The sequence below is a fragment of the Glycine soja genome, chromosome 1 (genome assembly GCF_004193775.1).
Source record: "Glycine soja cultivar W05 chromosome 1, ASM419377v2, whole genome shotgun sequence".
NCBI lineage: Eukaryota > Viridiplantae > Streptophyta > Magnoliopsida > Fabales > Fabaceae > Glycine > Glycine soja.
The window spans coordinates 24,942,375-25,086,553 of record NC_041002.1 but is presented as its reverse complement, the minus strand read 5'-3'; the positions used below and the strand labels follow the sequence as shown (position 1 = coordinate 25,086,553).

General features: G+C 34.8%; 4 protein-coding genes and 2 long non-coding RNA genes across 25 annotated transcripts; 3 read left to right on the top strand and 3 right to left on the bottom strand.

Annotated features, from left to right (window-relative positions):
• Nucleotides 1-35,540: 35,540 nt before the first annotated feature.
• On the bottom strand, nucleotides 35,541-37,493 carry LOC114413762. The gene is made up of 2 exons (XR_003666985.1): nucleotides 35,824-37,493; nucleotides 35,541-35,746 (listed from the first exon to the last, which is right to left on the bottom strand). It is a non-coding gene; the product is annotated as an uncharacterized LOC114413762 (long non-coding RNA).
• A 3,150-nt stretch (nucleotides 37,494-40,643) lies between these two features.
• LOC114413731 lies at nucleotides 40,644-48,129 on the bottom strand. 12 transcript variants are annotated; one of them, XR_003666971.1, is made up of 14 exons: nucleotides 47,951-48,129; nucleotides 47,569-47,739; nucleotides 46,549-46,766; nucleotides 46,323-46,447; nucleotides 45,465-45,521; nucleotides 45,150-45,239; nucleotides 44,709-44,760; nucleotides 44,530-44,615; nucleotides 44,047-44,111; nucleotides 43,025-43,095; nucleotides 42,419-42,904; nucleotides 42,253-42,301; nucleotides 42,018-42,144; nucleotides 40,644-40,705 (listed from the first exon to the last, which is right to left on the bottom strand). It is a non-coding gene; the product is annotated as an uncharacterized LOC114413731 (long non-coding RNA). The 12 variants fall into 12 exon arrangements; XR_003666980.1 differs by having other exon boundaries at nucleotides 42,419-42,557; XR_003666969.1 differs by having other exon boundaries at nucleotides 42,419-43,095.
• A 14,616-nt stretch (nucleotides 48,130-62,745) lies between these two features.
• Nucleotides 62,746-98,063, top strand: LOC114413682 (mediator of RNA polymerase II transcription subunit 25-like). 9 transcript variants are annotated; one of them, XM_028378213.1, is made up of 14 exons: nucleotides 62,747-62,954; nucleotides 63,101-63,205; nucleotides 64,442-64,472; nucleotides 64,896-64,956; nucleotides 66,900-67,030; nucleotides 81,595-81,804; nucleotides 81,922-81,987; nucleotides 84,962-85,075; nucleotides 87,070-87,098; nucleotides 92,388-92,455; nucleotides 92,536-92,604; nucleotides 93,184-96,185; nucleotides 96,298-96,937; nucleotides 97,038-98,063. In XM_028378213.1, the coding sequence occupies exons 2-10, from the start codon at nucleotides 63,108-63,110 to the stop codon at nucleotides 92,446-92,448; spliced, it is 801 nt and encodes a 266-aa protein (XP_028234014.1). In that variant the 5' UTR covers nucleotides 62,747-62,954; nucleotides 63,101-63,107; the 3' UTR covers nucleotides 92,449-92,455; nucleotides 92,536-92,604; nucleotides 93,184-96,185; nucleotides 96,298-96,937; nucleotides 97,038-98,063. The 9 variants fall into 9 exon arrangements, with proteins under 9 accessions (XP_028234008.1, XP_028234014.1, XP_028234022.1 ...); XM_028378221.1 differs by having other exon boundaries at nucleotides 92,388-92,604; nucleotides 93,184-93,311; nucleotides 95,856-96,185; XM_028378236.1 differs by having other exon boundaries at nucleotides 92,388-92,604; nucleotides 97,038-97,595; nucleotides 97,704-98,063.
• On the top strand, nucleotides 96,024-97,862 carry LOC114417313. The gene is made up of 6 exons (XM_028382504.1): nucleotides 96,024-96,185; nucleotides 96,298-96,336; nucleotides 96,417-96,859; nucleotides 97,057-97,183; nucleotides 97,431-97,595; nucleotides 97,704-97,862. Exons 1-6 carry the CDS (start codon nucleotides 96,024-96,026, stop codon nucleotides 97,860-97,862), a joined length of 1,095 nt encoding a protein of 364 aa, XP_028238305.1.
• A 20,240-nt stretch (nucleotides 98,064-118,303) lies between the features above and the next one.
• On the bottom strand, nucleotides 118,304-121,286 carry LOC114404881 (NADP-dependent malic enzyme, chloroplastic-like). Its single transcript, XM_028367620.1, has 6 exons — nucleotides 121,224-121,286; nucleotides 121,108-121,139; nucleotides 120,155-120,298; nucleotides 119,977-120,075; nucleotides 118,661-118,762; nucleotides 118,304-118,477 (listed from the first exon to the last, which is right to left on the bottom strand). The coding sequence occupies exons 3-6, from the start codon at nucleotides 120,266-120,268 to the stop codon at nucleotides 118,397-118,399; spliced, it is 396 nt and encodes a 131-aa protein (XP_028223421.1). The 5' UTR covers nucleotides 120,269-120,298; nucleotides 121,108-121,139; nucleotides 121,224-121,286; the 3' UTR covers nucleotides 118,304-118,396.
• A 5,887-nt stretch (nucleotides 121,287-127,173) lies between these two features.
• Nucleotides 127,174-131,208, top strand: LOC114417219 (SH3 domain-containing protein 2-like). Its single transcript, XM_028382387.1, has 4 exons — nucleotides 127,174-127,233; nucleotides 130,358-130,558; nucleotides 130,672-130,734; nucleotides 131,116-131,208. Exons 1-4 carry the CDS (start codon nucleotides 127,174-127,176, stop codon nucleotides 131,206-131,208), a joined length of 417 nt encoding a protein of 138 aa, XP_028238188.1.
• Nucleotides 131,209-144,179: the final 12,971 nt, after the last annotated feature.

Genomic DNA, 144,179 nt, shown 5'->3' with positions numbered 1-144,179 from the left:
ACATTCTTAAATTTATTGTTGCTTCTTCTGCATTATGAGCCTATCTCATTTAGAAGGGAGTTAAAAGTTTGTTAGTGGGAAATTAATTCACCCCATCTTAAGTTATTGAGGCCACAAGGTCCAACATAGGGAACTCTAATTGTGAGGGTAGTTTCCTACTTCTACCTTCATCTGTGATGCAATCCTACCCCGCAAGGGCATTGGATAGAAGACTCCAAGTAGATTGGGCCAGAGATCCAAGGGAAGGCCCTAGGGTTCTCATAAGCCTTAGGGTAGATTTTGAGCCCATGGGATAAGTATGAGCCCGCTTATCTTTGTAAATATTAGAATCGGTTTATCCTTTGTTTGGGCCTTGTATTTTGGCCATTCTAGTAGTATAGGGTTTTAGCCTTGTATTTTGAGGCATTTTGAGTAGTCTTTGTAGTAGGGATTTTTTTTATTTTCATGTATTTTGTCTTGGGGGTGAGCTTAGCTATTATAGGGGGTGTGTAGCGAAGCTCTAGCTTCTCATTTCAAGGAGGTGAGCTTAGCTATTAGAGAGGTATGTGTCTCTAAGCTCTAGCTTCTTTAGGAATCTTCTTAAGAAAGCTTCTCAAGGAGGTAAGCTTAGTTATGAGAGGGGTGTGTGTAGCTAAGCTCTAGCTTCTCAAGGAAGTTTTCTCAAAGAAGCTTCTCAAGGAAGTTTTCTCAAGAAAGCTTCTCAAGGAAGCTACCTAGTCTATAAATAGAAGCATGTGTAACACTTGTTGTAACTTTGATGAATGAGAGTCTTGTGAGAGACAACTCAAAGTTCAACTTCTCTCCCTTTTTCTTCCTTCAATTTCGTGTTCCCCCCTCTCTCTTTCTCTCCCTCTTTCTTTTCCTCCATTGAAGCATGCTCTCCAAGCTTTTTATCCAAGGCTCATCTTGGTGGTGAAGCTCCTTCTTCCATGGCTTATTCCCTAGTGGATGACGCCTCCTCTCACCTCTTCTCCTTTGTCTTCTGCTACATCTTCATGGTGGAAAATCACCATTAAAGGACCTCATTGAAGTTCAAAGATTCAGCCTCCATAGAACCCCCACAAGCAAGCTTCCATCAAGTAAGCTTGCTTGTGAGGCTTCTATGGAGGCTGGATCTTTGAGCTTCAATGAGGTCCTTTAATGGTGATTTTCCACCATGAAGATGTAGCAGAAGACAAAGGAGAAGAGGTGAGAGGAGGCGTCATCCACTAGGGAATAAGCCATGGAAGAAGGAGCTTCACCACCAAGATGAGCCTTGGATAAGAAGCTTGGAAGGATGCTTCAATGGAGGAAAAGAAAGAGGGAGAGAAAGAGAGAGGGGTGAGCACGAAATTGAAGGAATAAAAGAGGGAGAGAAGTGGAACTTTGAAGTATGTCTCACAAGACTCTCATTCATCAAAGTTACAACAAGTGTTACACATGCTTCTATTTATAGACTAGGTAGCTTCCTTGAGAAGCTTTCTTAAGAAAACTTCCTTCAGAAGCTTCTTTGAGAAAACTTTCTTGAGAAGCTAGAGCTTAGCTACACACACCCATCTAAAAACTAAGCTCACCTCCTTGAGAAGCTTCCTTGAGAAGCTAGAGCTTAGCTACACACACCCATCTAAAAACTAGGCTCACTTGACAAAATACATGAAAATACAAAAAAAAAAGTCCCTACTACAAAGACTACCCAAAATGCCCTCAAATACAAGCCTAAAATCCTATGCTACAAGAATGGCCAAAATACAAGGCCCAAAAGAAGGAAAAGCCTATTCTAATATTTACATAGATAAGCGGGTTCATACTTAGCCCATGGGCCCGAAATTTACCCTAAGGCTCATGAGAACCCTAGGGCCTTCCCTTGGATCTCTAGCCCAATTTACTTGGAGTCTTCTATCAAATGCCTTTACGAGGTAGGATTGCATCATTCCCTCCACCTTGGAAAGGATTTGACCTCAAATCCCGAGGTTCTTCATACTCTGGGCTCCTTCCCTCGACACCTGTAAAAAAAACAAAAACATATGTATTAGTGGTGTTTGGTATGTTGAAGTAAGGTAAGGTCTGAAAACCTATTTCCTGGGCATCTTCCCATGAAGGAACATGGTTCCTCACCAAGTCAATGAGTGGTGCTACAAGTATAGAAAAATATGGGACAAATCTTTTGTAAAAGTTTGTTAAGTCATGGAAGCCCCAAATTTTTCTTATACTTGGTGGAGTGGGCCACTCAGGAATTACCTTTATTCTCTTAGGGTCCGTGGGAACCCCTTGATCACTATTTAAAAAAATAAGAAAAGTAATGCAAGAAAACGTACCTTTTTCTGTATTTTGGTGTTGATTATTCCTACAAAAAAGTACGACAAACCTAAGGTATCCCATATGAGCACCTAGGTTTGTATTAAAACCAAAAATAAGAACAAACCTACCGAATGAGTCCCTATGTACACGAATTATGACGATATTGGGTGCATGAGTGATTTTACAAAAGAGGGTTGCAACACTCAACACATTCATCATATCACTTATTTTAGGGATTTGGTGCCTAATAATACCCATTTTGGGCACCAACAAAGTACAAGGGTTTAAGCTCTTACGAACCAAACCCTCATCCAACAACTTCTTTACTTGAGGAATAACCTCAAGCCCAAGAGGTGTGGAAATGCTAGCAAGTGTCTTTTTACAAAAGAGAAAATGTGGAGGTTGTCTAAGAGGGAAAGTTTCTTTAGTGTTTGTCTTTATTGTAAAATGAGTTTCCTTCTTATCTAACCTCTTGGAGGAGACACTTACCTCCTTACACTTCTCTTTAACCACTAATGGTTGTCCTTCTTCTTGGGGGTAGATTTCTTCACTAGATTCTTCCCCTTTTGCCTCTTCACTTTCACTATAGGAAGGTGAAGTAGTAGCCTCATCTTGACTACTATAAATGTCTTGGCCCCTCATAATCATGGTTTTTGTGGTGGGGCATTGAGAAGTAATGTGTCCTCTTCCAAGACATTTAAAGCACTTTATAGAGCTAGGTTTCTCTTGCATACTAGCCTTAGGGGCTTGCTTTTCTATTTCCTTCCCCTTATCATCTTTGGGCTTAGAAGGTGTCACCCCTAAGATGCCTTGACCTTGGTCTTTCTTTGGATAAGAGTGAGAGCCATAAGATTTTGAAGTAGACTTCTTTTTAAGTTGTTGCTCTACCCTTATTTCCCAATCTAAGTTAGCCTCTACATTGTCCTTCCCATGGAAGTATGGGAGGTTAATGTTAGCCTCTTGAGGCTTTCTTTCCTTTTCCCTTCTATGGGAGTGAGGTCTAAGATGTGACCTATGCCTTCCTTCGTAATAGTCACGAAGTTCTTCACTTAGGCTCCTGCAAGAGTTATGACTACTATAGGACGCATGTTTTTCTCTTTTCATTTCTTTCATTATTTTCTTCTTTCTTCCTCTCTTATTTTCTTTCTTTCATCTTGACTTATTTCTTCCACTCTTTTTTTTCCTTTTTCTTTTCTCTCTTGTTTTTCTTTCCATAACTTGAGGGAACTCAACTCCTCTAAGATTCTAGATAAAGGGTCTATATGACTAGTACCCTCACCATTAACACTAGATGAATGATGACTCATATTGGTTCCTAAGTTGTGGTTCTTTCTTGTTGGAGGTTTGAAAACAAAAGGTAAAAGAAACTATGGTTGAAACTAGTCCAAAATAAACACTAAAAGAGGTGTGAAAGATAAGGTAAAAAACTAATTGGTAAAAGGAAAGCTATCTAGGCGGTTTGACAATGGAAGGTAAAGGAAATAAGTTATGAAAGTAAGCAAGAAATGTAAACTAGGCGAATCCTAAGAGTGTTTGGATGACCACATTCAAAGTTCCCATCAAAGCACTCACTATCCTAAGGAAAAATTGCCTAAAATTATTACACACAAATGGAAGTTTGGTAACCTATTGGAGGCTCCCAACACACTTCCAATGAAAGGCCTTTTTGTTACAAAACTTGAAAGCAATGAAGGTAAGTAAATTGCAAATTACAAAATTACAAAACGGTCTTCAATTTTGGTGGTTGTTCACTCTTTGGTGATTCACTCAATTTGGAGTGCTTCTTAGTCCAATAGCTCTTAAGGTGGTTGGCCTCTTTCTTCTTGACTCAAATTCTTCAAGGGATGGCACCAATCCTCCTTCCAATTCCCTATATGGCAACCCACAAACAAGGAAACAAAGAGACAAACAATAACCAAAGACCAAAAAATTTAAATGAAAGCTAAACCAATGGATTTTTAACAAGACAATTTTTCAAGGATTATTCAACAATTAAAGCAATGAAAAGGACATAGAAGCAAGCTAGGATTCAAAGAGAAACTTAGAATGGCTCTAGAGTAGAGTAGAGTAAAAAAAACTATAAAAAAGAGACTCAACAAACCTCTAGCTTTGGCACTTGTTTTCACAGTAATTTTAAATTGAAATTTAGGAACTAAAATTGGTATAAGATAGGAACCAATTACAGAATAAATTTTGAGCCAAAACAACAAGCACACTTCCCTGTCACTTTTTTTTTTCAGGATACAGATTTTTCTGCCAACTTGTGTGATTTTTCTTATTTTTTCCTTTTATCCAAACCACCGGGTTCTTTTTTATAACTTTTTTTCAGATGTCTAGAAAGTTTAGTAAATATTTCAGCTCAAAATTCAAAGTAACCAATTCTCAGTCATTTTTACAAGTTTGTATGTCCAAGCTGCCAGCACCGGCGATTATTTTTTTTGAAGCATGGTATATTGATTGCCTTGGGCTTACTTTCAACCTTCCTATGTATGTTGAACTCACTAGGATTGTTTACCACAGTTTTAGGAGTTCAATATTCACTTAGGATCAACATTTCAACCAGCAATTCAATCACCAAAACTCAAATTCACAATAGACACAATCAAAAGGAAACCTAAAAGTTCAAGAAAAGGTTCACAATCAAAGACTCTCTAAGAATTTTGCATGAACATGTTAAGCACTAAATAACATGAAAGATTTGACTCCAATCAAATAATAGGCTAAGAGAATTTCATACACTCATGAACAAATGAGTTAGACAAAGAAACAAGAAAAATAAAATTCAGCACAACATAAGAAATCTTATGTGACAAGTTTCATGACTAGACATGACTTCTATGACAAAACTACAATAGGTGAACAAGTCACTCTAGATTTTTGAGGTTTTCTTCTACTTTAATATTTTTGTAAGAATTTTATGGTTTAGGTTTCAGCCACAAAAAATAACAAGACAAAACTCAAAGGAACCTAAACTCAACACAATTCATGGTTCAAGAACAAGAACAAGAAATTTGAACCATAGAAAATCAAATCTAGCTTCTATAGCAAGTTTAATCGGTGGAAACTCTAAAGAATCATGTTAAAAACATTTATCACAAGACATGTGAGGAGATACATGGAGAAAAATTAAGAAACAACAATGGAAGAGAAGGTAAAGCAAAATATTAATGGAGGTTTAAGGAGCACCTACTTGAAGCTCTTGTGCTCTGATTACCACTTGATGGAACCTTGCTTGTGGGGCTTCTATGGAGGCTGGATCTTTGAGCTTCAATGGGGTCCTTTAATGGTGATTTTCCACCATGGAGATGCAGCGGAAGACAAAGGAAAAGAGGTGAGAGGTGGCGCCATCCATTAAGGAATAAGCCATGAAAGAAGGAGCTTCACCACCAAGATGAGCCTTGGATAAGAAGCTTGGAGATGATGCTTCAATGGAGGAAAAGAAAGAGAGAGGGGGGAGCACGAAATTGAAGGAATAAAAGAGGGAGAGAAGTGGAACTTTGAAGTATGTCTCATAAGACTTTCATTCATCAAAGTTGCCACAAGTGTTACACATGCTTCTATTTATAGACTAGGTAGCTTCCTTGAGAAGCTTTCTTGAGAAAACTTCCTTGAGAAGCTTCTTTGAGAAAACTTCCTTGAGAAGCTATAGCTTAGCTACACACACCCCTCTCATAACTAAGCTCACTTCCTTGAGAAGCTTCCTTAAGAAGATTCCTAAAGAAGTTAGAGCTTAGCTACACATACCTCTCTAATAGCTAAGCTCACCTCCATAAGATGAGAAGCTAGAGCTTAGCTACACACCCCCTATAATAACTAAGCTCACCCCTATGGCAAAATACATGAAAATACAAAAAAAAAATCCCTACTACAAAGACTACTCAAAATACCTCGAAATACAAGGCTAACACCCTATACTACTAGAATGGCCTAAATACAAGGCCCAAACGAAGGAAAAACCTATTCTAATATTTACAAAGATAAGCGGGCTCATACTTAGCCCATGGTCTCAAAATCTACCCTAAGGCTCATGAGAACCCTAGGGTCTTCCCTTGGATCTCTGGCCCAATCTACTTGGAGTCTTCTATTCAATGCCCTTGCGGGGTAGGATAGCATCATTAATGTTAGATTCTTGAGGCTTTCTTTCCTTTTCTCTTCTATGGGAGTGAGGTCTAAGATGTGACCTATGCATTCCTTCGTAATAGTCACGAAGTTCTTCACTTAGGCTCTTGCAAGAGTTATGACTACTATAAGAGGCATGTTTTTCTCTTTTCATTTCTTTCATTATTTTTCTTCTTTCTTCCTCTCTTATTTTCTTTCTTTCATCTTGAATTATTTCTTCCACTCTTTTTTTCATTTTTCTTTTCTCTCTTGTTTTTCTTTCCATAACTTGAGCGAACTCAACAGATCTAAGATTCTAGATAAAGGGTCTTTATGACTAGTACCCTCGCCATTAACACTAGATGAATGATGACTCATGTTGGTTCCTAAGTTGTGGTTCTTTCTTGTTGGTGGTTTGAAAACAAAAGGTAAAAGAAACTATGGTTGAAACTAGCCAAAAGAAACACTAAAAGAGGTGTGAAAGATAAGGTAAAAAACTAATTGGTAAAAGGAAAGTTATCTAGGCGGTTTGACAATGGAAGGTAAAGGAAATAAGCTATGAAAGTAAGCAAGAAATGTAAACTAAACGAATCCTAAGAGTGTTTGGATGACCACATTCAAGGTTCCCATCAAAGCACTCACTATCCTAAGGAAAAATTGCCTAAAATTATTACACACAAATGGAAGTTTGGTAACCTATTGGAGGCTCCCAACACACTTCCAGTGAAAGACCTTTTTGTTACAAAACTTGAAAGCAATGAAGGTAAGTAAATTGCAAATTACAAAATTACAAAATGGTCCTCAATTTTGGTGGTTGTTCTCTCTTTGGTGATTCACTCAATTTGGAGTGCTTCTTAGTCCAATAGCTCTTAAGGTGGTTGGCCCCTTTCTTCTTAACTCAAATTCTTCAAGGGATGGCACCAATCCTCCTTCCAATTCCCTATATGGCAACCCACAAACAAGGAAACAAAGAGACAAGCAATAACCAAAGACCAAAAAAAATGAAATGAAAGCTAAACCAATGGAGTTTTAACAAGACAATTTTTTTCAAGGATTACTCAACAATTAAAGCAATGAAAAGGACATACAAGCAAGCTAGGACTCAAAGAGAAATTTAGAATGGCTCTAGAGTAGAGTATAAAAAACTGGAAAAAAAAAAAGACTCAACAAACTTGTAGCTTTGGAACTTGTTTTCACACTAATTTTCAATTGAAATTTAGTAACTAAGATTGGCATAAAATAGGCACCAATTATAGAATAAATTTTGAGCCAAAACAACAAGCACACTTCCCTTTCACCTTTTTTTTTTGGATACTGTTTTTTTTTTCTGCCAACTTGTGTGATTTTTATTATTTTTTACCTTTACCCAAATCACTTGTTTCTTTTTGTATAACTTTTATCAAGATGTCTAGAAAATTCAGTAAAAATTTCAGCTCGAAATTCGAAGTAACCAATTCTCAGTAATTTTTACAAGTTTGTATGTCCAAGCTGCCAGCACCAGCGATTTTTTTTTTAAGCATGGTATATTGATTGCCTTGGGCTTACTTTCAACCTTCCTATGTATGTTGAACTCACTAGGATTGTTTACCACAGTTTTATGAGTTCAATATTCACTTAGGATCAACATTTCAACCAGCAATTCAATCACCAAAACTTAAATTCACAATAGACACAATCATAAGGAAACCTAAAAGTTCAAGAAAAGGTTCACAATCAAAGACTCTCTAAGAATTTTGCATGAACATGTTAAGGACTAATTAACATGAAAGATTTGACTCAAATCAAATAATAGGCTAAAATAATTTCATACACTCATGAACAAATGAGTTAGACAAAGAAACAAGAAAAATAAAATTCAGCACAACATAAGAAATCTTATGTGACAAGTTTCATGACTAGACATGACTTCTATGACAAAACTACAATAGGTGAACAAGTCACTCTAGATTTTTGAGTTTTTCTTCTACTTTAATATTTTTGTAAGAATTTTATGGTTTATATTTCAGCCACAAAAAATAACAAGACAAAACTCAAAGGAACCTAAACTCAACACAATTCATGGTTCAAGAACAAGAACAAGAAATTTGAACCATAGAAAATCAAATCTAGCTTCTATAGCAAGTTTAATCGGTGGAAACTCTAAAGAATCATGTTAACAACATTTATCACAAGACATGTGAGGAGATACATGGAGAAAAATGAAGAAACAACAATGGAAGAGAAGGTAAAGCAAAAAAATTAATGGAGGTTTAAGGAGCACCTACTTGAAGCTCTTGTGCTCTGATTACCACTTGATGGAAGCTTGCTTGTGGGGCTTCTATGGAGGCTGGATCTTTGAGCTTCAATGAGTTCCTTTAATGGTGATTTTCCACAATGGAGATGCAGCGGAAGACAAAGGAGAAGAGGTGAGAGGAGGCTCCATCCACTAGGGAATAAGCCATGGAAGAAAGAGCTTCACCACCAAGATGAGCCTTGGATAAGAAGCTAGGAAGAATACTTCAATGGAGGAAAAGAAAGAGGGAGAGAAAGAGAGAGGGGGGAGCACGAAATTGAAGGAATAAAAGAGGGAGAGAAGTGGAACTTTGAAGTATGTCTCACAAGACTCTCATTCATCAAAGTTACAACAAGTGTTACACATGCTTCTATTTATATACTAGGTAGCTTCCTTGAGAAGCTTTCTTAAGAAAACTTCCTTGAGAAGCTTCTTTGAGAAAACTTCCTTGAGAAGCTAGAGCTTAGCTACACACACCCATCTAAAAACTAAGCTCACTTCCTTGAGAAGCTTCCTTGAGAAGCTAGAGCTTAGCTACACACACCCATCTAAAAACTAAGCTCACCTCCTTGACAAAATACAAGAAAATACAAAAAAAATGTCCCTACTACAAAGACTACCCAAAATGCCCTCAAATACAAGGCTAAAACCCTATACTACAAGAATGGCCAAAATACAAGGCCCAAAAGAAGGAAAAACATATTCTGATATATAAGCGGGCTTATACTTAGCCCATGGGCCCGAAATCTACCCTAAGGCTCATGAGAACCCTAGGGCCTTCCCTTGGATCTCTAGCCCAATTTACTTGGAGTCTTCTATCCAATGCCCTTACGAGGTAGGATTGCATCAATCTGCCTTGAGATGTGCAGTCCAAAAGGGTAGGTAGTGACTTGATCTCTCTCATACATTTATGCATGGAGGTTGCCAAGAGAGGTTAGGTCTTTCTAAGATAGGTGAAGATCTACTGGATGCACTAGTAAAAGCTTTGTGAATGGCATCTAGAGATGCAGCTTCTTCTAAAATTTTCTCTTTAGAGGTTTCACTTATTGCGAAAGGTCTTTTTTATGCTTCTCAAATAGATTCTTGGGGATATTGTTTTGTGTGCTCTTCTTATCCTTTCACTTTTGAAGGTTTCTTCATGCTTCCATTGGTGTAACCTCCGTTGATGGATGAACTCGTTGTTAGGTGTCAAGTGTAAGCCAATGCAGTTTCATCTTGATAGCTTGTGGCTGCAATGGACATGTCCATTGTGGTAGTGGTACATGAACTATGGCATTTATTGAAAGAACCTTGAAGGCCTCAAATGGTGTGTGCTCATAGTCATACCTCATCCATGTTGGGCTTGGACAATGATGGTTTTCCTTTGAAGACATTCATTAGAGATGGATTCAGAGAAGGAATATTCAAATAGTGGATTTCCATTAATGAATGCTAGAGGAAACCTCTGAGCATTTGTCAAGGGTTCTTTTTGTTGAACTTCTCTTTTGAACTTCTCGAGATTGATAGGGGATGGAGGTGGACGCGATTGTGTTGAAGGAACTTAACGCTTGTTGAGAGGAGAGATAGGAGTTTCGTCAGTAGACTCACTATCCGAGGAGGATGAAGATGGATCCTCCTTATTCCTGGTGAAAGAGACTGTCCACTCATTACCAATCTTGGGATTGGCTTTAGTAGCCCTTGTTTTAATGTGTCTAGGTATAGTAGAAGGAATGACAGGTTCTCTATGTTTCAGAGCTGGTTGGATGGTCTTGGCTCCTTTTGGGGTAGGGGCAACCAGGGCGGCAACCTTTCTTTTTTGAAGAGCTATTTGTACTAACCCCTCATCCTCTTCATCAGCCTCACTCAAGTCTTTTATCCTTTATGGCACCGATGTTTTAGTTGTTGGTCGCATAGGAGTGGATTCATTAGACTGTTCATGTCTCTTCTTCGTCCGGTGCTCCCTTGCAAGTAACTTCTCCTCTTCTTCCTCTTTTTGTGACTGCTTCCTTGTCTTCTTTTTCTTTTGTTGCTTAGCCATAATCTTTTGTATCTTCTTGGTAATCCCAAAGCTATTTAGATCTCGATCTTCTTCAGTGATAGCTTTGGCGAGCCTTTTCTGCTTCCTTTTGTTATGGCATCCAGGTCCACCTGAGAAGCCTCCTTTAGACTCTATTCTAGAGTAAACTTCATAGCTTTTAAGTTAGTTTTGCTAGATTTTTGTTGTCTAGCAACAACTGAGCCCTTGACTAGTAGGTTGTGCTTAGAATCATTGTCCATTTTGTTGAAGACATGATACATGCCTTGATCCCAGAGCATCTTGTTGATGAGCGTAGCATAATAGATGTTGTCTAGACCACCTAAGCCCTTCAAGTTTCTCATAATGTTGATGTAAATTGTATGAGGCAAATCAAAAGGGCAAATTCTCCATTAAGTGAAAGAGTACAAACTTGTGGAGATTTGACATGCTATTTTGAGTTCTCACACATGAGGTTGTACACTATCATCTTCTAGTCTCCTACCTTCTCCGCATTCTCCTTGTATAGTGCCCTTGTAACATGAGAGTCATAGTTCTTCTCTCATCCTTCTTGATATGTGCTTCCTTCATGAAGGCGCCCGGTTGCCTTGGCAATTAAGTCATTGGACTGCACCACCTTGATTCCTAGAACCTTGGATACTATGACCTTCTTGTTGACAAACTTATCATTCCTCCAAAAGGTTATGATGAGTTTTGAGTATATAGTCTGAGACTCGTTAAAGAAATGCCTTGCCTAACAGAAAATGAGTGTTTTTTTTAGCTTAAGACCCACCTTTTTGAGTTCTTGTATGTCGAAAAAGTGTTCAACATGGATGGAAGGTTCATTTAAAGTGTGTATGGTGGTAATCTCTAGGGCTGGTATGATCTCGACAGAAGAGGAGTTAGAAGTGGCCATTGCAGAGAGTTTAAGAGTTAGGGTTTATATTTCAGAGAAGAAGATGAAAATTTTCAAAGTTGATAGTAATACCAAGAGTCTTTGAGGTTTTAAGGTTTTATTATGGGCTTTGAAAAGAAATAATTAAGCTTGCCACCCAAGAGCTAACTTAGCAAAAAGTGTTGCAACGTTCCTGTATAGAAACATTGTATTTTGCATAATAATACATGCATGATTAAGCATCCATATGTTGGTGAGTGTGTGCTAATACTCATTGAACGATAGGTCTTTTAATGCAACAATGGATGACTTATAGAAGTTAATTCATTCATTAACAAATATCATTCCAAGGTGATTTCTTAACAAAATCAACCTCTATTCAGTTAAAGGTTTTGTGGAAATGTTAGTGAGTTGTTCATCAGTGGGTACAAACTATAAATCCACTGTCCCATTCTAAACATGATCTTTTATGAAATGATGCTTAATTTCTATATGTTTAGCTCTAAATTCAATGTTGGATTTTTTAAAGACTAATACTAGTTTTATTATTACAATAGATGGGAATTTTACTCTCATAGATGTTATAATCTTCAAGTTGATTCTTTATCCATAGAAGTTGACCACAACACCTTGTTGCTAACATATATCCAACTTCAATAGTGGACAATGTTGTTGAGCCTTGTTTCTTGCATATCCACGTAACTAAGTTACCACCAATAAAGTGGCAACTTCCACTTATGCATTTCTTTTCAACTTTAGCACCAACATAGTTAACATCACAGAAGCTTATGAGTATAAAACTTTCTCTTCTTTTAAATAGAAGACCAAGATTAGAAGTTCCAGTAAGATATCTAAAGATGCGTTTAACTATAGTTAGATGAACTTCCCTTAGCTCTTTTTGAAATCTTGCACATAGACAAATATTGTACATAATATCAGGTCTAGACGTTGTGAGATAAAGCAGTGAGCCAATCATTGCTCTGTATTGAGTCCCATCCACCTTTGTTGATTCCTCGTCCAGTCCTAGGTATGTTGTAGAATGTATTGGAGTCTTCATTTTTTTGCATCGTTTATGTTGAATTTCTTCAACAATTCTTTCACATACTTAGTTTGATGAATATAGATACCTTTGGGTCTTTGCTTTATTTGTAGTCCAAGAAAGAATTTCAACTCTCTAATCATACTCATTTCAAACACTGTTTGCATTAGCTTAGAAAAATCTTCACAAAGCATTTCATTAGTAGCATAAAAAATGATGTTGTCCACATATACTTGTACTAATAAAAACTGAGATTCATAGTTTTTGCAAAAAAAGAGTCATGTCAACCTTTCCTCACTCAAAGCCATTTTTCAAGAGAAATGAACTTTGTTTTTCATAGCAAGCTCTACGAGCTTGCTTAAGTCCATATAAGGCTTTGTTGAGTTTTAAAACATATGGAGGAAATGTTTCACTTTTAAATCCAGGAAGTTTTTCAGCATAAACTTCCTCTTAGATTAAACCATTGAGGAATGCACTTTTTACATCCATTTGATATAGCTTTATATTGCTATGAGATGCAAATGAAAGTAAAATGCATATTGCCTCTAGATGAGATACAAGTGCATAAGTTTCTTTGTAATCAATATCTTCTTGTTGTGAGTATCCTTTAGCAACTAACCTTGCTTTGTTCCTTATAACCTTACCATTTTCATCCAATTTGTTGCGGAAGACCCATTTTGCTCTGACAACTCTTTTCTTTTGCCAATTCAACTAACTTCCAAACATCATTCTTTTGAAGCTGATCAAGTTCCTCTTGCACAAATTTAATCTAGCTATCATCTTGCATTGCATCATCAATGTGTTGGGTTCCATTTCAGAAATCAGTGTAGTGTGCCCTTGTGTTCTGAGTAATGATCTTCTTGTTGGATCAAGTGGCCTAAGAATAATTAAGATGGGGGGGGGGGGTTGAATTAATTATTAATGTGTCTTGACTAATTAAAAATTTATCATTCTTAATGTTACTAGATTCAACTAGGCTTTTACTACTAAGTTAAGAAAGTAAAGAACAGAAACAATAACTTAACCAAAAGTAAAAGCGGCAGTTAAAAGTACACAGTGGAAATTAAAGAGTGTAGGGAAGAAGAAGACAAACACAAGATTTATACTGGTTCGGCCATAACCCGTGCCTACATCGAGTCCCCAAGCAACCAACGGTTCTTGAGATTTCTTTCAACCTTGTAAAATCCTTTACAAGCCAAAGATCCACAAGGGATGTACCCTCCCTTGTTCTCTTTGAACAACCAAGTGGATGTACCCTCCACTTGAACTGATCCACAAGAGATGTACCCTCTCTTGTTCTCAGTATAACAACCCAAGTAGATGTACCCTCTACTTGTACCACAAAGGATGTACCCTCCAATGTGTTAGGACAAAGAATTCTTAGGCGGGATTAGTCCCTTGAATTCTTTGTGAAAGGGATACAAAAGATATCTTAGGGGGTTAGTCCTTTGAAATCTTTTGTATAAAGGGAAAGGGAAAAAGATATCTCAGGCGGTTAGTCCTTTGAAATCTTTTGTAAGAAATAGAAGATATCTCAGGCGGTTAGTCCTTTGAAATCTTTTGTCAAGAGGGAGAAGGGAAGAAACAAAAGAATTCTCAGGCGGTTAGTCCTTTGAATCTTTTGACAAGAGAAAGAAGTGAAGAAACAAAAGAATTCTCAGGCGGTTAGTCCTTTGAATCTTTTGACAAGTGAAAGAAGTGAATGAAGAAAAAGAATAGCATAAGTTTTTGGTCAATGAACTTTTCTTGAAAGAGAAATTATTGAACAAAAACTCTTAGAAAGATGAAGAGAAATGAATGAAAGAAATCAGTCTTTTTGAATGAAAGAAATCAATCTTAGTTGTATATAAAATTTGTGCCATGGTCACATATTTATAATCATTTGATGACTCAAGTTAAAGTTTGTGACTCTTGGCAATTTCTTTAAAACTAGTCACCTTTTAAAAATTGTGACTCTTTTGAAAACTAGTCATTTAAAAAGTTGTGACTTTTGAAAAAATCTTCAGAAACAAGTCACTTTAAGAATTGTGACTTTTGGAAATTTGTTTTTTGAAATCAGTCACTGGTAATCAATTACCATTATAGTGTAATCGATTACACATCAAAAGATGTGACTCTTCATGTTTAAATTTGAAAATCAAAATGTTTAGAAACACTGGTAATCGATTACAAGTATTATGTAATCAATTACACAAGTTTAAAATGATTTGAAAATGTTTTATCACTAGTTGTGACTCTTGAAATTTGAAATCTAACGTTTTAAATCATTGGTAATCTATCACATGATTATGGTAATCGATTACAGCTTTGTAAATCAGTTTTGAAAACAATGCTGGATATTGGTAATCGACTACTACCTTCTGGTAATCGATTACGAGAGAGTAAAACTCTTTGGTAAAAGATTTTGTGAAAAATTCTTGTGCAACTCAATGTTTTGAAAAACTTTTTTAGTACTTATCTTGATTGAGTCTTCTCTTGATTCTTGAATCTTGATCTTGATTATTCTTGAATCTTGATTCTTGAAACTTGATTATTCTTTAATCTTGATTCTTTGAAACTTGATTCTTGAAGCTTTTTGACTCCTGATTCTTTGGAATTTTCTTAACTCTTGATTCTTTGGCATCATCAAAATAATCTTGGAAGTCATTGCTTCTGCACTTGTTTGAATGCAATCTGTTGGATCTGCAATGATTTGACTTTTTGGATGATTTCTCCTCATGATGCGTCTTATGGATTTTCTTACTCTTCTTGAACTTCTTGTTGAGTGGACGCTTTTATCTCTGGATTTTGTCTGGATGAGATAGTTTTTATTGAGTCATCATCTAGGCTTAGATCTGCAAAAGACTCGTCTAGCTCTGATAAATCTTTATCAGGCTTGTTTTCGCCAAATCTCACATAAATAGCTTCTTCAACTACCAAGGTTCTTGAGTTGTAAAATCTAAATGCCTTAGAAGTTTCAGAGTATCCAAGAAATATTCCACTATCACTTCTCGAGTCAAACTTTCCAAAGTTATCCTTTGTGTTGAGAATGAAACATTTGCATCCAAATGGATGAAGATATGACATGTTGGGTTTTTGTCCCTTCCATAATTCATAAGGAGTCTTTTAAAGGATAGGTCTTATGTAAATTTTGTTTTGAAGATAACATGCAGTATTCACTGCTCCAGCCCAGAAGTGCTTAAGGGTTGAATTACAATTGAGCATGGTCCTAACCATCTCTTATAGAGATTTGTTCTTTATTTCAACTATCCCATTTTGTTGAGGTGTTATTGGTGTTGAAAAATTGTGAAGAATTCCATTTTCTTCACAGAACAATTGAAACTTTTTGTTTTTAAATTCTCCCTCATGATCACTTCTAGTTGAAGTAGTACATACTCATTTTTCATTTTGAACACATTTACATAATTTAAAGAAGATATCAAAAGACTCATCCTTGTGGTTTTGGAACATGCCCCATGTACATCTAGAGTAGTCGTCCAATATGACAAGTCCATACCTCTTTCCACTAGTGGATACAGTTCTGGTTGGACCAAATAGATTAAGATGTAGTAACTGCAAAGGTCTAGAGGTGGAAACAATGTTTTTACTAGAAAAAGAGTTTTTAATCTATTTCCCCTTTTGGCATACCTCACAAAGTAAATCATCCTTATATGACATACTAGGTATACCTCTTACAAGGTTGTTTTTCTGTAGTTTGGAGATTAACCTCCAACTTGCATGTCCAATTTTTTTATGCCATAGCCAATGATTTTCTTTAACAGACAATAAGCATGACACCTTTTGATCTAAGAGTTCTCACAGTCTGATCTTGTAGAGGTTGTCTTTTCTCTTGGCAAAGAATAGGAAGGAACCATCTTTACATATAACGACATACTCTGAAAAAGATGATCATACTCAACAGACCAAGATGGGGGGGGTGAATTGGTTTTCAAAACAAAACAAACTTTTAAACCCAGAGTTACAAAAACTTATTTTGTTCGGATTGTATCACAAAACTTTTCATAAATCAATCTCAATCAATACTTAATCAATCCACCCTTTGCACAAGATCCTTCATTAAAGTTCTTTCTTTCACAAAGATATATTCTTTAACCTTTTAGAAAACTGATTAATACTAGAATGAGAGATCAAGATCAAATTAAGAGAAGAAATACACAACCTTTTTATACTAGTTCACTCTCTATCACGTGATAGAGAAGCTAATCCAGTTATCTAATCCAAAATCAGAATTATATTTTCACTATGCATAAAGAATCCTTACAAGCAAACACAACCAATCTACAATTCCCACCCTGGAAAAAGAGACTTAGGCACCCAATACTAGGGTCCTTTGTGAATAAGGGTCTAAGAAAACCCTACACTTAGTCCAAACTAAAAACACCTATTCTAGCATGCCCTAAGCGATTCATGCACAAACAAAAAGATGTGTAAAGCCATACATGAAAACCAAGAGTAAAGATAGACACAACCTGATTAATCCTTTTCACAAAACCTTGCTTGACTGAAGAGGTGTTCTTCTTGAACTCAAGAAAGTGATACAACTCACTTATCACAAAAGATATCCACAATCAAAAGATTTGAAGGTATGAGTTACTTTTTCTAAGCACTTTTCTTCCCTTCTTTCTTTAACTAATAACAACACTTGATCTTAGCTCATTCAGAGGCTTATTTTGTTATTTTTTAGATTTTTTAGAAGAGAACATAATTTGGTTATTTATAGAGAAAACAATTATAACCATCTGTAATCAATTAAATCTACAATGTAATCGATTAATTCAATGAAGTAATCGATTAGATTATCTTTTTAATCAATTAAAGTGTTCTTCCAAACACCTGGAAACAACTCAAGAACAGTGTATTCGATTAGATACTCAAAGTAATAGATTAAAGTGTTCTTGTTCACTTCTGAAATACTTATAGAAAGATAAGTAATTGATTATATCACATGGTAATTGATTAAAACAGAGACTCCTGAATAAATCAGTCATTGTCTTAAAAAAAACCGTGTAATCGATTACGAGAAGGTTGTAATCGATTAAACTGATACGAGACATAACTCTGCAAGCTTCAGACAACTTTTGTAATCAATTATGATAAGAATGTAATGGACTAAAATAAAGAGTTTTGCCTTCTAAAGAAACTTTTCTAACACAGAAAATTTTCTTCTCACTTACTCATGATGATGCATGATGCACAAAAGATATGATATGGACTAAGATGCAACATTCAATATAACAACTAATACAAATGTCACTCAAGGGAGTTGGGCATGTAAAAGACAAAACATCTTCAAGCTTTTCTCCAAGCTTCAAGTTTTAGTCTTCATGTTGTTCATGTTGCTCCCCCTATCTCTAACACAATCATCTTTGTTGAAGGAGACACCATATGCACTGTCACATAATTAACTTATGCTCAGTAGATTATGCTTACGACCTTCAACAAATAAAACATTATCAAAAGAAGGGTAGGGTTGAACACATATCTTACCCACTCTGGTTATCCTTCCTTTTTTATTTCCTCTAAAAGTGATTGTTCCACCATGATAGAGAGCCAAGCATTGGAACGTATGTTGGATCAAGCCAAGAATCTAGAAAGGGGGTTGAATAGATTCTTTCAAAATCTTTACCAATTTATTCTTAACACCGATTAAAAACAACCATTTAAATCAATCAAAGTTTCTTCAAAAGATATTTAGAAAAACATAAACTTCAATGATTAAAAAATATGTAAAAGCATAATCTATTATGATGGCTCTTAAGATCAATTCCACTATCAAGATGATTATAAGACTTAGAGTTATTGAGAATAAGAGAAACACACAAGACTTTATAATGGTTCAGTCCAATCCAGACCTACATCTAGTTTATCTAAGTCCTCTTAGAACTTCCACTATATAGAGAACACAAGTACAAATACTATGCACACATAATTCTCTAATAGAAATAAATTCTTTCTCTTGAACCCTACTAGAAAAGATCCATAATTGAAACTTTATCGATTATCTTACATCCCTTGTAACCCTAACCAAGAACCACAATCTAATAGAATAAAAGATAAAGGATTGAATACACCTAAAATGTGTAGATCTTTAATCTTCAATATTTCTTCACAAGATGATCAATTCATTATGGTAAAAGAATGACTCTTTGATCAACTTCAATCTTCAAACTAATTGCAATGTTATTCTTTTAGAATACTCTCTTGAAATGTTTTTCTCAAAAATTGAACAAATTAAGAGTCTCTCAAAAAGAAAGCCCATAGGGTTATTTATAAAATTTTGACAAATAAAACAAATCTAATCAATTATAAAATCAAGTAATCGATTAATTCGTCAAAATCCCCTTTGTTTTGCATTTCCATAAATTGATTAATTGATTCTCAAAAAGGGTAGTTTATTAATTTGTTTAAGTCTGAGAATTTCTTTTCCTTCTGTGCTGACTGGATAATCAATTATCATGTGTGGTAATGAATTATAGAATCACACAAATAGCTTCTCTTTGTTTCCAGGACCTACGTAATCGATTATCAAATGGGGTAATCAATTATCCTAAGCTGAAGATCCTTCTTTCTTCTGAAATTGACTTAGGCATTCGATTACCAAAGGAGACAGTTGATTAATTCGATGTTGGTAGTCAAATTTCAAGTAGAAGTAAGTTCTTAAGAAACTTAGAGAACAAGAATACTCCAACCACTTCATATTTGATCGATCATTAAGCATGAAAAAGACTAAGACTATATCACACACATGCCTAGTCTAAAACATTCAATACAAATGCCTTATATATTATGCATGCTAGGCATTGAAAAATTATCAAACCAATGCTAAAAACTAAGGGCTTCAAGCTTTGATCTAACAACATACACTTTTCTTATGTCATGTGTCATGAGTAGCCACTGTCCAGGTACCATAATAGGTGTCTGCTTCTTGCTATCAAGGAAATTTGCTATAGGAATAATCTTTTTTCTTAGCTATCCAAATCTTTTTGGGTCCTTGTGTTAGCCATAAAGGTATCGGTAGTACCCTTCTTAGGTCGATCTCTACACCTGAATGTCATGTGTCCAATCATACCATAGAAATAACATATAATGGTGTCCTTATCATGAACATATACCTTCCCATCATATCCATTTTTAGATTTTTCTGAGGAACTTCTACAGTATCCTAACAGTTTGTTAAGATTATTTGTTCCATTGACAAATTTGGCTAAAGTAGTTTTTAAGGTTCTAATTAATTTCCTCATGAAGTTTGACAACATCTTGAGGTTGACCCTTAAATTCTTGATTCTTTATGCTTATCATTCAAGAATTTCACAAATCTTTTGTGTTCCTCACATTCCACCCAAAGATTATGCTTACTCATTTTGAGGTCTTCATAATCTTTGTGTGCTTGTGCACATTCTCTCCAAAGATCATTTCTTTCTTTGTTTAGATAATCACATAGTTCATTCAGATCCTTCAAATCTTTTTGAAGATCTTTTAGTTTTTTTTTCAACTCCTGAAGAGTAGCTTTCCCCCTGGCAGTTGTCTCAATCTCAAGACATAGCTTGGACTCTTTTTCTTTAAGAGTTATACAAGCTTCACATGTCTAATTGGACTCGTCCAGTGAAATATCTACTTGATCTTGAAGGATTTTCTCAAGTTTTAAATGATCTTTGGATAAATTTTAGAAATGTTTTTGCAAGTTTTTGTAAGCTTTTGAAAGAATAGATGAGTTATACAAAAATTCATGATAAGCTTTTCTAAAAGACTCAAGGTCATCGAAGTTTACCTCATCTTCTTAATTTGATTCAAATTCCTTAGAAGTTATATTTGTCATCAAGCATATATTGGCTTCTTCATCCTGTTCATTAGATGAAGTTTCATCCAGATATTCCAAGATACTTATAAGACCCTTCTTTTCTTTGGTCTTGTAGTGTTTCTTCTTGTCTTGGCCCTTCTCTAGTTCTAGGCACTCAGATTTGAAGTGTCCAAGATTTTTGCATTCGTAGCAAATTATGGAGCTTTTGTCTTTATCTTTCTTTTCTTTGGGAATTCTTCTTGAGGAATTTTTCCACTTGGGGACACCTTTGCTTCTCCATATTTTGCAAATCTTTCGTGAAATGAAGGCAAGCTCATATCCATCAAAGTCTTCCTCAGAATCATCATGAGATGAATCACCAACTTTAAGAACATTGGACAAACTTCTCGAGACTTGTTCACTAGATGATGATGCCTTCTTGTTCTTCTAACTGCTAAGAGCCAAAGACTTTTCTCCTTTGGGCCCTTCGTCCTGCTAAAGCTCTTGTTCATGAACCTTGAAGGTACCAACAAGTTCCTCAAGGGACATAGAATCAAGATCCTATGAGGCTCTTAGCGTTGTTATCTGTGGTCTCCACTTTTTAGACAGACTTCTCAAAAAAATTTCAATTTGAGCATAATTATCATAAGTTCTACCTGAAGATCTTAGTTTATTGAGAATGGTTTGAAAGTGTCCGAACATACTTTGTGTGTCTTCGCCTTCTTCCATAATGAAGAGTTCATACTTATGAGTGAAGAGAATGAGTTTGTTCCTCTCTACCTGTGATGTTCCATCGTATGTTACAGCTAAAGTGTCCCAAATTTGTTTGACACTTTTGAAGTTGTGTACCTTGGTGTACTCTTCTTCTGATGAAGCACACAACATCACATTCTGAGCCTTGGAGTTGAGTAGGAATCTAAGTTATTGCTCCTTCATCCATTGGCCTCTAGGAATTTCATTTAGTTGATCATCATATGGAATATAATGTCCATTTTCCACCATGTCCCATACATTTATATGAATCGATTCAAAGTGAGCTATCATTCGCTCCTTCAGTAATCGTATTTATGCCACTGAACAATGGTGGTTTTTTGGTGGAGAATTCTTCTTCCATATCTTTGATATTCTAGATTTTATCCTTAGTATTGTTAGATACTCAACCCATAAGGCCAAGCTCTGATACCAACTGAGATAACAACAATCACACTAGAAGAGGGGTTAAATAGTATGTATATCAAATATAATAACTTCTTTTAACTTTTAGAACAAATGTAGACAAAAATGTATATGTATGATAAGTCGTCCACTGAAGAGAAAACGGATTTTAATAAAGACAAGTTTAATCGTCTAGTGGCTTAATAAGGGAAAGTCTTTAAAATAGTTTTTCAAATAAATACTTGGTATTAAAGAAGCGACAGAGAGTGCTAATAGACCACTTAGTAAACCGTATTGTTTAACATTATGTCACTCCTAGATTTCACAAACAGTAATTTGTATGGATACAAGTATTCAATAACACTCAATGAGTGAGTAAACAATAAAGCTCAAATACAAGATAACTTTGCTTAGCAAAGGATAAATAAATGAAAGTTTTAAATCAGTCGTCCAATGATTTCAGCAAAGTTTTTCTTCAGATATATTCTCGTTTTCTCGTAATTATTTTTCATTCTCTCTTTTTGAGTAGAGGTTGCCTATTATAGACTTTAGTGAAAGATCCGTTACGGGATCAGTGTTGATTCCTTGAAAAGACCGTTGTCTCACACTAGGAGATAAGGCTAGGTGTCATGCTTTGATTTGCGAGGAAATGAATGATGGTACAAACAGGGTCATGTGCTCCTTGTCCTCGACAAAAGCAACCTCAAAGATTTTTTTTAATACCTTATATTCTCTTCTATTTTGTCATTTCCTTAAATCCAAATGTTAGCAGTTCAAAATAAAGAGAGACAAAATGAATTTGTATAAGATAGAACACATGTACTTCCCTTTTCTAGTTATCACAAACTTTTTGAACAATGTTGATCATTTCAAAAGAATGTCTTAGTCTCTTACTAGCTGGACGCGAGAGTTAACAAAATGCAATGTATAACACTGATTACCATTATCAGTGGACACTTTTTGGTTTTAGCATGTTGGACGCTAGTTAAATAATTAAGAGAACATTTTCTCTTGGAGTGAGGACGATACATGCATATTATAGTTAAATCCTTTAATATGTTTATCTTGTCTTCTTGTCAAAAAAGTCATTAGAACATCAATAATTTATACTTATTGTTATTCATCAAAATCTAAGATAAATGAAAAGACTGGTTGTCCAATCCTAACATTGTTCATTTCTTTTAATCAATATATTTGAAGGTACATAAAACTTGTACACCTTTATACAACTTAACAACTTGAGCACCCTAGAATTTATCATTTCTTTTATGTGCATTTCAAGTTTAACCAAAAGGGCATAGACTATGGTGGGTAAGTATGACTTTGTGTATGATGCACAATTTTTTTTAACACTTGATTAATCTTATTCATAAATCTCTATGGTACATTCCCTACACCATATACCTTCGCATCCCTATCTCATTCCCTAACTCTCTTCCATGGTCTCTTCTCTCCTTCCTTCTTGTCCCCCCTATGTCGTCCCCCTCACCCTCGTCCCTCTCCCCACACCACCATTTCAACAAATTAGATCTGGAGGGTCTCCGCATAAGGGGAAAGGCAGTAAACAAGAATGTGTTTGCGGTGGTTTGTGCGGAATCGATAGCGAGCCATACAGCGGGGACAACGCGTTCCGTTCTTGGAACCAAAAGTTCTCTGTGGAGTTGGGGCAGCACGCGAGGCACGTGACGATTGAGGTGAAGTAAATGACGGGAGCGGTGAAAGACATTGGCACGGCGAGAATTGCGGTTTCAAATTTTCTTGGAGGGTTGGTGCCTAATCCTTGCTTGCTGTTTTTGTGTTATAGGTTGAGGGATTGGGATAGTAGAGGAAATAAGATTGTGAATTTCACCATCAGAGTGGTGGGGTCATCGCCGATGCCGCCATAACTCGTCGAGGCCTTGCGGGTTTCGTCTGCGTGTTGAGAATGATTATTGTTCTTCGTTGTCTACTGGAGTTGTTACTAGAATTCCCATTTGTTGGAACAACAAGACAACTTGCGCGAACAATGTTTGATACATGATGTGCAGTTACCGATGAGGCTGGTTGTTGTAACTTACAAAAATATTATAAATTATTTTTTCTCCCAAAAAAAATTATTCTGGATCTGTTAGTGTGTATCACACACACTATGCAAGGAAGGATTGGGAAAAACATATAAGAAAAACAAAAGTAAACCTTTAAACCACCAAATAAGAGAAAAAAATAAATCAAAAGCAACCACCTTTGTTTTTCTCTTTTCAAAGTCATGTTAGCCTTTTATTCCCACCACATGTAATCAAAGACCAGAGGGAAAACATTAGGAGAAAAGCTAAAAAAGAGAAAGAGGATAAGAAAAATTCAGAAAGGGCAAAAAAATAAAAACATTAGACAAACAACAACGTTTTGTAACAGAATATGATTATGAAAAAAAAACATGAGACAAACAACAACGTTTTGTAACAGAATATGATTATGAAAAAAATTACTTAGGAATTTTTTTTTTAAGCAACCACCTTTTTTTCTCTTCTCAAAGCAATAATTCACCCTCTAATCTCACCACATGTAACCAAAGGCAATAGGTAAAACATTAAAAAAAATAAAGAACAACTCAAAAAATAAAGAAAAATAAGACCAAAGAGGAAAAATAAGTTTTCTTCTCGTTTGTGCAACTTTTGAAAATTATAGTTATCCAAAAGTTGTTAGATAAATATATTTGAAAATGATAAAAATTCACTAAATTGTAGGGAAAGAAGAAAATCCTAAAATTGTCCCAACTACACATTCCCTCTCCTATCTTTTCCCAAATTACATAAGTTTGTCAAAAAATTTATAATGTACACCACATTTCTATATTTACTACCTCGACTTCTCTATGTGTCTCCTTTTTTTTAAATTAATTTATATGTTTAAATTTTTATTTTAATTTAAATTATTAAAATAATACAAATTTTATATTATATAAATATATTTTTAATTGATTTAAAAAATATTTTTTTATTAAAATATTTTTTTAATAATAAAATAATATTATTAAATATAATTACTTAGCTTGTATTATTTAATTTATATAAGACATTTTGTAGATGGACATTTTTTTTAAATATAAATTTTGTCTAATAATATATTTGCTTTAGCAAAAAAATTAAAACTTTTAATATTATTATGTTACTAAATATTATTTGTTTATTTATGTCATTAGATTTTTTTAAAAATGATAATAATTTTTATTTAACAATTTATTTATAGAAGAACATTATACTACATTATAAATAAAGTATTTAAATGATTACATTTAGTTAAGGAAAAACCTAAGATAAAGGCATGTTGGGACAATTGTTTCTCTTATGGTCATGTTGTCGGCAAATATCACAATTTTTTTTCTACTTTCCCGTTCATTTTCATCTTCGTCCATCTGAGTAGAAATGAAAGTTGAAACCGGACGACCCTTTGCGGTCCTCTTTCTCCTTGGATCAGGACCTATCTCCTTCGTATTCTTGCTACATATTTGTGTGGCAGTAAACCAAAGGAGTTATCGTAGACGTGCAAAATGTATTGTAGACGTGCAAAATGTGTTATAAAGTGAATAGTGGTGGCACATGATTCATGGGATCAACATTTGATAGATTTACAGGCATCCATGACGTGAAAACACAGCAAGTGTTTAATCTGATATTCATCGCAATCACACTTTTGGGATTGTAACATTAACCTTTCTGTGAACATAAATTTAGCTAAAAATATATATATATACATGTAACTAAAATTATACTATAATTTTCTCAAATTTTTTTATTTTTCTTTATCTATATATATCTCTTAAAAAATTATAAAAAAATTACAAAAATTATTTTAATAAAAAATTGGAGAAAATAATTATTTTAAAAAAATTTAATTTTTTAATAAAGCAAATATATTATTAGACAATTTTAATAATTTTTATTATTAAAATTTTTAATTTTTATTTTTATTATTTTAATAATTAAAAAGGCAAATTTCCCAAACTATACATTCTCTCTCCTATCTTTTTTCAAATTATACAAGTTTGTAAAAGAAAAAAATCAATCTACACCACATTTCTATGTTCACTGGGAAGTCGGGTTTGACCACCCCGACTTTCGTACATGCCTCTTTTTTTTAATTTATATGTTTAATTTTATTTTTATACATTATAACAAATTAAAGTGAAAAAATACTATACAAGAGTAATGACACTTGTGTTTCTTCTATTTACTTTATTTATATTTAGGATACTAATAAAGGTTAACTATACTATCTTGTTGTAACATATTATTTGTCACACTACTTATATGAAGAGGCTATGTAGTGACTGTATAAAATAATCTCACAATGTCACTCAATCACAAATCACTCATATAACCCGTTTCTTGACTTTTATAATAGTTATCTTAAAAAGTTAAAAGTCATACCACCACTAATAAGATAAAAATTGAAATATATTTATTTCAAAAATCAAATATACTCTTAGTATTGATATATTCTATTATAAATGTAACTTCTTATCTTTTTCAATATTTTTAGTTCTAACTTGAATTTTAACATTTTTTGAAAAGGAATTATCAATAATTAAAAAAAATAATATCACAATATAAATTATTTATCATGATCCTAAAATATAATCTATGAGTTCAAAATATTTATTTATTAAAAATTTAATTATTATATAATTTATATATTTAAAATATTTATTTATTATAAATATTATTGTGTAAAATAAAAATTTATTATGTACAATTAACAGACTAAATAATAATTATGATAAATTATATATAACAAAATATAATTATATTATAATATTCAGTATACTACATAAACTATGTATGATATATATATGTATATATAAGAGATCAAATTATATCGATGTAACTTTGACAATTATTACATCATTTTTACAACTCGATATAGAATGTGATTCCTATTGATCCAATCGTTGAATTATACATATTACCAAGATCATTTATGTCAAATTTTGTCAAAATTAAACAACTATAAGAAGGTAATCAAATTATTCGTATTTTAGTATATTTCGAAATGTTTATATTACGTCAATTTTAATCTATATAAACGAGGTAACAAATGATTTTGGATTAATATGAAAATTTGCATATGTAATCTATGTGAAAATAAATTTCAATCCAAATGTGAGTTTTAAGAAAACATTATATATAGCATGTGTGTGGGTGACATAGAAACACTTGGTTTATACTAGTTCACTCAAATAGAATTACATTCAGTTCTCCTTTATACAAGAATAAAGGGTTCCATTAATCATAAACTTTGATTACAAAATAAGTATTTTGTCTTGCCACTCTTGGTTATACAAGTATTCTTCTAGCCACTTCTTGCACTATCCTAGGCTTTCCTTGAATCTAAAAAAACCCAAGTATTTTTAGCACTAATTCACTTCTGGCTTTCACAAACAATAGTTTGAATGAATTCAAAGATTCAATAACGTTCAACGAGTGGATAAACAATAAAGCTCAGGCACAAATTAACTTATGAATATTTTGTCTTTATCTTTTTCTTCTTCTATTTTTCATTCATGATCTTTTGAATCTTCTTAGCAATGCCAAAACTGTTAAGACCTCTATCTTCATCAGTGATGGCCTTGGCTAGCCTTTTTTGCTTCCTCTTGTTGATTGCGTCAAAGTCCACCTGAGGAGCTTCCTTCAAGTTTTGTTCTATAGCAACCTTCATAGCTTTAAGGTTAGTTTTGCTGAATTGTTGTTTAGCAACAACAAAACCTTTGACTATGATGGTGTGCTTGGAGTCGTCGTCCATCCCTTCAAAAACATGATAGACTTCTTGATCCCAAAGCACTTTTTTTATTAGGGCAACATAGTAGATGTTGTCCAGACCACCTAAGCCCTTCATATTCCTGAGATTGTTGATGTAGATTGTGTGTGGCAAGTCAAATGGAAGATTCTCCATCAAGTGGAAGAGCACAAACTTGTGGATCTGATATAGATGTCCTTGATCTTGCTTTGTGGAGAACACTCTTGGTAAGAATGTTAGTCCAAATCTTGGCCCTCTTACACATTAAATTGTAGACAATAGTCTTCTAGTCATTGGTTTTATCAACATTCTCTTTGTATAGAGCCCTTGCCACATGAGAGTCATAGTTCTTCTCCCACCCTTCTTGATAAGTGTTTCCCTCATGAAAGCACCTTGTGGCCTTGGCAATAAAGTCACTAGAAAGCATCACCTTGATTCCCAAAACAAGGTTCTTGGAGTCCAAGTAACCTTGTCCAACGACTTTGTTGCTAAGGTCATTGGATGCCTTTGTGATGGCAATAGTTATCATGAAGGATGGGAGAAGGCCTATGACTCTCATGTAACTAGGGCTCTGTACAATGAGAATGTAGATAAGGTTGGTGAATAGAAGACCATAGTCTACGACCTGATGTGTGAAAGGGTCAAGATTTGGGCCAACATCCTTAACAAAAGCGTCATTCCCAAGGTTGGGTCAAAGACAACTCTCTCTGACCTACATAAGTTTGTCTTCTTCCATTTAATGGAAAGTCTTCATTTTGATTTGCCACACATTGTTTATACTAACATCCTCCACAATTTGAGGGTCTTGGGAGGACTAGACAACATATATTATGTTGCCCTAATGAACAACATTCTTTGGGATCAAGGAGTTTATCACGTATTTGATAAGACAAGATGCTTTATAAAAGACGTTTCTTGTTCAAGAAATAAAAAAATGAAAAAATAATCAAGTGAAAAGCGAGCACAAGTTCTCTGAAGCAAAACTCAACTAAATTAACGAACCACATACTCAACACTTTATCTTTTTCATCCTTTGCTAAGCAAAGTTATTTGTATATGAGCGTAACTATCTATCCACTTTTTGAGTGTTTTTCAAATCATTCTATTCATTCAAACGTTTTCTTATGAAAGTCAGGAGTGACTTAGTGTTAAATAATACTTAGGTGTTCTTAGATTCAAGGGGAGAGTTGCATAGAAAATACTTGTATAGCCAGGAGTGACAAAATAGAATACATGTTTACAATCAATGTTTTGATTAGTGGTATCCTTTACAATTGTGTAAAGGAGAACTTGATGTAACTCTATTTAAGTGATAAATCATGTTTTTACTTCTCTCTTAAACTGTTTAACTGAGTATTCTTTTAAGCTTATCTTGACACATTTGCTAATTGAGGGTTTGCCGGAAAAATCTTTGTGAAAATCTTGTTTTATTATTACTAGACAATCCAACTTTGTTTCTAATCAAAAACAATTTTCAACTCAATGGATGATATTGTTGTATCTATCTCTTTAAATTGATGATAAAAGTTATTATCTTTTATTAACATACTATTCAATCTTCTTCTAGTGTAATTGTTGATATTTCATATTTATATATTAAATGGTACATTTAAATATAATCATTACAAAAATTTTATTGTTTGTTAAACTAATATTTAATTTTAATTTTAAATTTAAATGTTTATTATATATAACTTTAATTTGGAGAATAACTTTTTAAAAGAAAAAGATAAGCCCTAAAATTAATCTATTCGGCCATAGTTTGTGATGCACTAGTTAATAGGTAGAGGCAAAAATGTTAACCAGCCACTAAATTTAGAATCCCCACAACAGAGTGAGTTAGCACAAATCGATATATTTAGACTTAACTTTGACTCAAATGGTACAATTTAAAAAAATGAAAAATGAGTTTAACTTTATGTATTTACTTAAAAAAAATCCGCTGAGCTAATTAAAAATTATGGTAGGCATATCTTTCAAGGTAATTATTTTCCACTTTAAAGTGATACAATAATATAATTAATATTAAGTATAATTTTATGAAAATATTTAAATATAAATTAAATGAAAATATTTTCTTGAATATTATTTAATTATATTGTAAAAGGTATATTAAATTTTTATTGATAATACTTTTTTGGTTATAATTTTAATGTTTGGTTTTTAATTTTATGGTTATATATAAAAGATAGATTTAATTAATAGCATTAATTAGTTAAAGATAATTTGTAAATAAAATTTTAATTGAATGGCATTCTGAATAATCAATTTTGAATTAAATAAATAATTTAATAGTTATGAAAATATGGTTAATATGAATTAAATGATTAAATTTCCTTAATTATTATTTAATCATGCATACGTTAGTTTAAAATTTATGTTTTTTTATCAGTTACATTAGATAACATTTAGTATTGTTTAAATGCAATCATTTGAAATTTTAACATATTATTATTATTATTAAATTAATTTAATTATTATAGCATATAACGTTAGATAATGTTAAATTTATAATGCAATATTTACTTACTTACTAATTAATATTTAATAATTAATTACATGATTAAAAAAATAAAAAATAAAAATCTTGAACATACGTATCCATTCAACATCTATTTCTTTCTCCTGTCTACCATACATTTCAGTCAAGTTTTGAGGATAAAAATTCCAGATAACTAGCGTAGACAATTATATTATGAACACATTCAGTTATGAAAATCATATTACTTTTGAAATTTTGATAATATTTCATTTTATGCGAGGAGACTTTGGCACAAAGTTTACTATAAATCCTGATGTTAGAAAAATTGTCGGGTGCAAAAAAAAAAGTATATAAATATGATCAGTTTTTACTTAATATTATATTAAATTAAAAAGGTTTTGTTCACATGTAATTTATGTTATTATAGGCTAAAAAATAGAAATACCTCTACATCTTAAGTGATTACTCAAATATCTCTAATGCCTTTAAATGTTAGTTATTGGGTAAATAGTCATTTTGGTCCCTGAAAGTGTAACTTGCTGTCAATTTGGTCCCTAAATCGAGATAAATTGCAAAATAGTCCTTGAAAGTGCAATCTATTAGTCACTTTAGTCCCTGCCGTGAATGGAGTAGTTAACGCCGTTAGTTATCGCTGATGTGGCTCGTTAAGTGCCACACATACATGATTATGTGGATTTTTTATTTCTAATTTCGTTTATTTTAATGAAATGAGGGACCAAAACGAAAGTAAACAACTCTCATATATCATCCTCCTCTTCTTCTTCTTTAACATAACCCTTAAACAGAACCTATGCCCTCTTCTCCTCCTCCTCCTGAAAAATCGCACCATTTCGTTCTCTCTTACTATCAACAATGTCGCAGAGGAGCAATGCATCATCATCTCGAACAAGAGTTTCATCACAAGTTGTTCTTTTTTGTGGTTGTGATAGAAGGGTTGTTAGGCGTGTTGCTGGAACAAATATTAATAGAGGAAGGGCGTTTTTCACTTGTTCAATTAATAAGGTATGTCTATTTCACATTTATTGATTTAGGGTTTTGATTTCACATTGGGGGTTTTGATTTAGGGTTTCTATTTGGGGCTTTTCAGGATGAAGTTGGATATTGTGGGTACTTTATTTGGGTTGATCAATTGATTGAAACACTTGGAGTTGATGATTCACTTGGGACATTTTCCATGGAACAAAGAAGACAATTTGGAAGAGAGGAAGATAAGACAATGTGGAAGGCTCAAGTTAACTCAAAGCTTGATTGTATGGGGATTGAAATGAAGATGTTTAGAACAATTGTCTATGGAATGTTCTTAATCCAATTGTTGTCAATGGTGGTGTTTGTATGTATTCACAAGTACTAGGAATATATATATTAAGTGTAATGATGTAATTTGAGTCTTAGTGTGTTCATGTTGTTATCTACTTGAATGCTTTTAATCAATTTGATGTAATGCTAATCTAAGGAATGTTATTTTGTTGTCTTAGTATGTTCATTTTGTTGCAAAATTGCATAAGATTCAGTTCTGCATAAGGGCATAATCTGTCAAAAAACAATGCTGCATAACTGTATAATTTGTTGGGTAAATAATCATTTTGGTCCCTCAAAGTGTAACTCGTTGTCAATTTGGTCCCTGAATCGAGATAAATTACAAAATAGTCCCGAAAGTGCAAAATGAGAAGAATTATATTAATGCATTAAAGAATTATATGTTGCTGAATTTTCTTTTATATAACATGCACATATCTATATGTAAATAATTATATTTTTCCTTTTAGTTTGTTTCTTCCATTTTTATATTTCTAATTATATAAATTAAATAAAATAAAATAATTTGACAAAAGTATCTCAGTTTTTGGAAGGGTGCTGACTACTGCTCTCTCTCTTTAAAAAAAAGTTAATTATCGCTCTTAGAAAGTCGACACCAAAGACAAAGGATTTTTTTTCTTAATTTGAAAATTTGAATTTTTGGAATAAATTTTAGTACTAAAAAAAGATAAAGGAAAAAAGGGGCATAAATTATTAATATAACTGAACGGAAAAAATAATATCATCAAATGCTATAAAAATATTTTTTAATAATTAAATTCATTTTGTATTTGATTTCACATTTTTGTATAATTTATTTATTTATTTTTTACATGTCAATTTTTATTTCCTTTAAAATTTTGTATATAAATTTTATAGAAGTCATATTTTTCGTAATCAATAAGTTTTCAAAAACTAACATTTTGCATTAAAAAATGAAAAAAAAATGCTATAGGTTAATGATGTTGTGAAATTATAAATGATTTTTTTTATAATAAGTCAAATTCTAAAGTTACCAGTCCAAAAAATTAACATGGAACTTAAATATGGAACTTCGACGCAAATCTATAAAACTAAAAAATGTAGCATTTATATCTAATTTAAAGATAGAAATTTCATTGCTATATTTATTTTCTTAAGCAATAAAGGTATTTTACAAGATAAAATCTAACATCAAAATGACAAATTTAAAATTTATAAAACCATTTTATAATATTATAATTGATAATGTATTATTTACATTTATTTATTTATAAGTATTTTTTCACATAGAAAATACGACAAAAATATATCCATTAAAATCCTCGTCTAAGGAAAAAAAAAACATCACCAAATTACTGAAATCATTAATATGTTTATCGCCATACATTTAAGCTTAATAAAATTTGAAACTTTAATTGTATTTTATGTATCGCACGGGTCAAAGATCAATAAAGGTAAAATAATATAAAAGTCAATTAAATATTTAATGTTAAATTGATATGCACATACTCATATTTTTACCAAATTTTCAATTAGGTTTTTGAACTTTTTTTAATTGAGTCTTCGAACCTTTTTTTAAAAAAACTTTAGAAGAATCAGTCTGCCGCCCTATACTTTTAATTAGGTGTTTGTGGTTAATTTTTTTCTTATAACCTAGGACCCAATTTAAAAAAAATTCAGAAACTCAATTATATATTTTTTTTTCAGAAAAAAAAATTAAAACTAATTTAGGAATTAGTTCCCAAGAATCGATTTCTAAATCCTGTTATATATATATATATATATATATATATAAAACTTGGTACCAATTTAATAACTATTTTTTAATTTATTTATATTTTTTTTTAATATGTTTTTCAATTTTTCATTACACTTTTTCTTTTAAATTTAACTGTGTTTTTGCTTTAATTTTTTATTTTACTAATTTATATATATCGATTTATAGAAAAAAAATATAATTTATCTAGAATAGTATTAAAAAAATAATTAATTCTTAAACAAAACTCAACGTAGCTAAAAAAATATTGTATGAACTATATATGATTTATATTGTATTTAAATTTAGTTAAATATTTTTCTTGTTATGATTTATAATTATCATATGAAAAAATATTGTTGTTTAACTAATGTTTAAGAAAAAAATTCATAATAAATATCTAAATACTCATAAAATACGAAAATTTATATTAAAATTATTACTTGTATGGAATGTATTTTTAGGAAAAATACAACATTAAAAAATATAGTATAATATCTTACTTATTAAATAACATCCTTATAAAGAAATAAACACGGTCAATGAAATAAAAAAGAACCATTTTAAATTTTCCCACATCATATTTTTATTAATTTTCTTATTTATTAAATATTTTTTTTTAAGAAAAATGCATATATTTTTAAGTGATCTAATTCTTTTTTATAAAAGAATAAGAGAATACTACTATTAGATTACCAAATACAAAATACGATTAGAATAATGTAGGTCCTTATAATTCATACTTGACTTCCAGTACACCTAACTTTATTGGATCTTAGGAATTTTTGTGTAAAGTCATCAAATCTAGAAATTGACAAATAAGGACAATGAGACATAAGTGAATTAAATAAATTAAATAAATAAAATATGTTCAATTTTAATAGTATGCATTGATGATTGATGTAAAACTATGAGTACTTAAATATAATAAAGCTTATGTAAACATCATAATCCTTTGGGACTAACACGATTAAAGTAGATAATTGTTTTTTAAAAAAAGTAACAACAAAATTCCACTAATGAATTGTAAGTTTATTCTAAAAAGTGACAACAAGTAGTTTGCGCCATAACTACACAGATTTATCACGCATCAAGCGTTCTTGGTTTCCTTGGGTTGTGCAACAGGACAAAGATTTCATTTAAAGAATATCCAAAAGTTGCATTCAACTCAACCAGACCTTTGGTACTAAATTTTGAATAGATGAAAAATATTTGTTTCCACATCATCGTCATGTTTGAGCTTCATACAGTCGTATTCAACACAACCATCACATGTGTAGATTGGTTGACGGTAAAAAAGATTTATTAAAATTCGGCAACCTCCGTTGGCGCCAAAAATTGTTTTCCTTAAGATAGCAAGTGACATGTCCTCACTTATTGTGATGACTTTTGGATCAGTAGAGCATTCAAACATTATCCATTCATATGATGGAATCATACCCCTATCACAACACACAAGAGTGGATATACTCTCCATGTTTTAAGCAATATGGTGAATATCAGACAAAAGTGTTGAGTTGCATCTAACCCCTACTACTATATATATTAGGTGATCAAGTGTTCTCCCATGACTCATACCAATGGCTAAGATCACACCGACAATATAAATGGTTTAGATTAAGTTTGAATCTTAATTAATTACATTTGGCTTGCGCAATTTGAAAAAAATTGTTCGGTCAAATCTCTCTTGGAAAGTATTATTCAGTCACATTGTCTCGAAACAAGCAATATGAGGTCAAATCATATGGGAAAAAGCAACGTTAGGTCAAATCATCTCAAAAAAATCAATGTTTAGTTAATGCGTATAAGAAAAATGTAGTGTTGATTGTTTTAAATGCATTGTTCAGTGTTCATTCAATTAATAAGGACAAATTGGCAATCATGATAATAGGACATAATTAACAAGGGCAATTAATATCGTTTGTGTTCACCAGTTCCACATCTGGGAGGTTGCATGCTTCTTATCGACTATCGACGTACTTGTCCATGCTCTTATGGTTGAAGTTGTTCATCAGGAACAATAGTTACTCTTCCTAGACAAAGTCATTATGGAAGAACTACCGACAATACTTTGGTTCAAAGAAGCAAACAAGGGTATTGCATACTTTTCATGTACGTATAAGAAAACTCCAGTGTTTGAAGATCTATACCTATGAGGTTGCTCATAAAGTCTTCTTTCTAGCACTGAAGAACTGCGGATTGTACCCATAATTTTCTTGATGATGATGAGGTTGTAGCGTGAATTCATATGATTAAGCATATGGTTGTAGTCCTTCATCATGCATACTGGCAACAGCTGGTGGGCTTTGTTATGGAGAATGTTGTTTAGTTTCCATGTCTGGAGCTGAGCGAGATGTGGGGGCAATGTTTGATGAGTTGCAAATTGTGTTAGGAAAATTTTTGAATTTGCTTGGTACCAATTTATGTAGTGACTCATATGTTCAATATTTCCTAGAATTGGTTGGCCGATTAACACATATTTGCATCTTTCCTTCCAAATTACAATCCACTGTTGATGTTCCTCTGCCCAGTTTGTGTCAATATGTCCTCTCATGTCAGTATGATGGATTTTGTCAAGATTATGTGGTGGATTTGGTATGTCTTGACAAAGTCCGAATTGGAGCATGACCCTGTTAGTTTGTTGTCATACTATCACAGGGAAACAGATTAAAGCGACACAAGCAATTCATATTTTGGAATCCTTGTATGCATGTTCTGGCAGAAATGACTGATACCTTTTATAAGGCATCCAATGGAATTGAAAAAATAACTTGCGTTAGTAATGTTAAAAACAATGTAATTGACGTTTGAATAAATAAAACAAAAATTAAATGGTTAACCTCCTCATTATGCATGTTGTCGAATCTTGACCTATAGCCTGTAACATTACTGTGTGAGATTCTAGAAAATCGTAGCCCTCTGCCACTCCATCTAGTGAAATGCAATATGTTAGTGTCAAATACATTACCAAAAAGTTGACTTTATTTTAGTGAGAAATTTTTGTTTACCTTGTTGCAAGTGGATATGACGTTTGGTTCTTGACCCTTGGTTGAGTGAATGACATGCGATACCGTGCCCAAGACTGCAACAACACTATATATCCTCCCATATTTTTGGATGTGGGATAAATTGCTCTACATATTTCTCTATACAAATGTGCTAAACACGTCGAACCCCAATTGTACCGGTCATCTCGATCAAGATTAGCTAACAAAGGTAGATACATGATGTGAACTTTGTTTCTTGACTTGTCTGGCATCAACACCCCACAAATCAACCCTAAAATGTTTGCTCTACAATGAGCTACTAATTGTTATGGTGCAAGTTTTGCTACGAGAGTCAACATGTTTTCTTTTAACCATTTTAGTTTAAGTGTTGATCCCACTAGTGCATTCTTTGGGGGAACAACATCTATATATTTTGTGCACATTTGTTCCCAATTATAATTTTTTGGTATAATAACTAGTTATCCATCAACGCATAAACCTAGTTGAAGATCAACATCTTCCAAGGTGATTGTGCATTCACCAACATGAAGATGAAAAGTGTGATTCAAGTCTCCACCTTTCAACCAAAGCAGTCACTAAAGTGTCATCGATTTTAATTTGTTTGGGCTTTGCAACATATGAAAATCCAGCTTGAACCAATAAAGATTTAATTATGGGATCTAGAGAACGCATAGCTTGAGCATTTGATTGGATTACATCGTTTGTTCCCTATAGAAATCAAAATAATAACAACATCAATATTTGTAAATCATAAAACATAATTAACATTCAATTAAACAGAATGTATTACATACTTCTCCACATCTATGAAGGTGTTGTTTCCAAAGAAGAAGAATGTATTACATACTTCTCCACATTCAATTAAAAAGGGATATATAAGAATTATAGAAAGTGAGTCTAAGTTAGTGTATATGATGACAATACATGCATTGAATTTATAGAAAAAAATCTAACATAACTCAATTCATTCGATGGGATCTTGGTCGCTCAACGTGCGTTGCTCCAATTGGTGATATATAGGTCATTGATTTTGTCAAGGGGTCTTGGTTTTTCAATGTGCATTGCTCCAATAGGTGATATCTAGGCCATTAATTTTGTCGGTGAGATCTTGACTGTTCTTTTTTAAGTGTATGTGACAAGCCATTAAGAATTATAAATATAGTTTGCACTGAGACAATCTGATCCATCATCTCAATCAAAAACGTTACTACTACCCTAAACCCTAAACCATGACTTCATCATCAGTCAATACGATTGCGTATTACAATGACCCCATCACAACAACTAAACATGGTTCATCGTTTGTAAGCGATTCACCAAATATTGTTCAACTTGACAACAAAATGTCACTTGATGCCTGAAACAAGCTATTGGAAACAAGATTAGTCTACCAAATGGTCAAAGATATATATTTTCTATTACCTATATCATTTGTTGGTGATTATGTCTAGTACAGGGCATGCATACTGCACGATGATGATGATGTAATGACTATGTTTTCTATGTTCAGGCAACTCTCCAACCTTACATGCCTTAAGTTATATATGACCACTACAGACACACCCACTGATGAAATCCTACCTCCAAGGGTATTGGATAGAAGACTCCAAGAAGATTGGACTAGAGATGCAAGAGAAAGTCCTAGGGTTCTCATGAGCCTTAGGGTAGATTTTGGGCCCATAGGCTAAGTATGAGCTCACTTATCTTTGTACATATTAGATTAGGGTTTTATTATATTTGGGCCTTGTATTTAGGGCTCGATAGTGTAGGGAGGGTACCCTAGTAATGTAGGATTTTTCAGCCCTTGTATTTTAGGGCACTTAGACTAGTTTTTGTATTAGGGGTAGTTTTGTAATTTCACATGCATTAAGTGCACTTTTTGATGTGTGTGTTGGGAGAAAAATTTAATTGAATTGGGAGAAGCCCAATCCAATTAAATTTTGGACCAGCCTAAGGGGGAGGTGAGCATTTGCTTGCTACACCCCATTGTAACATCATATAGTCAAACTTTGTGCATGTCCTTCATGCTTTACATACCTCACGACACCTAAGCATACTTAGTGGAGAATCTTGGACTTGATCTTGGATTAGTGGGCTGAACCATAGCTGAAATTCACTAATTATAATTAGTGAAGTTTTGGCTCCACAAATTCAAATTCAAATTCAAGTGAAATTTGAATAGAAATTCAAATTTTCCTCCAATTTTGTGTGACACTTAGGCTATAAATGGAGGCCTTGTGTATGCATTTTTTGAACTTTTATCATTTGAGAAATTAGACTTCAAAGTTCAGACCTTATTTGAGGCATAAATTTCGTGCCCCCCTCTCTCCCTCTCCTTCCACTCATCTTCTCCTACCTTCAAGCTCTTGTCTATTGCTTTCTATGGTGGTGAGCTTGTTCTTGACTCATCTTCTCCTTGAAGTGGCATCTCCAATCATCTTTCCTCCTTCTCCATTCCGCTGTCATTGATCTTCAAGAAGCAAATGACTCCATTGATGAAGAAAATCCAAGGCCTACAAGCTCTACATGGAGCTACATCACCCACCTAAACATGTGCACATCCACCACCAATTTTTGCCAGCTCTTTGAATTTGGAGGATTTGGATGAATACCTTGATGAAGCAATGAACCTTGAATCGAGTTTTTAAGAACCCACCCCCACCCGCAATTTATTTTATTTCTATTTTATTATTTAATGATTTGTAGTCGTCATGTGTGCTTTTTAATGCCAAAAGTTTGAAGTACAAATTGTTTATTTTAAGTTTTAGTAATTTTTTCTTCTTTTTGGCCACTTTGTTAATGCATTTGAGAGTCGAATTGAGATACAAAAGTTGTCTTAATGGATTCATTGACACAAAACTATGTGAATGAAACATATTTTAACCAAAATAGGTAATACAAATAACAATCTAAGTACCAAAAGATGCTTTCATGGATTGAAATCTTGAACTTTTAGTAATTTTTCCTTATTTTTGGCCACTTCATTAATGCGTTTAAGGGCCAAATCAAGACCCGAAAGTTGTCTTAATGATTTCATTGACATGAAAACTACATGAATGAAACCTTATTTTAACAAAAATAGCTTATACACATAACAGTCTAAGCTCCAAAAGTTACTCCCATGGATTAAAATCTTGAAGTTTTTGTAATTTTTCCTTGTTTTTGCCCTCATTCTCGACCTCGGTCCATATGTTTGTTGGAGACACTTTTGCTTTAGCCTAGTGCATTAGAGATACTTTTGTTTTACGCTAGGGAATCCAATGCTTCAAACCCTAACCCAGGACCCTATACCTGCACCGAAAAACCTAACCCTAATAATAACTAAACCATATTATTAAGAGGAGAAAGAACTTCTTTTCCATGATCTTTCTTCCTTGAAATTATTTTTAATAAAAAAAAGTTGTTATATGAATAAACTATTCAATATTCACACAACAGTTAGCAGTTAGCTAGCATTCACAACTTCATTTCTTCTTTTTTCCCTCACTCACGGGTTCATAACTTCATCCTTATCAAATCAAGTCAGGGAATCCAATGCTTCAAACCCTAACCCTAGGTCGTAAACCCTTAACCCTAACCATGAACTATATACCTACATAGAAAAACCTAACCCTAATATAATAACTAAACCCTAAACCTTAACCCTAAACTTAGGTCAAGGAATCCAATGCTTTTTGCTAGACACTTTTTCTTTTTGTCTGTGCATTAGAGACACTTTAGCTTTACGCAAGGAGATCCAAATGATTCCAACCCTAACCCTAGGTCATAAACCCTTAACCCTGACCCCTATATATAGAAGTCATATTCACCTTCATTTAATACATCCGCACAACATTTTCTTTCTCTATTACTTTCTTCCAACTTTGCAAACACAAGCACTTTGTCCTATTTCTTTTTCTATTACACAACATGATGGAAGCTTGCTTGTGAAGCTTCTATGAAGGCTGGATCTTTGATTTTTAATGAGGTCTTTCAATGGTGATTTTCCACCATGGAGATGCAGCACAAGATAAAGGAGAAGAGGTGAGAGGAGGCACCATCCACTAGGGAATAAACCATGGAAGAAGGAGCTTCACCACCAAGAGAGTGCCTTGGATAAGAAGCTTAGATAGGAAGCTTCAATGGAGGAAAAGAAAGAGAGAGAGAGAGGGAGGAGTGAGCATGAAATTGAAAGAGGAAAAGAGGGAGAGAAGTTGAACTTTGAAGTGTGTCTCACAAGACTCTCATTCGTCAAAGTTACAACAAGTGTTACACATGCTTCTATTTATAGCCTAGGTAGCTTCCTTGAGAAACTTCCTTGAGAAGCTTTCTTGAGAAACTTCCTTGAGAAGCTTTCTTGAGAAACTTCCTTGAGAAACTTCCTTGAGAAATCTCTTTGAGAAGCTTCCTTGAGAAGCTAGAGCTTAGCGACACACACCCCTCTAATAACTAAGCTCACCTCCTTGAGAAGCTTCCTTGAGAAACTTCCTTGAGAAGCTAGAGCTTAGCGACACACACCCCTCTAATATCTAAGCTCATCTCCTTGAGATGAGAAGCTAGAGCTTAGCTACACCCCCCTATAATAGCTAAGCTCATCCCCATGCCAAAATACATGAAAATACAAAAAAGTCCCTACTACAAAGACTACTTAAAATGCCCTGAAATACAATACTAAAACCCTATATTACTAGAGTGGCCAAAATACAAGGCCCAAAAGAAGGAAAAACTTATTCTAACATTTAAAAAGAAGAGTGGACCCAACCTTGGCTCATGGGCTCTGAAATCTACCCTGAGGTTCATGAGAACCCTAGGGCCTTCTTTAGCAGCTCTAGCTCAATGCTCTTGGAGTCTTCTATCCAATACCCTTGGGGATAGGATTGCATCATCCCCTCCCCCTTGACACCTGTAAAAAGAATAGAAACAAATATATTAGTGGTGTTGGATATGTTAGAGTAGGGTATGGTCTGAAAACCCCATTCCTGGGCATCTTCCCATGAGGGAACAAGCACTACAAAAAAATGACTTTTACCTACAGTCAAAATCTATCACTAGAAGTCCAAAATCCGTAGGTAGATGTATAAAGGACTTTGTCCTACAGACATTTTTTGAGTCAACTTTGAGGGGGTATACAGTGACAACTAATAGTCTGTCACTATAGGCTTTACCTACGGATATATTTTTACCTACAGCCAAATTTAACTATCACTATAGGTAACACCTACTATTTCAAATGTGTAGGTAAAGGATATTAATTTATACCTATAATCTCTAACTGTAGGTAAAAGTCAATTTACTTGTACCTACGGTCTTCTGTAGGTAAATGTCATATAATTTTTAAAAGCTCTCCTGTTTCAGTATTAACCCCGTATGCTACCCCATTATGTCCAACAATGTGAAGAAGATGTCCCTTGTTTGCGAATGAGAGCCCACAAATCCCCTTGTATGATGACCAGAACAATGTATTACAGACTGGCATTAATTATCATTTCAATCTCATACGAAAGCATAAAAATCAATATATGGATGTCCACATGCAATAATATTAAGGAAATTAATCGCTTTTCAATTTGAGATAGAAGTACATAATATGCGTATTAAATGTAGATTCATATACACCATAGACCAAAATAAACAAACAAATGTTTATTTTATCCATACCCCAATGAACAACAACAATCTTAACGCAAATCAACCTACTTCTGTAAAATCTCCAATTTCCTCTGCCGAATTTTCTCCAAGATCGAAGAAATTGGCTTCTGAACCAGAGGAGCGGGTTTAAAAGCTGCATCTCTAGTTTCTTTTCAAAGAATGGTGAACTATTAGGGTTAGTAAAAACTCAAGAGAAAAAATGACGTAGCCACAGCTCCAGAGAACAAAATAGGAGACTATAAACCAAGGAAATGGCTACCAATGAATGCACCAATATCACAACCGTGAGCTGGTTAAGTGCCTAATGCTTACAAGTTTAATTATTAATTGCTAAAATTTGCAACTCAATTCACTTGGAGAAATAATGAAAGGATATCATTAACAACGACAAAGCCATTCATTCTAGACTTCTAGTCTTAAAAGTAATGTCACTAATATGAAAGTATTTTTCAATTTTGCACCAAAAAACAATAGGAATCAGGCAGGAATTAGCTTTACTATTTCTTCATACATATCCAGAAACAGAGAGGAGAGTGTGAAAATTCAAACTTGAGAAAAATATGTACCTTCTTCTGCTTTCCAGTGACTTTTATCCTACTGCGATCAGACTTTCCAACATTGAAATCAACGGCTGTGATTCCACCTTCATTCTTGAAAGCAATGTGGGAAGGAGCCAACCCAATCACACTCAAGCTTTAAGGTAACAACAACAATTATAGAGAATTAAAAAAAGAAGAAAAAAAATATCAACACAATTCAATTCCAAGTAGAATCTCAAAAGAATGAATGAATAGTATATACCCATTGGCGTGGCGGTAAACGTACTGATTGTGAGCTGGCTTCATGAAATCTGCAATTCAAATTAATTAATTAATTAATTATTCTCATCAGAATTAAGTGTTAACCGAACTAGAATCTGCAATTCAAAATATAATAATAATAATAATAATATTTACATTGTATTTACCTGGCATAAGAGTTTGGTTAGTTGACTCAGCATTAGCTTGTTCTTCAGCATTCTCATTTTGATCAATTTGGTTAGTTGACTTCTGGATCATGCCAGCCTCCTCATCCAAATCAAGGAGATCCAAGAAAAAATAAGAAAGCTGCAAAACATCCCAGTGGAAGCAAATAGCCATATAAGTATATAGAAGGAAAATATATGTATTACTTTGAATGTTTCAATTCACTGAGACATAACCAATTACTTTAGGCACATGCACGTGAAAGTTATTCCACAATACAAAGAAATACAAATATGATAGAAGGTACACTACTGTGTCTAGCATCTAACATTTAGTTATTCATTTATTTAAGGTAACAAAATAAGGATTGAAGAGTGCCATTTATGATTCCCTCCATCCTTATTATAAAAGAAAGATTTGATAGCAGATACAAAGGTTGGTTGTTCAAGATAGACTTTCCAGTCCATGCATCACTGAACCATCTTTCTCTGTAAAGAAAAACAACAACAACAACAACAACAACAACTGAATGATGATACCCATTGATGTTAAAATTCAAATCATAGCATCTTTGCAGGGACGGGGACTTGCAGAATTGAAGAGCACACCTGGGAATGTGACAACAAGTTTTCCTCATTAGGAACAAACATGAATGAGTCTTGACCAAGGCTTTTGGATCCTAATTTACACCAATTACTAGCGAAAGTTAGAAATGTCCACAAAAGCTTTATGGAAGTATAAATTAAAGACAACAACAAAAGAACCAAAAGAAAATAACAAAAGGAAACAATGTAGAGATCTACATGACCTGAACCTATTGTTAAGAATTAATTTGATTTTGAACTTTCAAAATATGCTAAGACATCATTAAAGAAACTCTAAAGATAGTAAGACATTGAATATGCTTAAGTAATTACTCATTAGAACTTAACTCATTTGATTGGTATATATATCGTATATATTGTGAGAATTTTTATAGGTATTCATTGAATATGGTTCTAAATTGTCATTCCTACGTTTTTTCTATCAGCAAATAAATAAATATTTCTAAAAATGGGGTACACGGGTACTCTAACTTAGGTACAAAAAAGTTTTGGAGTAAACCAACTGAAATGGGCTCTATGACAAAAAAGTTTTGTCATCCTACTTTAGTCCTCTAATTTTTTTCTATTTTTTATTTTTTCTTTTTTAATTTTTGTTCCAATATTTTTCTCATTGACACTTCCAACTAAACAGAGTTGTCCTACATAACATTCTTTTTCTATTTTTCTTTTACCACACCCACTAAACAGACTTGTGTTTCATTGATATATTTACTGTATATTGAAATTTAATCAATTAAAAATAAAAAATATAAGTTATAAAATTTTCAAATTTTTAGTTCACTTATTATTAGTTTTTACATTTCATTGTTTATTCTTGGTCCACAGGCTAGCCTATAAAATCGTGGACTAAATAAGGCAGGTAGGCACAAAAGAAAATGAAACCCATTTATGTCACAAACAACTTTTTACAACAATAATCTGAGTACCCTTTAGATGGTACAAGTGGAATCTCAGTACCCCATTAATCAGAATCCTTCATGTATTAAGCTCAAGAGCTTGCTGTAAAATATTTTAAAAAAAACTACCTGTAGACAAAGGTTAAATGTGTCTGTATGCCTTCAGATTCCAGCTACCTTGCAGCCTCTATTCCCTAAATAAAATGCAAGCAGCCCATCAGTACATAAAGTAAATAATCACTCATCAATATTTCTGAATTCAGTTGGCACTACAATAAGTAGACAAATGCAAAGTACATGACACAATTGAAAAAGTAAAGAAAAAGTGAACATTTATTATTTCACAAGCCTCAAGTGTTGGAAAAGAACAGAATGCATAACCTATCCTTAGATCCCTTAGATCCAATAAACTTTATGAACCATTATTAGAGTGCCAAATTTGGTTCACATTTTGATTTATTAGTTAGATATGGACACCTTTGCATGCATGAACCTAATAATACATTAAGTAGTTGAGGTACCATGAATATGTGTCTTGAACCTTGATTATTGACATTATATTTGGTACTTACAGACTGTTTAACATGGAAAATAAATGACAGGATATACAACCTTACTCGCCCAAGGCGCCGTGCCAGCTCTTCCGCTAAAGCTTGACCTAGTGGATCATTATTAGTTGTCAGGATAATGTGAACTGCCTAAAAAAACAAAGAGAGGAAACCAAACTACTAAGCAGTTCACTTCTGTGTTAGAAAGATCCAATTGAATGGGAAGAAACCAAATGTGTGTACCTTATCCAAGTACTCTTTGCAGTTCCACAGGTATCAAAATGCAGTGTCCTGACTTCATAGAGACAAGCACACACAAATTAACATATTATAAAAGCTAGAGTAACATAAACAGAATTTATACATAATGGCAATATAACACATTTTCAAAGAATAAGCAAGCTATATTTGGACAATTTTGCTATAAAGGAAATTTGCTATGATTAGTAGGTAAAAGGAAAAAACAGAAATCCGTTTAGATAGATTCTTCTTTTCAAAATTAAGAATTATAACTTATAATGCTTCTTAGAATGAAAGTGGTTCCAAAACACAAAAGATCTCTCTTGAAACAATTAGTATCTATGTCAAAAAGATTTGTACTTTGACTCTTAGTTATTACATTTTCAACTACCCCAGACTCAGTAGAATAAAAATGAAAAATTAGAAGAGCAAATTAGTTATTACCGTGGATACACGCTTCTTTTGGCCACCAGATACACCTCTCTGCATTTCATCACCCACAATGGTATCTTTGCAAATATCAAGCCTCAATATCTATTCATATAGCAAACAGTGAATATGTGATTTTTTATAACAAAATCAAAGTCGTTAGTCCAGAAATTAGAAATAATTATTTTTGTCTATCACGCCAATTTAATTTAATATATTAAAATTATTTACAATAAAAAAATTATTAATTTTTTGAAAAATATCTAAGAACAAGAGGTCCTATTCTCTCCCTAACCTTAAACATAATGTTGAGTATGAAAAGTCACTTACTTTGAGTGTATAGTCAGTAATGAGACTCTGTTTTTTGTTCCTTCCGTTGCAATAGCCCTAAAATCCAATCAAAACACAGAAATTAAATCAAACGACGTCATTTAGAGTTGCACTGCGCTCAAAACTCACTGTCTTTCCTTCACATATCATACACTCTATCAACACTTGTAATTTCCCTTAATCTCTCCCTATCGCATCATATCTATAGTTTCTCTCTTCTTTCCCTTTATCTTTCTAAGTATTAATTGGGGTAGTGGCATCCATTGATAATTTTCCTTTTCAAAAACATTGATAACAATTCTGATTGATTAATTAAATACAATAATCACCAATCCATAATCAACCATCATTCCTCTTTGCTCACTTCAAACCTAAACCAATCCACTGGCCCAGTCACAGACATTAATTACACGCCCCCAAAACAAGTTAAGCAATATTGAATTGTCACAGTTAACAACTTCCACGTTTCTAAAGCCAAATTGACACTTTTTTCCCTTTATAACTAGCTTCCAAGCATGCACTACATACAATCACTAGTCCATACCTACCGACCATCCATCATTCCCCTTTCTCTCTCGCACACCTCAAACCTAAATCTATCAGCTTTACAAATCTTATCACAAACATTACACACAGGAATCAAAAACAAGTTGAGCAAGACTTGAGAGCATGTTTGGATGTCCGTTCAAAAAGCGGTGCATGAATTCCAAGGTAAATCTAATGATTCACAAACTCCGTTTTGGAAAAGGAAGGAATCTGGATGCTTTAGCAAAACCTCATTTTGTCCCCAAAAGTCCGTTTGCAACAATAAAACAAACATGCACTACACTGAATTGTTAGTTGTCACGGTATTCTTACTTCAACATCTGTGCAAAGCTCATGGCCTCATCAATCACGGGAATCGCGCCGGCGAGCTCGGAGAACAAGGAGTCCATCCCATCAGCGCCACCCATGTCCTCATGCTCAATAATAGGATCCACCTCCTACAATAAGACATCACAATATACAATAACAACAAGACAAAACAATTGAATGAGAAAATAAAAGCAAAGCAATCCCTAAAAGTGAAAGTGAAGAGTACTACCATGGCGTAGAGGTTGGAAAAGCCATTGACGAGAGTGGGGGTTTTGGTGAAACGCTGCTAGAAGACATCATTTAGAGTTGCATTACGCTCAAAACTCACTGTCTTTTTTTTCAATCTCGCATAACAGTGAATGATTGAGAGAGAGAGAAAAAAAAGCGTCGAGCGTTGAGCCTGGTGAAGTTTCGAAATGGAATTTGGAGTGTGAACTTGCTTACCTACTGCGAGAAAGAAGAACACGGAGTGAGAGAGAAAAGAAAGAAGATTGAGAGGAAAATAAGAAGAAGCAAGGGTTCTAAGTTTTGAAAGTGGGCAGCAATTTTGAATGAAATAAAGAGAAGGTGAACAAAAGTTCTTATAAGTTTAAAATTTGGTCACATTTTATAGGGGTAATTATTTTGTGAAAATATTTAATACTATTGAACAATTTCTGGATGTTTCAATTTCAGGGACTCTGGGGAGTGAAATTTGGAAAAGAGTTTGGGTGTAGGGAACATAAATTGGTGTAGAATGGAACCAGAGGTTTCATAAATCATCTTAACTTTCTTAAATTCTAAAAACTAACGGATGATTAAATAGAACTGTCATAACTTCATCATCTATTACCTAACTAATAGGTGCCTCCACTAATCTATATAAGAATGTTTGTTCATTTTGCAATTTGGATGGCAATTCATATGAATTTTGTAGCTATAATAAACATAATCAAATTTCATGTAATTTATAACTAACAATGATGACCACTCAAATCCAAAGTTAAAGTCAGAAAACAAGCATAAGCATACACTGATGTCAATAAAGAAAACTGTGTTATTTACTGAAATCAGTAAAGAAATACACGTTTTCATAGAAATATAAAGCGTAAAACACAATACACTAACAAGAGGTTCGAAGATGTGTAAAATGGAACCAAAACAGAGATTTTGGAATTTGGAAATTCATATAAAGATAGGCTACACCGAAACGAATCAACCACCACTATTTTTTATTAACAAAAGTCAGAAGAGAAGAAATTAAACTTACAGAGTAGAACTTCAGCATTTCAGCGGAATTAAGGTCAAAAAGATCCATGGAGACAGAAAGTCTTCAACCAAACGTCACAAAAACCCTAATGCCACAAGTGAAAAGAACTGGCGCTATAAAAACCTAAAACCTCTATGCTTTGGTCTGAAACCTTTTCTAGAACCTTAAACACTGCCGAAATGGCAGAAAAAAGAAACCAATCAAGAAGGGCACATTACGCTGCGTCATAATTTTCAAGGCAGATTCATAAATCATCACAATATTCCAAAAAATTGAGAGGAAAAAAAAAAGAACTAACAAATGAGCGCACAATCGAGGAATCAATCCGGCAAATGAAAATGAAAAGCAAATTGCGAGATCAAGTAAGGGAATACGAAAAAACCTGTTGCGAGATCGGTCGAATCTGCAAAATTGGGACCGGAAAGAGCTTAAATCGGAGAAGGGGGGTTTTAGAGAGTGGTTAAATGGTGCGTGAAAAATAGCTTATTATATCAGATCACTCTGCCTATTTGTTTCTTCGGTCATGTGTGACCGTTTGGTTCGGGTTATTTCCAATTACCAAACCTGCGCAATGTTTTTATCGCCTTGTGGTCCAGATAGTGTATTATGAGTTTTTACAAGGGGCGCTTGTTTTGGTTCATAGTCAAAGGGGCGCTTGTAGGTAGTAATTCTTTTGAGTTTTACCTACACTAATCAACTATAGGCACAAGTTTTTTGGAGTTTTACCTACACAACATAGTTGTAGGTAGAAGTATTTTTTTAGTTTTAATGAATTTGCCTACACCAAATAATGGTTAGTACAAGTGGTTGAGTTTTACCTACATTAGTCAGTTGTAGGTAAAAATATTTTTGAGATTTACCTACACTAATTTATGTTTGTAGCAAAAAAGCATCCGTAGGCATAGGTTATTTTTCTTGTAGTGAAGGTTCCTCACCAACTCAATGAGTGGTGCTACATGTATAGAAAAATATGGGACAAACCTTTTATAAAAGTTTGTTAAGTCATGGAAGCCCCACATTTCCCTTATACTTGGTGGAGTGGGCCAATCAGGAATGACCTTTATTCTCTTAGGGTTCGTGGGAACCCCTTGAATACTATTTAAAAAATTAAGGAAAGTAATGCAATAAAACATATCTTTTTCTGTATTTTCATGTTGATTATTCCTACAAAAAAGTACGACAAACCTAAGGTGTCCCATATGAGCACCTAGGTTTGTATTAAAACCAAAAATAAGAACAAACCTACCTAATGAGTCCCTATGTACACGAATCATGAAGATGTTGGGTGCATGAGTGATTTTACAAAAGAGGGTTACAACACTCAACACATTCATCATATCACTTATTTTAGGGATTTGTTGCATAATAATACCTATTTTGGGCACCAACAAAGCACAAGGATTTAAGCTCTTGCGAACCAAACCCTCATCCAACAACTTCTTTACTTGAGGAACAAACTCAAGCCCAAGAGGTGTGTCAATGCTAGCAAGTGTCTTTTTACAAAAAAGAAAATGTGGAGGTTGTCTAAGAGGGAAAGTTTCTTTAATGTTTGTCTTTATTGTAAAATGAGTTTCCTTCTTAGCTAATCTCTTGGAGGAGACACTTACCTCCTAACACTTCTCTTTAACCACTAATGGTTGTCCTTCTTCTTGGGGGTAGATTTCTTCACTAGATTCTTCCCCTTTTGCTTCTTCACTTTCACTAGAGGAAGGTGAGGTAGTAGCCTCATCTTGGCTACTATAAATGTCTTGGCCCCTCATAATCATGGTTTTCTTTGTGGGGCATTGAGAAGTAATGTGTCTTCTTCCAAGACATTTAAAGCACTTTATACAGCTAGTCTTCTCTTGCATATTAGCCTTAGGGGGTTGCTTTTCTATTGTCTTTCCCTTATCATCTTTGGGCTTAGAAGGTGCCGCCCCTAAGATGCCTTGACCTTGGTCTTTCTTTGGATATGAGTGAGAGCGATAAGATTTTGAAGTAGACTTCCTTCTAAGTTGTTGCTTTACCCTTATTTCCCAATCTAAGTAAGCCTCTACATTGTCCTTCCCATGGAAGTATGAGAGGTTAATGTTAGCCTCTTGAGGATTTCTTTCCTTTTCTCTCCTATTGGAGTGAGGTCTAAGATGTGACCTATGCCTTCCTTCATAATAGTCACAAAGTTCTTCACTTAGGCTTTTGCAAGAGTCATGATTACTATAGGAGGCATATTTTTCTTTTCTTAACTCTTTTAGTATTTTCCTTCTTTCTTCTTTCCTTATTTGTTCCCTCTCATCTTGATTTATTTCTACCCTCTCTTTTCCTTTTTCTTTTCTTTCTAGTTTTTCTTTCCATAACTTGAGGGAACTCAACTCATGTAAGATTCTAGATAGAGGGTCCTTATGACTAGTACCCTCACTATTAACACTAGATGAATGATAACTCATATTGGTTCCTAAGTTGTGGGCCTTTCTTGTTGGGGGTTTGAAAAAGGTAAAAGCTAGGGTTTAAAAGAAATCAAGATAAGCGTGATAAGCAAGAAAAAAGTATTATGCAATAACAAGATAAACTACATGAAACTAGTAAAGAAAATAAGCTATGTAAATAAGCAAGAAATTAAGTGCAAGAGATGTAAACTAGGCGGATCCTAAAAGTGTTTGGGTGACCTCATTTAAGGTTCCCAATAAAGCACTCACTATCCAAAGGGAAATTTGCCTAAAATTATTACACACAAATGGAAGTAGGGTGACCTATTGGAGGTTGCCAACTTACTTCCGATGAAAGGCCTTTTTGTTACAAAATTTGAAAGTAATGAAGGTAAACATACAAGTGTCCAATTACAAATAAATTGCTAATTACAAAAAGGTCCTCAATTTTAGTGGCTATTCTCTCTTTGGTGTTTCACTCAATTTGGAGTGCTTCTTTGTCCAATAACTCTTAACGTGGTTGGCCCCTTGCTTCTTGACTGAAATTCTTCAATGGATGGCACCAATCCTCCTTTCCAATTCCCTATATGGCAACTCACAAACAAGGAAACAAAGAGACAAGCAATAACCAAAGACCAAAAAAATGAAATGAAAGCTAAACCAATAGAGTTTTAACAAGACAAATTTTCAAGGATTATTCAACAATTAAAGTAATGAAAAGGACATAGAAGCAAGCTAGGACTCAAAGAGAAACTTAGAATGACCTAAAGTAGAGTAAAAAAACTATAAAAAAAAAACTCAAGAAACCTCTAGTTTTGGCAATTGTTTTCACACTAATTTTCAATTGAAATTTCAGAACTGAGATTGGTATAAAATAGGCACCAATTACAGAACAAATTTTGAGCCAATACAACAAGCACACTTCCCTTTCACTTTTTTTTTCTTGGATACTGATTTTTCTGCTAACTTGTGTGATTTTTCGTATTTTTTCCTTTTATCCAAATCACTTGGTTCTTTTTTTATAGTTTTTTACCATATGTCTAGAAAATTCAGTAAAACATTCAGCTCCAAATTCGCCGTGACCAATTCTTAGTATTTTTTACAAGTTTGTATGTTCAAGCTGCCAACACCAACAATTTTAGACTTCGAAGTTTTTAAGCATGGTATATTGATTGCCTTGGGCTTACTTTCAACCTTCCTATGTATGTTGAACTCACTAGGCTTGTTTACCACAGTTTTAAGAGTTCAATATTCACTTCGGATCAAAATTTCAGCCAGCAATTCAATCATCAAAACTCAAATTCACAATAGACACAATCATAAGGAATCCTAAAAGTTCAAGAAAAGGTTCACAACCAAAGACTCTCTAAGAATTTTGCATGAACATGTTAAGGACTAATTAACATGCAAGATTTGACTCAAATAAACTAAAAGGCTAAAATAATTTCATACACTCATGAACAAATGAGTTAGACAAAGAAACAAGAAAAATAAAATTCAGCACAACATAAGTACTTTTGTGACAAAATGTTAGTCAAATAATATGACTAACTTTTGTGAAAGAAACTTGTGTAAATTGTATATAACTCCTCCCATTTATGGTCATTTTGTAGTGTTGTAATTACTTTTTGTTAAATATAGGTAATAAGTACTAAGTATCCCCATTTTGTGTATTTAATGATCATTTCTTTTCAATTTCAGGCTAATTAGGCAAGTTTGGTGGAAGTGCTAATTTTGAGCCGCTCGCTAAGCCAATTCTCTGGCTTAGCGAGCCATCCGCTAAGCGCAGCAGTTCATGGCTAAGCGGCAGAAGATCCTAGAAGTAGATGAGTTGTCATGATGCGCTCAGCGAGAATCAATTAGCTAAGCGCACTGCTTGAACTTCCAGGTTGAGCGAGCATGACTAGCATTAAGCCAGAAGTTACTTACACGTGCTAAGTGAGGCTATCTACCGCTAAGCGTGCGCCTCCCAACAGAATTGCCTATTTAAAGCTGAATCTCAAAATTGAAAGGGTTGTTGAGTTTTTTATGGAGTTTTTGGCTGTGGAGAGACTGGAGAGAACTGAGCTTGAAAAGGAAGCTATCTTGCGAAACATTGGAGGAGATTTTGAGTGATTGTGAGGTTTCTAGAGGTGGAGGAGAGATCCCCACTACTTTTAATTCTTCAATCTTTCACTTTCTCTTCTCTTGGTTGTAAAAGAAGCCTCCCTGCTATGGAGAGCTAAATCCTCAGTTGGTTCTTCCTATGGGGTATTTGATGTAAATACTTTTATATCTATCTGATGATGTTTTATGTGTTCTTTGTACTATTAGTATTTCATGTTAGTATGCTTTTGCCTTGATCACGTAAATGCATGCTCAGTTAGGGTCACTCAACATTGGGAAATGGTTTGATCCTTAGAACTTGATAGGACGGAGCTAGTTTATCGTATTGTCACGAGGGATCGGGGTACAGTAACCTAGTTGTTGGTATGTATGTCTTAATGCGATTCTGGTCAGGTTTAGTCCAAAAAGTGGGATCTGAGGATGATGCTTGACTAGGATTAGGCTAAACATGCATGAGACATCGGGGTTTAGCAGTCCAGGAGACATCATAGACCACAGAAACATTGTTAGGTAGAGACCATCTTTAATAACATCAGTCATCCAGTAGGAAGACCAACACGTTCTTTATCTGTCTTCACACACCACTACTCACATGATTTACTGTTGAATAGTTTAGTTGCATACTTGTCCATACCACGCACCAAACTTTCATCCAAAGGCACTTATTTATTGAACCACAACTTTACCAAGTAAAACAAGTTCCCCGAGAGTTTGATACCCGGTATTCATCTACTTACGCGATCCGGTGCACTTGCCGACCGTCGAACAAGTTTTTGGCGCCCTTGCCGGGGACCTTCTTTCTATTTGGAAAGTTTAGTTCAGTTCTTTAAGTGTCTATCTGTTATTCTTTGATTATTTGTGAATACTTGTGTTGTCTATATTTGTTTTCTTCTTGAATTGGATAACCGATGTTCCTGTCAGTATTTTGTATGCATAGATCTCCTACAAGTAATTTAGTTCCTCTGGACTTGGAATTTGAAGCTACTTTAAGAAGGAACAGTGCCGATAGGAGAAGGAAATCGTTGCAAGATAGGACAGTAACTTCCATTCTAGAAGAAGAAGCTCAATCTTCTGACTCTACATCATCTGATTCACCATCATCAAAGGAGTCCGCTACAGATCTACCGGAAGCCTTTGTCATGGTTGACAAAAATCAACACAAGGTTACTTGATGGAAGCTTGCTTGTGGGGCTTCTATGGAGGTTGGATCTTTGAGCTTCAATGAGGTCCTTTAATGGTGATTTTCCACCATGGAGATGTAGCGGAAGACAAAGGAGAAGAGGTGAGAGGAGGCGCCATCCACTAGGGAATAAGCCATAGAAGAAGGAGCTTCACCACCAAGATGAGCCTTTGAGAGGATGCTTTAATGGAGGAAAAGAAAGAGAGAAGGGGGAGCACGAAATTGAAGGAATAAAAGAGGGAGAGAAGTGGAACTTTGAAGTGTGTCTCATAGGACTTTCATTCATCAAAGTTACAACAAGTGTCACACATGCTTCTATTTATAGACTAGGTAGCTTCCTTGAGAAGCTTTCTTGAGAAAACTTCCTTGAGAAGCTTCTTTGAGAAAACTTCCTTGAGAAGCTAGAGCTTAGCTACACACACCCCTCTAATAACTAAGTTCACCTTCTTGAGAAGCTTCCTTGAGAAGATTCCTAAAGAAGCTACGGCTTAGCTACACACACCCTCTATAATAGCTAAGTTCACCTCATGCCAAAATACATGAAAATATAAAAAAAAAGTCCCTACTACAAAGACTACTCAAAATGCCTTGAAATACAAGGCTAAAACCCTATACTACTAGAATGGCCAAAATACATGGCCCAAAAGAAGGAAAAACCTATTCTAATATTTACAAAGAAGATAGGACCCAACCTTGGTCCATGGGCTCAGAAATCTATCCTGGGGTTCATGAGAACCCCAAGGCCTTCTTTAGCAGCTCTAGCCCAATCCTCTTGGAGTCTTCTATCCAATACCTTTGGGGGGTAGGATTGCATCATCCCCTCCACCTTGGAAAGGATTTGACCTCAAATCCCGAGGTTCTTCATATTTTGGGCCCCTTCCCTCGACACCTGTAAAAAGAATAAAAATATATGTATTAGTGGTGTTGTGTATGTTAGAGTAGGGTAAGGTTTGAAAACCCCTTTCATGGACATCTTCCTATGAGTGAACATTGTTCCTCACCAACTCAATGAGTGGAGCTACAAGTATATAAAAATATGGGACAAACCTTTTGTAAAAGTTTGTTAAGTCATGGCAGCCCCACATTTCCCTTATACTTGGTGGAGTGGGCCAATCAGGAATGACCTTTATTCTCTTAGGGTTCATGGGAACCCCTTGAATACTATTTAAAAAATTAAGGAAAGTAATGCAATAAAGCGTACCTTTTTCTGTATTTTCATGTTGATTATTCCTACAAAAAAATACGACAAACTTAAGGTGTCCCATATGAGCACCTAAGTTTGTATTAAAACCAAAAATAAGAACAAACCTACCTAACGGGTCCCTATGTACACACACCATGAAGATGTTAGGTGCACGAGTGATTTTACGAAAAAGGGTTGCACCACTCAAAACATTCATCATACCACCTATTTTAGGGACTTGGTGCCTAATAATACCTATTTTGGGCACCAACAAAGCACAAGGATTTAAGCTCTTGCGAACCAAACCCTCATCCAACAACTTCTTTACTTGAGGAACAAACTCAAGCCCAAGAGGTGTGTCAATGCTAGCAAGTGTCTTTTTACAAAAAAGAAAATGTGGAGGTTGTCTAAGAGGGAAAGTTTCTTTAATGTTTGTCTTTATTGTAAAATGAGTTTCCTTCTTAGCTAATCTATTGGAGGAGACACTTACCTCCTAACACTTCTCTTTAACCACTAATGGTTGTCCTTCTTCTTGGGGGTAGATTTCTTCACTAGATTCTTCCCCTTTTGCTTCTTCACTTTCATTAGAGGAAGGTGAAGTAGTAGCCTTATCTTGGCTACTATAAATGTCTTGGCCCCTCATAATCATGGTTTTTGTGGTGGGGCATTGAGAAGTAATGTGTCATCTTCCAAGACATTTAAAGCACTTTATAGAGCTAGTTTTCTCTTGCATACTAGCCTTAGGGGCTTGCTTTTCTATTGACTTCCCCTTATCATCTTTGGGCTTAGAAGGTGTCACCCCTAAGATGCCTTGACCTTGGTCTTTCTTTGGATAAGAGTGAGGGCCATAAGATTTTGACGTAGACTTCTTTTTAAGTTGTTGCTCTACCCTTATTTCCCAAACTAAGTTAGCCTTTACATTGTCCTTCCCATGGAAGTATGGGAGGTTAATGTTAGCCTCTTGAGGCTTTCTTTCCTTTTCTCTTCTATGGTAGTGAGGTCTAAGATGTGACCTATGCCTTCCTTCGTAATAATCACAAAGTTTTTCACTTAGGCCCTTGCAAGAGTTATGACTACTATAGGAGACATGTTTTTCTCTTTTCATTTCTTTCATTATTTTTCTTCTTTCTTCCTCTCTTATTTTCTCTCTTTCATCTTGACTTATTTCTTCCACCCTTTTTTTACCTTTTTCTTTTCTCTCTTGTTTTTCTTTCCATAACTTAAGGGAACTCAACTCATCTAAGATTCTAGATAGAGGGTCCTTATGACTAGTACCCTCACCATTAACACTAATTGAATGATGACTCATGTTGGTTCCTAAGTTGTGGTTCTTTATTGTTGGGGGTTTGAAAACAAAAGGTAAAAGAAACTATGGTTGAAACTAGCCAAAATAAACACTTAAAGAGGTGTGAAAGATAAGGTAAAAACTAATTGGTAAAAGGTAAACTATCTAGGTGGTTAGACAATGGAAGGTAAAGGAAATAAGCTATGAAAGTAAGCAAGAAATGTAAACTAGGCGAATCCTAAGAGTGTTTGGATGACCACATTTAAGGTTCCCAATAAAACATTCACAATTCTAAGGGAAAAATTGCCTAAAATTATTACTCACAAAGGGAAGTAGGGTGACATTGGAGGCTCCCAACTTACTTCCAATGAAAAGCCTTTTTGTTACAAAATTTGAAAGCAATGAAAGTAAGTAAATTGCAAATTAAAAAATTACAAAATGTCCTCAATTTTGGTGGTTGTTCTCTCTTTGGTGATTCACTCAATTTGGAATGCTTCTTAGTCCAATAGCTCTTAAGGTGGTTAGCCCCTTGCTTCTTGACTCAAATTCTTCAAGGGATGACACCAATCCTCCTTTCCAATTCCCTATATGGTAACTCACAAACAAGGAAATAAAGAGACAAGCAATAACCAAAGACAAAAAAAATGAAATGAAAGCTAAACCAATGGAGTTTTAACAAGACAAATTTTCAAGGATTATTCAACAATTAAATCAATGAAAAGGACATAGAAGCAAGCTTGGACTCAATGAGAAACTTAGAATGGCTCTAGAGTATAGTAAAAAAAACTATAAAAAAAAGACTCAAAAAACCTCTAGCTTTGGCCCATGTTTTTCACACTAATTTTCAATTTAAATTTAGGAACTAAGATTGGTATAAAATACGAACCAATTATAAAATAAATTTTGAGCCAAAACAACAAGCACACTTCCCTTTCACTGTTTTTTTCCTGGATACTGATTTTTCTGCCAAATTGTGTGATTTTTAGTATTTTTTCTTTTATCCAAATCACTTGGTTCTTTTTGTATAAATTTTTTCCAGATGTCTAGAAAATTCAGTAAAAATTTCAGGTCAAAATTCGAACTAACCAATTCTCAGTAATTTTTACAAGTTTGTATGTTCAAGCTGCCAGCACCAGCGATTTTCTTTTAAGCATGGTATATTGATTGCCTTGGGCTTACTTTCAACCTTCCTATGTATGTTGAACTCACTAGGATTTTTTACCACAGTTTTAGGAGTTCAATATTCACTTAGGATCAACATTTCAGCCAGCAATTCAATCACCAAAACTCAAATTCACAATAGACACAATCATAAGAAAACCTAAAAGTTCAAGAAAAGGTTCACAATCAAAGACTCTCTAAGAATTTTGCATGAACATGTTAAGGACTAATTAACATGAAAGATTTGACTCAAAACAAATAATAGGCTAAAAGAATTTCATACACTCTTGAACAAATGAGTTAGACAAAGAAACAAGAAAAATAAAATTCAGCACAACATAAGAAATCTTATGTGACAAGTGTCATGACTAGACATGACTTCTATGACAAAACTACAATAGGTGAACAAGTCACTCTAGATTTTTGAGGTTTTCTTCTACTTTAATGTTTTTGTAAGAATTTTATGGTTTAGGTTTCAGCCACAAAAAATAGCAAGACAAAACTCAAAGGAACCTAAACTCAACTTAATTCATGGTTCAAGAACAAGAACAAGAAATTTGAACCATAGAAAATCAAATTTAGCTATAGCAAGTTTAATCGGTGGAAATTCTAGAGAATCATGTTAACAAAATTTAGCACAAGAAATGTGAGGAGATACATAGAGAAAAATGAAGAAACAACAATAGAGGAGAAGGTAAAGCTGAAAATTAATGGAGGTTGAAGGAGCACCTACTTGAAGCTCTTGTGCTCTGATACCACTTGATGGAAGCTTGCTTGTGAAGCTTCTATGGAGGCTGAATCTTTGAGCTTCAATGAGATTCTTCAATGGTGATTTTCCACCATGGAGATGCAGCACAAGATAAAGGAGAAGAGGTGAGAGGAGGCACCATCCACTAGGGAATAAGCTATGGAAGAAGAAGTTTCACCACCAAGAGAGTGCCTTGGATAAGAAGCTTAGAGAGGAAGCTTCAATGGAGGAAAAGAAAGAGAGAGAGAGAGAGGGAGGGAGGGGGGGAGCACAAAATTGAAGGATGCAAAGAGGGAGAGAAGTTGAACTTTGAAGTGTGTCTCACAAGACTCTTATTCATCAAAGTTACAACAAGTGTTACACATGTTTCTATTTATAGCCTAGGTAGCTTCCTTGAGAAGCTTCTTTGAAAAGCTTCCTTGAGAAGCTAGAGATTAGCTACACACACCCTTCTAATAACTATGCTCACCTCCTTGAGAAGCTTCCTAGAGAAGCTAGAGCTTAGCTATACACACTCCTCTAATAGATAAGCTTACCTCCTTGAGATGAGAAGCTAGAGCTTAGCTACACACCCCCTTATAATAGCTAAGCTCACCCCCATGCCAAAATACATGAAAATACAAAAAAGTCCCAACTACAAAGGCTACTCAAAATGCCCACAAATACAAAGCTAAAACTCTATACTACTAGAATGGCCAAAATACAAGGCTCAAAAGAAGGAAAAACCTATTCTAATATTTACAAAGAAGAGTGGACCCAACCTTGGCCCATGGGCTCAGAAATCTACCTTGAGGTTCATGAGAATCCTAGGGCCTTCTTTAGCAGCTCTAGCTCAATCCTCTTGGAGTCTTCTATCCAATACCCTTGGGGGTAGGATTGCATCACAACATGTCTTCCTCATTTGTCAATTGGATAGTGCACTACAATGGTCAAATAACTAAAACAGATGAAGGGGATACATTTCAATACCCTCACTCGATGTTATTTCAAACAAAGTGAGGCCTCACACTTGAATCCTTGGAAAGAAAAATCCACCAAAGGCTCAGACTTTAACCATTAGACATGTATGCGATATTTCATTCCAATACCCACATGTAGTGGGGCGGGAAATGCTTAAGTTTACAATAGTGCAACTTTTTGATGACGAAGACGTCAAATGTATGATTTTTGTTGTTCTCCAACGTGATATTCTTTCATGCATTGAATTGTATGCAAACATCTAGCTACATACACTTCCTACCCTAACCACAACAAAATTTATTTGAACCAAACACATCTTCTTTTACTCAACTTCTTTACGCACCATTTTCCTCCAATTTGTTAGACTCACAAACATTTGATGTTACTAAGGATCAACCTCATCCATATTTGAGTACCCCTATAGTAGAGTCTACCTCATAAATCCAACCAAATGAGCCTAAGTTTACAACAGAGCCTGGCTTACTTAACGAAGAATTTGGTCCCATTTGTGAGGATGAAGATGAAGTTCTTTACAATCAACCCTAGGAGATGATGTGGAAGAAGTTGAGCCTATTTCACCAATAAGAACTGTACCACCATACTACATACCACCACACATGCATAATTTTGAAGAATCTAAATTTGAAGATTCTGAATATAACAATAGCTTGGATCGTGAAGAAGTCTAACATTCGATGGAGACTCCTTTTTGAAGGGATGCATTTTCTAACAAAACAAGAAGTACAACATGCTTTGCAGCAATATCATGTGAGTAAAGGAGCTAACTATAAGACACAACTATCAAACTCAATAAAGTTAATTGTCATTTGTGATGATGATAGTGTTGCCTGGGGGTGTAGGGCATCATACATCCTTGCAAGTAAGTAGTGGGAAATAAGAAAGTTTCATGAATCCCATACATGTTCAAATCCATCAATCTCACAAGATCATACAAAGTTATCGTATATGCTCATCAATAAAAGCATCCACGCATTGATTGAAAACGATCCATCAACTTCAGTGTCAGTCTTGATATCACACATCAAAAGCACTGAAGGATACACTACCACGTACCGAAAAACATGGTTGACAAAGAAAAAGGCCATTGAAAACATCTACAACAACTGGGAAAGATCGTTCCATGATTTATCGAGATTTGTTGCAAGTTATGCAACAATTTTTCCTGGTATGGTTGTGGAGAAGGAAATACTGCCAATGCCACCACAAGGAGGTCAAACAGTAGAGGGTTTCGTGAAATTCCATAGTCTTTTTTGGAGTTTTGGATCGTGTATCGATGGGTTTCAATATTGCAAGCCTATGGTTCAAGTCGATGAAACATGGTTGTACAGAAGTACAAGGAGATCCTCCTTGTGACAGTCGCACAAGATGACGACAATAAAATCCTTCCAATAGCCTTTTCTATTGTCGAGAATGAAACAATGGAAGCATGGCTCTTCTTCCTCCAAAATTTAAGAAGGCATGTCACTCCACAACATGGTCTATGTTTGATTTTAGATAGACATGAGTTAATAAAAAGTACCTACTCAAGACATGATAGTGGGTGGATGACACATAATTTTGTGCACGTGTTCTGCATTTGACACATTGCACAAAATTACATGAGGAGGTTCAAGTACAATAACATAAAAAAACTAACTATTAATATGGGTGAGGGCTAAACTTCTTTTTCTTCATATTAAATATCGCTTCATTTTGTATTATTCACAATATTGAAACTGTACGTTTATAACTACTCAACATATGCAAGGATAAAGCCTACATTCAATTGCTACTATGACATTATGAGGGAGGAAACAAATGGTCATCAAGCAATTAATTGGCTTAGTGAGATTTTGCAAGAAAAATGGACTCTCGCATGGGATGATGACCGATAATGGGGACACATGACCACTAATTTTGCTGTGTCGATTAATTCAGTACTCAAGAAATCAAGAAATTTGCTAATAAGTGCGCCAGTAAAATCAACATAACTAAGGTGTAATGCATTGTTCAATAAAAAAGGGAGAGAAGTCACAACAATTTTTACATCTGGTCAAATTTATATGCAAGTACTAAACAAGACCATTGAAGATGCACAGAGAAAGACAAATAATCACATTATTCTTGAGTTCGATCGATGCGACACACGATTCTTGGTCCAGGAGACAATAAACCCGAGAGAGGTTCGACCCGCTGGAAATTTCATGGTTAGACTGGATGAAAGGTGGTGTGACTTCCAAAAATTGCACATGCCTTGTTCTCATGTTGTTCCTTGTTGTAAGCATGCTCACCATGAGTACAGGAACTACATACATCCTGTGTATACAGTGGAAAGTGTCTCCAATGTACACAAAGGATTGTTTGGAGAATTGTGCAACGAAGCGTATTGGCCACCATTTCACGAGCCAATAATCTACCTCGACCCAAACAAGAAAAGAAATTCTAAGGGTCGTCCTGTCTCCTCTCATATCCACGTCGAAATGGATATTTGAGAATCAGATCAACCAAAGCGATGTTCCATGTGTCGCATCTCAGACCATTCAAAGAAAAATTGCTTCCACCGTATAGACTCAAGCCAACAACGTTAAGTTTATGTCATATTCTTTGTATTTTTTAAATTTTGTTCTATTGTTTCAAATTTAAATATTTTGTTCTATTATTGGTAATTTTATATATATTTTGCAATTTAAATATTTTAGTTCAATTCAACTTGTTGGTTACATATGTTTTTTTTAGTTTCAAATATATATTTTAATAACCAAATAAAATGAAAATATAAAGGTCTCTCTCTCTCTCTATATATATATATATATTTTTTGGTAGTCATGGTCAATCAATCAATTATTGCATCAAAAGAACTTTTAAACTAAGAAATAAAAATAAACAATATAAATTAGAAATAAATATTTTTATCAAGAAATAAATTTAAGCAAACACCTCCCTTATCTACTCATTAAAAAATATTTTTTTAAATTTTTTTTTAAGTTTAAACAAACTCATTTATATTTTAAAAACTTAATCAAATAAATCAATCATCGTAAATAAAATATACCCACGTTAAACTATTAAATTTCGAAAGTTTATAAAACTATTAAATTACCTTAGGCGTTAAACTATAATTTTACTTTTTCAAAACTATCAAATTAAAAAAAAAATCTTCTATAGTCTATAATTTTAAGTTTTCAAATAAATATGCTAAAATATAAATGTTTTTGAAATTGAACTTACTAGTTCAAAAACCATCTCATATTAATTAAAATTCCAAACCCTTGTGAAAAATAACAAATAAGTTATAAGTTATAGTAACAAGTAACAACACATCTTCATAGTAGTTAGTAGTAGTATCATTTTAAAATTGCTTTTTAATTAAACAATTTTTAAATAAATCTTATTTCATTTTAGTAAAATATTTTAAAATAAATCTATTTAATAATTATAATATGAATTAGAAAGTAAAATATACGAAGGAATACGTTCGACAGAATATGTGTAAGTATTCTTAATATTTATAAAATAAATTATTATAGTTTATCGTCTTGTTAGGTTAAATATTTTATTTTATTCATGTTTTTCTTTTAAAAAAACAGGTCTCAAACTACAACGTGTTCTCATTTTTTTTTTAAAATTCAATAATACAAAAATAAAATTAAAATAAATAAAAAATACAAAGTGTTCTCAAAATAAAATTATTTTCAGTTTAAACAATTTAAACATAAATATAGATAATTAAAAAGGAAAAATGAAAACAATTTTAAAAAACAAAAAAAATAAAAGAAATAAAAAACAAAATAAAAAATTAATAAATGATTTCTAAATTGAGTTAAAAAAAGTCTAACTTAGAAGTTGATTACTTAGGAATTGATTTGTAAACTAGGTAAAAAAAACATATTTTAGAAATCAATTTTTTAGAAACAGATTTCTAAAGTCCGTTTTTTTTTATAAATAAAACTGTCATCTTGCATAATGATTTATATTATTTGTGTAAATAAAAATTAAGTTATATTATTTAGATAAATATTTATTTATATTATTTGGGTAAAAAAGTCATGGATGCCAGCAGAATAATTAAACTAATATTTAATGCATGAGTGAAAAACTTTTAATAACATTGTGTCATTTACCAAATTCTCCCTTGTAGGCACAACTGGCACTACAGAAGTCAACACAAACGTCTTTCTGAGTTCCGAGTTCTGAGTTCAGAGTTCAGACACATTTAAATCAAAATGCTCGCGGGAGTGGCACTGAACACAGCACTGCCCAGTGGCCACCCGCCACTGCATTCATCCCACGCCCAAAAATTAATTCGAAAAAAACAAAACAGTGTGCGCTTCTTTCTTAATTCATTTCATTTTGCAGTTATGGTAATCCCTTGAATGCACCCTACGACTTTCCATCTCTGCAATATACTACGATTCTTTCAATTAATTCAATTTCTCGTATAAATTGAAACCTTTACTGTTCAGAAGTTGATGAAAACCTAACATTTTTTGCTTTTTCTGAGAATCAGCGGCGTGATGGCGGCAAAACGGCTTATCGTCGTTGTGGAAAGCACCGCCGCCATGGGACCCTATTGGGAGACCATTCTGAGGGATTATCTCGACAAGATTATCAGGTTCTTTTCTCTTCTCTTCCACTTTTTTTCTATCAATTTTAATACTAGTTTCAATTTTTCCTTTCAATTTTTTTTTATTGACAAATATTAGTTTTGTTAGTAGAGGGATCGAACCCGCAACCTTCCTCTTCTTCCATTCTCCCTTAACCATCCAATCCACCTTATATCTCCATTTTTCCTTTCAAATTAGGGGTTTTCTTTTCCTTTCTTTTTTCTTGTTGGTGTGTTAGGTTCTGATTTTGATTTTGGTGCTTTGCTCAAAGTGTGGTTCGTTTTGGTTGCTTGATTGTTATTGATTCAGAAAAGAAAGATAAAAGAAAAAAAAAGAAATTGGGAATTTTCTTTTGTTTTTGATATTAGTTAAGAAACTTTGATTTTGGTGCTGTGCGCAAACTGGTTCGTTTGGGTTGATTGTTATTGATTTCGAAAAAGAAAAAGAGAAACACAGGTGTTGAAAGGTACATGCCTGTTAATATTTTTTTTAAATAATACAAATAAAGAATATAAAATGTTTATTGATGTGGAAACATTTATAATAAAAAATTAACAAATCCTAATAAATAACACATGTCACAAGCAAGGATGAATGAGTTTGATTAAATAGAAAGATGAACATAGGAAAATTGAAAAGAAAGATGAAAGATCTCTAAATTTACCTGAAAAGTTGTCATTTTTTTGGGAAAAACTGATTTAGCTAATACCTAAGGGATAACTAGTTATACCCCCAAGCCACATTTAATCATCTTAGAGTCATTCTCAAGCTGCTTACATTTAAAAAAAAATAAAAATTGTTGAGTAGCCAGGTGTTGAGAAACTGCTCTAACTCAGATTACACTGAATTCACCAAAAATTCCAAAATCCAAATGATCTTTTTCTGAATGATAGTGCCTGCTCTGCTATGTTAAATAGGTAACAGTGTCTGATCCAGTACAAAAGGGCAGGACGATATATTTATTAGTTCTGTACTTGTAAACATAGTATTTTGAGATTTGGAATTCAGCAGAAGTCTTAGCTTGACAAGCTAGTCTAGTTCCTCATCTGCCTAGGACTTTGATATTCAATAAAAACCATGCATTGGCTATCATGCCTAAAGGTTCCATACTTCCACTTCCATTTTTGTTTATATGCAAATTTCAGTTTTCTCCTGTTGTCGTACTGCTCAAGTTATTTTCGAGGTTACACATTGTCATAGAGGATGCAAAGCACCTGTTTTAACCTACTTTGGTATTTGTACAGGTGTTTTGGTGAAAATGTCTCAACTGTGCAGGTAATATGCATTTTGCTTTGATGAAAATTTCACAATCTTCAGTAAAAATGAGAAAATTATAGTATCTAATGTGTCACTGCACACTTCTGATTTATTAGGTTTATATCTTATTAGGTTAATGTCTTAGTAATTTTGATGGACTTCGGAAAGAAGTATTCTTTCCTGATGGCCTGCCAACAGAAGTAGCTAAGCTTTAAGCCTAAAGTTTCTCTTGATGTGGCAAAATACTATTATATATATTAATATTATTAGTTACTACTTTACTAACTGAAAAAAGGTTTTGCTAGCCCATTGATTGTTTAGAGAGGTCAAAAGTGAATTTGTTGAAATCATACTAGTATGTGTGATATTCTTTCTGTCTTGCTGAATAATATGATTGCATGGTTCATCTATTAAATTTATATTTTCCCCTTTCTTTTGCAGAACTCTTCTTCTAGTGTGGAGTTTGCTTTAGTCTCCTATAATACTCATGGATGTTATTCTGGTATAGTTTTGCTAATTTTCTTTTTTCATGTTACAAGAATCATGGCTGTTTAAAAACTGTTGATTCAGAGTTTTTTTTCTTTCAAAACTTATAGAACTAATGTTGCAGCAATACTCTGCCAGTTCATTTTCCTTTTTATTTACAGCTGGCTTGCATTTCTAATAATTTCATACCTTATGTATTACAAAAAGGAAAAAGGAACAAAGAAAAATCATTTCTAAAAATAAAATTTCAGCAACTCACGGGTGTGAAAAATAAAACAAATAGTTTATATTTATAAAATTTGTGCAATGTGTTTTTTTTTCTTAATTGAAAGTTAAACTAGAAACTTGACGAAGGTTATTACAAGAATGATGTACTGTAAGTTGTGTGTCAATGTAGATCACACCTCATGCTATTTATAATATGGAAAAAGGAATCGATATTGGTTAGAAGATTAATCAATCTCAGATTAACGGTAAATAGAATAATCTAATAATAAATATAATATCAGGAATAATATCAAAGCATAATCTCACACTCCCCCTCAAGTTGGACCAGATGTGTGATATGAACCAAGCTTGTTACAAATGTGGTAAACCTTATAGAAACTAAAGGCGGTTCGAGTCGTGTGGTTGTGCCGGATAAACATGGCTTTGCAGCAGCCAACAAAGGCTCGCAATGACGATGGAGACCAGTGTGATGCTCGTTGGAGATGCGTCACGCGATGTGTGCGTGAACCTCACACGCCAAGGCCCTGCATGGGGTTGCGTGCGGCGGTGTTTTGAGTTGGCTGCGCACATGGAGTCGTGGACGATGTGGTGGCCTTTGGCGATGATGATGGGCATTGTTCACCTGTGAAAAAAAAAAGCGGAAAGGTCCACCAGGGACGCCTTGAGGTAGAGGGAGAGAAGACCAATGTGACGTTGGCCAGAGATGCGTCATGAGTCGTGTGTGTGAACTTCATGCACTAGGGCCTTGCACGGGGTCGCGTACGACAATGTTTTGAGTTGGCTACGCATGTGGACAGCGTGGTGGGTCTTCAGCGATGGATGATAGTGGTCGAAGGTGAGGTTTGACGAAAAGGCATCGGGATGTTTGTCTCACAAGGGCAAAGCAGTCGTGCAGTACTATTCACTGTGAATAGGGACTGCGTGAAAAAGGTAAATAGAGGGAAACCTTAAGGAAAAGAGCTCCATTTGACACAAAACTTCTTAGTTAGGGTCGTTTAGGGTGGGTGACCTCATCATTGGACATGCCGTCATAGTGGAGTGTGGAAGTGTTGTTTGGCACATGAGATGTTGGATGCCAATGCCGTAACCACCGTTTTGTAGATCTGTGGAAGGCAAGTTAGATGATGTGGCCATTGGTTGGAAAGATCATTGGAAAAGGTGAAAATACCACATGAAAGCGGAAACAGATGAAAGAGGGTCATTAGAAGAAGGATAGCGAGCAGGAAGGTCCACTAGGACAGTGGGTCGCTGGATAAGTGACGGCGGCTGGTGGTGGCTGGAAAAGGAGAAAGGGTTGTTGGAATAAGTGTAACGGCTAGAAAGGTCCACTAGGGACAATAGGTCTATTGTCCTTGGCGGGGGATAGTTTTCGATATTCCTCTGTCAAGAATAACCTGTGCTTTGATACCATATATGAAGTATTTGCTGTAAGTTGTGTGTCAATGTAGACCACACCTCATGCTATTCATAATATGGAAAAGGGAATCAGTATTGATTACAAGATCAATTATTGATTAATAGGAAATAGAATATTCTACTAATAAATATAATATCAAGAATCATATCAAAACATAATCTCACAGTTATCTATGCCCCATTTATTGAGAATATAATCTCTTGGATTATGGTGCTTGAATTCTGCCTGGCTTTACACTGACAAAATTATATGCAATATAATCTCTTGGTTAGTCTACTGAATATGTTTACTTAGTTCATCATCATTGGATGCAGATTGTCTTGTGCAACGGACTGGCTGGACTAGAGACCCAGATGTTTTCTTCCTGTGGCTATCATCTATACCCTTTAGCGGTGGCGGTTTTAATGATGCAGTGATTGCTGAAGGGCTTGCTGAAGCTCTGATGGTATGCATACTGTCTACATTTAGTTTCCTGTTTGCTTGTATTCTTTCAATGTTCATTTCATATTTATATCCAATCATGATCATTTCTTTATGTTGTTTCCTTTTACTTCTTTACTCTCTCTCACTACACAAATTCACATGTGTATGAGTGTTTTGCTTTCTTATTCTGATTATTGGATTTATTTATTTTGATCAAAATATTCTTATGTAATAGATTGAATAGTGCGGGCTAACATTTGGGGGATATAGGACAAGGTCTGGTTCACAGTGAGAGTTATGGTACTTAGAAAATTTCCCATGTTTAACTATTGGAACTTTGATGTGCATACACATCTCTGATGGAGCACTGAATGTTGAGAGTGAGACTGAGCAAGGCATGGATCACTTATTGGGCTCCAAACAGGACAAGCCCAAGATTTGGAAGGTGTATACCTGTAGGAAAGCGAAGGGGGTAGAGAGTGAGTTAGTTAGAAGCTAACCTGGCAGGTTGTTGTGCCACGCAGCGTGCTATAGGGTGTGTGAAAGAATAGCGGAAGGCAGTTAGTCAATTTCTGGGTAATTTTGGACAGAGAATTTGTTCTGAGGAGCTCGGCTCTGGTGTTTTCCCTCTTGAATGAGCTCAGGCTCTCTTTTAATTTCCATAAATAATACATTCTGTTTTCTGAGGTTTCATTAATTATTAGAAGTGCATATATATCTCAATAGTAATAGTTTAGTGCATGAAAAAACTCTAGGAAACGGGAGAGAATGAGAGCGAAAGAGAGAGAGCGATACACCGGTGAGACAAACGATGGGTGGGTGAGAGTGAGAACCAGAAAGGAGAGGAATGAGAGTGTGAGAGTGAGAGAGAAGGGGGACCCAGGTCTGAATATCATCGAAAATGGGAAAGGGAGGCCGACAGAGCTATGTGGGGGTCAACTGGAGGGACCATCACAATATTTCTTCGTTCTATTTCACTCATTTCCCCGAAGACGCAACGGAGGGCGACCTGTGGCAGCACTTAAAAAAGGTGGGAGATGTAAGAGAGATTTTCATATCCAAGAAGAGAAATAGAAATGGCAGGAGATATGGCTTCGCGAGATTTAAGGGAGTGGATGATGTGAATCAGCTGGAGAGGCGTCTGGACAATATTGTGTTGGGAGGATTAAAACTATATGTTAACATTCCAAAATACGACAGAGCTGCACATGGATGGAGACAACCAGAGAATAGAGTCCCACCACTCACTAGACAACAGACTCAGGAAAGGAGAGGAGGATACTAGACAAAGAAATACCAAGAGGTTCCGGACCTTAAGCGTGAAACATTTGCGGACGTTGTTGCGAGGAGAAATCCAAGAATGGCCCAGCAGATTCCACCAACAGGTGCGAAATATGTAAACCATAGTTCCAGTTCGGAAGTGCACCTTGACATACCGCTATCAGGGAGAAAATGGCTGCAGGACGCATGGGTGGGGAGACTAAAAAATCTCACCATGTTTGATAGACTTGAGGAAGACATGCTATGGGATTTTGGACTGAACACAATGCCGAAATATATTGGGGACGACATGGTTATGATCCTTGGACTTACAGAAGAAAAGGCCAGACAAATGATGGAGAGGGAGGAAGAGGGGAGGGATGTCCTGTTTTGTTCGCTAGAAAGATGGAACCCGATAGTGAGAGCAGGTTATAGACTCACATGGGTGCAGGTGTGGGGAATACCTCTAATGGCTTTGGACTCGCAACAGATGACGAAGATAGTGGCGGGAATTGGAAAAGCGGTGGATGTCGACGATGATGTTGAGGAATTGAGGAAAATGGATAGGGCTAGGATCCTGGTAAAGACACCATGGCCGGCGTTGATTCAACACACAGTAAAAGTTCATATCCAAGGGGAAGTTTTCACGGTAAGAGTAATAGAAGAAAACGGGGCATACTCCACTACTTGTCGATGTCGGGGGGGGGGGGGGGGCGGAGTACAGCTCATCGGAGGATATCTTGTTGGAGGAAAGCGAAATGGTTGCGCCGTGGGTGACGGGGGAGACAGAGGAGATGGCGATTTGGGAAGAGATGATGGAGAAGACGATGGGGCGAAGAATGCCGCCGGAACTGACGACGGCGTTGGAGAAGGAGCATTATTACAGTGCATCGGAACCGGTGTCGGTAAGATCATTATCCATTGGGTGCAACCAAATCCATGACCCAGTGGATAAGATTGTGGACCAAGGGCTCAAGATGCACGACCAGACCCAGGATAACAGAGAAGGTGACGGAGCAGCCAAACACCAAATCGTGGAGCTAGTGGCGGTCAGCGAAGGCGGAGAAAAACTAGGTGTGCTTGCTACGGCGGAGACGCTGATGGAGGAGGCTATCCACGGCACGGCAGAAGTGGAACCTGTCCCGCTTTTACCCGCTGGTCGAGATTCGGGAAACGAACCAGAGGATAATTGCATGGATCGTAATGATCGTGCTAAGGACCGCTACAAGGTCAGCGCTGACAGGGATGGCGCAACCAAACCCCAAAACGCAACCTACGAAGGGGACAGCATAGGAGTGGAGGAGCCAGAGTTGGGCGATTTAGGGAAAGAAAGCCCTTACGGGATTTGAACCCCTGCAAGGAAGTGAGAGAAGAAGCATGAAGAAGGAAAGGTGGGTACAGAGGAGACCGTTGAAGCTTTTGAAAAAGGTGAGCCTCAAATAAAAGGGGCAGTGGCACGTGACATGGAGGTGGGAGAAATAAGTGGGCTGGGTTTTACTACCTACACCCCCAACACATTAGTAACCCAGCAGGAGATTATTAATTCAACAGCCCAAGGAAACAAGACAAATTCCTTCAGTGTGTATTTGTGAAAAAGAAGCTGCAAAAAGAAAATATACAATATTTGCTCACAGAACCATACGGAGGTAAATGAGGAAGAGCAAATAGCTACAACTCGACAGGATAGAAAAATAGATACGCACATGCAGATAAGTGACCAAGAGCAAGAAGGCCAGCACTTTTAAGGTGAAAAATCATCACAACAGGGAGCAGACCAGGACATAAATTATATTCAGGAGGCCGGAAAACTATGGGAGATGACAAAAGAGTTAGGAGTGTCATATCAGAATGGGCAGGAGAACCACATGCAGCAATTAGTATACATGAAAGAAAGGGACATGACAGAGCCACAAAGATTGGGAGGAAGGAAACTTTGTCAATGAATATCATCACATACAATGTAAGAGATTTAGGGAGGGGGGTAAAGTGGCCGGCAATTAGAAGGATGATCATCAAGCAAAAGATAGATATGTTGTGCCTTCAGGAAACCAAAAAGGAGGTGGTTGAGAGATCTATGTGTCAATCTTTATGGGGGGAATCTGAGGTTAGGTGGGGTGACCAGCCTGCAGTTAACACGGCTAGTGGTATTTTGTGCCTATGGAGCGACAAGACTTTCAAACTTGAGAGGAAGATAATTGGGACTGGTTTTCGTATTCTTGGTTGGGAAGTGGATTCAAGAGGCTCAAACAGTGAATATTATAAGCATCTACTCACCATGTGACATTCAAAGTAAGCGAGTATTATGGGAGTCTATCAAACAACTGAAATCTCAGAGCCCAGGTGGATTATGGTGCATTTTGGGAGATTTCAACAGTATTAGAAATTCTTTAGAGAGATTTGGTGCGTGCCTCAGGAGCTTGTAGGATTGTGGGTCTAGAGAATTCAACGCATGGATTGAAGATCTGGAGGTTGAGGAAGCGCCATGGGTGGACAGCAAGTATACATGGGTAAAACCTAATGGATCAGCAAGGAGCAAGTTGGATAGATTCTTCATATCTCCATAATGGCTTTCCAGATGGCCTGGATCAACTCTACACAATGGAGAGGAATTTCTCTGACCATTGTCCGGTACTACTTCGATCTAAAAGTATTGATTGGGGCCCTAAGCCTTTCAGAATCATGGATTGCTGGTTAAATGACACCTCGTTCAAGAAAGCTGTTGAGGAGAGCTGGACATCCAACCAGCAGAGTGGGTGGGGAGGTTATGTTCTAAAAGAAAAAATAAAAGCCCTCAAGAACAGACTTAAGGTGTGGAATAGAGAACAATTTGGGGATACTTTTAACAAATACATGAAGATTCAAGAAGATTTGAATAAGATGGAAGAGGTTACAGTTGACAGACAGTTATCTTATCTGGAGGTGATGACCAGGAAGCAGCTTCAGGAGGATTTATGGGTGGCGGCTCGATCACATGAGTCGTTACTAAGACAGAAGGCAAGATCTAGATGGATCAAAGAAGTCGACTGCAATTCTAGATACTTCCATCTCATGATCAATGCTAGTAGAAGAAATAATTGCCTGAAAGGGTTGTTGATTGATGGGACATGGTCGGAGGAGCCGGCAACAGTCAAAGAGGCAGTGAAGGTGTTCTTTGAGCAACGGTTTCAAGAGAATGTGATTGACAGACCTACTTTGGATGGATTATGTTTCCAGACCATAGATAATCACCAAAATGAGACGTTGGTGCAGCATTTTCAGGAGGAGGAGGTAAAAAGGGCTGTATGGGAATGTGGGAGTGATAAGAGTCCGGGACCAGATGGATTAACCTTCAAATTCATCAAACAATTCTGGCATATCATCAAGCCCGATGTCCTGCGCTTCTTGAATGAATTCTATGTCAATGAAATTTTTTCAAAGGGCTTGAATGCATCTTTCATAGCCTTGATACCCAAGGTACCGGATCCCCAAATACTGAGCGACTACCGACTTATCTCATTGATAGGATGCACATATAAGATAGTTGCGAAGATACTGGCTAATAGATTGAAGAATGTTATGCCTTTTATTATACATGAAAGGCAATCAACATTTTTAGAAGGAAGACACATGTTACATAGCGTATTGATTGCAAACGAGGTCGTTGATGAGGCCAAAAGGTACCAAAAACCGTGCTTGGTATTCAAAGTGGATTATGAGAAGGCGTATGATTCTGTGTCTTGGGGATTTCTAATTTATATGTTGAAAAGAATGGGTTTCTGCTCCTAATGGATTCAGTGGGTGGAGGGGTGTCTAAAATCAGCATCTGTTTCAGTCCTCGTGAATGGTAGCCCTTCAGCACAATTCAAGCCTCAGAGAGGGCTCAGACAAGGAGACCCATTATCACCTTTCCTCTTTAATATAGTGGCAGAGGCACTCTATGGCATTATGTCACAAGCGCTCCAGAAGGGTTTGTTCAGGGGCTTCTTAGTTGGTAAAAACAAGGTGGAGGTTAGTCTGCTCCAGTATGCGGATGACACAATCTTCTTTGGGGAGGCATCAATGGAGAATGTGAGAGCAATTAAAGCAATATTGAGGGCTTTCGAGTTAGTGTCGGACCTCAAAATTAACTTTGCTAAGAGTGGCTTTGGTGCTTTTGGGGTGTCGGATTCATGGAAAAATGAGGCAGCTGATTACCTCAATTGTAGCATGTTGACATTCCCTTTCACATACCTTGGTGTTCCTATTGGAGCAAATCCGAGATCATATCAGACATGGGTCCTTATCATATCTAAGTGTGAGAGAAAGTTAGCGAAATGGAAGCAAAGACACTTGTCTTTTGGGGGGAGAGTGACTCTTATAAAGTCAGTGCTAACGTCCATTCCTATTTACTTTTTCTCTTTTTTCAGGGTACTCGATAAGGTCGTGGATAAGTTAGTCAGAATTCAAAGAAGGTTTCTATGGGGAGGGGATCAGGAGCAACACAAAATAGCTTGGGTCAAATGGGAAACTGTATGCTTGCAAAAGGAAGATGGGGGACTGGGAGTCAAAGATATTAACTTATTCAATTCATCACTGCTGGGCAAGTGGAAGTGGAACTTGTTTCATAGTCAAGGGGAGTTGTGGGCTAGGGTATTAGAATCGAAGTATGTTGGATGGAGGGGTTTAAGCGAAATAACTAGAGGGAAGGGCGAATCGGTATGGTGGAGGGATCTAAAGCTAGTGCTTAATCAATCGCATCATGGAGCGATAATGAAGAATAAAACAGCATGGAGGGTTGGTTGTGGGGATAAGTTCAAATTTTGGGAGGATGCATGGATGGGGGGAGAGGAGCCATTACTTGCAAGATTCCCTAGGTTGTATAGCATTTCTACTCAGCAACACCAAAGTATACAGCATATGGGGGCCATCAAAGATGCAGGTTGGGAATGGGACTTTAGGTGGAGAAGACCACTGTTTGATAGCGAAGTAGATTTGGCGGTGTCATTCTTATCAGATGTTACAAGCCACCCAATTCAGCCACACAAAACTGATCAATGGGTGTGAAAGGCAGACCCGGGTGGGCAGTACACGGCTAAATCAGCCTACTATGTGTTTCGGGGGGAAATAGTTGAACAGCAACAAGATGGAGCGTTTGAGGAGCTGTGAAAGATCAAGCTTCCGTCGAAAATTGTTATATTTGCATGGAGACTAATAAGAGATAGACTACCAACTAGAGTAAACTTGCGGAGGCGACAGATTCAGCTTGGAGATTCACGATGTCCATTCTGCGGAGTTGAGGAGGAGAGTGCAGGTCACCTATTCTTCTTGTGCAGAAAGATCATTCCAATATGGTGGGAATCTTTATCTTGGGTGAACTTGTCGGGTGCTTTCCTAAACCATCCAAGGCACCACTTTCTTCAACATATTTATGGAGTGACAGAGGGAATGAGGTCTAATAGATGGAAATGGTGGTGGATGACACTGACATGGACCATTTGGAAGCACAGGAATACTATTATCTTCTCAAATGGCTCATTCAATGCCAACGGAATCCTAGATGATGCAATTTTCTTACTATGGACGTGGCTCACAAATTTGGAGAAGGATTTTAATACACACTATAATTACTGGTCTTCCAACATCAGAGCAGGGTTCCTAAATAGAATAGGATAGAATATTAGTGCAGATTTCTGTATAACCTATATGTTCTTTCAGATTGGTTCAAACTGTGTTGGGGCCAAATCTGGACTGCTACTTGTATTGTCGGTACCTCTGGTACTCAATTAATATATAATATTATGTTTGCTGATAAAAAAAAATAGTTTAGTGCATGAAAAAAGAATTTAACTACAAAATAATTCAAGTGTTTGAGCTAAATAATGGTGGATCACTGTGGTAGTTATACTGCTGTGCAGTTTTAGTGGCAGATGTATGTTTGAACTGAATTTAAGTTAACGAAAATGATCTTATAAAGCAAGTTCAGGAGCTGAGTTGGAATGCTCACAATTTTCATTATAGTTGAACCACAGTTATTAGTAGTGCACTTTCACAGTGATATCACAGTGTAGTGGCTGTCAGCCCCTACAAAAATTGATTCGTGCTGCATTTTCCCTTCGCTTTCACCATTGTATCCCCGAAATCTTGGTGCTATAAAGCTTCTATATTGAGGGGTTTAAACCTTTTTTGGCCCTTGAAACCATGCCATTTTGGCAGTTTCTTAAAGGCAATCTTGACATTTTCCATTCCTTTATCAGAACATAACCCTAACCCAATTGTTCTTCCACACTTCTCATCTTTTCTATTTGAGAATCGAGACCCACTTTGTGACTAACACCTTTGTTGAAAGTGTGTGTAGTTTGGTGTATAGTAGCTATCATAGTTCAGCTTTAATCAGAGGACAGCTGTGTGTGTCATTGTGAACAGCTGTCCCTCTCTCTCTCTTTGTACTCTATATACATGTGTCTATTTGAAAAGCAATAGATGAGATGAGTGTGTGAGATTTTTCACACAAAATTCAAATTTCAACTTGGCATCAGAGCGGGTTCTCCGGCCACTGTTCGTCGCCGCTGTCTAATTTTCCGGCGAAACCAGGGTTGGGTGCACCTTGAGGAGCGCGACCCAACCCTGCAAGTCGCGTGGCCAGAAGGTCATCCACGCGCCACCACAATCGCGCATCATTTCCGGCGCGTGAAGGCCACGCACCGCCTTCCTACTGTCGGAATCTCGCCAGACCAACTCCAGTAGCTTCATCGGCCAGTCTTGAGTATGGTTCAACCCTTGGTTTTCGGTTTTGACCACTTGGAACGTGTCAGCCTCGCGTTTCCTCTTTTTTCTCTATTAGTGTTTCGTCTTTTTGACCAGAAATGGCTGCTTCCGGCCCTGTGGAACCTCCACTATCACTAATGCAAAACTCAACTGGAAAAACTACCTATCTTGGTCAGCTTCAGTGGAGTTGTGATTTCTTGGCCAAGGACATCATGACCACTTGGAAAAGGGAGTTAGTGCTGTCCCAAACGACAAGAAAGCTGAGTGGGAAAAACTTGATTTTCAATTGTGTGCTGTGTTATGAGAATCTGTGGAGCCGAATGTTTTGGAAATCCTTAGATCATTCAAAACATGTTGCTCCTGTTGGAAGAAGGCCCAAGAGATATTTGCAAACGACATTCAAAGCCTCTTTGATGCAACCCAGAAAGTTGCTGCTCTCAAACAAACCAACCATGATATGATTGCACACGTAGGTAAAGCTCGAGCGGCAGTGGAAGAGCTGAAGAGGTTTCTTGTGGTTGATTCGTTGGAGGAAGTAAATAGGAAACTGAACAAGTTTTATATGGTTCTGATTTTGAGAAGTCTACATTCAGATTTTGATCATGTGTGTGATCAAGTTCTTGCTGGTGATCAAGTTCCGTCAATGGACTTCTTCATTACTAGACTTCTTCGTGTGCCCCAGGTGTTGAAAGATGAAAACTTAGCTGAAGTCGTGGAAACATCAGCCATGGATGCACCTCGTGGAAGAAAAGGAGGTCGCAACAATAGAGGAGGCCGTAGTGGAAGGAGTGGACATCCTTAATGCACCTATTGCAAGGGGATGGATCACACATAAGAAAATTGTTACTCCTTACATGACTTTCCTGATAAAGTAGCCCATGTCTCTAAAGCTGAAAAATCAGAGTCTAAGTTCTCTGATGAGGAGTACCAAGAATATTTGCGGCTCAAATCTGAAAATTCCAGCAACCAAGCACAATCTTTCTCTGTACCATGTATCTCAACAGCATGTATTTCTCAATCTATGGAAGGTCCTAGTCCTTGGATACTTGATCCAGGTGCCTTTGATCATATCTCTGGTAACAAATCATCCTTTTCATCCATGTCTTTTCCAAAAACTCCTCACTTTGTTACTGTAGCTAATGGGTTCAAAGTTGCATATCAAGGAATTGGTCAAGTTTCTTTGTCTTCTTCATTAAAGTTGAACTCTGTGTTATTTATTCCTCATTCTCCCTATAACCTAATTTCTTTAAGTCAGTTGACTCGTTCGTTTAATTGTTCAGTAACCTTTAATGCTAATTCTTTTGTTATTCAGGAACATGGTATGGGTCGTCTGATTGGAGAAGGACGTGAATCACGAGGACTTTATTACTTAGAATCCAACTTTCCTGTGTCCTGTTTTGCAACTTCAGAACTCAAGCTTTTGCATCGTCTGGGTCATCCAAGTCTACCCAAGTTGAAAATGATGGTTCCTAGTCTTAAGAATCTTCAAGTCTTAGAATGTGAGTCTTGTCAACTAGAAAAACATGTTAGATCATCATTTCCCAAAACTACACAAAGATGTAACTCGACTTTCTCTATCATTCATTCTGATATTTGGGGACCAAGTCGTGTTACATCTTTTGATTTTTGACATTTTGTAACATTTATTGATGAATTCTCCAAATGTACTTGGGTTTATCTAATGAAGGACAAATATGAACTTTTGCCTATATTCATGTCTTTCTTTAATGAAATTAAGAACCAATTTGGAAAAATCATTAAAATTTTCAGAAGTGATAATGCTAAAGAATATTTTTCTCATGATTTATCCTCATTTTTATCCTCAAAAGGTATTTTACATTAGTCCACATGTCCTCATAGATCACAACAAAATGACATAGCAGAGAGAAAGAATCGTCATCTCCTTGAAACTGCATATTCCCTGATGTTCCTACACACCATTGAGGAGATGGAGTTCTTACTGCCTGTTTCCTAATAAACAAAATGCCTTCTTCTCTTGAAAACCAAATCCCTCACTCCATTATTTTTCCTCATGATCCATTATATCATGTTTCTCCTAGAGTATTTGGTTGTACTTGTTTTGTTCATGATCTCTCTCCTGGTTTAGACAAACTCTCTGCTAAGGCCATCAAATGTGTTTTTTTGGGTTATTCTCGTCTTCAAAAGGGTTACAAATGTTATTCTCCAACCACAATACGATACTATATGTCTGCTGATGTAACTTTTTTTGAGGACAAACCCTTCTTCTCACCCTCCTTGGACTATCCTTCTTCTCTCCAGCAAGTCCTCCCAGTTCCATATCCTTGTCCACTAGGTAATTCCAGTCAAAATGTTAGTGGAATCCCATCTCCTCCACCAAGTTCAGCTGAAGTTGCTCCTCCACCTCTTATTACATATCAACGTAGGACATGGCAAGTTGGTTCTACAGTGCCTGAGTCTTCTCTTCGTGATTCTCATCCTCCTCCAACAGATCCTCAAACCATGAATCCTTCTTCCTCTACTTCTTCTCATCACTCTGATTTAGATTGACCTATTGCCATCAGGAAAGGTACTCGATCTACTCGTAATCCTCATCCTATTTATAATTTCTTGAGTTATCATCGGTTATCTCCTTCATATTTTTCTTTTGTTTTCTCGTTGTCTTCTCTTACTGTTCCTACCAATATTCATGAGGCACTTGATCATTCTGGATGACAACAGACCATGATTGATGAAATGCAGACTCTTGAACAAAATGGTACTTGGGAACTTGTTCCTCTTCCTCTTGACAAGAAAACTGTTGGCTGCAGGTGGGTCTATACTATTAAGATTGGGCCTAATGGTGAGGCTGATCGGCTTAAGGCTCGGTTAGTAGCTAAAGGATGCACTCAAATTTATGGCCTTGATTATTGTGATACTTTTTCTCATGTAGCTAAAATCACTACTGTTCGTTTGTTTCTTGCTATGGTTGCCATGCGTCGCTGGCCCCTCCATCAACTTGACATTAAAAATGTCTTCCTTCATGGTGATCTTGAGGAGGAAATTTATATGGAGCAACCCCCTGGATTTGTTGTTCAGGGGAAGTATGGTCTTGTGTGCAAGCTACACCGGTCTCTCTATGGGTTGAAGCAATCTCCTTGAGCTTGGTTTGATAAATTTAGTCATATTGTCCAACTTTTTGGGCTGAAACGAAGTGAAGTAGATCATTTTGTTTTTTATTGTCATACATCTCCTGGAAAGTGTGTTTATCTAATGGTCTATGTTGATGATATAGTGATTCCAGGAAATGATGCTACTAAGATTGTCCAGCTAAAAGAGCACTTGTTCGGTCATTTCCAGACCAAAGACCTGGGATATTTGAAGTACTTCCTTGGTATTGAGGAGGCTGAATCAGAAGATGGTGTTGTAATCTTACTGAGGAAGTATGCTTTTGATATTCTGGAGGAAACAGGCATGCAAAATTGTAGACCTGTTGATAGTCCTATGGATCCTAATCTGAAGCTCATGGCAGATCAAAGTGAAATCTACCCTGATCCTGAGATATAGGAGACTTGTGGAAAAACTCATCTATCTCACCATTACAAGACCGGATATTTCCTTTGTTGTTGGGGTGGTTAGCCAATTTATGCAAAATCCTCATGTTGATCATTGGAATGCCGTTATGCGTATTCTCAGATATGTAAAGAGAGCTCCAGAACAAGGATTGTTGTATGAAGACAAGGGTAACACTCAAGTCTCTGCGTATTGTGATGTGGATTGGGCTGGTTGTCCTATGGATAGGAGATTTACCTCAGGATATTGTGTTTTCATTGGGGGAAATATTATCTCTTGGAAAAGCAAGAAGCAAACTGTTGTTGCTCGATCCAATGCAGAGGCTGAATATCGATCTATGGCTATGGTTACATGTGAACTTTTTTTTTTTTAGAAGGCATAAAATATATAATATTATTAATAAGAACATTAGTGATTTCGAACTTAATGATTTGGATAGAAGTATGGTACTTGATAGAACATTATGGCGGAAGTTGATTCATGTAGCCGACCCCACCTAGTGGGATAAGGCGTTGTTGTTGTTGTTGTATTAATAAGAACATTAGTACCAGAAGTACTAAAGTGAAATTTACAACAGCAGCTATGCTGCCAGCCTCCCAAAAAACAAAATAAACCCATCACAAGTCCCCACCAACATCAAAGCACCCATGTTAACCAAAGGCCTCCATAAGGTTGGAAGACCAATGGTTAAAAGGAATATTAAAATCTTTATCCCTAGCTTTGTACCAGGACCAAGCTAAGAATAAGGCATCATCCATCACTTTGGAAGATACAAAAGGAATACCCTGAAAAATCAGTAAGTTCCTATGCTTCCAAATAGCAAAAGTTAAGGCAATCCACCACCCACACCATCTAGAGTGGTTTCTCCCTACAACAAAGCCTTCACAAAATAAACTGAAATGACTTGCTGGAGAAGTAGGGAATGCTCCAATAGCCTGAATCCATCTCAAGGTTTCCCACCACAGGCCAATAGTTTGAGTGCAATGAAAGAAAAGATGACCTGCCTCCTCCTGCTCCTCATGGCAAAGAGGGCAAATAGATTCCTGCAGACCCACGTTTCTTCTTTGAAGATTAGCTCTAGTAGGGAGCCTATCCTTGATAAGCCTCCAAGTGAAAATGGCAGCCTTTGGGGGAATTTTTAATTTCCAAATAAGCTGAAAGTTCCTCCCATCTGAGGCAGATGTATTTTGATTTGATAGGAGTCTATAAGCTGACCTAGTAGAGTATATCCCAGTAGGATCAGCTTTCCACAGTAAGGTATCTTTCAAGTGACACTAGATAGGATAAGCACTAATCTCTTCCATGAAAGCCACAGCTACTCCCTCCTCATGTTCGAATAAGTGTCTCCTCCATTTCAAATCCCATCTCCAAATGTTCTGGTAGAAGCTACCCATGGTTGAAATAAGATCATTTTGCTGCTTACTAATGGTGAAGAGCTGAGAGTATTTATGTTCCAAGCTGCAGCCTTCTCCCAGCCAATTGTCTTTCCAAAATCGAATTTTATCCCCACAACCTGCCTTCCAAGCCAGATTTTGATGAATAATCTTGAAGTTATTGTGCTGATATAGCTTCCTGAGGTCCCTCCACCAATGAGAATCCCAACAATGGACTCTGCCATTCTGCAAGACTGGCCATCCCCCATACTTGGAATTTATAACCCTGACCTAGAACTGGTTCTGCTTAGAATGTAAATCCCAAATCCATCTTCCCATGAGAGCAGCATTAAATTTGGGCAGATTTTTGATTCCCAAATGAACTTATGTGGATTAAGCAATTCCTCCAGGAGTTGAGATTCTGTGAAGTGGTGCAAATGAAGTTATATTATGATAAACAGGCAGCTCTTCACATTGCCTCAAATCCAGTCTTTCATGAGCGGATTAAGCACATAGAGATTGATTGTCATTTCATTAGAGAGAAATTATTGTCCAAGGAGATTACCACTGAGTTTATTAATTCTAATGATCAGCCAGCAAATATTTTGACTAAGTCCTTAAGGGGAACTAGGATTCAATCTATATGTTCCAAGCTTGGTGCATATGATTTGTATACTCCGGCTTGAGGGGTAGTGTTGAAAGTGTGTGTAGTTTGGTGTATAGTAGCTATCATAGTTCCGCTTTAATCAGCGGACAGCTGTGTGTGTCATTGTGAACAGCTGTCCCTCTCTCTCTCTTTGTACTCTATATATATGTGTCTATTTGAAAAGCAATAGATGAGATGAGTGTGTGAGATTTTTCGCACAAAATTCAAATTTCAACTACCTTCTACTATGTGCAGCCAGAGTCACCCATTCTGTTATGTGCATAGAGTAGTACATACAGAGTTTTCTGTTTTGTGTGAAAAACAGAGCAACGTGCACTCTATTTTAAGTTATGATATTCAGAATCTTATCATTTTGTTATTACTTTTCTTTGGGTTAGGTGCATTCTATTTGGCCCCTCACCTCAAAGCATTCGAACTTAGAAGCCCCTACTCCGACACTTTTTTACCCCCCTCCTCTTGTTTTTGTCGTTATTGAGGATTTTCATATCATCTAATCTAACCCTTTGTGCTTCTATCTCTTTCTTTCTCTTAAAATTCTTTTTGATCCAGAAACACTGCAGCAAAGCCATTCAATGTCTTTTTCTGTTAGAGAAGAAAAATTCCTTATGAACTATAATAAATGTAAAACGTTTAACATTCTTAATTGGTATTTCCATTTGGACTGAATCTTTGTTCTTTGAGGCTACATTTTTCCTGAATCTGTGCTTTTCTTTTCCATTTCTGGATAGTCTAGTCTATTCGGTGGATGTATTCATTTCTTTTAATGCCTTTCTGTTGCTAATCATAATTAGTGTACTAATAACTGGATCTCCATACACTTATTTTGGATATTTTTTGATAGCTTCAATGCATTTTTGTGAGTGTAAAGTCTTTAGCAATTTCAGTGTGATAAGTCCTTCATAGTTCATATTCTATAATAGATTTTTCTAAATTGAAGTACATAATTTAAAACTTTTATTTAGAAAATTTATGGGCATCTCTTTGCCCTCAAAGATAGTTTTTGATCCTCACACTCAATGTTGGAATGCTTAGATGTTCCCAAATTCTCAAAGTGGAGACCCTAATCAGCAGAATGTGGAAATCCATCAGCATTGTATCCTTGTTGCAGCAAGTAATCCTTATCCGTTGCGGACACCAATTTGTGTTCCACAACTGCAGAACCTAGAGCAGAGTGAAACCATTGAATCATTCCCAGGGAACTGTTTGTATGATGCTGAAGCTGTAGCTAAAGCATTTCCTCAGGTATTTTGTTTTATCTATCTATATTTATTTATTTTTAATGGAACTCTGTTTTCGTTTGCTGTCAACTTAGTCTATGCATGTTCACTTTGATTTATGTATGTGATCTTCTGCTTGCAGTTTTCTATTTCTCTGTCAGTCATATGCCCGAAACAACTGCCCAAAATTAAAGCCATCTACAATGCAGTAAGGATGGCTTATCACTCTTCTACTAAAATTTTAACGTCTTTATATGTTTACTTCTAATATGATGGCAAACAAAATGTGTTATGTACCTGCTGTCTAAAATTAAGTAATGGTGCGTTTGATTCAACATTAAAAGGATTGAGAGAGGAAAAGAGAGAGAGAGGTTTGAGATTGAGAAACTGATATTTTCAACCCAAGTCACAACTGATTACTGTTACAGATTATATAGATGATCTGACAACTAACAACCTAACTGTCAACTAACCTAAGTTAGTTGACAGATGTTACAAAGCAATTAGACACTAACTAACTAGACTCTCAACAGATAACAGTCTAACTACTAACTGCAGTGGTTAGAATATCAGTTAACTAACAGAAAGCAAAAAAGAAAGCACTGCGAGTAATGAATACTCCCCCGCAAGCACATGAGGGGTAGGAAGAATGTCTTACAACCACTCTGATCTTGGTCCTGAATGAAAGAAAAGAAGAGGGAGGGAGAGCCTTGGTGAGAATATCAGCCAGTTGATCCATGGCAGGTACATGAACCACATTTAGTTGTTTAGTGAGGACTTTCTCTCTGACAAAAAACAGATCCAGCTCCATATGATTGGTTCTTGAGTGAAGAACATGATTATGAGCTAATGAAACAGTGCTGGTGTGGTCACAGAATAATAGGTGTAGTGTGAGCTACTTGGAGTTCAGAAAGAAGAGACTGAATCCAAGTAACCTCTGCTGCAATAAGGGCCATGCTTCTATACTCTGCCTCAGTACTAGATCTTGCAACAACTAATAGCTTCTTAGACCACCAAGAGATGAGATTAGGTCCAAGAAAAATGGCAGCTCCAGAAGAAAAGCTCCTATCATCTGGATCAGAGGCCCAATCCACATCATAATAGGCATGAAGGGAAAAGGGATGCCTAAGAGAAATAGACTGAAAATGAAGACCCCAAGAAACTGTACCCTTAAGATACCTTAGAGTCCTTTTTACAGCCAACCAGTGTTGCTCAGAGGGTTTAGACATGAACTGACAAACCTTGTTGACAGAGAAACTGATCTCTGGTCTTGTAATAGTAGCATACTGTAAAGCATCAACAATGGACCTATACAAGGTAGGATCAAGTCTTCAAAGCCAAATTTGGTCAATTTACAGCCCCCAACCATAGGAGAAGAGATAGGATTTGATTCATCCATTTTAGTTTTTGCCAGGAGATCTCTGATGTATTTTGATTGCGGTGGGGAGGAAGGAGGAGAAACAGAAGGTGAAATCGATGTGGAAGCCATGAGCAGCAAAAAAGAATCAACCTAAGCTCTGATACCATAAAAGGATAGAGAGAATTTGAGAGAGGAAAAGAGAAAGAGAGACAGAGTTTTGAGATTGAGAAACTGATATTATTCAACCCAAGTCACAATTGATTACTGTTACGGATTATATAGATGATCTGACAACTAACAACCTAACTGTCAACTAACCTGACAGCTGTTACAAAGCAGTTAGACACTTACTAACTAGACTCTAAACTGATAACAGTCTAACTACTAACTAAAGTGGTTAGAATATCAGTTAACTAACAGAAAGCAAAAAAGAAAGCACTGCGAGTAATGAATACTCCCTTATAAACATTGAAAATTTGAGAATTGAATTTTGAGTTACAAAATCTTATGCTGTGAGTGAAGTTGTAACGTTCAAAATCATTTTTATTTCAAGTTCTGGATTTGTATTAAATGAATAAAACAATAAATTAATCTATACTGAAAGAAACCATTGTCTTTTAATAATTTTCACAAGGATAAGGTTTACATGTTTACATGCTGGATGTTTTCAGCACCTTGTTACTGAAATTCCATCTTTGTTTGTTCCAAAGAAGCATGGTATTGACGCAGACACTGGATGTGGCATTAACATTAATACCAATATAATGACCCAGTTAGCATTTTAAAGTATTCTGTGGTGTCTAACATGAAGTATTGAAAATCCAATGTATGTCTAAAACACAAGCATTTCATTCATTCAACTATTCTTCAAGTGTCTGTTTGACTGTCTTAAATTTTGAGCACTAAATTGATTTTTATTATATAGCCCCTAAAGCCATATTAATTCTATGATTTTTTTTCATAGAAAAAATTAACATGTTGCACATATTGGTGGAAAGTTGAAGTAGTAGATTTAATACAGTCTGCTGATTGCTAGAGTTTTGAATTAATGTATTTGTTTTTTGGCTTAAATATGTTTTTGATCCCTAATAAATATCCAAATTTTTCATTTGCTCCCTAATAAATTTTTGTTTTGCGTTGAGTTTCTAATAAACACTTTTTTTAGTCCCTAATAGATTAATGAATTTTGTGTTTGTTCCTTGATAAACTTTTTTCATTTGTTATTAGTCGGGACTAAAACAAAATTCGCTAATTTGCAGGTAGCAAACACAAAATTCACTAATTTATGAGGGACTAAAACAAAATGTTAAGAACCAAAAATAAAATTGTTGTTTTATTAGGGACTCAATGCAGAACAAAAATTTATTAAGGAACAAATGCAAAAATTGAATATTTATTAGGGATCAAAAACATACTTAATCCTTGTTTTTTCCCCTTGCTTTTCTAATTGAGCAAGCATAATGAAACTGTTGAAATTATAGGGTTTCGCCAGAGAAAGGAGGAGAAAGAAATGGAATGAACAACATAAGATTATAATGATATGGTTTGTAATAATTTCATACAAAATATTGACTAAATGGTTAAGCCTAAGCCCTCAAATACAATTAGACTACTAATTGTAATTAAAGTATGAATATCAAATAAATCAGGAAACACAGTAGGAAATAATTCCAGATTGCTCCCTTCATTGGATGGTAATTTGATTGCACAATTTATTCTGAAGATTGCACAGGTTATTTTGAAGATATTCTAATAGAGACTATTTTTTTTTCTGCTATTCAATTTATTTCATAATATCGATCATATTCTTTTGGCATTGTAGGGAAAACGGAATAGTAAAGCAGCTGATCCACCAGTTTTGGCTAAAACCCCTCATTTTCTTATTTTAATATCAGAAGGTTTCAGGGAAGCGCAGGGTGTGTTGAAGGTCGGTGAGGTATGTTGTTTTCCTCCTTTTAACTTCATAGAATTTCACTCCTCAAACTTCAGTTTTACAGCATTAAGCATTGTCTTTTTCTTTTGTCTTGGAAAATTTCAGTCCATTTATTACAAATTTCACTTAATATGAAAAAGGTAATTTCAACATTTTCTATTATTAATTCATTTTGTTTGGCACCAATAGGGTATCTAGTAGCTTTATCATCATTTTCATTGCATGTCTTGAGAATAATCAAGTGCAATTTCTCTTTTAAAGTTTGTATTTGATGCTAGTGTAATGAAGTGGACAAAGTGTCACTGGTACTAACTGTTTCATCGACTATAACCTTCATTTGATGGGCATTCAATTTGGAAGAAGTTGGGCTTATTTCCAGATTTCGATTACTATTTTTCAGTTTCCAGTGCATGGCTCTTTCTATTATGGTTTCCCTACAGCAACATTTTGGCATCTTATATCTTGTTTGAATCTTGCCTTGATACATCGTTGTCTTTGAATACATTGGATGTTGGGAACTTTATATGTCATTAATATGTACTGTATCTAGTTCCTTGTTTTTTCATTTTCTCCAAATTTTTTCTTAGTGCTACTTTCATTATACAGTGCCAGAGTTGTTTTTACTGTTAAAATGAAACATTTTCATTTGTATTTATCATAATTACATTAAATTCTTTTCTTTCCTTTATCTTTTGGTATTATTTATTTGATTTAACTGTCTTTGTCCAAAATTCCTATTGTGATATACAATTATGCCTCACATATGGAGAAATATAAAGGTGTTTCTATGAATGCAGATTGTTGGAATATATGTAAATATATTAGTCAATGCTGTAAATATGGTAATTAACAATTAAGATATTAAGGATCCTTGTAATTATTGTATGAGATAATATAGTAAATATATTATCAACGGATTTTTCATTTATCAGATTTTTCTCCTCTCTCTCATTTCAACATGGTATCTTGAACCTGATGAGAGGCAACCCTAATCTGTGTTTGCCTGCTGGACCCACTGATGATTTTTTTTCCAGTAACCATGTTTCTACTCCAGTGCAGATATTATCAACGGGAACTTTTTCTTAAAAATTTTCCAATGAGTAACAAAATTTATTCAAAAACCACTAAGGGACCTATAAGAAATTTACATTTGCAGCACAAGGAGAGAATAAAAAAATTGTAAGCAAACTGAGGGAATATAGTGCATACTAATTAAGTAAGCTTAAGCTATTGGTTTCATATCTAATAAGTACTTTTAAAAACATGTTTTACTATTTTTGACATTATTGCTATTCAACTGCATGCTTAAATAAGGCTTGCACTACAATTAATAATCTTTTAATTTAAAATGGTATCTAAGCTTGAGAATACATAATGTTATGGTCGAAACGAGCAAGAGCAACATTGAAAGTTTATCTGCTAGTGCTAGATAATTACCTGACTTACATGAGTGATTCTAAATCTAATCATTATATGTAGTAACTGGTTTAGATGCAATACCATGATGTGAGTGGCCAAGGACAGATAATTACTGAGGTTTGCTTGTAATGTGCCTTACCATGATGTATTTATGTTATTATTGCATATACACCACTACACCCAATCTAATTCACCCTTAGCTTAGGGTGCACTAAAAGTGATTCCTAGTTTCTTAGTTCTTTGAAAATATCTTAAATTAGCACTAGGAAAATTTCTCATATCTTATTGAAGTTATCTTTTCAGGTCATAAAATACAGTATGGAGATCTTCATATTTATGTTGTATGTTGGTTGTAATTATATCTTTATGATTCTAAACTGAAGGATAATTGGGAGTTGTTAAAGTGGTGGAAATATTTTGGATTTTTCTATTTTGTTGTATTTCTGTTTTTGATTTGGACAGTTTATCTTCTCACTGGAAGACCTTGTCAGTCTCATTCTTAACAATGGCACTTGATGTAATTTTGTAGCAACTATTTAGTTCTTTGGTGATCCTGAAACATAATTTCTTTGTGGCAGGGCAATTCTTCTGTCTCTGAGTCTGAGAAGTAAGTTCAAGAAGTTGTATTATCTTTTCCCCGAAGAAGTGTAGAACATGTGGTTGAAGTTTATAACAATATTGTCCCAAAATTATTACTGTTGTTATTTTCTGTTGAGTTGATTTTGGTCTTTGAACTTGAGTTTCAAAGTTACAAACTTGACCTGCACTAATATGTTACCTCAAAAAGGTTTGATTTCTTTGGTGATGATTTATGGAAGACAATTTTCTTTTCACTTGTTTCTATTTTATAAAACTATCAGACTTAGATCCTATCTATACTTGTAGACAAAAAAAAAAGGTATTTGCTTACCCTGGGATATCTTTTATTGTTAATATATTTTTATGTGAATTGTAATGTTCTTTTTGAGAGGGTCAGTAAGCTTGTTTGGCAAACATGTCCATCAGACTGATCATAGCATCACAATTTTTAAGTAAAGTCTAGAATGTTTTATTTAGAAAGTCATTTTTACTACTAGAGATTTGTAGAAAATATTGAGAATTGGTAATCTCTCTTGTAGTTGGAGATCTTGAATATTTTTTTAGGTTCTCCAAATATTTCATCTCTTCACGGGGACAAAGTACGTTAGTGTTTTATGTTTTAAGAGAAGTCAGAAAAGAATTATTCCATATTTTGTTAATCAACCGGTAAGATGAGTATTTTCTCCATTCCTTGGTCTTTTGGACCAGAGTGTGAGGCTTATATATGGGTGTATTCCCCCTCCTGTCCTGTCCCGAGAGTTTCACAAACTGAGTCTAGTGCTTAGTATAGAAAGTTGATATACTGCATCAGCTTGGTATCAGAATAGAAATTTATCTATTTTCAAGTTATGCTTGGGTGCAATAGTACCATCATTTATGCACTGAATGCCTTGAATCTGATTTTCTTCCAAGCACCACCAGCAGACCCAACCCTGGATGAAAGACGGGGTTTTTGTTTGGTAGTTGGCCAATGTCAAACTTTGTTGAATCCTTTATGACCTGGATCAACAATACGTGTAACTAATGTTCTGTATTTGTATGGCTAAAGTACAGTGTTAAATGAACCAGGGCTTCTACTTCAGCTCTTAAGATATGGGCAGACACATTTGTCCCTGGGAGTAGGATTCAAATTGTTAAAGTTTAAACCACAGAGGGATCAAGATCTTGATCCTCACTATGAAACTGTAGAAAGAGTAATGCTAGGAAGACAAAGAGAGGCTACAGTGAGAAAAGTCAAATTACATGGAGATATTTAAAAGGGTTAGACAAAGACCTAAAAAAGATTTGGGAGAAATCATTTAAAAAATACCCTTGTTCTAAATGGTTTTTTTTACTGAAACAATGGAATGGAATTTGCTAGTCTACTTCCTTTCACCTTGAGCTAAATCATTTTCCCTTGTGCCTAGGTTAAAGGAAGTAGACTACCCAGTATGGTAAGACTTGGTTGTTGTGTTCAATTATAATAGTACACAATGGAGAATTTTTAGGTTTACACAAGCTAAAGAGAGATCAGCAATATGAAGGATTCGGAGCTATTTACATGACAAGTGCATCAAGCAGCAAGCAACAAGCAACACCCTTGTAAACCGGTGTGAAGGGTTTCAGTCTTAAAAGCGTTGAAAGGATAAAGACTAGTCTAGAGCCGAAGTAGCAATAGGCATAGGAGATGTGTTAGGACTGATGCTAACTCTTTTATGTCTAGCCTCTTGCTTGTAGCTCTATGCTAGCAAGAGCTAGCTGGCCTCAAAAGCCTAATTCTTGAAACAATGGAATGGAATTTGCTAGTCTACTTCCTTTCACCTTGAGCTAAATCATTTTCCCTTGTGCCTAGGTTTTGGGTTTGAGTCCTCCTCTGAAAATTTAGGTGTTAAGTTGTAGATACACCTTTTGACTGACATTTGTTCCTCCAAAACCAACTGCTGGAAGTTAAAATACTAATCTAGGTTTTTAGAATATTTCGATTTTCGAACAATTGTCAACTATAGTTGATAGTCGTTAGTTGGCTCTAATTGTTTGGACTGGGGATCAGTTGGCCAATTTATATCTATGAACTAGCTTGAGTGGGAGTGTTAGATATATTTTACATATTCTAGATTTGCTAATGAACCTAGATCTTAGAATGTGAGTTTGGCCTTAACTCAACCCTGAAAACTAACTCATAGGGTAAGGGTTGTCCCTTACTTATATACTCTATCTGGACCTTGCCTCTAGGCTCTAGCCAATGTGAGACTTAGCTTTTCTCCAATACACTCCCTCATGCCCAACACTTTTGGGTTTAGTGTATAGATAACGTAGTGGCTGGCCCTTTGAGTGGATCTAGGATTGGCTTTGATACAATCTTAGTATGTGGATTTGAGCCTAACTCAATCCCAAAAGCTAGCTCATAGGGTGAGGGTTGGCCCCCACTTATATACTCTATCTTGCCTTATCTCTAGCCAATGTGGGACTTGAGTTTTTCCCAATAGTAGACAAATGTTGTAATAGTTAGAAGTTTACGTAAAGATCTTGTGTGTTTCTTTCATGCATATTCCGATGGATTGGAGAGCTCTTCTAGGCTGATTCATATTATCTTTTAGTTATTTTTGTAGTTATCAACAATGTTTTAAATCCCGAATAGCGGCCGGCTCCAAAATCACTATAGCGAGATAGGATATAGCAGGATAGCCACTATTTTGAAATTTTTTATATAGTTTATATAATGTATACTATATACATATAAATCCTAAAAAATGATAAGAATTACACAAAATTAATGATATGCATAATTAACAATAGAGAGCCACAGGTGTCTTAAACAAAACATACAAGTAAATACCAACAAAAGTCAAATACAATTTTCCTAGATAGGAATTATCAATCATCATCATCTTCTAAATCCAAGCCTTTATCATTTTCAATATTATTACATATATAGATTTCACTTTTGGAAATTAAAATCCCAAAAATAGCCCTCCTAAACAGCCCTAATGTCTCTATTCAAAGGGATTTTTTTGGAATCAACACATAGTGACACTATAGCGCCCACTATGGTCGCTATTCAGCCCGCCATTTGGTCTACTATTACCACTACACTAAAATGCTCCACTACGGCAACCCTTGTAGTGGGGAAGGGCTGCTCTGCACTGCTATAGTGCGCTATTTAAAACAATGGTTATCAATAGTGAGCTATAGTGGTGTAGATGGCAATGGGGGACACTACAAATTTTGAATGACAGTGCATTTCCAAATATGGACTGTAGTGGCCAAAATAGTGTACTTAGTGGCTCTAGAGTGAGGTTTTTGAGAAACTCAATTTTACCCTCAACATTATTTTCTTTTCCTAGATAGGAATTATCAATCATTGTCATCTTCTAAATCCAAGTCATCTTTATAATTTTCACTATTATTACATCTATAGATTTCTCTTTTGGAAATTAAAATCCCAGAAATAGCCATCCAAAAAAGCCCTAATGTCTCTATTCAGAGGGTTTTTTTGGAATCAACACATAGCGCCATTATAGCGCCCACTATGGTCGCTATTCAGCCCGCTATTTGGTCTGGCTATGACCATACACTAATGCTCCACTACAGCAGCCCCTGTAGCAGGCTAGTGCTGCTCTGCACCGCTATAGCGGTGCTATAGCACGCTATTTAAAACCCTGACCATCATTAGTGCGCTATAGTGGTGTAGACGACAATGGGGGGCACTACAAAAGTTTGAATAACAGTGTGTTTCCAAATATGGACCGTAGTGGCCAAAATAGTGGCTCTAGAGTGAGGTTTTTGAGAAACCCGATTTTACCCTCAACCAACGTTTTTTTTTTTGGGTGTGTGTGGAGGGATAGCTTGAGATTTCTCTCTTCCTTTTTGGAATTTATTGGATGTATTTCAATGCTTCTATATATTGTGCAACACCCACCTTCCTTTCTATTTTGTGTGACCAATACTATTTTTGGCAGCACCCACCTTCCATAGTTCCATTATTTTCTCTACTCTAAACTCTGAATCACTTCTGTTCTGAACTTTTAAGTTTGAATCCTCAACCTCCTCTCTTTTTTTCTCTGAGCAACACCCACCCTCACTTTTTATTGAATGTTTAAGATGTCTTGTATTTGAATTATGAATGTCTTTCGAAATTTGTTTGTTTCCTTTACTTTGTTTCCTTTACTTGTTATATACTTGGATGTTTTACTTAAAAACTATGACCTTTTATAGTGAGTGTCATGAATTTTGATTAATTTTTTTAATGTTTGAGCTTTTGTTTGTATACAAGTTATTTAAACTTTATATACCATTTTTGTGGTTGGGCACTACGCACTGCCATTGCAGATTGATTACTATGGTTATATCAGATGTTAGGTGGATGTGGATTCTTGATCTTCCTGTCTCTTGAATAAATTCTTTGATAATATGAAGGAAAATTTTACTGTTCTTATTCTTGCTTTGTGAGCTAGGTATTATTTAAATGGTAATCCCAGGCATAAGGTTAATAAATGTTTATGGAAATTTTTTTGAGTAAGGCTTTTGGGCAGCATTGATGCTTTTCAATAAAAGACAACATTTTACGGAAAAATAGATTTTATCTTGTGTTCATAGTTTGGCAGTTGATGTTCTTGCTGTATTTATTATTTGTTTCATAAAGCCATTAATGTTTCTTTATGAGGACAATTATATTTCGAATCTCAATTTAAATGAAAAAATGTAAAACTTTTGGCCAATTGATTCAGTGGTGTTAAATGCAAGCCGTTAGTGATATCTAATGAAAAAGTGATCAAAGTTTCAGTTTTATCAATCATATTCTAAATTAACTTTGATAAAGATTCATGTGGGAACTTCTCTTGCTTGAAGTGTTGGAGTTTCATTAACACGTGTACTACACATGTTAGACACTCCTACGTAGGTGTTAAATTTTTATGGGCCCGAACACTTGGGTGGACACCTCCATATGGATTGACACTTTAAGGACATCGGTATTAATATAAATTCCATTCTTTTTGGGACATTCAAAAAAGACAACTTAGGATATAAAAGATATTGTCTCTGTCTGTGTTTTTATTTTGGAGAGATTTATTATCATAAGAAGGTGAATATACAAGAATATATAATTCATGATCATAATTTAGATCTTTTGTTATGTTCATTACGCTTAATTTCGTATGAGTTTATATATAAATGTCCTATATTTTGGACAAATCATGTTAGGTGTTTGTGTCAAAGTCCATGCTTAATTTATTTTGCGTTGTTATCTGACTAAATCTTCATCTGATGCTTTATATCTTATGTTAAGTTCATTAATTCTCTAGGTTTGCTAACATATTATTGCTTTAATTGATCTCAGATTTGCAGCAAAATGGCCTGCTGTAATGCAAATAGTTCAGCTTATATCTCAAGCCACATGAATAACAAGTAGTTCCATATTTCAACTTTTGGGATGCTCATGCGTGTGTGAGTGTGTATTTGATCTTAACGTTTTGTTCTGTTGCTAGAGAATATGTAGTTTTACGAGCAATGTACCCATATGGATTTCGTGGTCAGCAGCAGATAAGAAGAAGCTGGTAAGTTATCTTTAGGTTTCTATTTTTTCCCCTTTCCATGTAACCCCCTTCTCTTAAATGTTGATTATCTTTTCTTACTACAATGTCGATGCTTTCCTGAATTCTTCCCTCAAGCTTTTGCTTTTGAAAGATTGAAGAAATTTAGATCTAGTATTGCTATGAACATTTCAACTCAACAACTTAATCCCAGCTGGTTTGAATTAATAATAATACTTGTCACTCATAAAAATATTAATGCAAGTTGCATGACATTCTTGTCTGTCTCACTATGATTTAGCTTAATGACCTCTGCATAAGCTGTTTGAAAAAGATCTGAGACCAGTTTTGATTTATATCGATTATCGAAGTCCCTTGGCCTCATTGTGGAACACTAGATTTGTTCATCTACTTTGGAGGATCCTTTGGTAGTAGGAAGGCTTTCACAAAACCCAAGGCAGCTAAGTCTTTTTGGTAGTGACAGCTTAAATAGTTCATTGGTGTGTGCTGTGAATAGAATAGCTATATATTTGAGGGTGTCACTTTTCCTCTAAACTTGTTATGTGATAGTTATTTTGTTTCTCTTTGGTTTTGTGCTTACAGCTGCTTCAAAGGAGTTGCTATTCTGGATAAATAGAGAACTTGAGATTGTGGCCTTCCTGCATTTCACATTGGGCAAATAGTCTTTTCAAGAACTTTTCCTTTTCTCTTTGTGGCTATGCTTTCTCGTGGTAAGTATACAGTAATGGTGGGCAGCAACTTTTGAAACTTACATTGATCTTATTCTGACATTAATTGCTGATCCCTTATAGATAGAATAGTTGGAAAATAGTGTCTTGCTGTTTTGTAACAATGGAATTCATCTCGGGTGTATGATCTGCTTTTACTCAATTATCTGGTATTATAAATAAATTTTACATGTTATCGTTCATTTGCTCTATGACTTGATAGCAGAGCTATTATGACCTAGTAGGTTTAGTTTCTCGGGTGTATGATCTGCTTTTATCAGAATAGGAAAATATGATTTGAGAATTTGGTTTATTTGACTTGTTTGAGTAAGACAATTATTCATTTTTAAGGTTAAAAAGTGTAATATTTTGTAAGGTAAGGTGGGCGGGTGTTATTCATTTCGTCTTTTTGTCTTCCTCCATCCCCTATTCCACAACATGCCCTCTTGTCCTTGATAACCTTCATTGTGTTGTAGCTGAATTATCCTCTACAAGTGTATTTGGGTCTATGTGCTTTGTCGACAACCGCTCTTGGGGTCTTGATAACCTATTCAAATTGTCCTTTAAGTGTTTCTTTCTTTGTTACACTTGATCACAAAATGATTATTGTTGTTTCTTTTATAATCTCTGATATTTCTTAGTCTCTTGGTTGATGTTACCTTTATGAGTCCATTACATTTTTTGGGTCTCCCTCAGCTTCTAATCCTAACTTTGCGGTCTTACTTCTTCCTCTTTTCTTCAATAAGTTATGTTAGATTTATACTTTATCTTGTATTTATTAGTTGATAGAAATCAGTGATTGTATTTCCTAATAATTGCTAATTGATTGATCATGTATTCAATTAGTGATTCTATTTCTCTATTATAAATAAGATCATATGTGTGGTCTCAAGATCATATGCTGATTGAGCAGGTTCCCCTATTGAGTATGGATAGAAGATTCACTAGTTATTGTGTATTATCAATCATAATATGATATGCTTGAAGACTAAGAAACAGATATTAGTCACAAGATCGAGTGTCAAATTAAAAACTCATTTAGTTAAAACAATTACTTAAAGAGCTCTATTTTATCATCAGTTGAAAATCATAATATAATATTCTTATTCTATTAATAATAGCCATTTATAGGCACATAATATTTGATCTAGAGGAATACAAAATCCTTTATTTGTCTATAATTGACGTAATCAACCTATATAAACATGCATTCACTATGGACTTTGATACATGATTTCTAGATCATTATCCCTTTGTTTCTCCTATTTTGACATGGTATTTAGAGCCTAACAGAGATATCACAGAAATTGTGCCTCACCGGGAACCCACTATCCCCTGCAGACCCTTTTGCTTGTCGTACTTCTTCCGGTGACCTGTTTATGCATTCCGATGACACAACTCTGGTGACACAATTCTGATGACTTTTTCAGCAGCCACCAACTAGATCTGGATTGCCCCTTGCTGATTTTACTCAGTCGTATGAGCATTGACATCAAACTCTTTCTCACGTGCTGAGTCTTTTCTCCACCAAACAGCTCCTTTTATTGCCGATTCGTTGGCATGTCTGGCCACCTTCTTTTTAATGAGCGCTAGGTTGTGTTCCAAGTAAAACACTGACTTCGAAGAAAGAACATAACCTTTTATGTCAAAAACATGCATGCTTGCACCCAACTGAATTTCAATAGAAGTAACTTATTCTAAGCGGTTTCAATTTGAAGTCAGCCTCAGTGGTTAAGAGCTTGAAACAATTTAGAGTTAATTTAATGATATACATTGTAGACTCACTGAAGTGTACTCAAAGTTAAGAGCTCTAAGTCCGGTCCTATCTACTACACAAAAGGAAGTTGATGAACAGAAAAATAGACAATAAATGAATTAACCTATAAATATACACACAAATATGAGAAACCAAAATTAGATTTAACAACTAATATAGAATATCATAAGTTCATAACAATACTACCAATGCTCCAAAAACTACCAAAACCATGAGTTGTGTTATATATAGAAGCCAATTGAAAATGTAATCATCTAGGAATAATCTGCACCAACTTACAAGCCTATCAGTTATCATTTAAATAAGGGTGTTGCTAGGTGCACCCAGCAATATTGCTGGTGCACCCAACATTTCACTTGAATGGTTTAGTTTACTTGTTAGGTTTTAATATATATGGTGGTATGTTATTGAGTTTTAGAAATGGTAGATATGTAGTGATTAGGGTTGAGGCTAGGGTTTAGTTTAGTTCGTAGGGTTTATTTTAGTGGTTAGGGTTGAGCTTAGAGTTTAGGGTTTAGGTTAGGGCTTAGTTTAGATGTTAGGGTTTAATATATATGGTTGTTTGTTATTGGTAGTTTTAGAAATTATAGATACGTAGTGCTTAGGGTTTAGTGTCTAGGGTTTGGTTTTTGTAGTGCGTAGGCGTTAGTGTTTAGAGTAGTGGGATTAGGGTTTATAATCTAGGGTTGAGGACTTAGGGTTATGTAGGTTTATAATTATTTGAATAGTGAATTTGACAAAAAAAAATACATGTTCGTCATCATTTGCAGATCATGGTTAGAACCAGAGGTTTAGGTCGTGCATTAGGTAGGGTTATAGGAAGAACCCTGGGTAGATAAGATGATTATCATGCAGATGATGTTCCCCAGCGGTGTAGGCCTACCGCATTCGCACGCAGGCAATGGGAAGTTGTCCCTGTTGTTGAGGATGTTCCTGAGATGACTGAGGACGTACCTGCACCTGGTGAAGAGGGATTAGTTGGTGATGGTGTTGAGAGATCAGCTGTTGATGATGCTGAGGGATTTCCAGGTGGGCCACGTGATCTATCAGTGCTAACTTTATTTGCTGAGCATGTTGCACATAGCATATGGAATGGAGAGGTATTATAATTTTTACGTAAAGTTATTTGTTAATTATTTGTTATTGTTGAGTTGTTTGTGATAATTAATTTTTGATATAATGTTATTTGGAATCATCTGTGCTTCAATTCAGAAACGTCCTAAATTGAAGTTGGTCTCCTACGAAAGGAAGGTTGAGAAATTTGAGAGGTTAGCTTCTGAGATTGAAGGACTAGTCGCTGTCACGATATTAACTCCTTTATTGGCGATCAGGGAGTTATATCTGCTTTTGTCAAGAGGTGGCACAAGGAGACTAGCAGCTTCCATCTTCCAGTAGAAGAGTTGACTATCACACTGGATGATGTGGCGTCACTCCTCCATCTTCCGATCATAGGCACCTTCCACAGCTTCGAGCCTCTACATGTGGACGAGGTGGTCATCATGTTGGTGGAGTTGCTAGAGGTCTCGGGTGAGGAGGCTAGAACTGAGACTACACAATGTCATGGGGCATATGTATGCCTGTCGTGGCTACGGGATATCTATCAGAGGAGATGCGAGGCCCGACAGTGGATAGTTGCAGCTCGTGCGTATCTCCTACACTTGGTTGGTTGCACTCTTTTTGTTAATAAGAGTGCAACACATGTTCATGTAGTTCATTTGGACGCTTTTCGAGACTTGGCTCAGAGTGGGAGCTATGCCTGGGAGCTGCCGCGCTGGTGCATATGTATGACCAGTTAAATGAAGCTTCTCAGAGCATTGGCCGACAGATTGCTGGTTACGTTACTTTATTACAAGTAAATTTTGTGTTTGTAATATGTTAAATTGGATTATGATGTAAATATGTTTTTAATATGTGTATTTGACATTGATTTTATGTTCATGTCATGTTTGTAGTGTTGGATATATGAGACAGTGTGACTGATGATGGCTATGATGAGACGTTACCACGTGCCTATCGGTGGTTTACTACGAAGGCTTATATGAAGGGATTAACAGCATCGTTGTACCGAACATGTATAGATGCGCTGACGATCATTGACGTATGTTGGATGCCTTATGGTGACCAGGGCGTTTGACCTCATTTCATGCTTCCAGGGTGAGCTTAGATGGGGTCCCATTGTGGTCACACTTCAACTAGAAAGGGTGGTGCAACAGTTTGGCTACGTTTAGACCATTCCCCCACCGCCTATTAGTGCCACCTTGTCATATAAGGATATCAACGACAGGTGAATGCATTATTTAGACCATCCAGCAGCTGCGGGACATGTTTGTCTTGTGCCTGGGCAGTGCTCAGGAGATTACATGGAGTGGTTCTTCGAGATATCGCATTTGTTTATCACACCCACACAGGCAACTGATCAGCCCAAACATCCACCTGTCCCACAACATGAGATATACGTGGAGCCAGATATCTCGGAGGTTCCAGTGGCAGCAGGAGTTGGACCGTCACAAGTAGCTAATCCCCCCAGACATGCAGTGATAAGATTAGTTGCTTTAATGTTTTATAAAATGTTATTTATTTTAAATGCTGTAATAAATGTGTTTTTTTGAATGTCATAGGATGCTTGTGAAGCGATCGCAGAAAGGTTGGAGTGTGTGCTCAACCTAAGGATGGTCACTGAAGGCACAAAGTTACATGACATCATGGAAGATTGCCTTAGGATTGCTAGGGGTGTCACCTTAAATGAAAATGTGTATGTTAGGGCGCGACGAAGATAGTGCACAGATCATTCATAGATCATGTTTATGTCTTGTATTTGTTACATTATTTTGGTTATAACTTTTATTGAAAGTATTTGTTACATTATTTTGTTTTTCGTAGGCTTTTGTTTTTCCTATATGGGTAGTCAATTTGAATGGTTACAATATTTGTTACATCATTTGGTTTCATTTAACAAAAAATAGTTAAATTATGTGTTTTGTCGCCCACTGTTATTGGGTTCATCCCTACATCTTAAACCTTAAAAATCTTAAACATGTACATGCAAAACATTCACGTTTAAAGTGTTTATGTATCATTACTTTTCTTTGGTTACATTTTCTCATGGTGACTAAATTATTAAATGCAACCTAACATGATATTAAATGCATTTCTTGAAAGCAAGTTCATGGGAAACATGTGAACTTAATGCACTCATGACAAGAAAAATTCCTTCTATTCTTAATTACTTAGGGGACATTTGTTTAACGAATTAGATTATATTTCCAGAAATAATATGCATAGGAATAATATTACTAGATATGTTATTCCCATAAAAATATATATTTGGTAACTACTTTTATTTCCAAGAATGTTTTAAAGTTTATTTTAATTTTATAATATCAAATAAATAAACAAATAAACAAGATAGAATAAGAAAAAAGTTACAAAATTGTCTAAAAGAAGTTCACAGCACACCCTGAAATTCAAGGGTTAGAGGTAAGGAGAATTTCAAAAAGAAAAAGAAAAGGAAGAAGAAGAACGAAACATGGGGTGTACCTTTTCAACTTCAATGGTAGGAAGCAGTGTTGGTGAATGATGTACACCAAAATCTTGAGGAATCATCATTACAAATTGCAGAACCTTGTACCAAATGCTAAAGTTAAATCGTCCTATTCCATGTCTCTATTCTTTTTCTTTTTTCTTTTTTCGTTTCCGTTTTTACTCCGTGCCCCTACTCTCTAGGCCTTTTTGTTTTAAGCTTAGAGTATCTCGAGTACAGGTTTCTTATATGAATTTCTTAATCATGTTTTTGGTTCCCATTACACTTTTTGTGGTCCCCATGTCATGTCATTTTTACTCCAAAAATCACAAGGAACTACAATAATCATAAAAAAATTCACACATAAATTTTTTATTATAACTTAATTAGTATTGCAATAAAATAATTAATTTAATTTTTTATTTTACTCTAATTTGGCATTTTTTTGCCACTATTTTCCAATTTTTTTTTTTAATTACTTCACTTTACTTTTTCAGTCTAACCTTTCCCCTTCCCTATGTTGCCTTTCAACACGGGGAAAGGGGACGCGTTGATTTCTTAAGTTAAACTAGTCATTACCCTTTAAGTAGCCCTTTAAGTAATACAAGGCAAGGTAAATTCGTGTTAAACTATCCTTGAGATGAAATTTACTTTGTTAACTAAATATTTAAAAACGAAATTCTAATCCGCATTGAATCATGGGTAAACCAAATAGTGGAAATAATTATTGAACAAGTACTGAACAAATAGTGAACAACTTAGTTGAAAAACTAGTGAACAACTTCTCGAATTCAAACATTACATTAACTTCAACATACTGGAAAGAAATAAAATTTGCATGAAAAACTCAAAAATAAAACTTGCATTCAATCATGTTGCGACATAGATATGTCTTCCATTTTCATTACCTGTTTACTAAAAATAGCTAAAATTTTTATTGGCCCAAATTGTTTCCAATAGTTAGACTGTACTAAGACTTTCAGCACGTCATTGTTAGTTTTCAGCTCAATAATTTCAAATTTAATAATTTTGTCTGAATACTCAAAATGACCTGGTTGTCGAAAAAATAATCGCCTTACTGTTTGTGATTCATGAATACCATGAGGGGGGAATCCCTTGAGGTGCAACTTGCTTTATCAAATCCTTCAGTTCATCGATGGTACTTCCTGAAGGAATGTCAATTTTTTTTGGATTTTTTCTTATGAATGCGTAACCTACAAAGTTATTTTGGTGTGGCATGTTCCACCTCCCGTTGTAATATAAATGGCATCATAAGTAGGGGTCATAGTGCCTTGAAGTAAGTTTAATATTTCATCTGGTGCTCTACCAATGATGCATAATAACTCAATTGGACTAACACACGAAAATTGATGACTACACATTAACATTGTGTTGACATCGTCATCATTTTTCAAATGCATACATTGAAAGCGAAATTGGTTACCTGTATCTGTGAATGGTTGTCAATAGTAAATTTCATCCAAAAATTGTTTGTCGGTTAGCTGAAGGGTATTGTGTATTCTATTTTTTAGCGTTGCAAAATCACAAGTGTTTGATACTCGAGTGGGTACTGGAGTGGAAGTTTCAAAATAAACACCACTATCATTATGAATAATCAATCCATTTGGAAAAATGAAACCCAACCTTGAGTTCACAATCGTCTGCTAGTTTCTCCCAAAATTGTCATACTTTGTTGTAAAAATTGGGAGAGAATGTGTGATTTTTTAGTGTGTTGCTGTGTCTCACATATATAGACGGTTTTTACTAACATTGCTTCACTTTTTTTATAAAAAAAAATAGAGACGCGTGCAGATGTTTCGTGTTTGTGTTTCCAACTAAACCAATGTGGTGTCAAGCTGTATCATGCATCAGAATGTGTTGTCAAGTCAGTCAATGTCGTGTCACGCTCAAACTTTAATATGCATGCATTTGACTATGTCTTTTCAATTCTGACAACGATGTATCATACATGCGTAATTGATTTTAGTTGCACCAACTAATTTATTTCTTAACACAACAATTACTTAATAATTATGGATAAACGTCTGACAACAAATTATATCACATAAAGAATAAAATTAGATAAACAAGTGTCGCAGTCCATAACAATGATGCATGTTCAATCTTCGTTTAGGTCGACATAGTCTCTTTTCGACATCATGAAGCTTCTATATTGTTGCATTCTACTAATATATGGAGTTGGCCACTGCTTTGCCTGAGGATCAGAATTCCTAGACCACAACAATGCTAGAGGCGGTAAAGAACAATGGTCTTTCAAATAAACCTAATGTACATTAACAAACATTATTAACTCAAATGAACACAAATGATTGCATAAATCTAAAAATTAGACTAATTATCTTCAATCTACCTGAACAAAATGATTTTCAAACATGTGGCCGACACATATAATGCGGTGCACAGAAGAATCTGGTGGAGGTTGACTTCTAAGAGGAAAAAATGTAATGCTTTGTTGTCGGGACAATGATACAAGGATTACATTATATCTTGATGCAATGACATATCCTATCTCTGTTATATCCATTCACCTATCCACACTAACCTGAATCAAACAAATATACACATCAAAGTTATTTAAAGTTTGTTCTTAAAAAAAAACCAAAACAACATACCTTGGAAAACCCATCAACAAGTAGGGACAACCTTAATTCTTCAAATCTCTTTGTGCCACTGAAGAGGTTGATGTAGTCATCCGACCATTTGTCAAGTTCTTTAATCAATTGGTTGCACACCAACGACCAAGAATCTTCGCCCATACCTAATAAAGCGGCAATTGATCGATATCCACAATTGTTGTCTGCTTTCACATCCACAATGTTGTCAATGAAACCCTGTATAAATGGCTCAAATTGATCCAACATCGAGATGATCCTTGTTGGCTACGGCGGGTCAGAAGATGATGCACTACGTTTCACTGAAGAGTTGCTGTTTTGAAAAAAATGAAAAGCATCAACATACTCCTAATAAGACAAATCACACTTTGTGGATCTTTGGTTTCTGTTCATCGGTTTCTTCGGTGCACCTTTAGTGTTGACCTTTGACGGAGGAGGACACATAGAGTTTTAATCAGGGTATGCAATTTCTCAAAATTTACTCTTAAGAGTAACTTTACCACAAATATCAAGTTCCTCAAATCTTTTAGATATGGTCTCGATCTCTTCCTTGATGGTGACTCTGGCCTCACATAACCTTTGGTCTGAAAAACTAAGTCTCCTCCAAAACATATGGATTGAATCAAGTGGGATGCTGCCAACAATATACCTAGATAGCTCACATGCACAAGGAAGACCGTGCGTGGTTCTCATGACACAACCACAAGAAGAGGGATTCTTGCCAGCATAATGTACACGCTCAAACTCAGCAGAAATCTCATTTAAAGCGTACCTTGAAACCATTCCAAAAAGCCTTTTGTATAAGGTTTTTTTAAATACATGTCCAACCACATGTATACTTGTTTCAAATGATGTTTTAATTTAAGTGTGCTGCAACGTGATCATGTTGTTCATGGCATCCCAAACACTACACAGGTTTCCAAGGCTATTATGTAATACTCTTTTTAAAGCCCAATGAGCAGATTCAACCCTACATTTCAAATACACAAAAAACAGTAAACATATACAACAATTAAATTCCATGAATTAATAAACATTACTAGAAAAACTAAAACATGTTAATACCTGTTTGTTGTTATGTTGCCTAGGTGCATGACCTTATTTGTCCAGGATGTAACAAATTTTTCCTTGTGTTGGATTATCCATGTTTTGTTAACATAGTCAACGAACATTGGCCAAGGTCAACAAGCCATTTGAAACTTCTGAAGGCACTCAATGAACTGTTATTCAGAAGGATAATCAACCAGACTACCCCAAGCATCCATGACATACTCCCAAGCATTTTTTTTACCAATTAAAGATTTGCACTTGGCCTTGATGTTCTTATCGATGTGAAACCTGCACAACAAGTTTGTACACTCGGGGAACACTGTTTTCACTGTATTCATTAATGCTAGGTCTCTGTCAGTGACAATAACTACAAGGAGGAAATCATGTCTTAAGAATAGACCTCAAAACCATTCCAAAGCCCATACAACATTATTAACACGTTCACCCTCCAGATATGCAAACCCAGCAGAGAATGTCATCCCCGTTGGTGTCACCCCAACAAAGTCAAATAGTGGGAGTCTATACCTGTTTGTTTTGTAGGTACTATCTATCAAAAACACCAAATGACATGCATAGCATAACTTCACTGCATTTGGGTGACACCAAAACAGATCATGTACCACAAATTCTTCCTTTAATCTATGTCCATGAATATATTGATCACGTTCAAGAAGCTTCATTAGATGTTGCATTTCAGTATCACTTCCTCTAATGGAAAAACGATATGCACTTCTTGCATTGTATATTTGTTTGATTGTGGTGCAATTGTTGGCATTGTGCTCCTTCAACGTTAGTAGGATGTTTCTTGGTTTCACCATTGACTTTGTCATATCAGTAAATATTCTTCTCATCCTTAGTCAATCGTCCAGCGTATGGATGTCCAACTAAGGACTTGGCCAATTCATAATTGTGAATCCCACAGATCAACTTCACCATCCAACCTTCCCCTCCAATCATTGGTTTCCCACGAAGCTTGAAGGGACAACCACATTTCCTACTCCCAATGTCTCTTCTAACAAATTTTTTCTTCCTACACTTATACTGATTGCTCCTTTCACAACCAATTAGCACAAATGAACTTCTTCCTCTACTACCAGTATGTGTGTCAGACCTCATAATGATTACAACAAATCCGTTTTCATGGGCAACCGATCGAGCCCACTGCAAAACATCATCTCAGGTACCAAAGACCTACAACGTAACCCCAAAAATTTATATTTTATACAAAACATACATTCAATCAAATGACTCAAACTAATGAACATTATTACCTGAAAAGTATTAAAAGCATCCAAACAATCAACATGTGGTTCATTCATACCACATTCTTGTTCATTTTTATAATCCATATCAACTTCTTCAGACCTTGTATTGTCATACGTCCATTGATCTTCGTCCATCTTAACAACAAATCAAAAAAATATACATCATACACAACTCTACATAATCTTTTAGTGCACACCATATTAGCAAAACTAAAATTAGTCCCTCGTAGTACTTTTTATTTAGCCCTTAACATCATAATTTGATAAATATCATAAAAATATATTAACTAGATACATATTACCAACTAATACAACTACATTCAAAATTTATAACTAAATAATTTACTTAAACTAAATACAAATTTTGCACCTAAATAATTTCAATTTTTACTTATACTATATTTAATTTGTAATAACTAACTAATTTATAATTTCTACAACAAATTACACAATACGGACTACAAAAACACAATAATAATAAATTTTACGAAACATCTAATTTAACATAAAAATACTTCAAATAAGAGTGAATAGGCATTTTGGTCCCTGTCTTTGTAGCCATTTTGCACATTAGTCCCTATCTTTTTGAAATATAACAAATAGTCCCTATCTTTGCATAAGTTTTGCAAAATAGTACTTTCGTTCAATTTTAAAGTAACGTCGTTAGTGAGGTGCATTGTTGACTATCCAGCGTAGACTATACAACGTGGCACTAAAGTATGACCATGACCACCCAGCCCCACTTTTATTTCCATTTCTCAGCAAACTCCAGAGTCTTCTTCACTTCCCTCTGCCTCTTTTGTTTTACACCGCTTTCTCTCTTCTCCCTGCAAGATCCACCCCTCTCTGTTTGAATTTTCCTATCTTTATAACAAGAACGAGTCAAAGAGTGGGTCACAGTCAATGGTTTTAAGTGAGAAAACTCGAAACTAGCCGCAACACAACACCACACCTACCATAACCATCACCATTATACCTTTCTAAGCTTTTGCTTTCAACCCATTATTACTTCTATTAATGGGTTTAAAACCCAATAAAAAAGGTTCGTGTCTTGTGAGTTTTGCTTTCTTCCCATGTTAGGAGAAGAGAGTAACAACAACAACGACCGCGCTGGTGGTCACGGGAGAACAACACATTCCTGGTCAGTTTCCTGGACCGACCGGTCTCCGGTTACCCGAAAACCGCCATGTCCGCTTCAGCCTCTCGCCATCCACAAACACAGTGTTTTGGAGTGGCCTAGCACCGGCTACCACGATCTCGGTGATTGGTATCTTCCACCGACCCCAAGACGGTCCACCAAAACACCAGATTCGGGTTCAGGTCAAGTTTTCTAGTTCAAGAAAGACTATTACGCGTTCTACGATAAGGAATGTTCGAGGATCGCTGAGTACATGTACCTGGGGAGTGACACAATGGCAAAGACCATTGAGCTTCTACGGTGGTACTGGCGACCTTTCTCTTTCTCTTTCTCTCTTTCGATTTCGCTTAAAAATCCGTCGAACTTACCCTTTTCATATAAGGCAGTTTTTGTGACTGACATTGCGGAAATAAGGGAAGATCATTTCGAAATTGGAGAGGATGAAGCTATGGCTGTTTACTCTCCATATTTTCTAAGGAGCATGGTATCAAGACCTGATTGTATGGAAAACTTGATGAGGGTTATAAGAAATATCAAACCAGTTATAATGATAGTCCTTGAAGTAGAAGCAAACCATAACTCGCCCTCTTTTGTGAACGGCTTCATTGAAGCATTGTTCTTCTACTCAGCATATTTTGATTGCCTTGAAACCTGCATAAAACATGAGATTGAGTGTAGAATGACAATAGAAGCAGTATTATCTGAAGGGATAAGAGACATTGTTGCTATGGAAGGAAGGGAAAGGACAGTTAGAAATGTGAAGATAGATTTTTGGAGAAGGTTCTTTGCAAGGTACAGAATGGTTGAAACCGGGTTTAGTGAGTCATCTCTGTACCATGCTCACTTGGTTGCCAAAGAGTTTTCTTTTGGGAAATTATGCACTATAGAAAAAAAAATGGCAAGTGTCTTATAGTGGGATGGAAAGGGACCCCAATGCATTCAATCTCAGCTTGGAGGTTTCTTTGACAAATAGCATGTTTGTGTTACCCTTTGAAAACTTTAAAAGTGTGTTGCTTCTCTCAAATGGACAATGAATATGTTTTCACGGGCTCGAAAGGGTAATTCAAATAAGCATAAGGTTATTTAGAGATACTGGTCGTAGAGATATTCATTCATTTGTAAAATACAATGGCAAGTTTCCTTCTTATTTCCTTTATTAACTTGTGTGTGTTTTTAAGGATCTTGTGTAAATTATCCAAACCGTACAAGGCCTATTCTGGTGACTACTTTGATGATATTGTAGCTTGTTTGTTGTACTCATTTTATAACAAGCTTGTCCCAAGTTGTTGATCTCATTTCAGATTTAATCTGTTCTTTACTTGCAAATATTTTGATTGTAGAATGTTAAGTCTTTTTAATAGAATTAACTTGTCTGGGTTATAGGTGTGGATCTTGCAGGGAGAAGAGAGAAAGCGGTGTAAAACAAAAGAGGCAGAGGGAAGTGAAGAAGACTTTGGAGTTTGCTGAGAAATGGAAATAAAAGTGGGGCTGGGTGGTCATGGTCATACTTTAGTGTCACGTTAGATAGTCTACATGGCACTAAAATTACCAACAATGCACCTCACTAATGGTGTTACTTTAAAATTTAACAGAAGGACTATTTTACAAAACTTATGCAAAGATAGAGACTATTTTTTACATTTCAAAAAAATAGGGACTAATGTACAAAATGACTACAAAGACAGGAACCAAAATGACTATTCACTCCTTCAAATAAATACAAATTTTGCATCCTAATTAACAATAAAAATATATAAAACTATAACTAACAACTAATTTAACATTTTACTGCTACAACAAAATACAATTATTATACCTAAATAATTTAATCTTTTACATACACTATAAATAATTTGTAATAAATAAATTATCCACAATTTCAAAAATATGTAATAAAAATATAACATATTAATAATATTATTAAATCTAAATTATTCACAAATTTAAAAATAATATAAAAAAATAAAAACAAAAAAGCTTACAGATGAACTTCTTCCGTAAGCTTTAAATTACAACATACAGATGAAGTTCATCCGTAAAAATCATACGGATGAACTACTTCCGTATGTTTCTTACGGATTAACTAAATCCGTATGTTATAATTCTTACTTACGGATGTACTTCATCCATTTACAACTTACGAATTTACCAGATTTACTAGAATACCAGTTATTCAGAAAAGCTAGAAAATGTGTATCTCCGCTGAAATAAAACCACCACCAGTAAGAGTTTCACCTTCATCGAACCGTTACCTCTCTCAACACTTGCAAAAACCACTACCAACAATAGAAACCGGACCACAATGAAAAAAACAAAGCTTTAAACACAAAAGAAAACGCATAATCGGTGCCAATTTAAAGAAAAACTAGAGAGAGACAAAATTGGAATTTTTAAAATGAGTTGGGTGCACCTAGCAACACCCTTTAAATAAAAGTTTGCATGTTGCAAAACTCCTTGGGCTCTTGGCCAATTCTTATAGCATTTCAAGCCTGTCCTGCTCAATTTGAAGAATTTGTATAGCTGATTGTTAATTGTGGATTGACATAATATGTAAAGCTCTTGAATTCTTGAAAATTGCAGCTCACACACCTTCCCTTCATAATTAAGAATAGTGCACTTTTTAAGCTATGAAGAAATGCATTCAGGAACAAATTGTGGGAAAGACCAAATCTTGAGAGTGGACAATTTCTTAGGCAAAGTCTTAAGAGACAAAAAGTTTGAAGCTTGGGGAAATGCTTGAACATTTCAAACACCAAATGCCATGTCATATTGCTATAATAGTTGAGCTCCAAATGAATCAAATTGTGAAACACAAGAAAGCACTCTTGGTTGAACAACACATATCCATGGTCCGGGTCAATTTTCGCTTGGCACATAAATAGGTTTTTATTAACTTTTGATGTCATTAGATTGGTCGGGACATAATTATGTGTTATTCTCATATCACACAATAATTTCTTGAAAAACAAAGAAACAAATTAAATGTTTTTTTCCTTTTGCATTGATATGTCAGAATCGCAAATATTCCACATTACACGCTGCCTTCAGAGGAAACTTAAACCCATAATTATCACAAATATTTGCCCTAACCAACATGGTCATGCTTTGAAACTCTACAACATCAAACTTATTCGCTTCCAAAACATTACTCGCTTGCAAATCCTTGAGAATGGGACACCTACGAGATATCAACCCTCTAAAATGCTAAAATAATCCAAATGCAGCATTTTGAGAACCTACAAGTGAACCGACTCAAGAGTGCTCATAATTAACCCACACACCACTGGATAACGACAAGCTTTATGCAACTTAAGATGCTACCTGATAGCTTGACCGTGTCATTCAACTTGATCGGAGGAGCTCGAGGTCAGGCTAAATGACATAATAATATATTTGTATTATTAGTTTAATATGATTTTAATTATTTGTTTCAATTATGTGTTTTTATTTTTAATATTGTAAGATCTTAGTGATTTGTGTATTAAATATAATTTATAATATATACGTTAGATAAGTAACGGTTTGTCTAAAAAATATTGACAAACAAGAACTTATTAAGCATGAAATTTGAAATAACTTTATTTTACTTGAAGAAATTTTCAAGTAAAATGTTCAAACAACTATGATTTTATTTTTAATGTTTTAAATTTAATTCTAAATTTTAAGTCATTAAATTTTAAAATAAAAGAAAAACATACTAAAAATTAATATAAAATTATAAATTATAAAGTCAACACCCATCCAAGACACAGGTTATCGCCATGTGAAACACGGGTACATGCACAAGTAGGTATCAAGAAAATGGTTGTAATAATGTAGTTTTTTCTCTTCCAAAAATAATTTGGTATCGTTTTGGGTGACTTCATAATAAATAGATGGATTAAAACTCATTAAGTATAGTGATAGATGCATTTTTTAGAGATAAAATTAAACATAATTAGTAATTAAATTATATTATTTGAATCAAATGTATGAGAGGATTGAATAAAAAAATTATATTTTGATTCACCTATTGGATTATTGATATTGAGAAAGATATGAAGACTTCTAAAAATAAATGAGTAACAATTAAATAGACTTTTATTTCCACCAGAGTAACCAAAATAATTTTGCTTGAAAGATGTTAATCTGGATGAGATATTATTTTTCAACTAAACTAAGAAAGACTTTTAAAAATATATTTTAGGCCTCTAATTCTGTGGATATTTTTGGGATATATTTTTTATAGAGTCAATTTATTAAAATAGAAACATATATAATGAAAATCAAATTGAGTTCATGTAATCATATTATCTTCTTCATACACACTACTACAAAAAGATGATTCTACATCAGTTATAAGACACTTTTAACGACGGTTTTGAACTGTCTATATAGCCAACATCATAGAAAGTCAAAACTTTCTACAATGAATCTTAAAAAATCGTCTTAAAATATAATTTTTTTTTAAAAATAAAATAAATTTAAGATTCTAAGACAGTTTTCCAAAAAGACTGTCTTAGAATGTATTTCTTTTTTAAAAAAAATATTGAGAATTCTAAGACGATTTTCTCATAAAACCATCTTAGAATGTAAATATTCTAAGACAGTTTTCTCATGTCTACATTCTAAGACGGTTTTCCCATAAAACCATCTTGAATGTATTTTGTAAAAATATTAAAAAAATTGAACTTCCTCCATTGGCCTTCAGGCATCTACAGTGTACAGTCATTCACCTAAAATTCATCTAAAATTATAAACGTCAATCCAATTGAAGGATCCTTAAAAATTATAAACTAAGGATGCATTTTTTTTATTATGTGGAAAGAAACTAATGATGCATTTAAATAAAGAATTTATTAAGCACTTATTTAATATACTCCTACCTAATAAAAAATTATTCATAAAATTAACAAAATTACTGAGATAAGTTAAAAAAAAAACTTATTTTAACAAGTTTATCTGTAAAAATCATGTTTTCTTCCTCATAATACTTTTTGGTTCAACTTGAAACATGAAAAACTAGTTGAGCTTAATACGTACCAATCTAGCACATACTTTTGTAGGTAGCTACTCTAATACGTATTTTTTATAAATATTTTTTTAAGAAATAGATAGAATTTATTTCTTAAAACAAGAAAAAATTATTTTTTTAAAAGCATAAAAAATTTAAATAAAAGGTGAGTTTGTTTAAATTTTTAAAAATAATTTTAAAATAAATATTTTTTTAAGAAACAAATGGAATTTATTTCTTAAAATAAGTAAATTTTTTAAAACAAAAATAATTTAGACAAATACATTATAAAAAAATACTTATTATATTAAAATAAATATACATTTCGATAAATAAATTTAAACAAACTTCCACTAAAGACTCCAAAGAAAATTTATGAAGATTTTGCCTATGAAATCCCCTTTATTCATTGAGTTGTTGGGCCTATAAACTCCCACACTAATTCCCCCCATTGTTGTGGTCCAACTATGTTATCTCACTTTTCGGCCACAGAAAACTAACCACATATTGTTGTATCATGTTTAATCATCTATCGTTTCATTTTTACGATGGTGACTTTTTTTCCAGTACTATGAAGATTGAAGACAAATATTAATTAAGTGCTTGAAATATTTGTCTCACTAAAGAATAAGAATGAATATATATAAGAGAAAATGATTATAAATACTAAACAAAGGAATGATATATATATATATATATATATATATATATATATATATATATATATATATATATGAGAGAGAGAGATAACTTAGGTTGCTTCAACCACTATCAACCATCATTGTTTAAAATGTTGTTAAAACGAAATCGATTTTTACGACGATTATTATAATAACCGTCTTTGAATGTACAAATCTTTCAAAGACGGTTATTAGCTAATAACCGTAACCGTCTTTGTATGTTGTGTCAGCATTTACATTCAAAGACGGTTATTTCGTAATAACCGTCTTTAAATGTGAAAACCAAAATCCTTTCAAAGACGGTTATTATGAAATAACCGTATTTGAATGTCAAACGAAAAAACCTTTCAAAGACAGTTATTTCGTAATAACCGTCTTTGAATGTGAAAACCAAAAACCTTTTAAAGATAGTTATTATAAAATAACTCTTTAAAAGTCAAATGAAGAAACCTTTCAAAGACAGTTATTTCGTAAAAATTGTCTTTAAATGTCAAAAAAAAGAAACTTTCAAAGGCGGTTCTGTCTTTGAATGTCTTTCAAAGACGGTTCCGTCTTTGAATGTCTTTCAAAGATGGTTATTTCGTAGTAACCGTATTTGAATGTCAAAGTGAAAACCTTTCAAAGACGGATATTTTGTAATAACCGTCTTAGAAAGGACATCAAAAGTGACAAATTATCAGACATTGAAATTGATATCCATGTACTAAAATTGATATCCAACTTAGTACGTACTAAAATTATCAGACATTAAAATACAATTATGAGTTTGATGACAAGTCATAATTTAAAAACTCCATGCATGAAACAATACAAGAAAGTGGAGAAAGTGAAGTTCAAAACAGGCTAGGTCAAAGCAATCAACCTTAACATATAGAAAAATAAACCAATCATTACATATATCAATTCATTCACCTTTCAAAATCATTTAGGTATCATATATCATCTCATGGCTGAAAATCAGAGTGACTCCAATGGCAAAAACAACACGTGCAAAATTGACAAAATTTCATCCCAGTCACAACATGCAAAATTAGGTGCTGGATTGTATATACATGCATCAAGAGTTAGGACACACCTCTTTTCCTTTCTCTGCTTTAACGTCACTTTTTAGGTCGAAAGCAGTTTAAACAACATTCACACTTCTTCTATCCATACTATCAACCTTTGATGACCTATTTTATAAGAAAAACTTTATTAACAAGCATAATATTAGGATTTAGGGATTATGAGTGTTTTAGCTTGAATAAAAAAGTCTTACAAAACCATATGAAATGGATGAAAAAAATACATGCTATAGATTAACTCACCAATCATTAGAAAAAAAAACACTAATTTTTAATCATTCAGGTGTATATTGCACTGGCCTAACAACTCAAGCATTAATATACTTAAAACAAAACTAGGCTTAATTTAATTATTCTTTAATCTTCTAAGTAAGCTTTAACTTTCATTAGTTTTATATAGCCTAACCCATCTCCACTTCTTATAACCAATCTCAAATAGAATGTCTAGTGAACGAACCAGCACATGACATGCCAATAGTTCTCAAACTCTTTTCAAATTTGAGGCTCAGTTACACATTGCTCAGTAGCTCAAATATGAGTAGTCAAGCGCTACATATTCACAAGAGCTTCATAACCAACATGATCAAAGAGTAACTACCAAGTCTCTCCAAATAGTAAATTATTCTAGTACTAAACTATGCAGGTAATTTAATTAATCGCATACAAATATGCCTAAAAGCCTACTAATATATCATAATCATGTCGTTGTAGACCCTAAAGATCATAGAAATTACAGTTGACTTCCTTAAAATTTCAAACAAATATGACTAAAGCTTCATGTGTGCTATTAGGGCTATATATATCTACTGTCAAGTGTCAAACAACATGCATGACCTCAAGAAAATGAATGTCCGGTGCAATATAAATATGGTAGAATCCTACAAATAAAAAAGGATTTCAAGATTAATTAATGCCTTACAATCGGAATATATATATATATATATATATATATATATATATATATATATATATATATATATATATATATATATATATTCAACTTCGAAGAATTGATGATGTCTACCTCTCCAATTGGCCAGGCTCCATTGCAAAAAAACAGTAGTTCCATATTTTTACTACATTATCAAAGACTCAGTTTTACTTAAATAGTTCGAAGAGTGCATAGGTTCAAACTAAGCAATGCAGTCCACAGTCCACCACCCCTTTTTGGGGCCTCTAGAAGGATTCCCCTAGACCCATCTTCGTGGACCCTCATTTAGACAAAAAAAAAAGACATATTTAAGATGCTACTTCTGTAAATGCCAGCAGCCTACAAGTTTTTTTTTGTTTCCCCTACGGATTTCTCATGCTAATTGGTGTTTCAATCACTATGACAAGAAGTTTCCTTAATATTAATAATCAATAAAGAGTATACACTATTCATTTCAATAAAAGAACAACATAACATTGATTGCTAAAAAAATATAGAAAGAACATACATATCAATACCAATTAAAACAAGAGTTTAATAGATATGAACAAAGTTTCCTTAATATTAATAATCAATAAAGAGTATACACTATTCATTTCAATAAAAGAACAACATAACATTGATTGCTAAAAAATTATAGAAAGAACATACATATCAATACCAATTAAAACAAGAGTTTAATAGATATGAACAGTTAGTGTAAAAAAATTTACACTGTTAATCAGAAATCATCCTTTTGAAAATCAAACAAACTTATACTGTACATGGCTGGCGGTCTGAAATTAAGTGACACTATGATAGTATAACAATTATTTACACTATCAGTGTTTATTATATTCTTAAAACAAAATCCTACTTGAACACACACACATATACACACCTAAGAAAGACAACTGCATCTCCAGAAACAAGATTCTTTTGGCTAACAAAAATACTCCAACCATTAGTGAGCAGATGCCACCTTGGCTGACCTGACAAAAATTACCACAAGGACTTTCTATATCATTTATATCAATATAAGATTATGAAGTTAGCCACACAGTTTTTAATTAATTTTTTTCCAATTACCTCAGTAAATATGTCGAAATTTCCACTCCACACCATACAAATCTTTGGCAACAAGCTCTTGAGAAGGTCTTTGCTGCTTATAATCCTGTAGTGGGCACAAAAAGAAATTTATCACCCCTAGGGAGACAAAGAATTCAAAACTCCTAAACAATTTCATGTTACTAGAAATTGAAAAGTAGAACATGTGAGGTGTCACACCAAACGAGGAAAACAGTCTTCAACAGCTCTGCGAGGGACAAAGAACCCCCCATGAGTGTTGGTATCTGAGGTTGTAAGAGTTTTGCGAAACATGTGAGGGGTTGACTTTGTAGGTGTTGTTTCATTTCCCTCTTCATATGTTCCCAATTCCTCAAGCTCTTTTCCCTCTAAATACTACAAACAATGCTCAAAGTAATAAGGAATTGTCATCCTTCTAAAGGAAAAACCAAAATTAACCAAAGATGCACCAAAACAAAATAATAACAAAAAACCAACCTCAGCCTGGGGAAGCAAAGTAACCTATGTATAAACCTCATCATTCTCCTTATTGGCCTATTCATAGAGAAAAATACAATTAAACCAAACCAAATAAACAAATAGAATCAATACAAGTTTCATTCTCAGTTTGAGCACACTCACAAGTAGCACCCAATACCGATCCAGACTTCTTAGAGGACATTAGCCAAGCAGTTGACAGGTTCCAAACCCCATTTCACTAATGCCACAAAACCCATCCAAAAACAACATATATGAACTCAATCCTACATTTTAACACAAAAAGTTGATATGATCAAGTATCGAAGGAATGACCTGATCCATAGTTATATGATCAAGTATAGAAAGTTGAAAGTTAAACCATCACTATTCAAGCAAACTGCACAACACAATAAAACCAAAGGCAAGAAAATCTAGTTTTTAATTTCAGTACACTTAGAAAACAAAAAATTATCCTCTCAATAACTTGAACTGATGGTGCAGAATGCATTATCTTTAATGGTAGTGATACTAGATTATCCAATTTTTACATTGAAAAATCATCACAGACTAGAAAATATTATACGTAATTAACACACATATGCTTGTTGGTAATTAACACTAGAAAATCATCACAGACTAGAAAATATTATACGTAGTGATACTAGTTTTTAATTTTTACTTACTATTTTTTATGTCGGTTTATCGTAATTAACACACATAATCACTTAATTAAATAAATTATACGTAATTTGAACAAATATGGATTTGTGTCGTTGGCATGTGACCACAAAAGGACAAAGAAACACAAACGTGTTGCTCTTTGGAATAAAATGATTAGCAAATGACTTGAAATTCATGTTAATTATTTGATCACTTATCACATGCGTACGTGATAAGGAATCCAGGAAAGAAAAGGCACAACCAAACAATTATACGTAATTAACACACATATGCTTGTTGGTAATTAACACTAGAAAATCATCACAGACTAGAAAATATTATACGTAGTGATACTAGTTTTTAATTTTTACTTACTATTTTTTCTGTCGGTTTATCGTAATTAACACACATAATCACTTAATTAAATAAATTATACGTAATTTGAACAAATATGGATTTGTGTCGTTGGCATGTGACCACAGAAGGACAAAGAAACACAAACGTGTTGCTCTTTGGAATAAAATGATTAGCAAATGACTTGAAATTCATGTTAATTATTTGATCACTTATCACATGTGTACGTGATAAGGAATCCAGGAAAGAGGTCTCCCTGCATATACTTTTAAATTTGCAAAAGTTATAAGAAAAGGCACACCCGAACAATTAATCAAATTAAAGTACAAGAATAATCTTGAAATTTTTGGGATAGTTGAATATACAGGTACTGTCCCACTAACCCGATCAGAGGTTAATTTTAATATAATAGGTTTGAGTTTTAAAAATTAAATATGTTATATTTTATAATCTAATTTAAGTTATGTTTTAGGTTATTACAATTTCTGTCAGTGTTTTATATTCTTAAATATATAGGAGTGAGAGTTTTAAATAATTATGTATTAATGATGAATTTTAATTTGATAAATAATATTTTATCAGACATATGATATTATATTTAAAATGATATTATATATAATAAAATATATTTTAATTTAAGTTTTATGTTATATATTTTTAAATTTGATTATATACAATATTATGATATATTAAAATATTTTTTATAGAGTTTAATTTTTAGGGATTGGTTTGCACTAATAATCAATAAAAAATCATGTAATTAAGATTAGTTTTAAAAATAATTATTATAAAAATTGATAGATTTATGATACTCTATGATAATTTCTATTTAGTCAATAGTGTACAAATTGTATACACTATCCATGTATTAATTTTTTACTTCTTTTATAAAAATATCATTTTACTTTTAACACACTTCTTATTATTAATTATAATTGAATAATATCATAAAAAGTTACTTTCTAAAACCCATATTATTTATAAAAAAAGAAAGAATAAATAGTAAATTTTAAAAAAATGCTATTAACCTCATTTTTAAGTCATGGCTCCTTAAGAATTAAGGTTTTAATTTTTACTCAGGCAAATATTTTATCTTTAGTGTTGAAAGAATAAATCATTACATAATCTTAACAATTTTTACCTGACATATAACATTAATAAATTATATTATCTCTTTATAATAAACTGAAAAGGTTAAATTTATGATACTCTATGATAATTTCTATTTAGTCAATAGAGATGACTCTTAAAGTGCTTCATTAAAAAAAAAATGATGCTAACCATCTATCTATCTAGCTTAGCCCTTGACTTAAAAGAGACAAGAACCAGGGTGTCAATGAACTAGGGGGTTTCCGTTAACCTTATCATGGTTGTCAAAATAGGAAAAAGAGTAAACGAGTTAAAATAAATGTAGAGAAAAAAAAATAAACAAAACAAATTTGAGTACCTTAATGGTAGCAGATTCGGCTTTTACCACGTCAAAAATGGGTATGGCCAAAAGATTGAAAAAAGATGAATGAACCGGAGGGATGCAACTGATTTTCATTCCTTTATTTCACCAGATTTCCTGAGGAGATGAACGAAACAGAGCTGTGGCATGAATTTAAATGGGATCTAGAAGAATTCATGAAAGCCAACCTTTATACTTGGTAGAAAAGGAACCAACATCAGAACTCAATCCAAAACCAGAGCCACTTATTTAATACTAGTACATAATTTAATATAAGGGACAATATCTTAGTGTGCAATTACATGACATAATTCTCTTTTAGAAAGTTATCTTTGTGCAATAAATCCTTACATTTTTTTATAATTAAACATCGTAAACCACAAATTGAACAATTTATTATATGGGCTTAATTCTCCAAATTTACACATCCAGACATCTACTAACTGGCTTAGTCTTTTTCTCAAAAATTACTTTCTTTAATTCTATTTTCATTACCAATAAAAAAATTCCATACTATAATTCTTAAATCTCAACAATCACAGCACAGCCTTCCCACAAAACCATTTATGCACACATCAAGTAGGACTTACATCCTTTATTAATCGAATGACATCCCATACAATTTATCATCATCTTTTCCTCTGCTAAGGGGAGAGTGACATCCTAGAGTAATTATCCGCATACAACATATGTTGTTCTTTTTTTAAAGCATCTTATATCCTATTTTCATATCACACTATCACCTGCATACACAAATAATCGCGACAAAGGAGCCTGGCATCTTGTACCAAGCTGTATAAGCAAAAATGCCCAAGTAAGGCTAGCTCTCCTTGTATGATCCTGAGAATACTATAGTATTTAGTCATCTAAACAGAAATTTACACCTTCGAATTGGGGTTATCGCGGGAAGATGCAGATGATAGAACCAACATTTCAAATAGGGAAAAATAAAAGGCATTCAAGACTGCTACCACCCAACTAAAAATAAACAAATTAACCAACCAAATTCCTCAAAAGAGAAAAGACGTTTGACATACCAACAATAAACTGGTGGAAAAAAATCATTTAACATTTCAAGTTCAACTCTTCATAACAGAACCATGGCAACAATAACCTGCTCAACAAGATTCAAAATCATACACCAACTAGAATACTTGAACAAATGTATACACAGCTATGCACAAATCATAAATATGAAGGATTCATATGAAACACAGATAGTTGAATAGAGAATGTGTTTTTCTCAATGCATATGGAATTTTCATAACTTTACAGTCAACCAACCCTGACAAATTAACATACCACTCGATCCTCCCAAAACAAAGAGAACCAGTACCAACAATGGTCAGGTCAAGCTAAAATTGATAATTTTCACTGCACACACTAGAAAGTAGACGTAAAATGCCTTATGCACAAATAATAATGAAAATTTAGACACACTATATACAAGTTCCTTAGAGCAGACATTGTCACTTCCACATAATTGATAAACCACCATGAATACACATTTCGCAAATCCGAATTCCACCATTCATAAACAGGCAATTAAATAATAAACAAGCACTTTTGTTAGCAAATACTACACAAGAGGAACACGGCCAATACCATGAGCAATTGTGTCATCATTGAAAAAAGCTCAAAGGGATATCATAGGTCAAGCAGCCAATTGGATTTCCACAATCACAAACCATAAAACCAAAAGAAGACGCAAAAAGACGTTTCAATCGGATCACAATTCAAAACAAGGCATATTAAAAACGGAATTTATATTATTTAAAAATAAAGCTTTAAATTTTACATCTACACCCTCAAAAGCAACAAAAAAGGAAAATAAAACCCTAATTTAAAAATTCGAATTGAATCGGGGTCAACAGAAAACCCTAATCGAAACACAGGAAAATACTGAATAGGAAAAAAAAATCATTAAAAAGGATTAGTAACAATACCTCTGCACCATGATGATCAATAATAAATCCAACAAAATCAGCACATTCAATTCGAGTTTGGTTATTCTTTAAGCACAAACCCTCTAATATATAAGGGAAACATTTACACGTAGAGTATATGGCAACAAATTGTTTTGTCAGCTCCTACATTTTTTTCTCGTACTTTCTCAATGTTATGTCCTAACTGCAACATTAAAATAAGAAATGAATTATGACTTCCTCGTTTGTAACACCCAAGGAAGTACACTAGTCAAACCTAGAACCTATGTAAACCAAAAATTTGTTGAAATCACCTATACCATTAGAAAGATTCACTAGAATAACAACATCCTCAGGTACCACAAATATTAAAGTTGTTAATACAAACCTTCTCTACTAAGCATGGAAGAAACACTGCCTCTTCAGATTTGGTCAAAGAGTACCCCTCGTCCTTCAAAGTGTCAAGCAGTTCAGGAAGAAATTCCAGCACCTAAGAAATGATAAGACTCTATCAAGTAAGTATACTCCTATAAATTAAATTGAATAAAGTTAAGACTAACAGCATACATCTCCATGACAAGGAAGGAAAGGAAAAGAAGAAAACTGAAATCACAACAAAAGCAAAAATAAATTGAATCGGGTTGTAGAAGAACAAGCTTAAGGAAGTCAACCTCGGGTTGTAGAAGAACAACCTCGGGTTTAGAACAGTGAACAGCCTAGGGGCTTGCTTCAAATGTGAAATGAGCGACAAGGTTAGGGTTCAGAACAGTGAACTCAAATGCGAAAGCAGCTTAGGGTGTTCGGAACTAAATTTTTTTTTTTATTATTTTGATTTACGACGGTTTTTTAATATAAACCGGTGTAAATTTTATTACACAAAACATTCTAAGGCGATTTTCAATAACCTCCTTAGAATGTGCGTCGTGGATTCCAATTTTCAGCATAATTACAAAATTGCCACCGTACCACTTTCTAAAGCGGTTCCCTTATAACCATCGTAGAAATGGTGTCGTAAAAAGGCTTTTTTGTAGTAGTGAACCATGATATATATATATATATATATATAAGTGAGTGAGGCTCTTGAATTCCTAGTAGGCTCCATCTTGTGTGTGTGTGAGTCTACCTATCTAGCTTTCTCAAGGTTCAAGAAGCAACAAAGGCCTGCAAGCACTCAAGTTCCTAATCAGTACACCACTAAATAATAAATGAAAAACAGGGGATAGACAAGGGGATGGAGTAGATGGAACAAGAGAGAGAGAGTTAAAATAAAGAAAAGAGGTAAATTTATAAGGGAAGAAAAAAAAGAAAGAAAAATGAAAGACAGGTCATTATAAGAATACAATAATGAAAAGGCTAGTGGGATTTTGGAGGGATGGACGTTGTCTTGTTCTGAGGTTGTAGCTTTATGACAAAGAGGGAGTGACTAGAGATTGCTTAGAGCTGAGACTTTTACAGGCCCTCTTTGTGGAAAAGGAGAGAGGGAAGCACTGAAAATAACGAGGAGAGGACCAAAAGAAAAAGCATGGGAAGAAAGAGGACATGAGCTTCCACAAGGGATTATCAAATTAAAGTTGGGGTGGGTCGTTGGAGTCACATATGTGCCTCCACAAAGCATGACTAGAGATTACTTTTGGTTGCTTCCCTTCCCTTCAGAAGCATAGATAACAAGTCAGAAAAAAAAGGAAAAATAAATAATGGTCTTACTTCTCCAGCACCAAGGAAGAGGAATGTGTGCTCAGGCAATGTACCACCAATGAGTTTTAGGGCTGCTACAACTCCAGCTACAACAACAGATGCAGTCCCCTAAAATAACACATTAACAATTAAAACACATACTAACAATATTCAAGAAATAGAGGAGAGCTTTTGTAAGACAAAGTACATGTATATCGTCATTGAAAATGAGATGAGTTGTCCCATATTTAGCAAGTAACTCAAAAGCATTGTGATTTGCAAGCAGTGATGTTAGCTGCTTTATCCTGCCAGCAACCACCATTGTTTGTCAAGAACTCATTTGTCTCCACATCTGCCCAATAAAGTATGCCAGTCAGAAAGAATCAGGTCACAAAGTATATTTTTCTTGTATGAATAAAAAAAAAGTAAACACTTGCCACTGCTCAAGCAAACAGCTAGTTCAGTAGTTTCCTTAAACCCAGAACATATAGCCTTTAGAACAACACCTTTCTCCAATTTTCCTAGAAAATTTTTTTTTAGAATTGGAACTCCAGATGACTACCTATCACAAGAGCATAGAGTACAAACCTCGATATTGTTGATTATTTACAACAAGAGTAGGCAATATGGTAGCATCACCTCACGATCCCTTTCCAATCTACCAAAACTAATAAAGCGAGCCTTTTTAATATCCAACCTATTTCTTTTTTATATCCTTTTTCAAAATGATGTGTGGGAGGTGTATTATGAAGGGGAAAAAAGGTGCTATTTTTATTGTTGACATGCCTCAAAATGACTACTTTTATGTTGCACTTACATGTGCTAAGTATGGTTATATAAGGGAATAAAGTTGAAACCACAGGATGGTAAATTGATATCAAGGCATATCCCAGACTAGGAACTGGATATAACTTATCTACTTCCCATTCTATAGTCAAAAGATAAGCACTATAAGGAAAGTAACAGAGCTACAACAAATAGAATTTGCAACCGAAACTTGACTTGCGCAACTAATAAAAGTAAATAAAGCACATCATGCTCATGAGAAAAAAAGGGGCTATATTTCTTTGACATTACTAAATACCCATTTGAAAAAGAAAAAAAAAGCTAGCAAAGGGCAGGTGAATAAAAAAATTGGGAGAAAATAAGGAGTGAGCTGACCAGATGATTTGCGCCTGTTAGCAGAACGGTTCCTGTAAAAGAAAGAATGGGAAAAATTAGGAATTGTAAAAGAAAGTGATAATATATATATATATATATATAAGAAAATACATTACCTCTGGTTGGGTGGAGCATAGTGCTTCACCACTGGGGCCGATTTCGTTGTTGACGGAGGAGCCTGAAGATTCACTATTAGAAAATATGTTTTTTACATCGGTTATTTACGACTTTCTACATCAATTTTTAACCGATGTTGAAAGTATTATGGTTAACATCGGTTTTGAAAAACCGATGTTAACATAAAACTACCAACATCGGTTATTTAGATAACCGATGTTATATATTAAGACTACACGAAAATAAGTGTATAAATGGTGAACGTTGACATCAGTTTTTATACAAAAACCGATGTTAACTCATACACTAACATCGATTTTTTCCAAAAAATGATGTTAACGTACATCTTAACACCGGTTCTTCCTAAAACCGATGTTATTTACGTATATTAACATTGGTTATTTACAAAACCCGATGTTAATCTTCAAAACATTAACATCAGTTTTGTATAAAAAACGATATTAATGTGTGAGTTAACATTGGTTTTTTACAAGAACCGATGTTAATGTTTTGAAGATTAACATCTGGTTTTGTAAATAACCGATGTTAATATACGTAAATAACATCAATTTTAGGAAGAACTGATGTTAAGATGCACGTTAACATTGGTTTTTCTCAAAAACCGATGTTGTTTGTGTATATTAACATCGGTTTTTGTAAATAACCGATGTTGTTTTTAAGGTTTTTTTATATACATTTTCTGTTTTTACAAAAAAGCCTAACATTTAACCTGTAAAAAGCAATTTTAGACCACAATTCACAGCAAACATCATTTGCATTTTGCTTTCAAGTAGTTTTTAGCATAAAGCTACAGTAAACTATGAATTGATAAATATGAATAAAAGATTTATTAAGAACTATCAATAAATAACATTCAATGTTCAAATGACATAGCAAATTACAAAAATGTAAACCAAGTAGTGTAAACTAATTAAGTAAGCTAAAATGAATTGCCTAACATCCTAATTTTGCTAACTCCTAAGTTTGATCTCTAAGTCGGAGATAATGTTGTGCCCACTAAATGCGAAGTGCCTTTAATCTCTCAGGCTCCAATGGTCTAGCCTCGTTAAAATACCGCATGATCAAATAAAAGATAAATTAATAATGCAATACCAATTATAAGAAAATCAACTTTGTTTGAAATAAACAATTATCGCTTCCTAGTTATTCCTGAAACTTCCTAAGATGATGGTGGACATCCAGTGCATGACGTAATAACCGCACTCAGTGCTTCCTTTTTGTCAATTACACTAAATACATAAGCAGTATATATAAGTAGAAGTTTTATTTAAATCACGTACCTTAACAACAATCCACCTAGCAGTAGCCTTGGATTTAGGTTGTGGAGTATCATCAAGTCCTTTCAAAGCACTGTTGAATATAAGGAACATTTAATAATTGATGTTAATGTTGAGTAATGCCAATGCAAATGTATTGAAAACAACATTGACCTGTTAATTATTCCCTTAAGGTAGTTGTCTGGCCTGTTATGCAAGGAACAAAACCAGACAACAAGGTTTTCCTTGGGCAGAATGACCACCATTTGCCAGTGTCCGCTGCAGTGGAGACGAATCTGGGTTATTGTAGTAGTATACATTATTTAAATTCAGTTGTTTTGTTTGACTTACCCATTTAAGTAGGCTCCAAGGTAGACATCGCATTTTGAACTCTGCATCCAACTCTTGATGTAACTTTTGGTGTCAAACTACGATTGCCCAGATCTCTGAATAGACTGTGGCTCGAAGAATCCATACACATCAGAATTCCCCGCTCGCATACTTGTTTCAGTCAGATGCCTGTTGTTGTTAAGACAAAGTTAATTATGTATGAATTTAAAGCAATAAGTTAGGTAATTAACAGTAAGCTAAATTGACTTATAGAATCCATAATTGTAAGACAGATATGCTGAGACATTGACCACCGTGTGCAATTTCAGAGAGATCTTCATGCTTTATGTACAGCGGGAAGTCTGGATTAAATACCCCGAACACGGTAGCATCCCAGTTAACTTGGAAAGGCTTCAAGAAAAGCTCTGGGATGGTCAATGTCATTAGATATAGCGGATCATCGATCTCAGGATCCAGCCTTTGTGGAGGTTTTGCTGGAGGAAAAATTGCCTACTGATGAAACATAGTTAAATAATTACGCTGAATAAATTAATTGAAAAAAGAAGCATATAATCAAAGTAAAATACTTGTTCTGGTAAAGGCTTCACGAGATGTGTCGGCCAAGCAAGAAAGGTGTTATGTGTCTACCCCACTAAGGTAACCTCATCAGGGGGTACAGGAACGGGAGCCTGTGCATCTTTAACCTCCTCAACACCAACCTTTACTTGGCCAGGCAACAAAGGAATTTTGTGAAATGTTGATCCCTCATGTACAACCCGCACTTGTCTGAGTCACCTGTCTCAGGATCGTTCCCTGAGGGATCAACACAACTCTCCTTTGTGCTGACACGAGGACCTGAGGGACCAACCATAGGCTCTGGAGGCAATGCAAGTTCCTAAGATTGCATCTGGGATTGAAACTGGGACTGCATCTGGCCGAAAGATGCCATCAGTTGTCGAGTCACTTTTTCTGTGATTGACTCCTCTAGTTGGTCCCTGATTTGTTGGGTCAGCTATTGTAGCTCTTCAGGAGGCAAGAAGGAAGAGCTACAGGTAGTTCATGGAGTTGATCTGAAATATTGCTTGATGGTGACATCGGCTCCAGCAGCACAGACACGACCAGGATGATCTGCTCGCCCAATGGCGGCAGTCAGGACATCCTGATGGAGGAGAGGAAGAAAATAGAATAGCACAAGTTTTTGCCCAATGAACTTTTCTTGACAAAGCAAATGTTGAACAAAAACTCTTAGAAAGATGTTAAGAATAATTTTCTTGAAATTCGTGCCATGGTCACATTTATAGCCATTTGATGACTCTTGAAGAAACCATGTTAAAAGTTGTGACTCTTGGCAATTTCTTCAAAACCAGTCACTGGTAATCGATTACCATAATGGTGTAATCGATTACACAGTTTATTCTATCAAAGGTTATGACTCTTCATGTTGAGATTTGAAATCTAACGTTCAAAATCATTGGTAATCGATTACAAATATTGTGTAATCGATTACACTATTTTGAAAATATTTTTGAACATTACAAGACAATGGTAATCGATTACATGCCCATGCTAATCTATTACTACTTTGTAAATCAGTTATAAAACTGTTTTGGGCTTCTGGTAATCGATTACTACCTTATGGTAATCGATTACCAGAGAGTAAAAACTCTGGTAAAAAAATATTTCTTGAAAAATTCTCTTGGACAATTTTGTGTTGTTCAATCTTTTCTTTGAAAAATTCATTTTAAACTTATCTTGATGTTTTTCTTGAGGTTCTTGCATATCTTGAGTCTTCTCTTGAATCTTCACTTGAATCTTCTTGGGTCTTTAATCTTGTTTGAATGAATCTTTAATAATCTTTGGCATCATCAAAATACTCTTGGAAGCTTTGCTTCTACAATCTCCCCCTTTTTTATGATGACAAATCCTGAAATCAAGAGAATATATGCAATATTTGATCTATCATTCACTCATCCCTTTCTCCCCTTTTCTTTTTGAATTTTTGCTTAATTTAAAACTCAATAAATAATTTTATGTCTTGATTTCTAAAATACACATTTTCTCTCCCCTTTGGCAACATCAAAAAGCCAAAGTGCGGAAATGAAATAAAATAACAAACATATATCATATGCTAACAGACATAGCAACAAGACAAAAAACTCAATGAACACCTACTTATCTAAGTCACTAACATCTAAAATGTGCATCTATTCCTAGGGCAGAAGTAATGATGTTTTTGGCTTTAAGATTATATTGAACTCTTCTTCTATCTTCTTCGGACCATTGATCTCTAGGTTTCTCTATTGTTGTGCTTCCATCTTCTATGGTGGGTACATAAGGTCCTATTTCTATGGCTTCCCAAATGTTTAAATCTATTGCTTCAATGAAGATTTGCATAGGGGTTTTCCAGTAGTGGTAACCCTCTCCATTGAAGATAAGAGGCCTATTGATGGAATTTCCTTCCGAGAATAAGAAATTTGCTGAGGCCATTTTTCTTAAAGTTTCTAAACTTTCTACAAGAAACCTACTTTGATACCACTTGTTGGACAAGTGGCCTCAGAAATTTTAAGAAGGGGGGAGTTGAATTAAGATTTCGTTAAGTATTCCTAATTGAAAAATTTCCCTTACTTAGATATTTCCTAGATTCAATTATTTCTTTAATTGTAAGTTACTCGAATAACAAATAAGGAGAAGTAAACTTAAAGAAATATAAACACAACAGAAAGTAAAAGAGATTAAGGACAGAGAGAATGCAAAACTGGATTTATACTGGTTCGACCACAACCGTGCCTACGTCTAGTCCTCAAGCAAATTCCACTTAAGCGTTTTCACTAGCCTTGTAAAAACCCTTTACAAGCAATGAACCACAAAGGACTTCCCTCCTTTGTGTTCAATGTTTACACCAAGAAGCAAATTCCACTTCTTGCAATGAACCCCAAAGGACTTTCCTCCTTTGTGTTCAGTGATTACACCAAGAGGCAATCCCACCTCTTGCAATGAACCCCAAAGGACCTTCCTCCTTTGTGTTCAGTGATTACACCAAGAAGCAAATTCCACTTCTTGCAATGAACCCCAAAGAATGTTAGTCCTTTGTGTCCAGTGATTCAACCAAGGAACAAATATGTTCCTTGAACCAAGTAGACCGTCTCTTGAAAACTTTTATAACCAAGAGTCTCTCTTGAAAAGCTTTCTGTAAGAATGGAGGAGAGGAAGAAAATAGAATAGCACAAGCTTTTGCCCAATGAACTTTTCTTGACAAAGCAAATGTTGAACAAAAACTCTTAGAAAGATGTTAAGAATAATTTTCTTGAAATTCGTGTCATGGTCACGTATTATAGCCATTTGATGGCTCTTGAAGAAACCATGTTAAAAGTTGTGACTCTTGGCAATTTCTTCAAAATCAGTCACTGATAATCGATTACCATAATGGTGTAATTGATTACACAGTTTATTTTATCAAAGGTTGTGACTCTTCATGTTGAGGTTTGAAATCTAACGTTCAGAATCACTGGTAATCGATTACAAATATTGTGTAATCGATTACATTATTTTGAAAATATTTTTGAACGTTACAAGACAATGGTAATCGATTGCATGCCCATGCTAATCGATTACTACTTGGTTAATCAATTATAAAACTGTTTTGGGCTTCTGGTAATCGATTGCTTCTGGTAATCGATTACTACCTTATGGTAATCGATTACCAGAGAGTAAAAACTCTGGTAAAAAAATATTTCTTGAAAAATTCTCTTGGACAATTTTGTGTTGTTCAATCTTTTCTTTGAAAAATTCTTTTTAAACTTATCTTGATGCTTTTCTTGAGGTTCTTGCATATCTTGAGTCTTCTATTGAATCTTCACTTGAATCTTCTTGATTCTTTAATCTGGTTTGAATGAATCTTTAATAATCTTTGGCATCATCAAAATACTCTTGGAAGCTTTGCTTCTACACACCTCTCGCCGACAGTCTGAAGAATTTTCTTCTTTGTCCTACTATCAGAAGCTTGAAGGATTTCAAAATTCAGCTTGACAAATAAAAAATTAGGTTTTATTGTAAGTCAATTATAAATTTTGGCTAATAAAGAAAATCAAAGAAGAAAACTAAAATACCTGAATATCCTCCCAAATCAAATCCTTCTGAGCAGCAGGGACTTCCTTCCAGGTCTCGTATGTGACGTCGACCTTATCACGAGCGACAACCCCCAAATATGTTCTTAATTTCTTCTTGTGGGGATCGTCGGCCTTGTCGGTTGTAGGATCGACGTTGACCACTAGTCTCTCTGCCCCAGGTGGTCTAGAGGCCAAGGATCGTAGTCGTGTCTCTTAGTGTGTCCGCTTCTAGGTGGATGGGGACACTGATGCTATTGCAGGAGGAGGAGAAGGAGAAGGGGGAGGAGGAGGAGGAGGTGAGGCGGGTGGAGTAGTCGTGGTCTTATAAAGAGAAAAACTTGATTTAGTTAACATTATCAAAAACCACAGTATGAGTTATGTAAATCAATTTACCGAAATCAAATACATAACTAGAAAATTACATTAGACGATGTTAATTAATTCTCCTTCATCATGATCATTACGATTAGCATGAACGTCGTCAGCTTCTTCTTCTCCGATGACGTTAGGAGTGATTTGTATGGACAAAGGACTAACATAAGTGTCCATGTATGAATCATCATCTTCTACATTAACACCAATTGTTTTGCCGTGTAGAACCACGCACCACCTTTCATCACAAGGGTCTTGCACATAAAAACTTTTTTAGCTTGTTCTGCCATGATGAAAGGGTCATTGTGGTAACCTAGTTTCTTTAGGTCTACCAACGTAAATCCTACATCATTCGTCCGCACATTGGTGTTGCTGTCCCATTTACATTTGAAAACATAAACAGTAAATTTGACATAGTTAAGCTCCCAAATTTCATCAATGAACCCAAAGTAAGAGATGGAAGCTACACAGGGATTTTCATCAAGCACACTTGCGAAGTGTTGAGATTCAGTCCTTAGGGTGACCCCGTTGTTTTGAATTGTACTTTTGTCGTCTTGTGCTTTTGTGTAAAAGGAATACTTGTTTATGTCGTATCCTTGCCAAGTTATCACATTTCTTTTAGGCCCATCTGCAAGCTTTCTTAATGTTTCTGAGGCACTTTCATCAGCAAAGATTGTATCTTTAAACCAATCACAGAAAGTTTTTTTATGCTCTTTCAACACCCAGTTCTTTGACATTTTTTGATTATTTTTTTTTTACTAAAGCTTCATGCTGAAGTATGTATGGCAAAACTTTATTACTGTTGTTCAACATATACAAGTGCGCTTGTAACAAATCTTCTACACTTGGAGTGATGACATGCAGTCCTCTTGAATCCTTATAGCACATCCACAAAGTTGTTAAATTAAAGGGACTACAGTTTAGAAGCTTTAGATTAAGGAGAGAAAATAGCCAAGGATCATATCCAGTGTTTGATTTTATCATGGCCAACAATCAATCAAGCAGATGAGCAAAACTTTCACAAAACTAGATATGAAATCAAAGAAAAGCTCTCAGTTGTATAATCTTTGTATAAAGTAATAAATCAAAGAGTATAATCTTTGTATTGTGTTTAAGTTTGCTAAGACCCTTTTGAATTTTTTACTAGCTATCTGTAAATATCATTTATTGTATTGAGATCACACCACTAGTTTCTAGGATTCCTTCGGCTAGGGAAGCAAAACTTAAAAGGCAAGAATTATATGCTAAAGCTCATTATCAAAGTGAGCCAAGGTTAATATCATTACTTTTTCTGGTTCTCTTATCTAATTCCTATGATATATCCTTTCCTAAAGCATTGATGCATGTTGTCTTCTACTCAACAAGTTAATGGATGATTTGCTATTTCCTTCTTGATGTTCATAATTATTGCTTGACCACACTAACAACACATAAGAATGGGTGCTTCAGTTTCAACTATGCTTAGACAGATCCAAGGAGAAAAAGTAAAGGAAATAAAAGTATATAATAATAAATATATGATTCTGTGGCAGAAAGAGAATACTAACCAATACTAGTAAGCATTGAATTTCCTCTGAGAATAACAATAAGCAATATCTGAAAACTCAGAAGTGAAAGAACTCAGAAGTGAAAATGTTAGGAACTTAGAGACAGAAACAACAACAGCAGGACCAGGGGTCAAAATTGCAAACCAGGGGGTACAGGAGGAAGAAAAGCCCAAAAGAAGAATTGTTAAACCATCTTACCTCAGTGACTATGTCTAAGGAAGAATGGTGAGCTTGATCAGCAAAGGCACCACACACTATGAGGGAATATCCTTGCTTGATGCTGTCTGCTTTAGGGAGACAAGCACTAACAGATTTTGTTATTGCAAATCATTCTAGAATCCTTTTCTATTATGATGAAGCCTATATATATGTAAATAACAAGCAAGGAAAATCAATGAGAAATATACAAATTACCTTTCTTCTTTGTGCCTTCTTCTTTTCTTAGGAGGTTATGCTGCCTCGAAGCCAGTAGCTAGGGGGTGCTAACAAAAAACAAATACTTTCTCAACTTAAATTAATAAAATACAAAAACCAGGCTACTAGATAATTTTCCAACAAAAAGAGCTTTAAGATTACCCAAACTTGAATAAAGTGGCTTAAGTTTGAGTCTATAAATTGCTTTATTCAGTTTATATACAAGGGATTTATCAAAGGACTCAAACCCTGGAGGTTGAGTCATGTAAACTTCTTCCTTTAACAGCCCATTGACTTTAACAGATATCTATAGCTTTGGATAAGTAAACCATTAAGATTCACATGCCAATATCAAAATGAAATAAAGGTGTAGAGCATTTAATTAAGTTCACACTTGCAGGATTTTACGTCCAAGCCAAATTACCTTGTAACCTTCACTATTGGCTATGATCAGAAAAATAATATTGATGCATCTGTGAAAAAGGTCTTAATCAGTTCATTTTCACTCTTATTATTTCCTCCTAATTACAATTTGAAAGAGTTTGTAAGAGAAATGAAATTGAGAGAATCTGAGAACAGAAAGTGGAGTTTTGTTTTAATTATTTCTCAACTGAAAAAAGGTTACTAATACCACTGGTTATTTACATATATATCCTAATACAATTAGTAAAGCTATATCTTTGACATTATTTTGCAAAACTCCACTGGTTATTTACATACATTATCTATGAAATTTCTTAACATTTTAGTTAAAAGTAAACCTAGGGATATGGCATGCTAGTGCCCCTTGAAACTCATGTTCGTTGCTGTTGGATCTATTTGGTAATTCTAGATTTGGGGCCTGCTTTTTTAATTTAAGGTCTAAGACCAATTATTTGTGTTTTGTCTAGTAATCCCTAGGTATGACTGGAATTTTGGGAATGAGATGGTAGCTTAGGCCTGAGAGGGTATAATCTGTGTATCAGCTATGATTGTTGTTATCTGTTATTTCTACAATTTTTTCTGGTATATGTATTTCTACATTTGTTTCATCAACAATTTTTTTCCTATGTACTTTTTAATTACACTGTCTTTTAAACATACACAGGCTATTGAAGTTTCCAAACGCCAGGCAAAAGTAAGAGAAACACCAGGAAATTCTGAGAATTCTATGAAGTTGGAAGCAGTTGAAACAAAGCTGCAAGACCTGAAGACAAACATGGCCATATTGGGAAAAGAAGTAGCTGCCGCAATGGTTGTTGTAGAAGCACAACAACAGAGGTTAACCCTCCATCATCTTATAGCTATGGTATGACTATTTAACCATATGATTCTGCAATTCTTTTGTTTTAAAACCTTGGATCTGAGTTATCAGAAATTATTATCCCCACTTAATTCCAGCGTGTTGTTTCTATTATGCAGGTTGAAGCAAAGCGTGCCTATCATCAAAGAGTACTCCAAATACTTGATCAGCTTGAGGAAGAGGTGAGCCATTGTATCCCTTTTTCATTTTTTCATTATATTCTCCATATAGAAAAGTATGCTATTTGTTACATTGTTTTCTTTTGGTATCAACAAATGATTATATGGCATATGTATATTTTAATAATAGATAATATCATAACGACAACGAATTGAAGCCCCTCCTACACCTAGTGTGGATAGCAGCATGACACCACCCCCATCATATGAAGAAGTAAATGGTGTATGTGCTTCTTAAGCACATAATGGCTCAACAGATAGTATGGGTTACTTCTTAGGAGAGGTTACACTATTTCTTGCGCTAAAGTTAGAGATATTGTACTGAAAAATAAGTGAATGTTTAGTGCTTACATTTACTTTCTATTGTACATTTTACTCATGCAGGTTTTATTTCCCTACCATGGTGAGTCTGAAGTTGAATTGAATCTATCAGTTGAATTGACCCAGACCCACAATGAGTCACAAAGCAACCCATAAATGGGTGACTCAAGATCAATAGCTGCTGAACCCAATCCCCATGTACCACCCCTCTTCCCTTTGTTCTCTCATTAAACCCTTCAGGAAAAGCTTATTCTATTGCTTCGGCTCAAATAGGGGGTTTTAATGCAACCAGGAAAGGCATTCATGTGAGTTCAAAACCCAACAAAAGTACCTTAAATTAATTGATCACACTTCAAAAAGCATTCAATTCCAAAGGAGGTTGAGGAGTGTGTGTGAAAGGGCAAAAATAACACTATCCTATGATGTTATTACCAACATTGAGTTGGATGTTTTATTTAAGGGCATTGACTTCTGCTCTTCAATCACTCATGCAAAGTTTGAATAGTGTATGCAAAGATGGACAAGAGCTGTGTAGATGATGTTGTCCTTGTTTGGTGGCTCTTCTAGGATTCCCAAAGTGCAACAGCTATTTAGCACAACAAACTAAAGGTTGTATAATCTTTAACCTTCTAGGTTACAATAGTCTTGAAGTTTTCACCATCCTTTTACTTCTAAAAGCTAGTGATGTTCTTTTATTACATGCTTGCATCTGTCTTGACTCTTGACTTCTTGTTGTCTTTACATGTATTGTTAATAAGATTATCACTTGGAATTTGTCCTAGCTTTGGAGGCATTTAAGAAGAGTTTTAAGATAAATTTGGTTTATTCCCACATGGTATCAAAGTGTGTAATTTTGATACATGGTCACTGGGAATACTTTTCACTTAGTCAATTAGAAATTATATTTCATATGACTTTTAAAATAATTATTATAATAATCATGAATCTTGCCAGCATAAAAAAAACATTTACACTGTAAATGTATTCTACTTAGCTTCTAAAATCAAAATGCTTATGATACTTCCAAAATGACCATACATTTGCTATTGCCTCTCCTAAGTATCCTGAAATTGCAAAGTGCTTCTGAATCACACGAAAAGAAGGAAGTGATAAAGAGTTTGACTAAACTACTCACAGAGAAACCTAACTGAGCAACATTCCCAACCACGTACCTCAACAGAATGTATCTTCGACTAAGTGATGAAGAGGATGCTCAGAAGAGATTTCAGAAGTCCGAGATGCTCACAATCTGAAAAAAGAAGCCACGTACCTCAATGAATGCTCACAAGACATGAGGGAAGCAGCCACGTACCTGAAACTCGCGGACGAGGAGACACCAAACTCGAGGACGGCGGTGACGAGTCGCAAAATGCAATGTCGTGGAGGAGGGAGACGGCGGTGAGGGCGAAAGGGTTTGTGAAACTAAGTGTGCGGGAGGAAAAGAATTTGGTGTTTTAAGTTATGAATAACACAACATCGATTTTCTTGAAAAACCCGATGTTAATGTTACAAACTTAACATCAGTTTTTGATGAAACCGATGTTAACAAATTAATGTTAACATCGAGTTTTAAAAAAACCGATGCTAATGTCAAGTAGTTAACATCGGTTTTTTGAATACCGATGTCAATTAACTAAATTTATTACCACCATGCTCTTGTTAACATCGGTTTTTAGAAAAGTCGATGTTAACCTACTGTGTTAACATCAGTTTTTCAAAAAACCAATGTTAATAAAGTCTCGTTATTTATCATTTTGCCACCGCGTTTTTGTTAACATCGGTTTTATCAAAAACCGATGTTAACTTAGCGATGTTGAAACTACTTTTTCTAGTAGTGATTCTCTTGCATCTTTCTCTAACTACTTGTTCTTCGACAAAGAAAGAGAAGAGTTGAATTCCAATGGCAATTCAAAGAGAGAGAAAGCACATCCTTTTTCCCTTTCCTTTTACCATAATCAATCAGTCAATCAATTAAGGCATGTCTAGGTTGGTCCGCTTTATTTAAATTATTAAACATCTATATATTACTGCACTGATGCAATGAATGAATTAATAGCAATTATAAAGTACAATACTTGGGCATCTTGCTCTTCTTTCAAAACAGGATTATCAGTATTAGTATCGACTCTTCTTTCAAAATAGGATTATCAGTATCTATAATTTATTTTATCATAATAGCAAATAAAAATCATCAGACCCCACCCCAGAATCAGCATCATCAAACTCGTCATCGTCGTCGGATTACACGGCAGAGTTATGCCGCCCAATCACCTCTTCATCACTGGACATATGGGAATACCTCAATCGCATGAGAAGAAGTGTGGAAGAAGGAATTGAGGAGAAGATGAGAGGTGGTGGAAGGAGAAGAGAGAGGTGGGACACTACAGGTTTTGGAGGAAAGAGAGGTGGTGGAAGGAGAAGAGAGAAGTGGGGGGTTTTGGAGGCATTGTTACGCACGACACTGAAGGTTATATATAATTAGGGCTTTTTTGTTTTCAGAATTACGATGGGTTTTATATGGGTTTTAGTAAAAAAACTCATCGTAAATTTTATTAGATATAACATTCTAAGGTGGTTTTCAATAATCGTCTTAGAATGTGCGTCGTAAAATTCATTTTTTATTACAATAATTACAAAAATGTCACTGTCTCACTTTCTTAGACAGTTCCCAGAGAACCGTCGTAGAATAGGTGTCGTGAAAAATTAAATTTGTACTAGTGTCTCATTAAAAGTCTCATGCAGTTAATTAAGTCCTTGAGGATAGCATGTCTAATTGGTCCCAGACTTATTTTGTTGTTGACCATACATATTTGTAGATTGTGATTTGTGATTAATCAGTTTAGGATTTGTGATTTTAAGCGTCAAGGACAACAATACAAAGGACTTATGTTGTCCATGACAAATCTTTAGCAATTTTGTGCTTCACAAAATCCCTAATTTTTTTTCGTACCCAAAACCCCTCCTTGGAAACCGCGGCTTCTCCAACTCCTCATATACTTCACCCTTCTCCAAACAAAATCCCAACTACTTTCATGCAATACCCACAATAAATTTTGCACGAGCCACCCTCAATCTTATACTTGGAGTGCAAGTCAAAGCATATGGGGTTTGTAGTGACTTTGATGGGGTCGAGGGCGAAAGGCATTTGCATTGCATACCCATGCCATTAATTGAAATTGAAGAATGAGGTTCATGAGAAGTGGTATACATATGCTTGACAATACCCAATGTGGATTTATCCGTATGTGCTAAGTTCCTTATTATTCTAAAAGTTGGAAATTGGTGGCAAACGATGCCTAAGAGGATGGGTGCTAACCAATGGCTTCCGAAGTTTCCTTTCTGTGGGGTGGTAATCGTTGCACACATGAGTTGAAGAATTAATTGAGAAGTGATGAATGGTGAAAATCTTTTAAGCGCCATCTTTATAATCAACGCAACTATGCCTTCTATTTTTTTAAAATATTATCTACATTTGGAAGGTAGGCAGTGACTTGTATTGAGAGGCTTTATTATATATCAATTTTTTCTTCTTCATATTACTAAATCTCTAGAGTCAATAATTTTATGAGGAACTACTAAACTCAATCACTTACTGTCGTTATTGTTCAGTTTTCTGTTGACACTACTAGAAAAATACTACTCAACGTCAGTTAAAACGTTCTTTTTACAACGGTTGTTAACCGTCGTCATAGCCAATGTCGTAGGAAGTCTTCACTTTCTACAATGGTTTCACAAAAAATCGTCTTAGAAAAAGATACTCTTCTAAGACAACTCTTAGATTAAAACCTTCTTAGAATGTAGACTTTCTAAGACGGTTTTATGAAAAACCGTCTTAGAATGTAATTTTTTTAAAAAAAATTAAAATATATTTGAGGATTCTAAGAAGATTTTTTCGAAAGATCGTCTTAGAATACTTACATTCTAAGATGGTTTTTCATTGAACCGTCTTAGAATGTGTTTTTTTTAATATATATATATATATATATTGAGAATTCTAAGATGATTTTTTGATAAAACCGTCTTCGAATGTATTTTTTTAAAAAAAAATAAAATATATTGAGGATTCTAGGACGGTCTCCCAAAAAACCGTTTTAGATCGTGTTTTTTTTTTAAAAAATAAAATAAAAATTTCATATACATTTCTTGCAATCAATCTTTGATTTCTATTTCTAGTCACATGTTATTTCAATTTTATATATTCTGAAATAATAATAATAATAATAATAATAATAATAATAATAATAATAATAATAATAATAATATCAGAATAAAATTATCTATAATTATGTATCATAAAACATTAATGAAAAGTAAAGATTAACTTATTCTAGAAAAACTCTTGTTTCAGTCGCACGCTTCATCCAAAATTAAAGACGTTAACACATATTACACTAACTCAGAACTAACACAGTTAAGTGAGTGTGCACTTAAACATTGCAAAACTAGCCTATAAGGAAATGACTGCCCAAGCCTTATAAGGACTACACTTGACATGCCTCTAATCAATATGGGATCTCAATAGCTATCATCACCTACATGGAATCTTCTCTCCTTTTTGTCGAAAACAACCAATGAGCTTCCAACCAACAACAAGCTAGGCAAGGGAAGAAACATAGTGGTAGAAAAAGTAAACAAAGGAAAAGGCTTTGTTTTGCATCTTAATCTTCCTTACCTTCATGTAGGCACCAATATCTAGATCAGGCTTGATATTTGCCTCTTTTTCTCTTCTAGACAATTTTGCTAGCAAGTCTACAAGTATAAGTAAGACATTGTCAAAATTAATTTTCCTCTAAAATGTCAGGATTGGTACCTTACAGGCTTTATTAGTCCGCTAACATCCTCTATATAAATGTTGTTTTCTGTTTGGAAGTACATGGAGAGAGTTCAACAAGTCCTTTAACAAAAAAGATGAAACAAAATGACAAGTTTATTAGAAGCTCCTTTGGAAAGATCATTTTAACCTTTATTTATTATAACTATATGTTAAAAAATTGTTTTTATAAATTTTAAGTGAATAAAATCATACATTTGTCTAATGAAATATATATGCTAAAATACTATTTTTTTTTAATAAATTTCAATTAATAGAAATGTACATTGTTAACAGTAAGCAACTAAAGGTGACAATATTCTCCTAGAATCATCAAAGTACTTTTCATTCATTTAATTCTTATGGTATATTTGCGTTAGACAATTTCGGAATAGAGATAAAAGTATTTTTAAATAGTTAAAAATAAATTTATATTTTAATATAGATTATTCAATATAAATTAAAAATATAATTTATATATTTGAAGAATTTTTAATTAAAAATTAATTATAATATAATTTATATATTATAAATCAAATTTTATATAAAAAAATATTTATATTGTAGAATACAAATATTAAAATAGTAACATATGAATCGTCCAATTGACTAAAATATATATACAAATATAATCCCATTGATTCAATCACCATGGCAACTAGCAACTTTATTATTGACTGAACATATCATTAAGTAGCCTAAGCCCATTTTCCATTATGATACAAGAAGCAGAAAATAAGAAATTAGTAGTATACAATGCACAGTTAACCTTAGCCAAGTGCCATAGCGCTTATTTCAAAGTAAAGAAAATTCCTATTAAAGCATTCTATAAACTTCTGAGTATCATGAATCCATATGACAGAGTAGCATCCAATTCATTATATTTTTTAAAATTTAAAAAGGAAAATGCTAGAATTTAGATTTTTCTCCAATTAAACCCTGTTGTGACCAACACTCTCCAATTAAATGGTTCTACACTTATACAACACTGGCAAAAAAATTTGACAGGTCATTTTATATATCAAGAGTATGAAACTGGATAATTGTGACTATAAGACTATACCATACCACAATGGTTAATGACAAATTAGAAAAGAAAAGAACTATAATGCCTTAAATGTGACATGCCACAGGAAATCTGTACTTTAGTTGTAATGACATCTTTGTTTTACCAAAACAGCCACAGGAAACCAATGCACCAACTATAATGCCTTAAATGTGGCATGCCAACAATTGCTTAAACAGAAAACTGAGCATCACAAGTGCAGATGAAACAGCCAGCCAGGAAGAAATGAAAAGAAAAATATTCAAAGGAGTGGCATAATGAAGATTATTGAATTCAGAGCAATTACAAAATATTAGACAAGCTGTAACCTGGAAACAGTTGTCCAGTAAAAAAAGTATAATGCACCAATAAAGCTCATCATTTGGTTGCCTTACATGCTTAATAACTTGGCAAACGAGAGCCCAGGAGGAAACTAATTGTTAAAACAATCATATCTACCACAAATCTTCCTAGAAAATAACTGAAACAATAATTTAAAAAGTCAGCATCCATCTAATTCTTAATTTGGTCAAATGTCAAAGGTGTCAGTGAAACCAAATGACATGGTTGCAAGTTTGCAACACAAAGTGCCCAACTAGAACTAAACAAGAAATATGAACAACAAATTATCTTTCAGAAATAAAATGTGTTAAAGTACAAAGTAAATTCAAATGTAAAAGAAGAAAGAATTTAATCCAAAGCAGTTAAAAAATAAATGACTAAACGAGCTGAGCATACTTCAAATTAGTCTTACTTGGATAGCAGGAGTAAGTGATGAAGCCTTATGGTAGCTCTCAAGCTGCTCACCAACTTTTTGTGCAGTGCATAAATCAGAAGTCTCATCAGCAGTGAAATCAACAAAACACATAACTTCGCGCTTTGAACAGATCAACACATGTAAAAACTATTAAGCCAAACATTTACATTGCCATACACAATCAAACTTACAACTTTACATTGCACAGGATAAAAGAATCTTGTGCCCACAACTAAAATTATCTTTAGTAATTAACTATGAAAGTATGAAACACTTATAAACACCCAAGTCTAGTTGTACTTCCAACACTTTCAAATTGGATACTGATAATAACTGCACCTGATAGTCATAAGCCACAATACCCAGGAGAAGAGCTAGTATAATGTATGCAACAACTAGGCACTCCTCAGTTCTAAGCGATGATGGCCCACTAGTGAGACACGGAAATGCAGTGCTTCCTAGCATTCTTGAGCCTAGAAAGCACAAATATATCAATCCCAAATGCACTTCTCGGCCATCGGCCTAAAACCACAAACATTAGGAATGTATATATAAGCTTTCTAAGACTTAGACTAGTAATATAAATGCTTCAATAACTTAAAAGTAAAAAGCCTCTTTTCATAATGACTCAATCATGGAGATAGATTTTCCTACAATAATGGACTGGGAAAAAAATTCTTTATAAATTTGTTCAATCAAGTCCATTTCTAGATTTACCTATACGAAGAAGCCTAAAGAATAAAAGGAAGCCAGTAAAGCATCCATTTAATGCAATATGGTCTTAGTGTTTTAAATATTCTCCACATACATTGATGCCTCAATATATCATAATATGCACTCTAAATTTGATGTCATACCACCACTGTAGGTGCCCGAAGGATCCAAAATATTCCAATAGAGAAGTGAAGGCAAGTTTGTGCCCATGCCAACAGCCATATCCTTTTACCTGTGGAGTATAAAATTATAATTAGTATATAATCAGTACATGACTTAAACTTTTCATTGCATTGATGTAAAATTCATTAATGTGTTTCTATAGTACCAACTCCTTTCCACATCAAATATTATCCCATGTCAGTCTGAACATATAGATTGATTATCATGAATAGCTCAGGTCGAATTATAGCTTGAGAGAGAAACTAAAATAAAATAAGATGAAACTATTCAGATGGAAAATTATATATGAAAAGATTACAAGGAGATCTATGTAATGAACAAAATTATGGAAGGGAAAGTAGCACTTGAATTGATTGAATAAAAATCACTTCCAGATATATTCTAGAAGGAAAAGTACACTGATGCAAATTACAGAGAAAGAGAAAAAAATATAAGGGAGAGGAATAGAATAGAGATAATTCTCACAACTTGCATAATAGTAACTGCTTTCATTATTCCTTAAATACTGGCTCATGTGTGCACGTAGTCCCTCAACCTTGAGCTAGTCACACGTTTCCTCATTCCTTTCTTTTGCACCATGATTCCCGGATCAATGCTAACTGCATGATTCCCTTTGTTTCCATGTGGGTCCCCCTTAGCTGACTTGGCAGAGAACGTGATCTCCCTATTTTCATTCATTGCAATACCATCCCCATTTATGACAACCTTGTCCTCAAGGTTGAGATTAGGGAAACTGTCTAGCATCTCATTGAAATTCTCCCAAGTAGCTTCAGCTGGTGTAGTGTTTTCCCATTGAACAAGCACCTGTGGTATAAAGGAGGAGCCTTGCTTGACGGATCTGGTTTGCAGAATGGCAACTGGTGCTATTATTGGACTTGTATCAGTCGTTGTGAGGGGCAATGGCATGTATTGATCATGTGGCACTCCTTTGAATGGCTTCAATTGAGAGATGTGAAAAACTGGATGTATCTTGGCTTCATCTGGCAGTTGTAACTTGTAAGCAACCTTACCTATTTTGGCCGTAACAGGAAATGGTCCAAAATATCTCATTCCCAGCTTCTGATTTCTTCTTAATGTGACAGAGTGTTGCCTATAAGGTTGGAGCTTTACTAAGACCAGATCTCCCACTTCTAAGGACACATCAATTCGCTTCTTGTCAGCTTGATTTTTCATGTAAACTTGAGCTCTTTCCAAATGTTGTTTCAATTGCTGCAAAATTCTATCCCTGTTGGTCAGCTGTTCCTGCAGAGTGACGGGATCTGATGCTTCTGGAGTGTATCGAATCAATGCAGGTGGATCTCTCCCATATAATGCTTTAAAGGGTGTCATGCCAATACTAGTATGGAATGATGTGTTGTACCAAAATTCTGCCCAGCTCAAAGCCTTGTACCAAGCCTTTGGATTGTTAAAAGTGAAACACCTGAGAAACATTTCCACATACTTGAATAACTCAGCTACAGACTTGCTAGTGTAGTCCCCCTTGAGTGCTATGAAATGACCATATTTTGACAAACGGTCTACTACTACCATTATAGTATTGAAACCATAAGAATTAGGTAGTCTTGTTATAAAATCCATTGATATGTCCTCCCATACTTGGGATGGTATAGGTAATGGTTGTAGCAATCCAGCAGGTTTAGTATGCAAAGTTTTTGCTTGTTGACAAATTGCACAAGATTGAACATATTTTTGCACATCCTGCTTCATATCTGGCCAGTAGAATTGTTCTGTCATCCGTGCCATAGTTCTTGTTATCCCAGAATGTCCCCCAATTGGTGAACTATGAAATTCTTGTAAGAGGTGCTGTCTAAGATCAACATCCATAGGTACCACAATTTTGTCTTTTCGGTATAACAAGTCACCCTTCACTGAGTAATTTGGGTGTAATAGTGGTTGCTCAACACATTGTTGCATGATAACTTGTAACTTGGGATCTTTCTGCAGTGCTTCTTTCAACTTTAGAACAATTGAATTCTCGGGCTCGGACCATGACAAAGTCATTACTCTAGAGAGTGCATCAGCTGCCAAATTGTCTTTTCCCGGCTTATACTCTATTGTGAAATCATATCCCAAAAATTTATGCAACCATTCTTGTTGTTCCGGTGTTTGCAAGCTTTGATCCATCAAACTTCGCAAACTCTTTTGATCAGTTCTGATAACAAATCTATGGCCCAGTAGATAATGTCTGAACTTTGCAATTGCTTCAGCTATGGCCAACATCTCTCTAAAATAAGCTGACTTCTTTTGTGTGCGTGGTGCAAGTTTCTTGGAAAAATACGCAATCGGGTGGCCATTTTGATGCAACACTGCACCTATACCAACTCCTGATGCATCAGTTTCTAAGATAAATGGCTGTTGGAAATTAGGTAACCCAAGAACAGGTGCTGACATCATAGCTTCCTTAAGTCTTAGGAATGCTATTTCAGTTTCATCAGTCCATAAATAGCCATCTTTCTTAAGTAATTCAGTTAAAGGAGCAGCAATTCTGGCATATGCTTTGATAAAACGTCTATAGTAGCCTGTGAGACCCAAAAACCCTCTCAATTGTTTCACGTTATTTGGTGGTGGCCATTGAAGGATTGCCTGAACCTTGCTATTATCCATAGATACTCCTTGGCCCGAAACTATGTGACCCAAGTATTCAATTTCCAATACTCCAAATGAACACTTCGATAGCTTCACAAACAATACATGTTGTTGAATGACTCTTAACACATTTTCTAAGTGTGTCAAGTGTTCATTCCAAGTAGAGCTATATATGAGTATATCATCAAAAAAAACTAGCACATATTTTCTCAAAGCATCATGAAAGATCTGATTCATCAAATTCTGAAAAGTTGCAGGAGCATTTGTTAATCCAAAAGGCATGACTAACCATTCATAGTGGCCATGATGTGTTCTAAAAGCTGTTTTATGCCTATCCTCTGGTTGCACCAGAATCTGATGATATCCTAACCTTAAGTCCAGTTTTGAAAAAAACTTTGCACCAAATAGCTCATCTAATAGTTCGTCTACAATTGGCATAGGAAAACTATCCTTTATGGTCACGGCATTTAAGGCCCTATAATCAGTGCAAAACCTCCAACTACCATCTTTCTTTTTCACAAGTAAAATTGGAGAGGAAAAAGGACTAGTACTAGGTTGTATAATACCTTGATCAAGCATTTCATGCACCATTTTCTCAATTTGTTCCTTCTAACTATGTGGATATCTATAAGGTTTGACTTTTACGGGCTTAGTACCTTCCATCAGTGGGATAGCATGATTCTGACTTCGAGGGGGTGGTAGAGCTGTTGGAGTTTGAAACACTGAACTGTATGTGTGTAACAACAGGGCAATCTCAGGGGCTATATCTTGTGGCAGTTCTTTCAAAATATCCTCTTCTGTGTGAAATTGAAGTAGTTGAACTGCAAAAGTTTCAGCAATAGCATCAGTGTTTTGCATTCGTCTACAATGATTAAACTGAGCCAGTTTAGGCGATGTTCCCCTCTCTCCTTGTAATGTCACAAATTTGCCTTTGTAGAGAAATTTTAATGTCAAAGCTGCATAATCTGCAACATGTGGGCCTAGAGTAGCCAGCCAAGATGAGCCCAAAATAATATCTGCTCCTGCCACAGGTAGTAAGAAGACTGGTACTATCAATTCATGGCCTTGTAGTGTGATAGACAAGTTAGGAACAACTCCCTCAGCAGTCATAGTTTGGACATTACCCACCAACACTTTGAAACATGGTCCTGGTTCAACTGGTAATTTAAGAAATTCAGCAATTCTAGGTTGTAAGAAATTGTCTGAACTTCCTCCATCAATTAATACTTGCACACTGATTTGTCCAATCTGGCCCGTGAATCGCAAAATACCCATGCTATTGGTCCCTTTCATTGCATTCAAAGATAAGTGGTGGTCATTTGTGGTTGGGTCAGGTTCATTACAGGTCATATCTAGCTGGGCTTTTTCTGGTTCAGGTTCAATGTGTTTTTCACTGTCGTCAAATTGCAGCATCATGACTTGACGGTTTGGACATTTGTGGGTTAGAGAAAATTGGTCATCACACCAGTAGCATAAACCTTTTTCTCTTCTCAATTGCATTTCAGCTGGGGAAATTCTTTTGATGTTTGGGTTTCTTTGATTGGGGTTCATAGGTCTTGTTGGCAGGGTTTGAAGGAGAGGAGTGTGGTTTGCTTTTTGGGTATTTTCTGGTTTATTTGAATTGAAGGGTGCTCTGTGGTTGTATGAATTTGACGGTGTGGATTTATGTGGTTTACTGGTTGAGGTATACTTCTCTTCATATACTTTAGCAAGGGACACAACTTTGACCATAGAAATTGGCGTGTGAATCATAACATCCCGTCTGATCTCAGGAATTAAACCACTAATGAAACAATCAATCAATGCATCATTACTCAAGCCGTAAACTTTGTTAGCTAATGAAGTAAATTGCAGATAATAATCAGCCACAGTTCCAGTTTGACTTAATTTGAATAACGTTGCTCTGGGACACTCATAAATTGATGGGCCAAAATCAAGTTCTAAAGCGCGTGTGAACTCCACCCAAGAATGAAATGGGTGAGAACGCTGCATCATCTGGAACCAAGGAACTACGTCTTTGTCTAAGTGCACCGACGCGATGGTTAACCGATCCGGATCCGGCGTACCATAATAATCAAAAAACTGCTCAGCACGAAATATCCATTCTAACACATTTTTGCCATCAAAACGGGGAAATTCCAATTTAATGTTTCGCACCTGAAATGGTTGTTTGCTTGAGTTACCGACACCATGGGAAGATTTATGGGGACTCTGATTCAGTAGCATATCAAGCGCGTTGTTGATCTGAGAAAACTTGCTTTCTGTGTTCGTCTGCATCGCTTCAAAGCGAGATGCGTTCGCGATTTCCAATCGGTCGATCTTCTCGTGGAAATCGTTATACATCTTTTCGATTGCTTCAGCGTTGCGCTTGATGTCGGAACTGAGCTCTTTCATCCGGGTATTCTCTGCCATGGTGAGATGAAAGCACCAATGTAATGAACAAAATTATGGAAGGGAAAGTAGCACTTGAATTGATTGAATAAAAATCACTTCCAGATATATTCTAGAAGGAAAAGTACACTGATGCAAATTACAGAGAAAGAGAAAAAAATATAAGGGAGAGGAATAGAATAGAGATAATTCTCACAACTTGCATAATAGTAACTGCTTTCATTATTCCTTAAATACTGGCTCATGTGTGCACGTAGTCCCTCAACCTTGAGCTAGTCACACGTTTCCTCATTCCTTTCTTTTGCACCATGATTCCCGGATCAATGCTAACTGCATGATTCCCTTTGTTTCCATGTGGGTCCCCCTTAGCTGACTTGGCAGAGAACGTGATCTCCCTATTTTCATTCATTGCAATCTAGTGGTTTAATAATCAGAAACTTAGAAATTAAAAAAAATCAAATAACATGAGAACCAAATCAAATTTGTCAGACTTAGAGAAGTCAAATCTTAAAGCATGAGAACCAAAACCAAATTTAATACAATTGAGCCTCTGCGTGTGTTTTTCCTTTTCCTTGACATGGCAGCCTGAATCTAAACAAAATTGAAGTAGAGCCTTAGGGAAAATGAAACAACTATATACA

Excerpts from the sequence above, each read along its gene's own strand:
- LOC114413682 (XM_028378207.1), top strand. The coding sequence starts at position 63,108 with ATGGCGGCAAAACGGCTTATCGTCGTTGTGGAAAGCACCGCCGCCATG. Across the intron at positions 64,473-64,895 it reads AAAATGTCTCAACTGTGCAG|AACTCTTCTTCTAGTGTGGA; the intron begins GTAATATGCATT and ends TTTCTTTTGCAG. Across the intron at positions 81,988-84,961 it reads TTAAAGCCATCTACAATGCA|GGAAAACGGAATAGTAAAGC; the intron begins GTAAGGATGGCT and ends TTGGCATTGTAG.
- LOC114417219 (XM_028382387.1), top strand. The coding sequence starts at position 127,174 with ATGGGGACACTGATGCTATTGCAGGAGGAGGAGAAGGAGAAGGGGGAG. Across the intron at positions 127,234-130,357 it reads AGGGGGAGGAGGAGGAGGAG|GCTATTGAAGTTTCCAAACG; the intron begins GTGAGGCGGGTG and ends AAACATACACAG. Across the intron at positions 130,559-130,671 it reads TCCATCATCTTATAGCTATG|GTTGAAGCAAAGCGTGCCTA; the intron begins GTATGACTATTT and ends TCTATTATGCAG.
- LOC114417313 (XM_028382504.1), top strand. The coding sequence starts at position 96,024 with ATGACTGAGGACGTACCTGCACCTGGTGAAGAGGGATTAGTTGGTGAT. Across the intron at positions 96,186-96,297 it reads ATAGCATATGGAATGGAGAG|AAACGTCCTAAATTGAAGTT; the intron begins GTATTATAATTT and ends GCTTCAATTCAG. Across the intron at positions 96,860-97,056 it reads GCCTGGGAGCTGCCGCGCTG|TGTGACTGATGATGGCTATG; the intron begins GTGCATATGTAT and ends TATATGAGACAG.
- LOC114404881 (XM_028367620.1), bottom strand. The coding sequence starts at position 120,268 with ATGGTGGTTGCTGGCAGGATAAAGCAGCTAACATCACTGCTTGCAAAT. Across the intron at positions 120,076-120,154 it reads TTTTCAATGACGATATACAT|GGGACTGCATCTGTTGTTGT; the intron begins GTACTTTGTCTT and ends GTGTTATTTTAG. Across the intron at positions 118,478-118,660 it reads TTCCATGCTTAGTAGAGAAG|TTAGGACATAACATTGAGAA; the intron begins GTTTGTATTAAC and ends TTAATGTTGCAG.